The sequence below is a fragment of the Schistocerca gregaria genome, chromosome 9 (genome assembly GCF_023897955.1).
Source record: "Schistocerca gregaria isolate iqSchGreg1 chromosome 9, iqSchGreg1.2, whole genome shotgun sequence".
In the NCBI taxonomy this organism is placed as follows: Eukaryota; Metazoa; Arthropoda; class Insecta; order Orthoptera; family Acrididae; genus Schistocerca; species Schistocerca gregaria.
Window position 1 is genome coordinate 97,385,353 of NC_064928.1, and position 144,179 is coordinate 97,529,531.

The 144,179-nt window shown below is 41.8% G+C and overlaps 1 long non-coding RNA gene across 1 annotated transcript; it reads right to left on the reverse strand.

Moving 5' to 3' along the window:
- Positions 1 to 49,147: 49,147 nt before the first annotated feature.
- LOC126291752 (uncharacterized) lies at positions 49,148 to 106,870 on the reverse strand. Its single transcript, XR_007551860.1, has 3 exons — positions 106,718 to 106,870; positions 62,070 to 62,290; positions 49,148 to 49,647 (listed from the first exon to the last, which is right to left on the reverse strand). It is a non-coding gene; the product is annotated as an uncharacterized LOC126291752 (long non-coding RNA).
- Positions 106,871 to 144,179: the final 37,309 nt, after the last annotated feature.

Consider the following 144,179-nt stretch of genomic DNA (forward strand, 5'->3'; position numbering starts at 1 on the left):
GGAGTTCCATTGAATGCAGAAAAGTTTTTATGTCACCTGAAGGAGACCTGTAGACAGCCAACACTATTATTGGGTGGAATTTAGTTACTATTTCTGTGGTACATGCCTCAAATTGTTGTTCCACACAATATTTCTTAGCATCTATAGCTTTGCATGCTACACTGTCCTTAACATAAATTGCTACTCCCCCTTTATCTTTACTTTCTCTACAGTAGTATGTTACTAAACTATAACTTACTATAGATGGCAAGGCACATTTATCAGTAACATGGTGCTCAGTTAAGCACAAAATCTGAGAAGTATTTACACTGTCCGTTTCACTAATGCTAATAATGAGGCCCCTTATATTTTCATGAAAGAAAGAGATGCCTTCCTCTTGCTTTTTCATTCTATTAGTGCTGTTTCCTGACTGACAATCCACTGGAGTCTGTCTTGAGACAGGAGAGAGGAGACATTTGACACTACCTACTGTTGCCCCTTCTTTTCCTTCAGGCTCACACATAAAAAATCGTTGAGATGAGAAGGAGGCTCAGTATTTCTTCTGTCCAACAGCCTCCTATTTGTTGTTGTCAATGGTGATGCTGTTTCTGATGCTTCAAATGTTGGTTCTGCCACTACTGTTGTTTCCTTGTGCACTTGGAGTATTCTCGTTTTTCTTATTTTCATCTAAAATAATATTTGGATGATGAGGAACAGTAGTTCTTTTGTCATTGAAATTTATGTCCACTGTTCTTCGTGTTAAAATTTCGTCTTTTTTTTACATGTTTTGCTGGTGCTGATGATGTTTCTAATGAATTTTTTTGAAGTGTTGTCGTTTTGGAGTCAGGCGATGGCGATGTAGTTATCGTTTTGGTTTTGAATTTATTTTGGTGGTTTTTTATTACCTTGGTTATCAAGCTTGTCAGACATTCTTTCCCCAAGCCATTCAGGTGAAGTCTGTGTTGCGTGTGGAATCTACGTCCAATACTGCTTATATCAACGCATTTCGCTTTTTTAAAATGTCTGCAGATTTTTGCAAACTTATTGTTGGCACTTTTTATTTCCCTGTTAACACATGACCATCTTACAAGATCATAGCGATGCGGAATATTGACAAGTATTCCGTTAGTGTGAGTGAGGTTACTCAGGCACTGTCAAAGATCGCGCGTTGCACTCGCTGTTTCATTTTTGTAGACGTCGTTTGCGCCTCCCAGAAGTACAACAAAGTCTTTATCATGCAGATTTTTTTGCCTCTGCGGATACGGTCATTTTTTTAAATTTCACTAAGTGGGGCTCCCAGTTTCACTATACCACACGAAAATGTTTTAATTGTTTCTTTTAGTTTACTCGCAAGTCCACGACCATGGCTGTCTGGAAACACAAACTGCTTGCTGTTATTGGAGTTCACAATGTACGAATCGTTTTGTATTGTTTTACTAAACGCTTCGGCACAGTTTTTGGTCGGCACATTTACATTGACCTCATTCAGGTAAAGTCAGGCAGGATACATAGTGGTAGTACCTATCGACCATTTGCTACCAGCACTTCAAATGGAGAAGAAAGGAATTACAAAATGCAACACGCACTGCCAATGTCAATACCAGTTGCGCAAACATATGCAGAGAATAATCATCTGCATCCGAGCAATGCCATGGCGGCAACAGACAAACTGCATGTTTGTTGTCTACTTTATTAGCACATGAGGGTCTGTTCCGTCAGAGGCAATTTCGGATTTTTTTCAGCAGAGGATAAGAGAATGAACCCCATAGTGCTTATGAGAGCTTTTTGCAACATGTTACCCCACAGAATATTTGGTTCATTGTGGGGTACACACAAAACGATGTTTTATTGTGGGCAACAGCTATGGCTGAGAAATGTCATACCTATGAGCAATTTGAAGAGACATTCTTGGACAAATATTGATCCACAGCAGTCCAAGACAAGCTATATCGAGAGGTGTTCTATCCATCACCATTCAATAGTAAACATGGGGGACTGAAAGAGTATTTTGAAAATTTCTAAACAAAACAAGGTATGGAACAAACCTTGTTCCCCAAGTGACTGTACTGAAAACACTGATATGTCGTCGGCTCGCCTGTATGAGGGAAAAGCTGATCACTACAACATACTACACCAAAACTTGAATAGTTTTCTATCAGTTACAGAATCATATCAGTCAATTTCAAACCAAATTTGAAATACTCGCTGAGTAGCAATCACAGAACCACCGTTACGGATATGCTCCTCCACAACAACCTCATGATGCTCGCCTACCTGAGACACTGTCCCTACTGAAAATGGCAGGTATGCCACTATTGATCAATATCCTCTCCACATTAGTACCCCCACCACAACTGACACAGCAGCTTCTTCAAACACAAGAGGTATTTTGGCCAAACCCTGTACTATCCTAACGTTCATACTGGTTGCATTGTACAATATCATCACTGCAAATGGCAGATTATTTAATTTATTTGCCAGGAACTGTGTTCCTGAGATCTATGATAAGTTTTTAACCAAGTGTGTTTCTAGGTATTTCACACAGAATTTCCTGCAAATTCTGGTTCTTGTGATGCATTAGAACATCATTTACCCTTGCTTCTTCTGTTTATCCAATTTAAATGCTTGCAAGAAGTGGCTCACACTATCAAACACCTGAATTAAGGGAGGTTAACAATACAGTGTGTGATGTATGCCCACTCCCTCCCCCATTAACAATGGGCTTCATCAAGGTTGAGTGGCTAAAGTGCCTCAATGATACTGATGTTGGTACTGTTGATGCAACCACAATGGAGGGGTATCTGTGGAGAAAACATAGAAACATGTGATTCCTCAAGAGTGGCAGATTTTTCAGTAGATACTGGGGCAACAGTCTGGATGATTGATTGATCCGGTTTTGTAACATTAGCCCACATGGCCTTGCTGTGCTGGTATTGTGAATAGCTGAAAACAAGGCGAAACTGCAGCAATTACTTTCCCCTGAGGGTAAGCCGCTCTTCTGTGTGGTTAAATAGTGGCATCCTCTAGGGCAAAATATTCTGAAGGAAAAGTGGGTGTCCAGGAAAAACAAAACTAGCATGCTACAGGTTGGAGTATCGAATGTTGGGTCTCTTAACTGGTCAGTGAGGCAAGAGAATTTAAAAAGAGATATGAGTGTGTTTGAAATTACATATAACTGGAAATACTGCAGTGTTGTGGCAGGAAGAAAAGGACTCCTGGTCAGTTGACTGCAGGGTTATAATTGCAAAATGAAATAGTTGTAATGCAGGAGTATATCTAATAATGAATATGAAAATAGGAATGCAGTAATCTACTATGAACAGCATTCTGAATTTATCATAGCCAAAACAGACATGATTGCAATATCCACCACATAGTACAAGTCTATTTGCCAACTAGCCCTGCAGATGATGAAGAGATTGAAGGAATGTACAGGTATGATGAGATACAAGAAATTGTTCATACAGTTAAAGGAGATGAAATTTTAATTGTGATGAGTGTCTGGAATTTGACTGGGAAGAGAGGAAAAAATAGTAAGAGAATGTGGACTGGGGGAAAGGCATAAAATTGCCTGGTAGAATTTTGCTTGTACTTGGTTTAGTAATCATAAAAGAGGTATATGTGGAAACATTTGGAAGATTTGAGATAAATTTTATATTGGTAAGACAGAATTTTGAAGCCAATTTCAAACTGCAAAATATTTCTGGGAGCGGGTGTGGACTCTGCATATAATGTAATGGTTATAACCTGTAAGTCAAAACTTAAGAAATTGCAGACATGTAGGAAATTAATGAGAAGCAATCTGGAGAAGTTGAAAGAACTAGAGATTATTGAAGGTTTCAGACAGAGCAGTATGCAACATTTGACTGAAACAGGGGAAGGGAATACTGAAAAAGTATATGTGTAGCTTTGAGAGATAAAATAGTGAAGGCAGCACACTATGAAATAAGTAGAGACAAGGCCTAGCAGGAATCCTTGGATAACATAGGAGATATTGAATTCAATCAACGAATTTTAAAAATACAGCAAATGAAGCAGGTGAATGGGGTTACATAAGTCTAAATAATGTAATTGGCAGAAAGTGCTAAACAGCTCATCAGGAATGGCTACAGGACAAATTCACACCTGTAGAAGCATGTATAACAAGGGGGAACATAGATACCACCTATAGAAAGATTAAAGTGACCTTTGGAAAAAAACTAAACAACTGTACAAATGTCAAGGCACAGATGGAAAACCAATATTAAGCAAGGAAGGAAAAGCTGAAAGGAAGGAGTAATATATTGAAGGACTCTAAATGAGAAATGAGCTTGAAGACAGTATTATAGAAATGGGGGAGGAAGTATATGAACATGATAGAAAATATAATGTGAGAAGAATTTGATAGAGCACTGAAAAATCTAAAACCAAGGCCTATGGAGTTGGCAATTCTATCAGAATTGTTGACATTCTTAGGAGAGCCAGCCATGACACAACTATACATGATATCTGAGAAAGGTGAAATACCCTCACACTTGAAGAAGAATATATTAATTTCCATTACAGAGAAACAGGTGCTGATTGCTGTGGACATTACTGAATTATCAGTTTACTACACCATAGATGCAAAATAATGACATGAATTATTTACAGATGAATGGAAAAATGCCAGAAGCCCACCTTTGGAAAGATCAATTTGTATTCTGGAGAAGTGTAGTAACAAACAAGGTAATAGTGACCCTATGACTCGTCTTCAAAGATAAGTTTAAGAAGTTTAAACCTATATTTATAACATTTGTAGACTAAAAGAAGCTTTTGACAATGGTGAATTGATATGTCTTTTAAATTCTGAGAGCAGTAGGAATAAAATACCAGGAGCAATAGGTTATATACATCTTACACAGAAACAAGAATGCAGTAGTAACATTCAATGAACATGAAGGGAAAGTAGTAGTTGAGAAGGGAGTGAGATGGGGTTGTAGCCCATCTCAACATTATTCAATACATTGAGCAAGCTATAAAGGAAACCTGACAAAAATTTGGAGACGGAATTAAAGTTCAGAGAGAAGAAACAAAAAGATGTCAGTGTCTGCAAAGGGCTGAGAAGAGGAGTTGAACAGAATTGATAGTGGCCTGTAAAGAGGTTACAAGTGTCAACAAAAGTAAAACAAAGGTAATGGAATGCAGTTGAATTAAATCAGGTGATGCTCAAGGAATGAGATTAGGAAATCAGACACTTAAAGTTGCAGATCAGTTTTGCTATTTTGGTAGCGAAGTAACTGATGATGCCCAAAGAACAGAAGGCTGAGTATAACAAGGAAAGCATATCAGAAGAAAGAGGAATTTGTTAAAACCGAATATAAATTTAAGAGATTTTTCAGAAGGTATTTGTCTGGAGAGTAGCCTTGTATCAAAGTGACACTTGGATGCTAAGCAGTTTATATAAGAAGAGAACACAAGTTTTTGAAAAGTGGTGCTATAGAAATATGCTGAAGATTAAACGGGTGGATCATGTAAATAATGAGGAGATACTGAATCAAACTGTAGAAAGAAGGAAATTTATGGTACAACCTTAGTAAAAGAAGGAATCAGTTGATAGAACACATTCTGAGACATCAAGGAACTGTCAGTTTGACAATGGAAGGAAGTGTGGAGAGTAAAACTTGTAACAACAGATCAGGAGATAAATATAGGAAGCGGGTTCAAGTTTATCTAGGTTGCAGTAGTTATTCAGAGTTGAAGAGGCCTGCACAGGATAGACTACTGCAGAGTTGCATCAAACCAGTCTTTGGACTAAAGACCACAACAATGATATTATTGATTTCCACTATCACTTCATCATTTTCTTGAACAACTAGCAAACACAGTAATGCATCATGATTGCTAAGTAAGTACAGGAATTGCATATACGTCCTAAATTCCTTGCCCTCTACACCCCCAATCACTCTCTACCCAAATTCTCACCCCCTCCCTTCTTCCTGGACATCTCCTTCTCCTTTAGTTTTTCGTGCATCTTCTTCTAGTCCCTCCCTATGTTCATTTCCATCTGAATGTTCGTTAGAACCTCATGTAAAAATTTGAAGTAAATCAGTCCAGACGTTTTCGACATTTGTGGCAACTACACTTCCCCTTTATATTTTACATATAAATCTATGAGGGTGGTTTGAAACGTTCTTCGAATAAAATAGAAAAAAGGTACTTACATCACTGAAACTTTTTTATTTTTCAATGTAGTGTTCTTGTAGATCAGTGCACTTGGTCCAACGATTTTCCAGTGCCTTGATCCCTTCTCGAGAATGAGTTTCCTCCATGCCAGCAAAATAGTTCTCAACTCCAGCTATCAATACTTCGTTTGAAGTGAATCTACCTCTACCAAGAAAAAAATTTAGTTTCGGGAATGAAGGAAGTCTGATGGAGCCATATCAGTTGAATAGGGTGGGTGTGGCAACAATTCATACCTTAGTTCGTGCAATTTTGCCATGGCGACGGCACATGAGTGCGGGCATGCATTGTCTTGATGGAAGCTGACTTCCTTCCTTGTTAAACCTAGCCTTTCTTTCGTTGTAGTTTGACCAAGAGTTTAGCATAGTATTCTCCAGTAATTGTTTGAGGGGTATAATCTACAAACAGTATCACCTTCACATCCCAGAACACTGAGGCCATGGCCTTTCCCACCGAAGGAATTGTCTTTGCTTTCTTTGGTGGCAGAGAATCAGCATGTTTCCACTCCTTTGACTGTTGTTTTTTCCCCGGGGTGTAGTAGTGCACCCAAATTTCATCTATGGCCACAAACTGGAGCAAAAAAATCTGGTTTGGTTCTCCTAAATCGGGCCAAACATTGTTCTGATACATCGATTTTCATGCGTTTTTGATCCAGCATCAAGAGTCGCAGCACCCATCTTGTAGATAATTCTTTCATTCCTAATACTTCAGTTAAAATATGATACATCCTTTCAGAAAACATCTGGCAAGCTTGAGCAATTTCACGCACTTTCAATCGGTGATAATACATGAGCATTTTGTGCACTTTTGCAATGATTTCTGGAGTAGTGAAACACCCTGGACCATCATCTAAGCTCTCACAACCAAATTTAAATTCATTTGTCCACTTGGCAACATTTGAATACGAAGGAGCAGAGTGTCCCAGTCTATTCTGGAAATCGGCATGAATGTCCTTTGCTTTCATACCTTTCTTAACGAAGTACTTAACCACTGCTCGAATCTCGATTTTTTTTCCATCTTCACAAAACACTATGCAGGAACAACATCAGAGTCACGTCAGAGTACTGACATGGCATGTGTTTACAGGCAACAGTCCAGTGAATATCACATGAACAATTTGTTGTGCTAGCGCTGACCTCTCGTGGTGATCCTGAGAACTTTTCAAGCCACCCTCATATATATTACACAAATTACAATAAAATATAGCCTATGTCCATCTGAACATTCATTAGACTGTTGTGTTAAAATCTGTAGTAAATAAGTCAGAAATGTTTTAGATTCTTGGTTAACAATGTTGCCTCCTCATGTTTTACTTTACATGTATACATAACACTCAATTTTTTTTATGGAAATGTGTGACAGTAGAAATGTCCAACTGAACGCATTTTTTTATTTCCTTTCATACCCAAAATACCATAGAAACATTTTAAAATGGAGTTCAGTGCTTCTGCTTTTGCTTTGTTATCTTCAGTTTTAGTTCTTGTATCATCCATAATAATATGGACATTTACCATTACCGACAATGACAGTCCTTTGCTTTGCTCTACATCTACTGTATGGTAGTCACTGCATCTCCAGATTTAGTGTGTATGGGCGGTTCTTTCATCGTGAACTGTTCTACTAAGTACATATCGTGAGCTCGATCCGATATTTTTCTACAGTTCGCCATAGGTGCTACACATGCTCATGCCTAGAGCTAAGAGTATGGTGTTCTTCATTTTTCAGTCTTTCAGGAAAGGTATCTACACTCCTGGAAATGAAAAAAAGAACACATTGACACCGGTGTGTCAGACCCACCATACTTGCTCCGCACACTGAGAGAGGGCTGTACAAGCAATGATCACACGCACGGCACAGCCGACACACCAGGAACCGCGGTGTTGGCCGTCGAATGGCGCTAGCTGCGCAGCATTTGTGCACCGCCGCCGTCAGTGTCAGCCAGTTTGCCGTGGCATACGGAGATCCATCGCAGTCTTTAACACTGGTAGCATGCCGCGACAGCGTGGACGTGAACCGTATGTGCAGTTGACGGACTTTGAGCGAGGGCGTATAGTGGGCATGCGGGAGGCCGGGTGGACGTACCGCCGAATTGCTCAACACGTGGGGCGTGAGGTCTCCACAGTACATCGATGTTGTCGCCAGTGGTCGGCGGAAGGTACACGTGCCCGTCGACCTGGGACCAGACCGCAGCGACGCACGGATGCACGCCAAGACCGTAGGACCCTACGCAGTGCCGTAGGGGACCGCACCGCCACTTCCCAGCAAATTAGGGACACTGTTGCTCCTGGGGTATCGGCGAGGACCATTCGCAACCGTCTCCATGAAGCTGGGCTACGGTCCCGCACACCGTTAGGCCGTCTTCCGCTCACGCCCCAACATCGTGCACCCCGCCTCCAGTGGTGTCGCGACAGGAGTGAATGGAGGGACGAATGGAGACGTGTCGTCTTCAGCGATGAGAGTCGCTTCTGCCTTGGTGCCAATGATGGTCGTATGCGTGTTTGCCGCCTTGCAGGTGAGCGCCACAATCAGGACTGCATACGATCGAGGCACACAGGGCCAACACCCGGCATCATGGTGTGGGGAGCGATCTCCTACACTGGCCGTACACCTCTGGTGATCGTCGAGGGGACACTGAATAGTGCACAGTACATCCAAACCGTCATCGAACCCATCGTTCTACCATTCCTAGACCGGCAAGGGAACTTGCTGTTCCAACAGGACAATGCACGTCTGCATGTATCCCGTGCCACCCAACGTGCTCTAGAAGGTGTAAGTCAACTACCCTGGCCACCAAGATCTTCGGATCTGTCCCCCATTGAGTATGTTTGGGACTGGATGGAGCGTCGTCTCACGCGGTCTGCACGTCCAGCACGAACGCTGGTCCAACTGAGGCGCCAGGTGGAAATGCCATGGCAAGCCGTTCCACAGGACTACATCCAGCATCTCTATGATCGTCTCCATGGGAGAATAGCAGCCTGCATTGCTGCGAAAGGTGGATATACACTGTACTAGTGCCGACATTGTGCATGCTCTGTTGCCTGTGTCTATGTGTCTGTAGTTCTGTCAGTGTGATCTTGTGATGTATCTGACCCCAGGAATGTGTCAATAAAGTTTCCCCTTCCTGGGACAATGAACTCACGGTGTTCTTATTTCAATTTCCAGGAGTGTATTTCAATTATATTGTTGACAGCTGGTGCATAAAGTTACACAAATACTTTTTAAGGTGTTGTGGCGGGAGCACCGTCGAACGCACGAAGGGCTGCACTACGGCACTGCCAACACAGCTAGGGGCAGCTGTACCGTTACGCAGAATTTCGGCAACGGTGCGTGGCTCAGCGGACCGCACGGGGACAAAAGCAGGCGGGCAGTGCGAGCGACACACGTCTCCCAGTTCTCCCGCCGCGGACCACGTGCGTCGAGTCGACGTCACTCCGCCGTAAATGCGTACGCGCGGTCGTAAACGCAGTCGCCGTTTAAGTGTCCTTCGCGGACGTTACGGCGCCTCCGGTCGCGCCAGGAGCAGAACATTCTGTGACGCGGCCTTTTGCCTCGCTCGGTCCACGCGGTCGCGCCACGGCTCGTCACTGGAGTGTATACCCTCTGGGATCGGTGATCGAGCCGTGCTGCCCGTGCAACGCACCTGTATGGACGGACATTAGCTACGAATGTTATTTGTAGGTAGGAAAAGTAAATGTGTCCTGTCCCGAAACCGCTTTAGTCTTTTTTTTTTTTCACCAAGCCTCTCCCTTGAGCATAGTGCGTGGGCGCAGTGATAAAGCCAGTTCACTGCATGTGAGTGAGATACAACACGTTCCCCCCTTCAGTAGTGTTGTCCTTCCCATGGAAATACAGTGCTGACTCTTGACATGAAGATTGGTAATGGGTCACAACAGAACAGTCCCACAACAGAGTCAGCCGAAGTCTTGGACACTATTGGTAGAATAGGTAGAGCATCACACAGCAGACCCACAGTATCCCTTGTAGAAGTTATGGTAGTAATGGGCCACCAGAGATGCAGGCCCACTGTAGTCCTTGTAGATATGGCCAGCAGCCATCCGTTGCGACTGTGCGGGTGCACAACCACAATTGAAGAGTCTTGAAGATAATATAGCAAGTCCATGAACCACCACTTGTGCACTCACTAATTTTTTGTAGTATCCTTAGAATCAGCAATGCTGTTAACCAGGCTCTTGCTGAATTATCAACACACGTGCAAGCTCTAACACAGTCATATAGCCTCTGAGATTTTGTACATATAGCATGACCAACATATATATGTGTGCAGTGAAAAGGATCCCTACTATTTAGTTAACTTGAAGAACTGGTGTCTATACAATTACAAATTTACAGCATAAGAATACAACTACAAAGGTAAAGAAAACATCATTATAGTAAAGAACATGATAACACTAATAACATTTGTAGTAACGCAGGCTCTACTAAAGAATAGAAATAAGCATATACATGAGTATTAAAGGAATTGTGACATAAGTGAATGAATGAAAAATGAGATTAACCTTAGAAACATTAACTTCATACATGAGCATTAAAAGAAAACATAACAGCACAAATAATGCCTGAACATCTTCCTAAAGTAAACAATGTGGTATAAAAACAAATTAGATTTGAGGATAACAGCATTCCTCATCATAGTGAATGCAGCTTAGTTCTAGAAAGAAAAAAATTCTACCAAATTTATCTTATCAGGTAAACACACAGAGGCAGAAGAACATAGACACACAAGGGTACATATAAACATAGCGGAATAACATGAAAGGAAAGGATAGGGTCTGTTTTCAGCGTAACATTTAGTACAGCAGTACCCATGGTGAGCATTTTATACTTCTGTTTCATCTTTCTCTTTTCAATAATATACTTTATGCTGAAACCTATTTAACTTCCAGCCCAAACTACTTCACTTCCAACCAAAACTTTATTTATCTCTCTTAGTTCAACGTTTGCTCCCAAAAAAATCCCTTCTAAGCATGCTTTCTGTATTTATATTTTCCTCCAGTGCTTATACTTCCTTATTTTTCTTTCTTCATAATTCATTTCCAAGAAAATCCTACCTAAACCTGTTGTCACTACACCCTACATATATCTGTTCATTTCCTCATTCAAAATAATTATTCTTTATTGTACAATACTCTTTAGCCAGAACTATTCCTTTTAGCTTCTCAATGAATTTCTTCCCAACTCATCACAACTCGTTTTCTTATGTAGCACCCCCCCCCCCCCTTCTTAAGCTAGCTTAAATCTGCTGAGCTCAGATCCATAAACTACAGAACGAGGCAATGCAGCAGCACAAAACAATTAACGTAAGCAATGACAAAAATACAAATTGGCAAAGCAAGCAGCAACATATCTAAATTAGCAAAGCAAATGAAACATTACAACTAATATAAGGCAATATGCAGCAAATAAGAAAAATAAATCAGTGGTAAAATAGGCTTAGCACAGCAATACAATGTAAAATTGAGTAACATATTGCCTGACAAATCGCAGCAGCAAATGCAATAACTTACAGCTAAACAGTACAAAGCATACACAGAAAAAATATTACAGTATAGACAACAATGCAGATAAGGGAAATGTCTATTCACGTCTTAATGTCTATGTCACATCTTAACACTTAAGTTCTGTGTCACATCTTAACACTAAACAGGTGCAACACAATAACTTATTCTACCAAAAAAATTATCAAGTCCTTGAAAAGAAGATTATGTATGCAGTTCCTGTTACTAGCCCCTTCTCCTTCTTATTGTTCTTTCCTTCCCAATGTGTTCATTTTTTTTAAGAATGTGGATCATAAAATTATTATTTAATGGATCTGTTACCAGAAAGTGTTCACATTAGCATATGTATTAAATCTTATTTTATAAAGCCATTGCCGCAGGGCAGCTAGAAACCAGACATAAAATAAAATAAGCATATATGTAGAAAACAAAACACAAAAACATCATTCCACAGCCATGTGGCATTTCATAAGTCGGCAGAAATTCTCTCAACTCTCATAGAGAGACACTTGTCATAATCAGGTGTGTAAATTAAAAAGATTTCTCGTCAATATGTAATCATTTCAGTAAGTAGCACACCGTACAAACTCGAAAGTATAATCGTATGTTTCCGAGTAACAGTGTGTCGTGTTTGTGTTGCATTCTGGAAAGAAATATGAATAGCGAGGTCAACGGCCTCTCTTTTCTGCTTTGCGAGCACTTGCGGAGTGCAATGAGCGACTAAAGCAGCACCAGTTAAGTTGAAAGGCAACATAACAATGGGTTTTTCCAGGTGACTAGCGCGCATCCAGGCACAGCAGAACATTACGTAAAGGTCACATATACTCTTTACCAAGATATTTACAATAACTATTTCAGCTACAACGACAGTTTCACACAAATAAAAAATTTCACAGGTTGAAAAATTACAGCAGAAGTGTGTAGAAACGAAGTCTCATCAATAACAGTGTCCAAAAATTTCCGTCGGCATTCTGATACTCATTTTCACATATATATTCACTTTTCATAATGATCATAACCATATCGTAACATCATAATACAAATCGTCTTTGTAAAGATATCATCATAATACATCAGTCAAATCTCAGATTCGTCGTAGCATCCTTGAATAATCTCAAAACCTCATTTTTTTAATGCTCTCTGCTCGTTTCAATAGTATCATCTACCTCAAATGTACTTCAAAAATCATGATCCCATTAAAAATACAACACGCAAATCTCTCACAGTTTCACGATGGTTCCGAAAATATATGCGAACAGTTCACAAAATGCAGACAAAGTACAATTTCATAAATGCAAAGTAATCGAACTGTGTACTTACATAAACATGTGTCGGCGATGTAGTAACATATCCACTTCTCTCTGTGAAATGTCCCGATAGCTGTGTGGTTCTGTGTTAGAGAAACATGGCACCGATGTAAAAAACTGTATAAGCAAATATCATACTAGCTAGGGCTCCTTGCGCTTGTCACACGCATGGTACACAAAGTAGGCATACTATCATCAGGAATAATGTAATTATACCTCAGATGTTACAGATGAAAGCTGCGGAACGAAATGTATCACCGGAAACCTTGTCTGTATCACTGTAATTCAAAAATACTTCTGGTAATGTTCCAAGGACATAAGGTAATTACTCAATTACTCAAATGTGTCTCCTGTAGCGCTAAATTATACTTCTTGCTGTAAGAAAATTTCTGTCACAGCTTAACAGTAAAAATGTGACAAGTGTCGTAGTTATCGTCGTTCATAAGTAAAGTTCTCCAAAAACCAATGAACCTATCTTGTTGTATACAGAAGTAAAGAGCTATGCGTATAAAGGTCGTAGTTATTACGTCCATTGCCGTGACCTTGAAAGTCGTGTGAGGTACTGTTGTGATACGAAAAACGCTGTCTCATTGTAGCCACACCACAGATGTCATTACCAAAACATGTTTTACTTTTCAGAAGACTGTAGAAAACTGTGCAGACATAAAACAGATTCAGCATAAGACCAATAATGAAAATTGTGTCACTCGTAAGTAGCATCTCTGTACAATCGCATAACTGTCAAACAAACCAAATACTATGTCGTCTGTGAACTTCCAGAAAATACTGTAAAATAAAAATGTCTTTTCGAGTCGCAGTACATCCTCATCACCAGTATATGTTCCAAGAATGTGGACTCTATAGTCGTGACATAATCGTGCAACTAACAAGCAAAAATGTACACACAATAAGACTGTGTTGTCTGCTCCCCATAAAAGTGAACTCATAAAATTGCTGTATTAATTGATATTCATGCCAGCTACGTCGTCAGTTTCATAGGTACGTTTTGGGGTTGCCTACAGGGTGAGTCATTGTCTAATATCTATTTTCTGTCACGCATCATTACTGCGATTTGGAGGTCTAATTTCTACAATTTCAGCCTGTCGAGAAGGCCCTACCCTATATGAATCACGCCAGTTCTGATTAATTTCAGCCCTGTATTGACTATAGCGTCTGTCGTCATGTCGGTAATTTATAAATTATACAGTGTAGCAATCAGTCGCCCTATTTTTTTTTTTTTTTGCACGTTTTATTACGCAAATCCAGATTTCGGCTAGTGCCTAGCCATTATCAATGCACTGTTTTCTAGTCTCGATGCATGTTAGTTCCCTGTTGTTCGGTCGTCAGTCAAAGTTCTTTGAATTTGTGTATTGTTTTTATCATTACACTGACCTACTGAATTTTTCCTGACAAAAACAACTCAAACTTACCCTATTTATTTATGACCCACAATATACAAGCGCAACGCAATCTGACTGCAAATAATAAACACATAAGAATGGCCACGAATCAGAAGAAACCCTAACAACAACCCATACATTTCATAAGTCACTTACCTCACAGAAAATCTTCATGAGATGAACTACAGCAAACACAGCAAGCAGCAACTACAGCCGGCTAAGTGAAAGGATTCTAACTAATGTAGGCTCTAACTACTAATAGGCATGTGGTTAGCAGAGGAAAGATTTTGTTCCAGAGCAAACAATGTATTTAGCCTATTTTACGTTATTCATGTGACATCCAGTTCCAAAAATTATATGGTCATCAATAATTCCATTATCTAAACATTAGCAGATACATCAATCATTATTCGAACCTGCGACCGTAGCGGTCGCGCTTTTCCAGACTGTAGCGCCTAGAACCGCTCGGTCACAACAGCCGGCGCCATGAAAAAAATTAATAATAAAAAAAATAACGGGATCCGAAAGAAATATCAGGTAGCATAGCTGGCCACGGATTAACACCAAATCATGAGAGCGATGTGGAAAGTAGCGCTTCAGTGTAGTCATTGAATCATGGACCATACGGGCTGTAGCCCTATCTTGTTGAAAGCATTTCGTGTTTGTACAGCAGTGTCCCTCCAGTTGTGGGATGAAGAAATTGTTAATCAAGGCTGCATACCGCTCGGAATTGACATTCACCAGCTGGTCCTCATCGTCCTTAAAGAAATCTGCCCCCTCCTCCAACCCCCTACTCTCCCATACCCCCGTTCACAATGAACTGTCCAGTAGCACACCAAACGATGGCCTTTGGACTACTCCAGGTTTTTTCGTATGTAAGGTGTGGGTTTGTGTCAGAGTAATATCGGAAGTTTTGTCTACTGGAAAAGCCATTCACATGAAAGTTTGCCTCCTAAGACGCAATGAGGTTTGTCAGAAATGAGTCATCCATGTCAATTCAGGTAATAAATTCTGTGTAGTAATTGTGCCTATTCGCTTCATCTCCCAGCCATGAGTGGTGAGTCACTTGTAGAGTGTAAGGACGAAACTTTAAATCCTGTTTCGCAATCTGCTGACAAAACTTGCAAGAGATTTTGTAACGTTCTGGAATGGTGATGGACAGATCGTTGTGGGGTTTGTTACAGAGCTGCATGAGGTCATGGATATCTTCTGGCGTTCGAACTGTCACTTCAGGTCCCTTGTACTTCACTTTGTTCACAGACATCGTCGCGCGCCATTGTTTTATCCACATGAGCATTGACCTTCTATCTGGAAAATAGAAATGGCGGTGTCTTCTATGTCGCATTGTGCGTTGGACAGTCGCGCACATCAGAAATCCTCCACATCCTCAATATGAACCTGCAGTGGAAAACGTTCCATACTGAACTGAATGACACATTGTATGAGTCCGATTAGATGCAGTAGATGGAGCGAGGACATCTACACCTTAGCACGGTCCCAATTGAAAATGTACTACGAGTTGTTGTTGTTGTGGTCTTCATTCCTGAGACTGGTTTGATGCAGCTCTCCATTCTACTCTATCCTGTGCAAGCTTCTTCATCTCCCAGTACCTACTGCAACCTGCATCCTTCTGAATCCGCTTAGTGTATTCATCTCTCGGTCTCCCTCTACGATTTTTACCCTCCACGCTGCCCTCCAGTACTAAATTGGTGATCCCTTGATGCCTCAGAACATGTCCTACTCACCGGTGCCTTCTTTTTGTCAAGTTGTGCCACGAACTCCTCTTCACCCCAATTGTATTCAATACTTCATCATTAGTTATGTGATCTACCCATCTAATCTTCAGCATTCTTCTGTAGCACCACATTTCGAAAGCTTCTATTCTCTTCTTGTCCAAACTATTTATCATCGAAGTTTTACTTCCATACATGGCTACACTCCATACAAATACTTTCAGAAACGAGTTCCTGACACTGAAATCCATCCTCGATGTTAACAAATTTCTCTTCTTCAGAAACACTTTCCTTGCCATTGCCAGCCTACATTTTATATCCTCTTTACTTCAACCATCATCAGTTAGCAAAACTCCTTCACTACTTTGAGTGTCTCATTTCCTAATCTAATTCCCTCAGCATCACCCGACTTAATTCAACTACATTCCATTATCCATTCCGTTCAACTGCTCTTCCAAGTCCTTTGCTGTCTCTGACAGAATTACAATGTCAGCGGCGAACCTCAAAGTTTTGATTTCTTCTCCATGGATTTTAATACCTACTCCAAATGTTTCTTTCGTTTCTTTTACTGCTTGCTCAGTATACAGATTGAATAACATCAGGGAGTGGCTGCAAACCTGTCTCGCTCCCTTCCCAACCACTGCTTCCCTTTCATGCCCCTCGACTCTTATAACTGCCACCTGGTTTCTGTACAAATTGTAAATAGCCTTTCGCTCCCTGTAATTTACCCCTGCCACCTTTAGAATTTGAAAGAGAGTATTCCAGGCAACATTATCAAAAGCTTTCTCTAAGTCTACAAATGCTAGAAACGTAGGTTTGCCTTTCCTTAATCTTTCTTCTACTAATTTATTAAGGTCTGATCTGTCACGAAATGGAAAATCGAAAACTTTTTACTTGCAGCAATTAACTACACTTTCCAGGTACTTCTCTACATAGTCGCTGTTCCGACTTAAACATTTCTTCCAGCTTTCCAATATTCTCAACAATGCAGGCATCTGCCGGTTGTTTCCACCAATTCTCCATGCCGGTCTGCAGCACGATGTCTGTGAAAAATTGTGGTCTTTGTAACCAGCAGTTCATACAACCAGACATGAAACTCAGAGGGAGCCAAATGTGGGCTGTATGGTGGGTGACGAAACACTTGCTATCGAAATCTTTCCATGAACGATCTCATCGTCCCTGCTGTGCACGGCAGAGAATCGCCACGCAGAAGGAAATGCGTGGCAGTTAGGTCATGTGGGGGTGCACGAAATCAGGCGATATCTCTCAGCAGGTACTCATACTCGGCAGGAGACACTATTTTCGAGAAATCATCACAGTCTCACTTTGCTATCAGAACTGAGAAGAGCGACATGGCGTATCGACACAGATACTAGAGACACTGCCCAACACATCTGCACAAAACTTCATCAGATTTTCGAACCAGTTTTCTGTTCGTGACCTATCAGACATTAATAAACCAATAGCCCTCGTATTTCATTGCGAACACTCTGTAGTCACCAGTTAGCATGTGTTCTTTTTTATTAAGCTTGCAGCACTACTTCTGTCCATCTTCAGTGACCAATGCTGAATCGGAAGCAAACTTTTTTTTTCCTTTATTGAGTTTCGACTCCCCCTGAATGGGGCGGGCTGGCAGCAGCTTAGTACGCCACTCTTCAGCCTACAGAATTTGTTTTAAAAAGATGAAGGAAAAAAATAAAAGCAGGCGATAAAATCGGTCACTTAAATGGTAAAATGGCGGAAAATTGTGGAACCTAAAACATAAAATAATGGGTTGACGATGCTAATAAAATACACAGGAAGCAGACAAGTAAAGTAATAGACAGACAATTAAAAAACACGGCGACAGTCTGGTGTCTATTCATAAAAGATATAAAATACACATCCAGTGACAGCTTGATTTCAGTTCGCAAGACTTTGTAAAGACGCACAACACTGAACACTCACTTGAACACTGCTCTAAAAAGTTGGCGCAAACATTGCATACCACAGCCGAGGGCAGACGGGGGGAACCTGGACAGATGATGGGAAAGAAAAGGGGGAAGGAGAGAAAAAACGAAGGGGGGAGGAGGGGAGGAAAAGCCGATGGAGGACGAGGACCCATAAGAGGGGGGGGGGGGCTGGGCAGATGCGACAGTGAGTGGGGAAAGGCAGAGGAGGGGAATGGAAAAGGATTTGGGAGTGGGGGGGAGAAGGGAGGCAGAGAGAGGTTAGGCAGGGAGAAAACAGTTTGGAAGGGGGAGTCGGAAGCAAACATTTTTTTCTTTTTTTTTCTTTATTGTATTTCAATTCCCCATCGGGGCGGTCTGGCAGCAGCATATGTGCTGCTCTTCAGCCAAAAAACATAGAACAAACAATAGAAGACATTTAAAAATAACAAAGGAGAGAATATGTTGAACACAGATATAAAAAAGGGGGAACATCATGGAAGGCAATGACAAAAAAACGGAGATAAAAAACTGTGAACACAGATATAAAAAAGGGAGAACATCATGGAATAGACAAAAAAACGGAGATAAAAACTGTTTAAAGATAGCACACACTAAAAGCCACACACTGCGACAATTAAAAGAACACAAGGCACAGTATGACTGGAGCATAAAAGGTATCGATGGATGGCGTAGCACATAACAAGCACTGATGTCGAACCTAAAGGCAGTATACAACTAAAATCACACCTCTTGACGCACAGGAGAAACAGCACTAAACACAACACTGATGTGGCACACTGACGATGATCAAAACGGAGGATCTGCCAGGTGCAAGAAGATGAGGGTGACCAGAAGAATGGAGGGAGGAAAGGAGGGGGGGAGGGGAAGAGAGGGGGGAGATGAGTGGGGGGGCGCGCTGAAGAGGGCCAGGTAGGGAGGGATGTGGGAAGGAAAGAGGCAAGTATGGGGTGCAGGGTCTCAGGGGTGGGAGGAGGAAAATCCGCTCTGGGAGAAAGAGGGGAGATGAAAAAGGCGGCCCTGGGGAGGGGGGGGGGGGAACAAAGCCAGGTTATAGTTGCAAGGAAGGGTAGATGTCACGGCGAAGTTCGTCATCCCGGAGGGGGAGGCGTTGGAAATTGCCCTGATGAAGGCGATGGAGGGTGTGGAGGTGGAGAGAGCGAGGGATACAGTGATAGAGGCGCAGCAATGGGCAGAGGGTGGAGAGGAAGGAGGAAACCAGAGGGTGGGCGGGATCAAGCCTGCAGACAATGTAAAGGATGTGGAGATGTTGGAGGAACAGGAGGAGGTGGGGGAAGGGGATCAGTTCATACAGGAACCGTGTGGGGGAAGGAAGGTGGATGCAGAAGGCAAGACAGAGTGCATGGGGTTCAAGGACTTGGAGGGCCTTGTAAAAACGAGTGGGGGTGGAGATCCAGGCAACGCTGGCATAACAGAGGATAGGACTGATAAGGGATTTGTAGGTGTGGCGGAAGGTAGAAGGATGCAATCCCCATGTCCGGCCAGACAGGAGTTTCAGAAGGCGGAGATGGCAATGGGCTTTCCGCTGGAGGGTCTGGAGATGAGGGGTCCAGCTGAGGTGTCGGTCGAGGGTGAGGCCGAGGTATTTCGGAAGCAAACGATATCATGCTGATTTTCTGTGTGCAGCAAACAACTTCTGCATTGAGATAGTCCTTTGGCTCCCACGTACAGTGTAAAGAGATGTGACGAATGTACAGGGTGATTATAATTAAAGTTAAACTTTCAAACCGCTTTACAAATAACACCACTGGTCAGAATGATGTCAAACTGCAACAGACTATTATCGGAGAAGGGAGTAAAAGATAGCAGAAGAAAAATAGTTTCAAAATGTAGCAACAGCTGGCGCTGTAAGCATCACATTTTTAATAGTGGTCGACTACAAACGACAAATGAATCATACAACAGTGCCTAAGGTGTACGTTTGACGTTAAACAAACTGTACTACTCAGCGTGCATGGCTGTGCAGGTGTAATACTGTTAGTTACGTAAGCCCAAAAACCACGGCAAGGTCACATCACATTGAATGGGAAAAATCAGTTTTTATTTGTCCAGAGGCCATAAACGCATGAAAAAGCATCAATTTTTAACTGTCCTGAGGCCAAAAACTGTCAATCAAAATCAAATCGGATTATTAAATTCCGTGTCGCTGGCGTAAAACATGTTCAATATGCTGTCCATCATTTTCTGCAACAAGCTGAAACCGAGAAACAGCATGTCCCACAGTTGATCGAAGTGTTTCCTGAGTCGCGTTCAGAATGTGTTGCGCAATGTGTGCCTTCAATGCAGCTAAGTTTGCAATCAGAACACTGAACACAACATCTTCCAGATAGCCCCACAGCCAGAAGTCACACGGGTTAAAATCAGCTGATCGGAACTGCCATGCTGTAGGGAAATGGCGGCTGACAATTCTAGAATTTCCGAAATGGAGCTTCAGCAGCTGCTTAACTGGATTTGCAACGTGTGGAGGTGCGCCATCTTGCATAAAAAATGATCACATCCACGCTGTTGGAGAGCTGGAATGACGTGGATGCGCAAAATACACTCATAGCGCTTACCAGTAACCGTACTGGTAGCAAGACAGGAAGCACCTGCCTCTTCGGAAAAATATGGACCTATGATAAATGATGCTGTATACCCACACCACATAGTGACCTTTTCAGTGTCCGTGTCTGTTTATTCGACATATTCATATTGACATATCCTGTCAGATGGAAGTGGACTTCGTCTGTCCACGAAATCTTCCACTGTCCATCATTGTCCACTTCCATGCGAGCAAGAAATTCTAAAGCAGAGGTCTCTCTTGCTGGCAGGTCAACAGGAAGCAACTCTTGCGCGTGGGTTATTTTGAATGGATAGCAAAGAAAGGTGTTTCGTAGGATTTTACTCACCATGCTCACAGGAATGTCCAACGTTCGGGCAATTCTCCGTGCACAACACGTTTGCAAGGCACCACTCGTCTCCTCCTGCATCGCTGTGGCCACTGCTTCCACTGTTGTCGAATCAATTCATTTCCTCCCTCTACCAGGGTGTACGCCAAAAGAACGCGTCTTTTCAAATTTCCGAATCATTTTCTCCAGACCCACAGCAGGCATCGGTCCGACGCCTTCTTTTAAAACCCTTCAGTGTCCGGAACGTCTGCAGAGTGACATGTGCACAGTCACCATTCTTGCAATACACTTTTTCAAGCACAGCGCGATCCTACATTGAAACAGTCACGGCGAACGTTGCAGAGGCGAAAGGAGGAAAAGCCGTGTACCCGGCGTGTTTATACCAACTTCAGTGGGTCGTGCATATGACGGGTGTTTTCATATAAGTATTCTCACACATACAGCACCATTTGTTGATCAATTTTCACACTATTTTCTTTTCCCCCCTCTGCGATGATATTCCGTTGCAATTTGACGTCATTCTGACAAGTGATGTTATTTCTACAGTGTTTTGAAAGTTAAACCTTAATTATAATCACCCTATAAATTTTATTTAAGTTTAATGCAATGAAATGGCGTATCTATATCAAATACGAAGAATATTGTAAAAATGAAGGAAGTTAGTTTTTCCACACATCCTTATCAAGAAGCGAGACGTGTTTCATAACTTTTTGGATATTTGTCTATTTTTGTATGTAATTATTCAAATTGAGAGAGTTGTCACACCATTCCTCATGCTTTCCTATGCTTTCCCCATACTCAGTTGCCGCCAAGTTGCCACGTAACGTCCTCTTTCAGTTCGTTGCTTTCTCCCAGATAATTCCTTCAGTGTAGGATAAAGATGTTAATTATTCACGGCCAAGTCCGGCCTATAAGGTGGACATAATCATGTGTCAGCGTAGCATAATGCGGACGGGTGTAGAAACCCAATGCCACTAGACACCAATACACGCCGTTTGTTTGGAATGCTGCTGCGTAGCTGCAAAATGCAGCGTGCTCCATTCGTAGTCTCTCCTTTTGGCATAAAATAATAAGCATTTTTGTTGTTCAGAATTTTTTAGGAAATTTTTTTTTATTTTGTTGGTGGTCGTGAATGCTGCCATACCAACATCTGGCGCTTTACACTGATGAGCAAGACATTTTGACCACCTGCTTAATAGCTTGTTTGTCCGACTTTGGAACGAAATACATAACCTATTCTGAGTATCAGGGATCTGACAGTTTGTTGGTAGGTTTTTGGAGGTACGTGGTACTAGATGTCTACGCACAGGTCGTGTAATTCGCGTAAATAACGGGCAGCTGATTTGCGTACGTGGTGACGGATAGTGAGACAGATGAGTTCCATAGGACTTACATCAGGCGAATTTGGTCGCCGAGATATCAACGTGAGTTCGCTATAATGCTCCTCGTGCTTCTGTAGCACGGTTCTTTGGTTTCTTGGTTTGGGGGATTGAAGGGACCAGACTGCTACGGTCATCGGTCCCTTGTTCCAAAATTTCAAACACCCACACAGAATAAAATGGAACAATGACAGAGACGACAGACGACGTAGGACAAGACGATGGCGAGAGAGACCAGACAAAAGGAAGTAAAAATCACACAGAGTGTGACAGTGGTTGGTCGACCACAGAGACAAAAAAAAAGGAAAAGCCACCCACCGAGAAACACATTAAAAACTTAGTCTAAAACCGTAGACTAAATGCCAGACTCGACACAAAAAAGGACAAACACTTATTTTAAGTGATAAAAGCCCCCTGTCCGAATAAAACGCAAAACTAAGCCTGTCATGGCAGTGTCATCTGTTAAAAGGGCAGGGAGCGCATCAGGCAGCGCAAATGTCTGCCTGACCACAGTTAAAAGCGGACAGGCCAACAAAATGTGGACCGCTGTCAAAGCCACCCCACAGCGACATAGAGGAGGGTCCTCCCGACGCAGTAAATAACTGTGCTCAGCCGGGTGTGGCGAATGCGGAGCCGACAAAGGACAACTGAGTCTCTGCGACTGGCTCGCATGGATGGTTGCCACACGGTCGTCGTCTCCTTGATAGCACGGAGTTTGTTGGGTGTGGTCAGATTGCGCCATTCGGCGTCCCATAGCGCAAAAACTTTGCGGCGTAAGAGGGCTCGCAAATCAGTCTCTGGGAGGCCAACGTCCAGAGATGGTTTACTGGTGGCCTCGTTAGCCAGGCGGTCAACATTTTCATTCCCGGGTATCCCAACTTGGCTTGGGGTCCACACAGAGACCACAGAGCGGCCGCAACAGGCAAGATCATGGGGGGACCATCACCAGACGAGAGTGAGGGAAACACTGGCCGATAGCTCGTAAACTGCTCAGGGAGTCGCTACAGATAGCAAAGGACTCACCTGAGCAGGAGCGGATATACTCTAGGGCACGAAAGATGGCGACCAGCTCAGCAGTGAAAACGCTGCAGCCAGCTGGCAAAGAATGTTGTTCATAGTGGTCCCCTCGAGTGAGAGCATAACCGACACGACCAGCAACAATTGAACCATCAGTGTAAAACACGCCGGAGCCCTGATACGTGGCTACGATGGAATAAAAGCGGAGGCGGAAGGTCTCCGGAGGAACTGAGTCCTTCGGGCCCTGTGCCAAGTCGAGCCGAAGACAAGGGCGGGGCACACACCACAGGAGCGTTCGCAGAGGGGCACAGTTCTGTCTCCGAGACACGGACAGCTATGCTGCTAAAAGATGACATTACCATCGGGGAAGACATCAAGCATGAAGGGATGCATTTAGTTCGCAGCTGTCAGCGTGTCTTCGTTTATTACTGTAGGTCCAACGCCAGCACAGGGGAATGTCTCCCATAGCATAACACTGCTCTCAACAGCTGGCGTCTGTGGCGCACTGCACATTTCGAGACGCCGTTCACCTCGATGGTGGCATTTGTGGAGACGACCAACAGACCTAGTGTAGCAAAAATGTGATTCATCCGAAGAGCCAACACGTTTCCATTGATCCATTGTTGAATCCTGAGCCATGTATCGACTCGTGCTACACCTTGCATTGGTTTTCCTTTTCTTCCCCTTAGCGTGTTTGTTTGATATGTTGTCTGTCATTAAGTGGCTGCTTGGTTGTCTTTTTCCCTCTGCTATCGATATCTGCGTTTGCTTCCGGGAAACTGCTATGGAGGAAGTGAGGTCTTTGACCGGTTGTGTGTGGTGGCGCGGAAGTAGGGGCGTGGTGCACTCAGAGAGTGTGGTGGACAGGGGAGGGCAGTGTGGCTCTCCAGCGCGAAGCAGGCGTGGTCGGTTGTACCGAGTCGCCATGTGATGTATGATACTAAAATGTAGACTTTCACGGCCGGAAATATCAAGTCCATTATACTTGTCCGGGCTGTTATGCCGTCGTCGGTTGATGAATTTTGTCTCAATTCCCAACGTTTCGTCTCCGACTGCGGGAGACATCTTCAAGGGGCTCCGTAGCTCGATGGAAGGTCCAACACACCCACTGGCTCGCTACTGACTGCCGCTAAATTCCGTCTCCGCGCGCTCCCGCGCCGCGGTGTGACGTCACGTGTTTTGAAAACGTCAGTGCAATTGGCCGCTGTCCGGCGCCGTCGATCGCCGGTGCCATCACCCAGTAGTGGACGGGTGGTACACATCTTCCGTAACACTGGCATCTATATACCGTTTAATTTCACGCCCTCCTCCTTTCGGTTGAAATTATTTGGGTGTTTAGCGATTTCGATTGCCTCCCTGTAGAGCCTTTCGTAGTATCCGCTTGTGGCCGCTAGTACTTGCGTCTCCTCGAAACGAATATTGTGGTTCCCTGGCTGGAAAGCATGCTCCGCAACAGCTGATCGTTCCGTTTCTCCTCTTCTACCACTGCCCTTTTGCTCTTCCAAACGTTTAGAAACCGTTCTTTTAGTTGTACCCACATAAACATCACCACAGCTGCATGGGATCCTAACACTCCAGCTTTTCCCAAAGGTTTGCGAGCGTCCTTGGCAGGCTTAAGGTATTCCTGTATCTTCCTGGTGGGCTTGTAAATTACGGTAATATTCCGCTTCGTCAAGATCCTCCCTATTCTTTCCGTTACATTTTTAACAAACGGCAGGAATACCTTAGATTTTGCAGTAGCCTGTACGTCAGTATGGTTTCTGCGTGGCTGCCTCAACGCACGTTTTATTTCGGCGGACGAATATCCGTTCTTCATTAATGCATTGTGGACATGTTCCATCTCAGCGTCGAGCAACTCGGGTTCACAGATATTTTTAGCTCTGTCCGCTAACGTCTTGATAACACCCCGCTTCTGTTGTGGGAATTGAGACAAAATTCATCAACCGACCACGGCATAACAGCCCGGACAAGTATAATGGACATGTGATGTATGTCAGTTGTGTGTAGCGAGCGGGTCGAGTTAACGGAAGAGGTGCCCGTGGATTGGTTGTATACAGAATCGCCCCACGAGTAGTTGCTGTTCATTTCACCTTGGTGGGACGTTAACAAGCTTCTTCAAATCCTCCGTTTCAACACTGGAGTTTAAAAGGAGACACCTGACATGAAGGAGCGGTCACTACCCGTCAACGTTGCAGAGAAGACGTGAACTCCGGTGACAGAGCGTGTTGTCGCGTGACCGTGGCGTGTTGGGTACACTGCCAACGCGTGCGCGGTCGGATGTGTGGATCCTTGCCATAGGAGGTCGTGTACTGCCTGTTAGAGCATAATTGCAAGTTAAGTTAGTGGAAGGTTTAATCATTAAGTAATAAGTTTGCGTAACCAGTGTCTCTTCTGCCTTGTGGCCTCCGGCTATCGGGTTTCCCGTCCCCGGCTCCGGTGTAATTGAAGACAGTGATCTTCCCTCCTCCTCTCGTTACTGCCCGATGGGAGGTGTAGTTTTGGCAATTCAATTGTTTCGGTATTCTGTCTTGTGTTATGAGTAAATTCATGCTTCTTGTTGGCTGATCATGTGGTCGCTCATTCAGGACTGTGTGGTGTAATGTTTCCTTGCACGAGGTTAGCTCTAATTCTGTCAGCAAGTTAAGCCATCTTATAACAAGTTTTCGCTGGCTAAAAGTCAGTGCAGTGACCAGCCTGAGAGCGGCAATTGTGTTTACGGGCGTATTTAAATTGGTCAGTATTCTGTCTAGCCTGAGCATCCCTGAGTGGGTGATTTATAGCCGCCTTAACGGGTCCGTCATATCTGTTATGTTCTAATGATATTCCAGGACACTTTTGTTTAAAAACTTTTTTAAAAAACCTCCATTCTTTTATTGCCATTAATCGTGTGTTTGCTGAGACCTTTAATTCTTTTTGGCGGTGTTGGCACTACCACACCAACAAAGTTCTGTAATTACTTTAGTAGCCTGTTTACTAATGGTCTTTAAAAATTTTTAAACGGTTGTTTTGCTGTAAATTACTTGATTGCCGTTAGCAGAGTGTTTTGAAAGGCTGTTATTGCCGTACTGCTAGTTTCTGTAAGATACGAATAAAACATTTGTGAAAACCTCAACTGGACAGTAAACTACTAGAAATTTGGCCCCGTTTCCCAACTTGTGGTGTGGTTTGTTGTAACCGTAACCACTGCGTGTGTCAAATCCTGATGGTCCCATGCCCACTGCAAATGTAATTGACGATGTCGCTGGGTCAGCAGGTGAACATGTCAGAGGTGGTTTTCTGCTGTGCAGCTCCATGTTCAACAACGTGAATAGTGTGCTCCAAAACACTTGTGCATACACCAGCATTGTTCTCTTTCAACAGAGATGCCATAGGCCGCCATCTATCCTACCTTACAGAGCAGACAAACCTCTGAACCACACGTTCAGTTAAGAGTCGTGGACATCCAACCATTTAGCACCTAGTGGTAGTTTAGCTGTCTTCCTAGCTCTTTCTCCTGATACTCACGACAGTAGCTCGTGGACATTCGACCAGTTTCACCGTTTTCGAGATACTCGTTCGCAGGCTATGCGTAATAATAATCTGCCCTTCGTCAAAGTCGCTTATCTCAAAGAATTTCTCCATTTGTAGCGTACAGCTTCATTAGTGTGATCCCTCGTTCGTGTCTGTTCCGCTTACACACTTTTGCTATTGCGTCACGGTGGGCAACGGTCATAATATTTTGGCTTATCAGCTGCACAGGGCAGTTTATAAAGGATGGTTTTGAAACCCGTCAAGTAACGGGCGTAGCCTTCGTGGATTTCACAGCAGCGTATGATACTGTCCATCATCGGTTACTCCATGCAAAACTATACAATATGATCAACAACGCCCACCTCGTTAGACTACTCAGCACCCTCCTCCAAAACCGCAGGTTTTTTGTTGAATTTCAAGGACAACGCAGTCGCTGGAGAGCGCAGGAAAATGGTCTACCTCAGGGAAGTGTCTTGGCTCCACTTCTCTTCAACATCTATACCAACGACCAGCCATTGACACCAGGCACAAGGAGATTCTTATATGTACATGACCTAACCCTTGCTACGGAGAGTTCATGCTTTGAAAGAGTGGAAAGAAACCGGACAGCAGCACTTAGAACACTGTCAAGCTACTACAGTCGGAAGCAACTCAGACCAAACCCTTCGAAGACACAAGTGTGTGCCTTTCATTTAAGGAACAGGGAAGCTAATCGTGAGGTACATATTGCACGGTCAGGCATCCAACTCCAGCATCATCACGCACCTAAATACTTGGGAATCACTCTCGATAGAACTCTGACATTCGAAACTCACTGCAAGAACACCAAAATGAAAATCTCCGCTCGAAACAACCTAATTCGCAAACTAGCGGGGACACAGTGGGGATCACATCCACAAACTATTCGCTGTTCTACAATGGCACTGTGCTTTTCTACTGCTGAATATGCTTCCCCAGTCTGGTACAAGTCATCTCATTGCTCTCAACGAAACCAGCAGGTTGATCACATGTTTCTTAAGACCCACCCCAACTGATAAGCTCTACTGCCTGGCTGGAATAGCGCCACCATGGGTACGCAGAACAGTGGCTGCCAACATTGAGAGACTGAAAGTGGAACAGGACGGTGCCCATCCACTGCACGGACATAATCCACCACAGCAACGGCTGAGATCGCGAAAGAGCTTCCTGAGAACATCCGAGAAGCTCACCAGTTCACCAGAGAAGGCCTCAGCTGTAGACGCCAGACGCTGAAGAACTACTACCTGGACACGAGAGCTGGCTGGTGTGGAAATATTTAAACAGATTTACCATCAGGAGTTGGACGATCCAGAGACAACCTGAAGAGATGGGGCTTCTTAACAGAAGATTCGTCCTGTGATTGTGGACAAGAACAAACCACAAGCCACGTGCTCCAGTGCGTTTTGTGCGCTACAACCATGCACGAAGATTGATCTCCTGCAAGCCACTCCAAGCGCCTTGAAGGTTGTGAAGTACTGGGTACATGTAATATAAATACAATTTGTGTATATATATGTACATATTTATTGATGTGTATGGCTACTGTAAATTTGTATGTTTCTGATTCGAGAATAATAAATAGTGTATTTCATTCTGTCAGTCTGATCTTTGGCTTATCTTGGTGTCCTCTTGGCTCGTACATACATGTTGAATTGCTACTATTTATCCTGCTGTTGAGCAAACCATTGCTTTGGTACTGGAAACCTGTGTTAAATGTTTTCGTATTTTGACTATGACGATGTTATCCTTCATATATGAAAACATGTATGTCATATGATGCTGTCATTGTAAAAAACTTTTATCGTATCTGAAGACTGGTAGGGTAATTTTATTGTGTCTTATATTCTGTTTCTGTGATTCCTTGCTTTTTTCTTATGTTTTTTCTTTGTACAGTACCTTGAGGATAGTCGGTGACCGAAACCTGTTGTAAGGAAATAATTTTATAAGACAGAATTGTGTCATGCATTTTTCAAGTATATGCACGCCGTTACAGATCACTGAAAAAAAAAATGTTCGCTTTGTTTCAGGACTTTAATGCGAAGCCCGCGTCTCACTGCCAGTAAAATACCCTCTCCATCCTAGTATCGAATGAGAAAAGTCAGTGTAGCTATCGTTTGTTGCTTTTTGTGTTTATCTGTTAAACGTCGAGGAACCACCTGGCACACAGTTTTCTATAGCCCAAATCAACACAAGCCATTTGATAAAGTACTGATCGTGAAATTTCAGAAAAGCACAAGCTCATTCCATAAGTAATGTAACGACTATGCTCTCCGATTTTTCTCAATATGGTTTGAATTCGTCATTCACAACTGAAAGTCGACTCGACTGTTCTTCCTCGTGAATATTCCTCCGTCCGCCATTAGATCTGAAGCTTCATCACCACATTTCCAAAAACTTTGGTTATCTGTATGTAAATTTATATAGTATGATCTCACAGTATGAACTTCACACTTAGCAGGATCATTAACGTTGTCAATCATTTTCAGATCACACAGATGAGCGGTAAACAACCGTTCCTGCTGGCCATACTGGAGCCGATGATTAGGTAAGCGTCATCAGATCAAAACGTTCTTTACTTTTACTACTAACATCGTATTACTGAGTTCTAATTCTAGAATAGTAAGACACCGTAGTTTGGATACATTGCATGCCTTCGGAATTGCGAATATGAATAACCATCAGTTGTAGAATGGAATGACGACAATGAATATTTGTGTCGGGCCAGGATTCGAATCCAAATTCCCGCTTCGGCCGGTATTGCACTTTGGAAGAAAAGCGGCGGGAAAAAAAGGAAACACATTTGGATGAAGCCATAGGTATTACGTCGAAATAAAAAAAAAGGTTCAAATGGCTCTGAGCACTATGGGACTTAACATCTGAGGTCATTAGTCCCCTAGAACTACTTAGACCTAACTAACCTAAGGACATCACACACATCCATGCCCGAGGGAGGATTCGAACCTGCGACCCTATCGGTTGCGCGGTTCCAGACTGAAGCGCCTAGAACCGCTTGGCCACACCGGACGGCGAGATAATAAAAGCATTCAGCAAAATTTGTTACAAAAGCTCCATGTGGACTACATCAAGTACTGTATATAAATTAGGATGAAAGTATTTGCTCAGAAAATTGCCTTCTCATATTGCAGAACAGAATACTCTCTTGAAAAATGCTACATGTGATATTTGTGACAGTGCAATTTCTTGATACAGGAGAGAGCTACTTTAGTTTAAAATACAGCACTCGAATACGACATTGCATGTTAACCAAAATAATTCCAGAAACGCGTGAAGCGATTTGTAAAGCACTGTAGAGGGAATATGTGAAGGAAAATAAATGTTTCGTACACTATATGGGCAATAAGAGCAATTTTTATTTTTGAATAACTTAATTACTGGAATTAGTGTTCCAACAACCAAAAAATTAATAAAAATATGAAAAACATAAAGCGCTTTTTTAACTTGTGGCATCTAGAGTTAAAAAATAGACCAAGTAGAATGGAAAGCTGAGAAAGATTTTTTTTTTATTTTAGTGTGACCACATCATCTATTCCAGCTTGCTAAAAAGGTCCCTGAATGTTTCCAGATGTAGAGTGGATGGCTGTAGCGGTGATTGTGGACATGAAGTTGCCTGCAGCATGTTGCACCTGCCCATTAACGCCCAATTAATAGCATTCAATGTGCTCGTTGCTCATGCCCCACCCTAGTCGAAGCAAGTTCATATAAAAAAAGTCTTAGTAACACTACCAAGATTTGATCATATTTATTTGACAACAGGTGAGATTTGACAAAGTTCCGTAACCATCAAATTTCTTTGACATTTTTGACAATCATCTGTGACAAAGAAATATGGTATTGTAATACTGGCCTTATCACAGCTGATCGCCTAACCATTTGGTTATCTATGCACAACTCATGGCCAGACCCAAACTTCCATATGTCGTAAACCGTGCGTACATCCATTATGAATATTCCTGTAAAGGTCAGATGTTGTACTTTTAAAGTCGCCTGCCCAGTATCCACAGAGAAATACAGTATTGAAGTGACTGTGTTATTCCAATTACAATGCAGAATTCCTTTGGGCATGCAAGCATTGTAACTGCGAATAAAGTCAATGAATTTAATAACGGCTGTAGCTGCTGCAGTGCCTGTTCCTTTGGACATGCCTGCCTCCTGCCATACTCACACTCTCACTCTCACACTCTCTCTAACACACTCACTCTCTCTCTCACACACACTCACCCTCTCTCACACACACACTCTCTCTCTCTCTCTCACTCTCTCTCTCACTCACTCTCTCTCTCACTCACTCACTCTCTCTCTCACTCACTCTCTCTCACTCACTCTCTCTCTCTCACTTTCTCTCTCTCTCTCTCTCTCTCATTCACTCTCTCTCTCACTCACTCACTCTCTCACTCTAACTCACTCACTCTCTCTCACTCTAACTCACTCACTCTCTCTCTCTCTCTCTCTCTCTCTCTCTCTCTCTCTCTCTCTCTCTCTCTCTCATACACACTCTCTCACACTTCCCTCCTGTACTAAATTGGTAATCCCTTGATGTTTCAAAATGTGTCCTACCAACCAAACCCTTCTTCTAGTCTGGTTGCACCACAAATTTCTTTTCTCTCCAGGTCTGTTCAGTACCTTCACATTAGTTACATCATCTACCCATCTATTCTTCAGCATTCTTGTAGCACCACATCTCAAAATCTTCTATTCTCTTCTTGTACAAACTATTTATCATTCACCTCTCACTTCCCTACATGGCTACACTCCACGCAATTACTTTCAGAAAAGACTTTCTAACACTTAGAATTTATATTTGATGTTAAGAAGTTTATCTTCTTCAGAAAAGCTTTTCTTGCTGTTTCCAGTCTGTTTTATATTCTCTCTTCATTGGTTGTCATCAGTTATTTTGCCACCCAAATAACAAAACTCATTTACTACTTCAAGTTTCTCATTTCCAAATCTCATTTCCTCAGCATCACCTTATTCAATTCGAGTACATTCCATTATTGTCCCTCCTTTTTGTTGATGTTCATCTTACATCTGTCTTTCAGGGCAATATCCATTCTGTTCAACTGCTCTTCCAAGTCCTTTGCTGTCTGTGTAAGAATTGCAATATCATCAACAAATCTCAAGATTTTTATTTCTTCTCCATGAACTTTTAATTCCTACTCCAAAATTTTATTTGGTTTCCTTTACTGTTTGTTCAGCGTACAAACTGAATAAAAACCGAGATAGGCTACAACCATATATCACTTCCTCCCCAACCACCACTTCTCTTTCATGCCCCTCAACTCTTATGACAGCTGTCTAGTTTCTGTACAAATTGTAAATTGCTTTTTGCTACTCCCGCTACCTTCAGAATTTCACAATGTACTCCATTCAGCACTGTCAAAAGCTTTCTCTATGTCTACAAACACCACAAATGTATGTTTGCCTTTCTTTCGCCTACCATCTAATATTAAAGTTGCAGTGTCAGTATTGCTCTCCAGATTCCAAACTAATCTTTTTAGAGATTGGCTTCTATCAGTTTTTCCATTCTTCTGTAATGTATTAGTGTTTCAAAACCATGAGTTATTAAACAGGTAGTTCGGCAATATCCACATCTGTCAGCATCTGCTTTCTTTGGAATTGGAATTTTTATAGTATTTTTGAAGTGTGAGAGTATTTTGCCTGTCTCATACTTCTTACACATTAGATGAAAAAGTTATTGGCATGGCAGGCTCTCCCAAGTATATAAATAGTTCATAGAGGCATAATATCCTATATAGGTTACAGGAGGCTAGCAAGACAAAGTGTGGCAAACATTGCCCAGGAGAAGGTTTCTGTTTCACAAGAATGCCCCAGCTCATTCTGCAAAGGACAGTCACACATGCTGCTTATATGGGTTACCATGTTTTGCCTTACCTCCATAACATCCTGACTTGGAACCCAGTGAGATCTTTGTCTTTCTGAAGAAACCATTGCATGGAAAGCATGACATGATGATTTTTGAGTTGGGACATTTCCCGAATATCCACAATGCAGATTTTAACATCCACGGTCTTTGCCAAATCATCCATTGTGGTGAAAATGTTTCGCACTGATGGGTGAATATCTATAAGGCTGACACCGTCAGTAAGGTTCATGGTTGTACCTTTACTTTTCGAAATTTATCTGACTGAAGATGGGCATATGAAAGAGCAGTATGGAAGATTGGAAAAATGGATATCAGTAGAAAAGTAATGGTGAGTTCAGAAGGGTCACAGAATCAAACACTTGACATAGTAACACATCTGAGAAAGAAACATTGGGTTTGGCCTTCCTGCCATACATTCCTACAGTGATGGACAAAATAAGCCATATAGTGCGTAAAAGTGGCATAAAAACTGACAAAACAGACTGAAAAGTGTCTCAGATTGACAAAGGGACCCACTTGCAATGCTGGGAATATATTTCATACTATGTACATGTGGAAAAATCTGTTGGTATGACTGACTGATCAACCTACATCAGGTTCACTAAACATATGCGGCATTGCAGGTTGTGGCAGGGGGACAATTCGGCCATGATGCAGCACACACCATTTGAGAATGACCACACAGTAAAATTCACCAACATGGAAGATCTTGCTGTAGAGAAGAGCTACGACACCTCTTTGTGCAAGCAAGCTATAGAAATCCAAACACAACAAAAGATTCAAAAAGAGGAAAACATCAGGGTGAATGGCTCCTGGATTCCCTTACTGCAGTGAAAGACCATTGCAGGTAGCAAGAGGAGAACTGCAGTGGTAATGACCACAGGAAAGCCCTCTGACACTAATATGCAGCAGCGAGCTCAACTCCAGTCCTTCAACAATTGACGGTGAAACTTTGACAGTGCTAACCACTTGTGCTGGCAAAACATCAGAAAAATTATAAAACAAATGTCAGCCGAAGAACCTGGGACTGAAGCCAACAGGTTTCCCTTTATGATTTTACGTGTAATGTATTAATAAAGTGCAAGTCACCAAACATTAGCTCCAAAAATTGTGGATGATATTTAAAACCACATAGAGCCACCTCAAACACAAACAAACATATCACACTTGCTAACAGAACTGTTATGATTCAGACTTTACTATTTTGTAGAATTGAAAGATGTTTATGAGACTGATGAATAATAAATAAAGTTGAAACAGATCAGCCAGGCTTCCTGAACTGTTTTGTAATGTAGAATGTACATAGCTTTTGTGCCATTAGTCGAAACATTACTGGAACATACAAACATATTGTAATGTATGTTTCTTTTAATTTGTTCAAATCAACATAATCCTTCTGATGATTTGGATGACAATTCAGTTTTACAGAGAGTACTCTACTGCATTGGCTCCTTACTTAGCTTGCATGTATCGCAAATCCCTTGCTCAACGTAAAGTCCCAAGCAACTGGAAAAAAGCACAGGTGACGCCTGTATATAAGAAGGGTAGAAGGATGGATCCTCAAAATTACAGATCACTATCCTTAACATCGGTTTGTTGCAGGATTTTCAAACATATTCTCAGTCCAAATATAATTAATTTCCTTGAGACAGAGAAGTTGCTGTCCATGCATCAGCACGGCTTTAGAAAGCATCACTCCTGCAAAACGCAACTCACCCATTTTTCACATGATATCTTGTGAATCATGGATGAAGGGTATCAGACAGATGCCATATTCCTTGACTTCCAGAAAGTGTTTGACTCTGTGGCCCACTGCAGACTCCTAAATAAGGTACAAGCATATGAGATTGGTTCCCAAGTATGTGAGTGGCTCGAAGCCTTCTTAAGTAATAGAACCCAGTACGTTGTCCTCGATGGTGAGTGTTCATCGGAAGTGAGGGTATCATCCGGAGTGCCCCAGGGAAGTGTGGTAGGTCTGCTGCTGTTTTCTATCTACATAAATGATCTTTTGGATAGGGTGGATAGAAATGTGTGGCTTTTTCCTGATGATTCTGTGGTGCACGGAAGGTGTCATCATTGAGTGACTGTAGCAGGACACAAGATGACTTAGACAGGATTTGTGATTGGTGCAATGAATGGCAGCTAACTCTAAATATAGATAAATGTAGATTAATGCAGATGAATAGGAAAAAGAATCCAGTAATGTTTGAATACTCCATTAGTAGTGTAGCGCTTGACACAGTCACGTCGATTAAATATTTGGGTGTAACATTGCAGAGCGATATGAAGTGGGACAAGCATGTAATGGCAGGTTCATTGCTAGAATTTTGGGAAGATGTGGTTCATCTGTAAAGGAGACCGCTTATAGAATGCTGGTGTGACCTATGTTTGAGTACTGCTTAAGCATTTGGTATCCCTATCAGGTCAGATTGAGGGACAACACAGAAGCAATTCAGAGGCGGGCAGCTAGATTTGTTACTGGTAGGTTTGATCATCGCGTGAGTGTTAGGCAAATGCTTCAGGAACTCGCATGGGAGTCTCTAGAGGAAAGGAGGTGTTCTTTTCGTGAATTGCTACTGAGAAAATTTAGAGAACCAGCATTTGAGGCTGACTGCAGCACAATTTTACTGCTGCCAACTTACATTTCACAGAAAGATCACAAAGATAAGAGAGATTAGGGCTCGTACAGAGGCATATAGGCAGTCATTTTTCCCTCGTTCTGTTTGGGAGAAGAATAGGGAGAGAGGATGCTAGCTGTGGTGTACAAGGTACCCTCCCCCACGCACCTTATGGTGGATTATGGAGTATGGATGTAGATATAGAAGTGGCACACTGAACTATGGAATGAATCAGGTTTTCAGTTAAATAAGTTTGTGGAATCCGTTTTCAATGCTCCTGCTTCATCATTCATAGGATCAGCATTGTTTTATATCTCCATAACTTCATTAAATAGCATAAACTATTAAGTGTCTTTCAAAAATTTCCTTACAAATTTTGAAAATATGAAGTTTAAATGATCTGCAGTATGAAGCTTATTTTGCAGTATGAAGCATTGTTTTCCTTGCACTATTATGATCATGTGATACAAAAATATTAGTTGGCGCCTTTTAGTTCCTTACATATATTCACATTCAATTGATTCAAATTTCAGAAATGGCATTTCATTTCACTTTGTATCTCTCTGAAATATTTCTAGCCAGTTCACACACTTGAAAAATAAAAAAACTCTAAACGATTAAGTGTGTTTTGTGGTTTAAAGAATTTATATTACCTTTGCCACTTTACTGTAAGTATAATATTCATCCACTGAAAAAGTGTGATATCCAATTTTTTTTTAAAACACTGACATTCAGGTTTCAAGGATTTGGATGTCACATGACTAAAATATGTAATGAATCAAGTTCCTCTAAAAATGACATCAGAGACCTGAAGTTCATACCCTCAGGCTTGTGCGAATTTTCAGGAACCACAGTTGTTGCAAATCATCTTAATATCCCTCGAAAATTTTCTGTAACTAAATCTAATGTAAATGTGTCTGCTTATAAGGATAATGTGCAGTTCTTTGATCTTACTCAAAACTGTGAACAGCTTTTTGTGTTTACAAATGTCACATTGAAAGATGTAGATGATGCTATATTATCCCTGAAAAACAAAATTCTGCAGGATGGAATGGTATATCAATCAAATTAATTAAAATGGTGTTTAAAATAATATCATGTCCTCTGACACAAATAATTAATCAATCGTCTGAGCTTCCCAGAGTTACTGAAATATGCCAAAGTAAGACCAGTACACAAAAAAGGCCCAAAAGAAGATATGGAAAATTACAGACTTGTTTCTACCCCATCAGCTTTCTCTAAGTTATTCAAAAAGTTTGCTGCAACACAGATACTAAATTTTGTCTCAAAATCTATTATCATTGAAAAAAATCAATTTGGGTTCAAAAAAGGAAAAAGTACCTTAGATGGAATAAACAAATTTGTTGAAAGAATTAGCTCCTCATTGCATAACAGGAGCAAAGTTGCAGGTATCTTCTCAAACCTAAGCAAAGCATTCGATTCAGTGAATCACTCTATGCTGCTCTATAAATTAAAGAGATAAAGAATCAGCAGGAGCACCCACCAGTGGCTCACCTCATATTTGAGAAACAGGAAACAAAGAGTTATAATAACATCTAACCCTGCAAATTACTCATCGAAAAGCGAAACTCTCACTATGTGTTCCCCATGTCTTCGTTTTGGGAACAATTGTCTTTCTGTTTTATATAAATTTTTTACCCTTGAACATCTATGCTAAGTCAGTCCTATTTGCAGATGACACTTCAGTTCTAATTGAAAAAAAAGCTCTATAGAAATTTCCAACTGTTTTGTAAACACTTTGGATTCTCTGAAAGCCTGGTTTCAATTAAATGGTCTGAAATTAACATTACAAAAATACAACTCACACAGTTCAAAACAAAACAACCTAAACCAAGTGAGATCTATGTCCTACATAGAAATTAGAAGATAAAACCAGCAAGCACAGTGAAATTCTTAGGACTAAACTTGGACAAAAAATTAATCTGGCAGGCACACTCAGAATATTTAGTTAACAAACTAAATAGACTTCATTTTGCAATGGAAATGTTACATGAACTAGTAGACATAGACAGCCAAAAAATTGTGTACCATAGTTCTTCGAATTTGTTATCAGATATGGCCAAAACACACAATAACCCTGGTTTCGGTGTGGGGCGGTGGAGGGCTGAAGTGGGGTTGCGGACCACTCCGGCTGCGGCGGGTACGGAGCCTCTCCGTCGTTTCTAGGTTCTTGGTTAACGTACAATACCATACAGTACAATACTTGTTATTATTTTTAAGTCTGTAAACTAAATCCCTAAAATTATATACTGATGTGTCCCCAGTCACATGGTTTGAATATGTTATGAGATGAAATAAATCAAATCAAATCTTTATTCGACACTGGCAGCATCATAGTGTACTGAGGCTATGGTTTACCATTATGTGATACTGCTGGTCATGTTGGTTGAGATCCCACAACCAGCGTGGAAATATGGAACTGACAAGAGGATCATATTCAACACCATGCAGAATCTCAGTGACACCACAGAATTAGCACCTGGGATCACAGACATACCGTTTGCTTGAACATGCAGGACTGTACAGCCACATCACATGCCTATAGGCAGAAAATGGACTTGTTTGCAGCAAGAGAACTATCCACATACACAGTGCAACAATATCTGGAGCAGCACAGCTAACAGCACAGTGACAATTGTTGCAGCTTCTCTTGATGTGGCAGCATAGAGAAGTGCATCGACAAAGGTGCACCCAGTGACAAAGCTGAACACAGAAATGAGTCTTCATTCTACATACGAGGGGCATTTGAAAAGTCCGTTCAAAAATAACTACTTACGTGTTTGGGGTAAACCTTTTTTATTTTCCTCCTTTTAGACTTATACACTTCAGCCAAAGCTGTTCTAATTTGTTGATCCATTCTGAATAATAGGAATTGTCCAAGTCTGCAAAATAGCTATTAGTTGCTGCTATCACCTCCTCATTTGAATAATCTTTGTCCCGCCAGCAATTTCTTGTTCAAGGGAGCCAAGTCTGGAGAACAGGGAAGGGGGGGGGGGGGGGGCGTGAAATGAGTTGGAATGCTATTTCCAATAATTTTATGACCACAACTGCAGTGTGTGCTGGTGCATTGCATTGAAGGAAAAGGACTTTTTTGGGGTCCAATCGCCAGCATTTTTCTGGCAGCTCGGTTTTCAAACAGTCCAATAACGATGAATAATATAAACATGTAATGGTTTTACCCTTTCCAGATAGTCAATGAGGATTACCCCTTGCGAATCCCAAAAGACGGTTGCCATAACCTATCCAGCTGAAGGAATGGTCTTCGCCTTTTTTGGTGCAGATTCTCCATTGGTAACCTATTTAGATTTTTGTTTGGTCTCAGGAGTATAGTAATGTATCCATGTTTTACCCACAGTGACGAAACGATGCTTTAAATCCTGCAGATTCTTCATGAACAGCTGCAAACCATCCTTGCAACACTTCACACATTTCCCTTTTTGGTTAAGCGTGAGCAATCGCGGAACCCATCTTACGGATAGCTTTCTCATCTCCAAATGTTGATGCAAAATATTATGTACCCATTCATTCGAGATGCCCACAGCACTAGCAAGCTCACACACCTTAACTCTTCTGCCATCCATTACCATATCATGGATCTTATCAATGATTTCTGGAGTCGTAGCCTCCACAGGGTGTCCAGAACGTTCAGCATCACTTGTGCCCATATGGCCACTCCGAAAATGTTGAAACCACTTATAAACTGATCTAATCGAAGGGGCAGAGTCACCGTAATGTTTATCAAGCTTCTCTTTAGTCTCCTGAGGCATTTTGCCTTTCATAAAGTAATGTTTAATCGCCACACGAAATTCTTTTTCGTCCATTTTTTGACAATCACTTGACTTCCTTGATTCACACAAATGCCAAACACAAAGAAATAGACCAATATGGCTGAAACTTGTTGTGTGTTCTTTCCAAAGATACTACTAACTAAACCTGACCTCGATACGTGCCAGTGGTGCCATCTCTTGAACTTTGCATGGACTTTCCTAATGCCCCTCATACAGCATCAGCAATGGATGTATATGTGTTTAGAAATCTGAAGAGTGCAGTTGATGCTAGATAACATGTGATTTCTTAGTTTTATTACATACATTGTACAGATCATATGATCAAATGTCTGCTTGTGTCTGTGTATGTGCGGATGGATATGTGTGTGTGTGCGCGAGTGTATACTTGTCCTTTTTTCCCCCTAAGGTAAGTCTTTCCGCTCCCAGGATTGGAATGACTCCTTACCCTCTCCCTTAAAACCCACATCCTTTTGTTTCCCTCTCCTTCCCTCTTTCCTGATGAAGCAACTGTTGGTTGCAAAAGCTTGAATTTTGTGTGTCTATCAACCTGCCAGCACTTTCGTTTGGTAAGTCATATCATCTTTGTTTTTAGATATATTTTTCCCACGAGGAATGTTTCCCTCTTTCAGATCATATGATCTGTTGTACAGGAGACACATAAAGTTTAGCAAAAATATAATGTATAATGATTTACAGAAATTCTTTTTACACTGTTTTATGAATAATGCCAATAAATACAACACTACAATATTTACTGTAAATTAACAGTTTACAAGTTTACTATGTTGCACACAGACCATACAGCAAAATTAGCTATAGATTTTTATTGTTCAAAGTGTCAGACTATCTTCCATGAATTCTTCAATGGAGTAGCAACATTTCTCAATTAAAATATTTTGGAGTAAACTTTTCAGTAAACCAAGGTCCATTGTTAATATGTTTCTTCCTTTTAATTTGTTATATATTTTAGCCCCATGTACAGTGGTGTCTGGAGTATGAAGCTTTAAGTGACACGAAGGAACTTTGTAGTTTTCCTTGTGATGAGTACCACAGCTAGGTTTACAACAGAACTTTACAAGATTGATTATTTGATACAAAAATCAAAATTTCAGAAACGTATACTGAAGTAATTGTTAGTATTTTTAATTTCTTGAATGATAGGTGACACGACTCGTTTTGTGGGCAGTACACATTTCTACAGATGCAGTTCTACTCGTCAGTTTCCACGGTGTGCACAATCTCCAGGTCTCTCACTCGTTGAAAATGTTAGGTGATGTGTTCTTGAGACAGTAACGCTACTAGTTGCAACCACTATAATTAGTGACTGGTCTAGAGTTGAAACAGCATAGAATGATGTACCCTTTTCCACCACCCAAGCTGGTCTGGAGCCACTGATTCTCCCACGACACACAAGAGCTCTGAGAACTAAATTTCACCCACTGCACGTACTCAAATCACCTCAATATTTAATAATAGCCAGGGGGGTGTACATAATGGTCAATAGAGTGTACATATTGATACCATCCTGCATTCTTTTTTAGTTTTTCTACCTGAAGAGTGGAGGAAGACACTGCTTTTGTCCAGATGGTAAATGAAACAATAGACTATCCAATAAACAAAGTTTTTCTCGAAAATCAGTCCAGTTACTTTATAACACTCCCATGTGGGCATATAAGCACTGTATTTATTCAGTTCCCCCTGTGTTTCATTCACTGTATCTTGATTATCTCTTCCAATTCTGATTGTTTTTAAATAATAAACTGTTATGTTGTCTTTGCGACAGTTATTTCATATTATTTTACTTATTATTTATTCTGTCATTTTAACAGTACCTGGGGTAGGTACAGGCAAATAACTTCTTGCAATAGGGAATGAATGTAGTTTTCTGATTCATGTTCTCTACTCCACAGATACTGTCAAATAGAGGTGGGCCAAACGGTTATTCTGGAGTAACCATTATCACAGTTCCAGTTATTCTTTGATAATCGTTATTTTTAATGGTTATCAATAACTGTCAAGTTATTTTTCACTAGCGAATACCGAATACTCCAAGGGGCTACAGTTAAATAACGACATAGATGGAATCCTTCAGTTTAGTTATCAGTATAACTGCGAGTAGTGTGAAATGGCAGGAATGTCATAGGAATTGTGTCATAACCTTAGCTTATTAACTCCGGGTACATTTTAGTTGAAGTTAGAATGATTATTAGTGTTTCATATTATATGTTTGTAGGTTATCGGTCACTATTAGAAATATTGTCTTCGCAGCTGCAACAGAAAGTATGCGGAACTTTGCCACAGCACTGTTTAAGTAAAATGTTAACAACTTGCATTTTTAAGTACGAAGTAATATGTAAACTGAATACTGTAGGTTAAATTCGAAGCTTAATTTCTTGTGCTGCTCACTTAATAGAATAAGTGTACAGCCATGTAATACAAAAAAATATATTCGTAATGTGGCAGATTCGTTTACTCCTGTCATGTAAAAGATACTCCTATTGAAGAAAGTGTGAGTACGCTAATCCAAGTTTTATGTGAGATTTGGAAACTGCTAGATTTCTCCAGCTACATATTGATAACATATGAAGACATGCAGATCGAAAAGGTTGACAGTGTTACATTTCTGGGACTACAACTTGATAATAAATTCAGTTGGGAAGGGCATACCACATTTTTTCACTTTATTATTTCATAAGGGAGCATATTATGTGGTAACTCATCAAACATAGCAAAAGTTTTTCGCATGTAAAAGTGTGTAATAAATATCGTTTGTGGTATAAATTCAAGAACATTATGTAGGAACCTGCTCAAGGAAATTTGTATTCTAACCACTGCTTCCTAGTATAATTATTACTTAATGAAATTTGTTACAATTATTTCCAACCAATAGCTCAATACATATCAGTACTAGAAATAGGAACAGCAATCTCCATAAAGACCTAAAATCACTTACCTTTGTCCAAAAGTAGTCCAATATTCAGGAACATGCATTTTCAATAAACTGCAGCAAGTCAGCAACCATTAAAAACTCGGTTTCAGATAAAGCACTGTTTAAAGTGTGTTTGAAAGACTTTTTGATACAGAAGTGTCTGATTCCCCCCGCCTGCTTTGACCCAGGATGTCATCAATATGCCGGAAATGGCTATTTTAAGTGTGTCTATCACGTCACTACATACACATGGCAAGAAACATGAAGATGTATATAAATAATACAATAACATCTCCCACCAAAAATACAATCAAACCAACGGGACAACTGCGGGAAGTTGGGGGTTTTAGGGTGAGAACAAGCTAGTAAAAAACAGCACACCATGATCCCAAGACACAAAATGAAGAACAAAAAGAAAAAAATACAGCATTCTGCTACACCAACAAAAATCTGCATTTCTGGTGACCTATATAGGTCCACCACAACTACTGATGTCACAAAACCAACACCAACAACTGCGAAAAATAAAACCACAAAGCACACACACACACACACACACACACACACACACACACACACACACACACAACACATAAACACCGTGCTGTAATGACATTCACACACACCACCACCTTTACGTCGAAGCAGACGGGCGGAATCGGACACTTCCATTGACTCCTCCTTCTGCTCTGAAGATGAATATCGTAACAGAGACTGATAGACCAGCTTAGGTAAAAATTCTGCTATATTTCAGTTTTGACAGCACTTCGTTGCAACAGTCAAGATAGGGTATTCTGTGTATGATAAATTTATTAAAAGTGCGTAATTGTGTTTTATTCTGACAGTGTATCAATCTGTAAATATTAGCAGTTACTGTAATATATTCACATATTTTGACAATCTCCTGACAAATGATGAGGATAGTAATTATTACATTAAACTGTATTATACTTTCTGACATGTTATTTGTCATTTGCGATGGCCAGCGGCTATTTCCGAAGAAGTATGTAAATATTTGTTCGCTCCAGTAACTATTGTCTCTGAAATATCACCAGGGTGTAAGACTGGAGCCACTGTGTCAGGAACACAGACACACAGTTATTCCGTTACCAACTTCCAGGTTACCTGTAATGGTAGCCCGATAACTGCCAGAGAATGAGAACTGTGAGCCAATAACGATAACTGCCAGAGGAAAGTACCGATCTCTGATATTTATTTCCATAGTCGCTCGAATTCCTTATGGTACCTCTCTTTATACTACCCGTCCAAGCTAAATTGACATATGAGGCAGTGGCTTAAGGGAACGACTGTACTTGTTGATGCCTGTACTGCAGCTCCTATCAGCCACCGCACGGACATTAACTTTATTTAATTGTTTGTGCTAAAAGTAACGAAGGTGCACCATACAGTACACTGTTCTTATCAACAGATGGCACGCAGTCTCACAGTTATTCCCATGGCCTATAGAATGCCTTCCAAATGGTCTATCCCTCTCCTTCGTTCGTAGCCAGATCTCCGATGAGTTGATGGGAAAGCGTAGTACCATCTTCGGCCAACAGATGGCGCGAGGCACTGTTGACACTAAACAGTTATTGAAATAACTACCTGTATCAGAGGAATGGTTATCGCAGTAACCGTTACTTCTCAGTAACCGGTTATTTCTATCAGTTACGTTATTTTTTGCCACCTCTACTGTCGAAAATCATGTCTTTACGAAATAGGATATACAGCACACATTTGAGTCCAGTAATAAACAGAACTGCAGTATACTACCTGCTGTAAGCACATATGACATTCTGCAGCTTATTAACAGCCTCAGAAACAAAAATCAGCAGAATTAGATGAAATTTCTCCATACCTATTGCAGAAATGCAGAAATGAACTAATGAAACCACTACTTAATCTAATAAACTGTGTTCTTGAAGATGGTGTGTTCCCTGACAAGCTGGTACTGGCTTTAGACATGCAGAAATGAACTAATGAAACCACTACTTAATCTAATAAACTGTGTTCTTGAAGATGGTGTGTTCCCTGACAAGCTGGTACTGGCTTTAGTTAAACAAATACACAAAAAGGGAGAAATGAAGCATGTTCAGAACTATAGAACTCATTGCACTAATCTCAACGTTCAGCAGACTGATAGGGAAAATAACATTTAAAAGAATCCTGGAACATTACAACAATGCTGACATATTAGGTGACTTCCAGCATGGTTTCAGAAGAGGTTAAAGTATCATGTCAGCAGCAGTACAATTTGACCATCACGTACTTGAAAACATAAGTGAAAAATCCCAAGCAGCAGGAGTATTTCTGGAGCTCTCAAGAACTTTTTGTAGAGTACATCATTACACCACTGAAGCTTGTTTTTATTTTTCAATGTATTCTCCCTGTAGATTAATGCACTTGGTCCAGCAATGTTCCAGTGCCTTGATCCCATCTCAAAAATGAGTTTCCTCCAGGCCTGCAAAATAGTTGTCAACTCTGGCTATCAATTTTTCGTTTGGAGTGAATCTTTGACCACTAAGAAAATTTTCAGTTTTGGGAAGAGATGGATGTCTGACGGAGCCATATCAGGTGAATAAGGTGTGTATGGCCACAATTCATACCTTAGTTCATGTAATTTTGCCATGGTAATGGTCCATATGAGTGGGAGTGCATCGTCTTGATAGAAGATGACTTTATTTCTTGTTAAACCTGGCCTTTATTTCATGTATCTTCTGTTGCAACTTTCAGCATGTTTCCACTTCTTTGACTGTTGTTTTGTGTCTGGGGTATAGTAGTGCACCTAAGTTTCATCTGTGGTTACAAACCAGTGCAAAAAATGTTGTTTGTTTCTCCTAAAAGTGGTCAAATAGTGTTCCGATATGTCCATTCTCTTGCATTTTTGATCCAGTGTCAAGAGTCGAGGCACCCATCTTGAAGACAGTTCTTTCATTCCTAATTCTTCAGTTAAAATGTGATATATCCTTTCAGATGACATCTGGCAAGTGTGAGCAATTTCACACACTTTCAACTGGCGATCCTCCACAACCATTTTGTGCTCTTTTGCAATGATTTCTGGAGTAGTGACAGATCTTGGCAGATCACTGTGTGAATGATCATCTAAGCTCTCCCGACCAAATTTAAATTAATTTGCCCACTTGGTAACAGTCGCATGTGAAGGAGCAGAGTCCTCCAGTAGATTCTGGAAATTGGCATGACTGTCCTTCGCTTTCATACTTAATCACTGCTCGAATTTTGATTATTTTCCATCTTCGCAAATCACTACGCAGGAACAACAACAGAGCCATGTCCCTGCCACAGCTCTCTTCCAAGAGCACTGACATGACACGTGTTTACAGGCAACAGCCCAAAAATATCACGTGAACAACTCAGTACATGCATGGCAACAATGCGTGAAGTTCTGCCGCATTCTCTCAAATATTCCTCATGTACTAGAACAGCTAGCAAGTGATAAATGGCATATATCCCTGATGACCAAATAGACATACTTTACACAGCTTAGCTCGTAGCACGTGTATCATACGACGACTGTATGCATTGTACTGGTCTATTAACCTGTGCTGCATACACATCACTATCCCTGGTGTCATCTGTCCATTGCTTCAGACAGCTTGTGACGAGTCCATGGTGAGGTGTGTTACTGTGTATAGTGCATAATGCACAGTCAAAGATGTAATGTTTCTCATAACAAAATATGTAATTTTACTCATCACAAGAGTTAGCAGACATGCTTCTAATGTAAGATGCGGCAGGATGTAGTGCTCGTAAAGCAACACAGATATGCAGGGAATGCTTTCCCAATATATGTCATCCTAATTAGAAGTAGTTTATCTCCATGGGTACCAACTTACAACAGACACAGTTGTTCACCCACAGAGAGCTGGAAAGGGTCTCGCCAAAGACGAGTCCAAGAACCGGACTTTGAAGAGACGGTGGATTGTGGAGTCAGCCACCAAGTGATAAGCATCTGTCAACTTGCCCATGAAATGCATGCTTTGAAAGATACTGTATAGAGAGTACAGGTGGAACAGGTATCATACAGATTGTGTGCAAGCACTGGGACCAATAGATTTTGAACCCTTCTTCACTTCTATCAATGGTATATGCATTGCAGTCCTATGGTGTTGAACTTCATACAGTTTGTATTGTTCACAGGTTAGGCCTCTTTCACTTGTGATGGTGTTTTCAACAGAAATATCCATAGTGAGGACAATTACCACATCATCCACATAGGTGGCCACCCCCAATGATTCTCTGTCAACATATGGACCGGCACTGTCCAAGATAATGTAATAAGGAACTTATTTGCTGCCTCCCCATTTCACTGGTCCCGGTTACGTGCTATTCCTGTGAGATATGCTACCACAGTTCTTGGAGTCTGGACCTCTTGCTGTATGTGACAAGATGTGGTTTAAACACGGTGGTGCACAAACCCACTTTGGTGTTAATGTCCACGAGCACCTGAATACCATATTTACTCGAATCTAAGCCACACTTTTTTTCTGGTTTTTGTAATCCAAAAAAACGCCTGCGGCTTAGAATCGAGTGCAAAGTAAGCAGAAGTTCTGAAAAATGTTGGTAGGTGCCACCACAACTAACTTCTGCCGTTGAATATATGTAGCGCTACACAGGCATGCTTTGCAGGCAGAAAGATAAATACTAGAGCCAAAACCTCTGCGTCAGCAAATTTAAAAAAAGGTGGAAGACGAGCTTTTTTCTCCGCCCCGAGTTTCGACCATTGCGTTTTCATACAGTATCCAACGAAGTAAACACAAATGCCGTATTGTTCATCTTCGAATGTGGCAGCATTTCAATGTACTACGAAAATCCAACTGGCAAGACTGACTGGGATGTTTGTCAATATGGCCAACTCCACGTTCTGAATTTTCTTCCTACATGTGAGAAGAGATGGTTGCAAATAGGAACTTTTATGAATTGTGAATCACATGCAGTATTCTCTTCACCATAAGAATACGAATATAAACATTTTGCCATGTATTCTTTCATGTTTGCTGCTATCTCCTTTAAATCCTGTCTGCCTAATAAACTATGAAACTAGAGTGAGACATCAAATGCAGAAGAATATACATATCATGTCACGTTTACATTCATATTATTCTTATGCCTAATAGTGATACAGTCAGAAATGAAGCACAGCAATTGACTAGGTTTTTAAATCTAAGACGACTCTAATTTCTGTGCAGAATGTAATGTACGAAAGAGGTGTCTGCAAAGATTTTTAAACGGAGAAAATTTTTCGCTAAACTCTCATTCAGAACATCTTCTATCATATGCAGCTTATTATTTGGTTCTTGCTGATCATTATCAAAGAAAGCAGCAAAGAAAACAAAAAGCAGTTTCTTGCCATTGTTTTGCTGATGAGACGGTCCGTTTCCCCCTCCCCCCCCCCCCCCCCCCCCGCCCCCCCTCTCCAGAAAAGGCGGCAGTAACGCACACAAAAGCAAACCATGCCGCGAGCTGGTCGTAAACACTCATTATCAGAATGCGACAAACAATGCATGACACAGTAAAATAATGCATTTTCAGCTTATAGTGATGTAAACGCCTATAACAAAGAGAACGACACTTATCAGATCAAAGAAAAATAAGCAAATCAATTCAAACCAGACGAAGTCCATGAAAAAGGAAGGGTACCCGTATAAATACGGACGGAGCACGTGACGCATAGCAATGGCTACCTGGTAAAGCTTAATTGCTAAGCTTAAGACTCGAACCAAACTACTGTAGCTGTATCATCATTCATTCAACCTAAATTGTGCCTCATATTACTATGGACCAACTTTGTTTCGATTTGGAGGTGTGGCCTAAAACTTTTCTCTCCCCTTGAATTTCAAGTCTCAAATTTCAGGTGCGGCTTAGATTTGAGTAAATACGGTAACATGCACCCTCATCGCTGGACTGGAAGGGCAGATCCTCTCCCAAGGCCAGCATGACTGCCACGTCTCACACCCCTGTATTTTTATCCTCTGGGGTTACATTAAGACACTGATGTATGAAACTGCCATAGAAATGGATAAAGACCTGCTCACTATGGTCCGAGCTGCTTGTCTCTTGCTACAACAAACACCACACATCTTTGAGAGAGGGTGGCATAACCTTATGCACCATTGTTTTGCACGCATTGAGACTGGCGCTCATCACTTTGAACAGTTACTATGAGCTATACTGTTGTTAGGCACTGTATGCTACGGATGTCCGTAACACAATAGATATGCATTTCTGACCATTGGTTCCCAATCTCAAAATAATCAATTGTAGACCCACTGTCACCTGTTACAATTTGACCAAAAACATTTGTATAAAAGTATTATTAATTCAATAGTACCCAGTTCAGTAGAGCCAAATAAGTTATAACAGTATGTTGCTCTCTAGACATTATTGCAAACATGAGACCCATATTTCAGAAGCTGACTTTTTTTCCATTTCATTTAGATACTATCTGCACTGATTTCGATCTCCACCCGCCAAAATAGCCACATGTATTAGAGTGTCACTTCTGGGTTTCAGGGAGATGCACCAGTTTTGGATCGAATCTGCCTGGCAAATTAATGGTGAGACTCACAGTGCCAGCCAGCCTGGATGTGGCTTTTATGCAGTTTCCCACATCTAAGTAATGCCAGACTCGTAACATATGCTACCTCACTTACAATATTCATGAACAGTTCAAAAACACTCTCACACATTCGCATGGGTAACACTAGATATAAACCAATGGGTTAACAAACACTGTCTCAGAGGAGGGGAAGGGGTGGCGACAGGCATGGCATCTGGCCACTCTCTACGACTAACATTGCTGAATCCAGGATTGATGCGCAGACTCTGTGTACACATGGAATAAAAGAAACAAACAATAAAGAAAGACTGATTCAGATGTCAATTCAATTACTGGAATCTGAAGAGAATGTGGTTTGCTCTTAAATCAATTCATGCTCCAAAAATAAGTTAAGTTAGTTCCTTCTGATTTTTTTATTTACGAACAGGATTCATGGATACAAAAATGAATTGGTAGACTATGGAATGAATCAAGTTTCTCATTGAATGAGTACAGACCCTTCAGATTTCAACACACTGAAGTCCATTTCTAGCTTGGTAATGATCCCACTCTCTCTTAATTTCATCAATCAGGTCCAGAACCTCTCCATACCCTTCAAATAGGTTCCTTGCCACCATCACCGATTCAACAATCATCTGCAAACCTTGGCCCAAGTTGGCCTTGTCATTATTTAAGAAAAGGGCCAATTGCTGCATGAAGCACTCGATTTGCCTCCCGGTAAGACTTATCCTGGCAATCGCAGCTCTCAATCTCCAGAGCAGTCGGCAAACCCTGGCCTGTTCAGGGTCCATGTTCTTGAACACACTTTCTGCCATTTGGTTCATCATCTCTTCCAAGAACAGCTGCCCAACCGTCTTCCAGAGTCCTGCCATCATTCAAGTTGGAAGGTTCTACCTGCAAGAAAAGGAAGAAGATGACGATGACAGACATTAGGAGCAGTTCAACAGCAAATACTGCATTTCTAAAAATCCAGTGGTGCACAGTAATTAAAGGTTGCCTCATCCACAAGATACTATTGCTATCTTAAGTACTGCTACAAAAGAGACCACATTCACAAAGAGGCTGCTCTGGCACTGATAAAAACAGCAAAAATCGCTAAACTTAAACAAGGTTCCTTGGAAGAACAGCATTTCTTTCTGATTCTACAGAGACAGCAATGATTGCGCAAACTCAGTATCCACTTTCATTACATGACATCTTTAAAGCTGTGGATCAAGCATTCCAAACGCATCTGGCTTGGTACCACATAAACTTTTACTAACGTAAGTATGATTAATATGTGTATATCAAACAAAATGTGTGATTGGGCTGACAATTTCTTAGAAGTGAGGATGCAGAATGCTACTTTGGATGGTCATCAATATAAGCAGTAGTAACTTGAGGCATGCCCCAGGTAGTTTTGGAACTCTTGTTGTTCATGTTGTACAAGATATCCATAGTTAAGTGTCAGTTTCAAAATGCTGTGGAAAGAGAAACACTGTTCAGAATTGGTCAAATCTAAATAGCACATTATTGACACAGGGGGAAATGTCATACAACAAAAAATAATGAAAATTCTATCAACAGATGGCACTGTTAAGTGCCTTAATGTAAATGGGTTGGCTACAAATGACAAATGAACCACAATATGACAGCAGTGGTTTCAGATTTTATATTACACTCTTCCTGAAGCAAAAAACCACATAAAAAGCAAAATGACATCGGGTTTTAGTTGTCCTGGGGAAAAAAAATTGTTTGAAAAGCGAAATGACATTTGTTTCTCATTTTTGTGAGACTGGCACAAGACCTGGTCAATATACCGTCCACTATTTTCTGCCACAGGTTGAAATCGAGAAATAGCTTGTTCCACAACAGATTGAAGTGTCTCAGAGATCAGGTTCAGAATGCATTGCCCCATGCATATCTTCAATCTGGCTATGTTTGTGACTGGAACACTGAACACAATCTTTCAGGTAATCCCACAACTAGAAGTCACAGGTGGTCAGAGTGTAGAGAAATGAAGGCTGATAATTCTAGCACATCCAAAATGCCTCTATAGCAGCTGCATCACTGGCTGTGGGATTTGCAGAGGATTGCCATCTTACATAAAAATGATCCTATACACACACCCACACTCTTGCAGGGTTGGAATGACGTTGATGTGCAAAAGATTCTCATAATGTTTACCAGTGATGGTACAGGTAACAGGACCATAGGACTCATCTCCTCAAAAAAATATGGCCCTAGTATAAATGATGCTGTCAATCGGCACTACACAGCCACCTTTGCAGAATGAATTGGTACTGGCTGATAAGTGTGCAGATTTTCTCTTGCCCAATTCTGTAGTTCTGCATGTTGGCATGTTCTTGGCAATGGAACGGGCTTCATCTGATCACAGAATGTTTCATGGCCATTCACTGTCCACTTCCGTGTGAGCAAGAAATTCCAGAGTGGGCGTTTGTCTTGCTGGAAGGTTAGCAGGAAGCAACTTCTGAACACAGGTGATTTTGTACGGACAGCAATGCAGGATATTCCGAAGAATTTTATGCACCACGCTCGCCAGCATGACCAATGTTTGGGCAATTCCCCATGCAGTGCATGTTAGCACATTACAACACCACCCCTTCTACAATGCTGTGGCCACATCTTCGACAGCTGTTGGATCAACTGTTTTGTTCCCTCTGACACAGTGCACATGAAGAGAACCAGTCTTTTTGAATTTTGTGATCATTTTCTCCAGACACTTAGCAGACATTGCACCAGTGCAATTTTTCATACCCTTGAGTGTCCAGAACTTCTGCAGCACTGCTGGCACACTGTCACTGTCCTTGCAAAAGATCTTGGCCAACAGTGTGTGATCTTTCACGGAGACAGTAATGTTGAGGGTCTCGAACGCAAACTGAGAAACAACCGCAAACAACATGTCTATTGATGTGCATATTCTGACACTTACAGCACCGTCTATTGGTTGGTAAAATTTTTGATAAACTGTTCTCTTGATCCATGACCTTTTCCCCTGCCTCAATAATATTCAGTTCAAATTTGATGTCATTCTGAGCAGTGGTTCTCTTTCTACAGCATTTTGAAACGAAATTTAACAGTGGAAAGCTCCATATTGGTGACCTGACAGAAAATATTAAACTAACCTCAGACTTTTCACAGATGATGTAGTTATCTATTATGAAACATTCCCTGAAAGATGGTGCACAGATATCCAATCAGATAACACCACAGAACTGGAGAAACGCCTTAACAAATCTGTATTTGCAATTTGAGTGAAGCTGACATAGGTGACATAAAAATGAAAGACCTGCATACTTTGCCTACTTTTATTCCATGTCATATGGTATAATATTTTGGGGTAACTCTTCAAGTCAAACAAAAGTTTTCAGAGTCCAAACGCGTGTAATACGTATTATTTGTGGAGTAAATTCACAGACATTATGTAGAAACCTCTTCAAAGAACTGGGTATACTAACTACTGCCTCTCAGTATATTTACTCCTTAATGAAATTTGTCCTAAATAATATATCTTTTTTTTCCAACAAACAGCTCAGTTCATACATACAATACCAGGAACAAAAATGGTCTGCACAAGGACTTAAAAGCACTTACTTTAGTTCAAAAAGGTGTCCACTACTCAGGAACACTCATCTTCAATAATTTGGCAGCAAACACAAAAAATTTAATTACAAATAAAGATCAGTTTAAAAGGAGTCTGAAATAATTTCTAGAGTCCAACTCCTTCTACTCCATTGATGAATTTTTTTAATAGAAACAAATGATGAATTGTGTATATTCATACTATTAGTATTGTTATTTCAGTTAAAAAAAGACATGTTCCACATCCACAAGGATCTCCTCAGCACAGATCTATGTAATGAAAACCTAATCTAATCTAATAAGATAACACTTCAAAGGGGTGCAAAGACTGGCAACTTGTTTAACATGTGCAGAACGGTATAGTTATGCACATCACAATATGAAAAAGTGTGATATCCTATGCCTACAATATCAATGATTCACAATTAGAAACAGTCAACTGAAGCAGTTACTTGAGTGTACCAATTTGTAGGTTTATGCAATGTAACAATCACATAGGCTTAGTCATACATAAAGTAGGTGGCAGACTGCTTCATTGGCAGGATACTGGGAAAATGTAGTCAGCCTACAAAGGACACTGCATATAAAACATTTGTGTATCCTATCTTAGAATGTTGCTGAATAGTGTGGTACTTGTGTAAAAAATTACTAACAGAGGTTGTTGAATGTACGAGGGTGACAACTATTTATTTACAGCTCAAACAAAATAGATACGTGTTTCAAAGTAGTCACCAGTATTGTGTATATCCTGTTGCAAACGACATGGAAGTCGTAGGATACTCTTAGCAGTGCCAGTTGTGTTGACAGTTCGAGCGATGGGTCTATTGCCTGACAAATTTGTAGCAGTTCTGAAGCTAATGCCGTGAAGTGTTTCCTTCAGTTTAGAAATCGAGTTGAACTCACAAGGGCTTAAGGGTCAATCCATACCAAGTGGTCCAAGAAAACAATTATAGGTTGCTTGATTATTTCCGAAAAATTTTATATTTGCTGGGTGAATTCCACATACTTTAGTAGTCCAAAAAACATATATATATATATATATATATATATATATATATATATATATTAAATTGTTTAATATTTTGAAATGGCAGCCATATTTGTTCCAGGCTGCGTGCGGTTTTTTTCCTTTTTTTTTTTAAAGCATCTACATTTTTTTTACAATTATTCAGTAGTGGATTGTCGAAAGCTTTTCAGATGAAATGCACTTACTTCAACATACTCTGGGCTACAAATTAACATCATTATCACTTAGCTGAATGTATTCTTTAATATATTTTTAATAGTTCAAAGTTATCAGCCACAAATTAAAAAAACTCAATTTTTGGACAGATGTTTTGATTAATTTCTCAACTTAAACATTTTTTCTGCTATTACACTGAATAATATAGTTACTTTTTCTAGAGTATCAATGTTGAGCAGTGTACACTTAAAAAATACACTATCCAAAAAAATGGATTTTTAAAATTTTTTCATTTTGTGGCCTGCAATATCTTTGTTGGGGGATCAGATAGAAATTTGTAAACTTCACCATTAATAGACCTTTATGATATCAAACTTCAGTATAAATTTAACAATGGAAAATCCAGGATGGAATCTAACAATACCAGAGAAGGAAAGTTGCTACACACCATATAGCGGAGATGCTGAGTCGCGATAGGCACAATAAAAAGATTCACACAATTAAAGCTTTCAGCCATTAAGCCCTTTGTCAGCAGTAGACACACATACAAACACACACACACACACACACACACACACACACACACACACACACACACACACAAATGCAACTTACACACACATCTGTAGTCTCAGAGAGAGCTGAGACCATACTGTGAACAGCAGCACCAGTGCGTCACTTTTTTATCCATGTGTCCCACTTTTCAAAGAGGACAGGAACAGGAGTTGTGTGATTTCCACATATTAATCTCATGTCTACCTACACTCAGGTGTTGTGGCTGTAGCTGGAAGACTGACCACGGGCAGTCTGGCTTGCCTGAAAAGGCAAAACTGTGTGGATAAAGAGACCAGACAGTAGCTAGCAAGCAGACTGTGCCTAAGGAAATGGAAACATATTGCAAATGTAAGTTGATAAGCACATCCTATCAAAATTTAGTCATCAGAGACATACAAGTAATATTTTGTAGTGCCACCAAGAACCTTGTACTGGTCTCAGTTCAGTGAAGAAGACAGTCCACATGTTTCTCAGGTATTTCATACCGAGTCATTGATAGTTAGATCTCATATAGCTACCAAATTGCGGCAATGTTGACTGCTATATTTCACACACTCTTCTAAATAGTCGTAAAAAGTCGTCATGCGTATTCCACAAGCGTGCATACAGTGCATGGCAGAGGGTACCCTGCACCACTACTACTCATTTCCTTTCCGTTTCATTCACAAACAAAAGAACGGAAAAACGACTGTCTGTATGCCTCAATGTGAGCCTGATTTCTTATCCCAGAGACATACTTCTGTATTCAGTTTGGCTGATTTACTCGAGGTACAATAGGGTCATGAAATCAGCAATGTATTCCTGCAGCTGTTTGTACACAGGTTTAGTCATCTTGGATGATGTAGAAGAAAGGCCAACATTTTTCACCAAAAATATTGAAATAAAAATTTTGGTTCATGTTCATGGTAACCTGAATGAGTACTCCAAACTCATTCGATGAGGAAGACCCTCAGTATAATGTACAACCATCTCTGGCTTATGTACACCCTTCAAATACTTTGGTTAAATTCCTCATTGGGGCATCAGACAGTGGAAACTCCAGACAGGAATACCAACAGTGTTAGGAAAAGGATAGATCACTATTCACCATAAAGATGACCCATTGAGTTGCAGACAGGCACAAAGAAATGACTGTTCCACATTATAGCTTCTGGCAAAAGTCTTCTTCACCAAAGGAAACACACAAACACAAACACACACACACACACACACACACACACACACACACATTCACACAAGCAAGCACATCTCGTGCACACATGACCGGCTACCATCAGCATCTCTGACTGGAATGCAAATGCCATGTGAACAGCAATCTGGAGTGGGATGGGCAAGAGGGAAGGATGGCAGGGTATGGGTGAGGAGAGAGAGGAGCACTGTGTGGTGGCGCATGCAGGGACTAGGGCCAGCCAGGAACAGTGTCTGCAGGTGAGGTGTGGGGAAAAAAATCGGGGAGTGGAAAAGGAGAACAGCAGAAAAGTGAAAAGGATGAGTTAGTACACTGGCAAAAGGCAGCACACAAGGATGAGGGGATGTCAAAAGGTAGGAGGTGACAGGACGCAAGAGCAGGAACTGTTGGGTGAAGGGTAAGAGAAGAGTAAGTTACTGTAGTTTGAGGGCACGACAATTTCGGGAGCAGAGAATATAGTGTAAGGATAACTCCTGTCTGTCCAGTTCAGAAAAGTTGGTGGTGGAGGGGAGGATCCATACGGCCCAGGTTGTGCAGCAGTCAAATCTTCAAACATTATTATGTCAGCCTCAAGAATCTACCCCAAGATGTGACTGCAGCCAACAATGAGAAAATGAATATAAGTAAAAAAGGTTTATTTTTTGTATATCTTACACCTCTCAAAGCTTTTGAAACTAATGAAGAGGCTGGAAAATTTAATTTTGATGTGTGGGAGGGTAAGACTATAACACTGTTTCTGTACCACCAGGTGCAAAACATTACCTTTTGTGGATGTACACAAACCTTTGAACAGGAGTTACTGCTTTGTCTTAGCTCAACCATTCATTTCTTTTTCTTGTTGTTGTGGTCTTCAGTCCTGAGACTGGTTTGATGCAGCTCTCCATGCTACTCTATCCTGTGCAAGCTTCTTCATCTCCCAGTACTTACTGCAACCTACATCCTTCTGAATCTGCTTACTGTATTCATCTCTTGGTCTCCCTCTACGATTTTTACCCTCCACACTGCCCTCCAATGCTAAATGTGTGATCCCTTGATGCCTCAGAACATGTCCTACCAACCGGTCCCTTCTTCTTGTCAAGTTGTGCCACAAACTCCTCTTCTCCCCAATTCTGTTCAATACCTCCTCATTAGTAATGTGATCTTCCCATCTAATCTTCAGCATTCTTCTGTAGCACTACATTTCGAAAGCTTCTATTCTCTTCTTGTCCAAACTAGTTATTGTCCATGTTTCACTTCCAAATGTGGCTACACTCCATACAAATACTTTCAGAAACGACTTCCTGACACTTAAACCTATCCTCCATGTTAACAAATTTCTCTTCTTCAGAAACGCTTTCCTTGCCATTGTCAGCCTACATTTTATATCCTCTTTACTTCAACCATCATCAGTTAGCAAAACTCCTTCACTACTTTAAGTGTCTCATTTCCTAATCTAATTCCCTCAGTATCACCTGACTTAATTCCTCTACATTCCATTATCCTCGTTTTGCTTTTGTTGATGTTCATGTTATATCCTCCTTTCAAGACACTGTCCATTCCGTTCAGATGCTCTTCGAAGTCCTTTGCTGTCTCTGACAGAATTACAATGTCATCGGCGAACCTCAAAGTTTTTAGTTCTTCTCCATGGATTTTAATACCTACTCCGAATTTTTCTTTTGTTTCCTTTACTGCTTCCTCAATATACAGACTGAATAACATTGGGGAAAGGCTACAACCCTGTCTCACTCCCTTCCCAACGATGGCTTCCCTTTCATGTCCCTCGACTCTTATAACTGCCATCTGGTTTCTGTATAAATTGTAAATAGCCTTTCACTACGCATGTTTTACCCCTGCCACCTTTAGAATTTGAAAGAGAGTATTCCAGCCAACATTGTCAAGGTATAAAAACACCATACAGGATGTGAATGGTTGGCGTTGTTCATGAGCCAATTGATGACATGTAAGCAGAGATCCACATACAAGCACCTGCTGATTTTTGTGATTTTTGCTTAGAGCGTGTGGTACCCGCACATCCAATTTTTGAACTTTCCTCACTGCGATGCAAATGTCGCACAATGGTTCACACAGTTCATCACATTTGATGGTTCTTGAGTATACTGAGGTAGACTGCCAAGGATTAATGTGATTAAATGATCTTCATCAAACTCCAAAATATCTTCCTGAATGTGGAGACTCACTAATGTCAAAATGATCCTCCTTAAAATGAGAAAACCATTTTCTTGCTATTGTCTGTCCACCATACAGGGCACAAAAATGTCTGACTGCCTCCACAGCTGTTACCTCTCTACTGAAGAATATTTCAGAAATGTCCTGATTTCTCCATTTGTCACTCCATTTTGTTGTGTCCACAGCTCCACTCACTATCTCCGAATGCCAAACGACATTACATAAGCTCAAACAGCAACAGTGTACCACAAATTAAAAATAACCATTAATGAATAAACCCATAGCTGCTGAAATACCAATGAGTAAACAAAAATGCCACAAACTTCTATACCGACCTAATAACCACCCTGGTCATTTTGTGGTAACCCAAATGATTGAGCTCAAGTTGTGGTATGAAGGTTATCCCTAAAACATTGACTGAGTGAGGTGGCGCAGGGGTTAGCACACTGGACTCGCATTCTGGAGGACGATGGCTCAATCCCGCATCCGGCCATGCTGATTTAGGTTTTCCGTAATTTCCCTAAATCACTCCAGGCAAATGCCAGGATGCTTCCTTTGAAAGGGCACAGCCGACTTCCTTCCCCATCCTTCCCTAGTCCGATGAGACTGATGACCTTGCTGTCTGGTCTCAACCCTAAAACATCGTAGAACTACCTCCACATTGAAATACATCCATCATGTAGTAGAGGTTGTACACTTCATTCAGTTCTGAGTACAGTCAGCAGCTTGCACCATTTAAAAAATTACAAATGCTCATCGCGTGTGGTCCCCTTCACAACGCTCACTAGTGAAGTGGTCCAGGTGTCTCTGCACTCACTAACAGAAGGAATACCTGTTGGGTTTGACACAAACTGACAATGAAAAGACATGATATTTGTCTCCCATCCCTGTCAGCTAGGATCTTTTCATGACCACTCTCCTTGTCCTGTGTACATGGCTGCAAGTGATACACCATTCTTTGTACAAGTGTTCAACTGTTGGTGCTGATACACCATCCAATATGGAAAATTTTTCAACGAGTGATCACGGGCACGTCCAAACACCATAGCTGCCTTCTGCCAATTTGGTATATCTTCACCCATCTTACTGTGCTGATTCCATACAAGGACTGGCACATCTTCATATATACTGTGTGAACCATTGTAAAGTGCATATCAGAGGCTACATTCCACTGTACTAGTTATTAGGGCCTTTTCCCATTCCATACACATATGTAGCACGGGGAAAATGATTCCTTAAATGCCACTGTGTGAGCTGTAATCAATCTAATCTTGCCCTCACAATCCCTATGTGAGTGAACCATAGGGGTTGTAGAATATTCCAAGAGTCATTATTTAAAGCAGGTTCTTGAAACTTGGTCACTAAACTTTCTCAGGATAGTTCCTGTAGCTCTTCAAGACTCAGCCAGTTCAGTTCTTTCCACATCTCATCGTCAGTGACACTCTACCGTGGGTGAAACAAATGTATTACTATTCGTGCTGCCCTTTTCTGTGTATGTTCAATATCCTCTGCTAATCATATCTGGTATGGATCCCAAACACTTGAGCATTATTCTACACTGGGGCACATGAGTGATTTGTAACAGTCTCATTTGCATATTTTTTGTTTTGTAAAGTGCACAATTTTACATTTTTGAACATTTATTGGAAGCTGCCAATCACTGCACTACTTTGAAATCTTATATGAAGGCCTGCAGAATATTTGTACCACTTTGTTCAGACTGTACTTTGTAGAAGCTAAATGTGTCCTCTACAAAAGTCTCAGTTTACAATTAATGTTGACTGCAATATCATTAATATACTACCAAAAAATCCTCAATCCCAAACAATTTTACACTCTGGGCAACTGCATCTGTTGAAACGCATGAAGTCAGGAAGAATTCCAGCCGCAGCTGGTAAAATTGTTGTTTATTAAAACATGACTGGTTTCATGGCTTTAAGGCACATCATTGGTACACTTACATTGTAAAAACAAAGTACAGTGTCACCACTTTTTACAGATATTAAGATCAGAAAAAATAGAATGTCTAAATAAAAAATAGAATGTCTAAAACTTACCCACAGCATTAAAATATCATAGGCACACCCATCTCTCCTAGGCAAAGGTTACTATTCAGAGAATGTCGTCAATGTTATGGCGAGCGAAAGGTAAAGTAGATGTGCCCCATTCATTAAAATTTGCCTGCATCTAAAAGAGAAAATATATTTTATAGTGAGCAGATGATAATTTTTTTAAAAAAAGAGGCTAGATTGGTGAGTAAGAAGTGTCTGCTAAATGGTTAGTCGCAGTACACATAAACTACAATAAGGAATCAGGTGGCAGAGTCTTACCAGTATGACAGCTCAGTGCAGGTCAAGGCAAAAGCAGCCCGCATAATTGACAAAGAGAGACTAGCTGGCTGGCGGAACGGAAGCTATCCATGTGGACGGTGTGACGTAGTATACTTATGACTAGGAGTGCTTGGTCGCTACCTTTACAAGCAAGAATAGTACAAAATGTTATTACCTATTAGCACCTAATCATACAAACAATCAAAGTTAGCCAGGATGATATGGTACTTTAATTCCAACTGGCTATTCAACATGAACTATGCATTTTCTTTTTTATGTCTAAATATTTTCACTTCCTCTGCTAAATTCAAAACATAGCTGTTTTCTTTTTTATGAGGTATTTTTAAATTTTCTGAAGGGCTTGTGACACTGTGCCCCTCTTCACATTAAGTGCACTGTTGATGCAGAGCAGGGATTATTTAAGTTAAAGTACTTCTGGAATCTTACTCGAAATGACCTACGAGTTTGCCCTATTTTTTAGGGCACTCATTGCATGTAATGCAGTATACGCCTGCTCAATTATATTTATTCACCACAGTTTTTTTCTCGTGCCAGAGTTTTCTGCCTGGAACTGAAAAATGTAAAATACACTGCAATAATGCCTTTGGATCTCGTACGACTGCCAATTTTTTTGGATACTGCACCCAGATATGGTATTCAACAAAAAATAGACCATTCCCTTGTCTGCTCGGCTGGTCTAAGCATTATAAAATCTGCCTCTAATGCACCATGGGAAAGAATTTCTATTTTTTAGTATACTTCAATCAAAATTTTAAAATACCTCAAAAAAAGATAACAGCCATATTTTGAATATTTCAGAGGAAGTGAAAATCTTTAGAAATACAAAAGAAAACACACAATTCACTTTGAATAACCAGTTGAAATCAAAGTACCACAGCATCCTGGCTAACTTTGTTGCATGATTAGTTGCTAGTAGGTAATAAAATTCTGTAGTATTCTCGCTCGTAAAGGTTGTGACCCAGCACTACTAGATGTAAATCTATGACGTCACACCGTCCACACCGATAGCTTCCGTTCCATCAGCCAGCTGGTCTCTCTCTGTCATTCGTGCGGGCAGCTTTTGCTTTGCCTTGCACTGTGCTGCCCTGCTGTCACACCTGATACTTTCCACACAGTAATTCGCACGTGTCGCCAATAATCATGTTAGCAGTGACAATTCTTAATCGCCAATCCAACCTTCTCTGAGTAGTAACTTTTGACTAGGAGTGATGGTATGCCTATGATCTTTTTAACATTGTGAGTATGTTTTAGAAATTCCTTTACTAATTTTAATATTTGTAAAAAGTGTTGACACTGTACTTTGCTTTTTAGCACTTAGGTTCACCTGATGATGTGGCTTAAAGCCAGAAACCTGCCGTGTTTTAATAAACAAGAATTTTGCCAATTGTGAGTAGAATTCTTCCTGACATCAATACTCAATCCAGTGACATATTTTGTCTGGTATGCCATATAATCGTAGTTTTGGCAACAAATGTAGGTTTGGTACTAAGTCAAATGCTTTTCGTAAGATGAGAAATACTGCATCTACCTTACTGCCTTGATCCACGGCTTTCAAGATGTCATGCGAGAGAAGGCCGAGTTGAGTTTCACATGACCTGTGCTTTCCAAATCCATGCCAGTTGTCATGGAGGAGATTGTTCTGTTCTGTTCATGATACCTCATTGTCTTTGAGCTCAGGATGTGTTCTAAGACGAACTCCGGTTCACTGACATGAGTTACATCATTATAAATATTTTGTCGATTTAGCTGGTCAATTCTGAATTATATAGGTAGCCATGTGCCCACGCAGTGTGGATCACAGGACTCATGGTTACTTGCGTAATTCTCAAATGACCAGCTAGTTCCAATAATTATTATTTATCCACAGAAATAATAAGATTATAAAAGTACTCCACAGAAGTATTTGTCATTTGGCTGTACACAAGGACTGCACCACCATAACTAAGAAGAATAAGTGAAAAAAAAGGAAGAAGAAGCTGCAACAACAATAATAATTTCATGTGGCTTAAACAAATATCCATTAACAGTGTAATGTTATAAAGTACTGACTTTTCATTCATATGGCAGAAGGCACCTCAGATACAAGACAAAGGAATTTTATATCAGGTTTCTAAATGTTAATTCCTTTTGAAATATTAATATGTACAATAATTTATAAAGTTATTAAAAAATTAGTTTTAAAAAATGGAAACTCATTGAGAACAATATTGCTAGCCTAGGGATACAGAGGATATATGTAGCCAGCTAAGACCACAGGCTCACGATCATCTTACAGATGCATCTGTGCTACCTCTATAAGATTCCCTGAGGTCACTGGTTGGTTGCACTCAATGCTGCTTATCTTCGGAGAGTCCACCCCTGGCTCTGTTTCCTGTGCTGCTGCTTTGAACAGGTGTTAGCTACTCTGTAGCTGGACTGCCCTCGGGTTGAATGGACACCGACTGACAGATTTTGCTCTTTGACTGAGGGCTGTTTAGTTTATCATTACAGCCCACACTGACTGAATTCCAGCTGAGATTTAAAAAGAGAAATGTTAGAACTGTTAATCTATGACAACATGTTGTTTCGAGATAAAGTCTTATTATAGGACATACAAAACCTCGTCTGTTTGGTATGTTTTCTTACTATAAAATTCTGACAGCAAAAATAAAAACAAGAGGGGTTTCTCAGACCATTTAGTTATCTCTAATTTCCTTTTTCTTGTCATTGCTACTTGAAATTTGTTATTAGACCTTACTTAAGTACAAACAATGTTCTTCCTGAAGTTTATAGCAGGGAGAAATATCGACACACTGCTGACATTGCCCTATATTCATCTGTCAATATTACCCCACTCAGACAACGTGCAGAGACCACACTTTAATGCCTTTGCTAATGCTGGAAATGTGAGAAAACCCATGCTAAAAGATGCACAAGAAGACATACTTTGTAGCTGTTTCCATTAAAGAAGTATTGAAATGTTCACCTCAGTTTAAACATAGGCCAAAATCATCATCAAAATTCATACAATGTAGGCTTTCACGACCGGTATTGTCTTCACTTAAAACTTCCAGACTGAAAGACCGTGAAGATCATCAAAATTCAATAAAATCAGTTTTTAACACCACAATAAGACTGTCTTTCACAACAACTCATCCCCTCTACACCTACATCTGGCATCATCCGCTATGCTGCAGCACTTATCTCTCATAGACAACAGAGATACTCAGCTGATTAAAAAATGGTGTCAGTGTTGCCTGACAAGTCAGAATTGCCCCTGATCTCCCTTATTATCAGACACATATAGCTCGTCATCTGCAACTAAATCATGTTAATGTGAGTTTGGTTGTGTATTTAACATATGATTTTATAGCTAAATATAATTTTGTTGTGCGAAAATATTTTGTGACTATATAGATATATGGCATTAATGATGTAAATAAAATAGAAAGAAACTTCCACATGGGAAAAATATATTAAAAACAAAGATTCCAAGACTTACCAAGCGGGAAAGCGCCGGTAGACAGGCACAATAAAATAACACACAAATACACACACACAAAATTTCGAGCTTTTGCAACCGGCGGTTGCTTCGTCAGGAAAGAGGGAAGGAGAAGGAGAGATGAAAGGATGTGGTTTTAAGGGAGAGGGTAAGGAGCCATTCCAATCCCAGGAGCGGAAAGACTTACCTTAGAGGGACAAAAGGATAGGTAAGTCTTTCCGCTCCTGGGATTGGAATGGCTCCTTACCCTCTCCCTTAAAACCCACATCCTTTCATCTTTCCTTCCCTCTTTCCTGACAAAGCAACCGCCGGTTGCAAAAGCTCGTAATTTTGTGTGTGTGTGTTTGTGTGTTATTTTATTGTGCCTGTCTACCGGCGCTTTCCCGCTTGATATATGGCATTACTTACATTTAGCTTTCAAAAATCTTTCTTCATCTGCATTCTCAAAAGCTGTTGAGAAATGTACACAAACACTACACGTATTTTTTGGGAACTTCATTTGTAAATAGGATTAACACTTTTCAATGTTACCAAAACACAGTGTTAATGTAGTTGTTGCATGTGCGGTCCCAATTAGCATTCTCTTATTCTCAAGTCAGTTTGATGCCAATCTGAATTTTGTTTACTTCTTGCCTCCACCTATGTGTGCATGCTTGTGTGATAGCTGTTTATGATACGTTACATAAATTTCCTTTTATGTGTTAAATAGTGTGCCAGTGCTTGGTGTCGTGTAGTCATTACAATCTGTATTCTTTCAGCTAATGCCTTCTATATGTGGAAGTGTTTCTTTGATTGTTAAGTCTATTTTATAGACTTATTATTTTTAAATCTGATTTTATTTTAGTTGGGGGATGGTTGTGAGCTATTAGGTGTCCAGCAAATGCTCTGAGGTATCCTGAATATCTTAGTTTTGAAGTTCCTGCATTTTAGCCCTATGTATACTGACTGACAAGAGTTGCGTGATAATCGTATATGACTGATCTGTTGAACTTATCTGCGGGTGTTCCTTATGTTCTGTGCTTTTTCTGTGTTGTGTTGTCTATTTGTATCCTATTTGTAGTACTTGTTCCTTTAAATTGTTGACTATTCTTTGAACTACTTTAAGTTTTTGGGTGAGTATGAGCCACTTTCTTTTGCGTGCGAGTACTTGCATCATCGTGTCTTGCATGTGGCCATTGTCTGTATGTCCCGTTCTTCTGTGTTGTTATGCAAGGTCTTGTGTACATGTAGCCAGTTCATTCCCTTTCTGTCTACAGAGATTTGGGTTTACTTTATGTATCTTCCAGGTATCATAGCCATTTTCCATTACTAATTGATTTATATTGTTTTGCTTCTGTTCTGTTTAATCTGTGGAGCACAAATCTGAAGCTTGCTTGTTTCTCTGTCAATGAGCGGTGTAACTGATTGTACATTTCCAGAGTACTATAAACCATGAGTGCTGTTTATTCTCTGTACAGTGAGTTCCAGAAAATTTAATGTCAACATAGAAGAGGCAATATTTTAAAGAAACAAGAGCTTCACATACAAAACAGAATAGACAATATAACACAGTAAAAACTCAGAACACAGGACACACTCACAAATAAATTCAACAGATCAGACAACACTTGTCACTCAAATACACAGTGAAAATATGCAAGAACTTTAAAACAAGACATCCAGAACACCTCGAGTTCTACAGAGTAACAGTTCCCACAGCAAATTTGCTGACCACCTAACAGCCCACAATCAATACCAAATTAAATTACAGACAGCTTTGAAAACATTAATATCCAGCAACGGCCTCTACCTTCTATCATAAATTTACAAAAGAAGAAACCTTTCACATTCATAAGGCATTACCAGAAGGAAAATAAGTTACACACAACAACACTACACTATGTGATGGCACAATATTTTAACACGTTAAAAGATCTTTATAGAAAAGATGATATAAGTAGCTAAAAAACACACACACATACACACACACAGAGGAAAAAAGCCAACGAAACCCAAATTTGGCACCATATTGACTTGAGGAGCAAGAGAATGCAAACTGGGATAAAACTCACAACAGCAACACTAACACTAAGGTTTGGTAAAGCTGAAAAATGTCATTGCAATATGTATAATGTTTGCATATGCTTCTCAACAGCTTATGGGAACGCAGGTAAAACAGGATTTTTGAAAGCTAAATGTAAGAACTAGTCACAAAATATTTTCACACAAAAAATTATGTTTAGATATAAACTAAACTCCCTTTCCCACCATCTAACTTCAGATGACATGCACACTGCACAGTAATGTAGAAAAATTCAGGTAATGAGAACAACAGAAAAAGACCGGTTTTTAGGCATCATGTTTGTAGAATGATTATCACTTAAAACATGTCCACATTTTACAGACATAACAAAGAATGCACACTATTGGTGGCACAAATATGATGAAACATCTACATCTACAGCTACATCATTACTACGCAGTTCACACATTAAGTGTCTTGGGAGGGTTCATAAAACCACCTTCAGACTATTCTGAAAAAACTAACCTTTAATTTTTCCGTGAAATTTCTGATTTCTCTTAATGGGACACTCTTCCTAGTTCTTGATAATACAAAATGAGCTGTCTGTCTTTGAACTTTTTTTATGTCATATGTCAATCCAATGTGGTAAGAATCCCAACACAAGATGGATGGGCAAGTGAAGTGTGTTTCTTTAGTAGACCTGCTATATCTTGTAAATGTTCTGCCAGTAAAACACAGTATTTGGTTTGCCTTTCTCACAACATTATCTATGTGATCATCCCAATTCAAATTGTTCATAATTATAAACACTAGGTATTTAGTTGAATTGACAGCCTTCAGATTTGTATGATTGTTCGTGTAGCCAAAATCTAATGGATTCCTTTTGCTCCTCATATGGATGACCTAATACTTTTCATGACATAGTGTGAATTGCAATTTTTGGCACTATACAGATACCATTCTGCAATTGATTTTGATCTTCTGATGACTTTAGTAGATGGTAAATGACAGCATCACTTGCGAACAATCTAACATGTTGCTCAGATTTTCTCCTAAGTTGTTTACAAAGATCAAGAACAGCAGAGGACTTACAACAGTTCCTAGAGAAACACCATATATTACTTCTGTTTCCATCATGTGAACTTTCTGACAGGAAGTCATGAATCCATTCGGCCAACTGAGACAATAGGCGACAGGCACACAATTTGATTAGAACTCACTTTCGAGGGATGGTGTCAAAAGCCTTCTGGAAATCTGGATTCAATATGAGATCCTCTGTTGATAGCACTCATTACTTCATGTGACTAAAGGACCAGTTGTGTTTTGAAGGAACAAAATTTTTCTGTATCTGTGCTATGTGTCAATAGATCATTTTCTTCGATGTAGCTCGTAATCTTAGAATGCAGCATATGTTTCAAAATCCTACTGCAAATACTTTCCAGTGATAAAGGTCTCTAATTAAGAGGATATCTCCTATTTTCTTTCCTGAGTACTGGTGTGACATGTGCAACTTTCCAGCTCTAAGATATGGATCTTTTGTTGAGCAAATGATTGCATATGATTGTTAAGCATGGAGCTATTATGTCAGCTTACTCTGAAAGGAATCTAATTGGTATACAATCTGGACTGGACAACTTGCCTTTATTAAAGCTTCACTACACTTTCCAGCCGCTGTGGCCGAGTGGTTCTTGGTGCTTCAGTCTGGAACCGCGCTGCTACTCCGGTCGCAGGTCGAAGTCCTGCCTCGGGCATGGGTGTGTGTGATGTCCTTATGTTAGGTTTAAGTAGTTCTAAGTCTAGGGGACTGATGACCTCAGATGTTGTCCATATAGTTCTTAGAGCCATTTGAATCATCACTACACTGCGGATATCTACTTTTAATTTATACTTGTTGGCAACTACTCTTGGTTCAAATTCTGGAATATGTACTTTGTTTTCCTCGAGTTTAGTAATTCCACTTTAGACGCATTGTCTTTAGTAACAATTCCATCACTATTGCACAGTGAAGGTTTTGATTGTATCTTGTTGCTGCTGCACATTTCATACAAACAGAGTCTCTTTGCATTTTATGTCAGTTTTTGAGAGTGAGTGATGTTTTGGAAGCTAACATTAGCATCTTGTATCAATGTCCACACTAAATTTAAAGCTTATGTAAAACACAGCCAGTCTTGAAGATTTTGTGTTCTTTTAAATTGTGCATGCTTTTTTTTGTTGTTTCTTCAATATGTTGTGACTTGTTTTGTGTACAATGGCACATCATCTCCATCTCTCATTAATTTATTTTTTACAAATCTGTCAATTGCTGTTAATACTATTTCTTTGAATGTAATTGACATCTGTTCTACACTTATTTAGTTAGTTTGGAAAGAATGGATACTCTCTTAGGAAGTCACCATCAACTATAATTTTATGAGTGGAGTAACAATTTGAAATGAGGCTCAAGTTTCCTTTAAACCTTTCACCACATACGAATTTAACTTACAGGAAAAAAAAATGTTTGTGTAACAGGCAGACCTTATATCAACTAACTATACAAATACAGCCATTTCAAGGACAACAAAAATGATGAATATCTGATTGAATAGTTGTGCACATTTTGTGAGACAGTACTTTACAATAGATAACTATATGATATGCAAAATGTCTGAGGTTACAATTAATATTGCCTGCAACATTAATGTTAACATAATTCCTGGGAACATGTCTTAAGTTCCAGAATGAAATTTTCACTCTGCAGTGGAGTGTTCACTGATATGAAACACCCTGGCAAATCACGCCAGAGTAGCTCGGTTGGTAGAGCTCTTGTCCATGTAAGGCAGAGGTCCCGAGTTCGAATCTCAGTCCAGGATACAATTATAATCTGCCAGGAAGTTTCACATCTAAGTTATTTTTACATCTAAATTTAAAGAACACCAACAGTCAGTCACAAAAATCAGTAATTTGTTGCAGATCTAGATTTCAACTATAAAATAGTCATCATTGGTGCATTGCTGGAAATTTCATATAGGTGCCAACAAGTCAGAGCATAAACTTGTTACAAACATCTACATCTGCCAAAGAGATTCCATTGAAGATGAAATGCTGCGTCCTCCCCAGTATGAAATCTCCAGTCCAGTCAAGAATTTTGCTTGTCACCCTATACGACTGTACTTTCAATAATAAGCAGATGTGTGGTACTGAGCCAGAAGCTTTCGTACTTGACTGCCTCGATCCATGGCTTTCAAATGTCATGTGAAAAATGCATGAGTTGAGTTTTACACAGCCGAATTTATGGACTCCTCCTGGTTGGCATGGAGGTCACCCTGTTCCAGATACTTCATTACGTACGCATTCAGAGTATATTTTAAGCTTCTATAACAAATGTATGTCACGGACACTGGATGGTAGTTTTGAGGATCATATGGTCATATCTACTACCCCCCATCCCAATGAACCATGGACCTTGCCGTTAGTGGGGAAGCTTGCGTGCCTTGGCGATGTAGATGCCCATACCATAGATGCAACCACAATGGAGGGGTATAAATTGAGAGGCCAGACAAACGTGAGGTTCCTGAAGAGTAGTTGCAGCGACAACAGTTTGGATGATTGACTGATGTGGCCTTGTAACATTAACCAAAACAGCCTTGCTGTGCTGGTACTGGGAATGGCTAAAAGCAAGGGGAAACTACAGCCATAATTTTTCCCGAGGGCATGCAGCTACTATATAGCATGGAGACCTGCATCAAACCAGTCTCTGGACTGAAGACCACAACAACATCTACCACTCTTTCTGTAGATTGGTTTGACATACGCTTACGACAACTGGAAATGGTTTTTTTTGTGATCTACAGTATATTTTATGTGATCAAAAGTATATAGACATCTTTAAAAAGTGGGAATTGACAATTAGACATTACTGACATGTGGACCCACTAGTATAAGAAGAGGTGGAGAGTACTGTGTTGTTAGTAGAGAGCAGTAGCAGCACAATATATGGGCCAGGAGAGCTCTGCAATTTCAAACATGGATGTTGCCAGAGTAACAAAGTCATCAGGGACATTGCAACACTTCTAAACCTGCTCACGTTGACTGTTGATTACATAACTGTGACGTGTACAAGAGAAAGAACAACCACAGCTAAACGAACAAACTGTGTTCTTGACACCAGACTTTACGGGCCCTCCTGTGACCAGGAATGCACCTTGCAGGTCTGCGGGCGAATAAACCATGTCTGTTCAGTCATCTGTAGACTGTGTGTCTGAAGACAACTGTTCCAGTGGCTGTGGTAAGGTCCCAAGCAAGGCTACCTGCAGTATTCCGTGGCTTTCTGCGGGCACTGATGGTGAGATATCGGTCTTCTTGTGGTGTTGTACACTGTGGACGTCCCGTACTGTAGCGCCTGGGCACGTTTCCTGTCTGCTGGAATCGTTGCCATAATCTTGAGATCATACTTTGTGGCACACAGAGGGCCCGTGCTACGACATGCTGTGTTTGACCAGCCTCCAATTGCTCTCGTATTCTACCCCTCGTAACGTCATCAATAAGTGTTCTTTCAGCCATTTTCAACACACGGTCACCATTAGCATGTCTGAAAACGTCTGCACACTTACTCGCTGCACCGTACTCTGACATGCACCAATACACCTCTGCGTATGTGGACTGCTGCCAGCGCCACCGTGCGATGACTGCAGGTCAAATGCACCACATGGTCATACCCCGAGGTGATTTAAACCCGCAAACCGCCCACCAGAGCGTTGTTTCACCATCTATCAGCATTATCCTTAATTTATAAGCCTGAATTGATTTCTGGATCATAAGATTCAATATGGCAATATGCAAAATTTATTTTGAGTACTGTACTCTGACAAGTGCTTCATTATGGGCATGAGTATTTTATGAAGCGTTTTTAACCATACGTACTACTGGTCGTGCTTAGCAGTCATAGGGAATGCAAAGTCTCTAAAAATTGGGAAGAAAAATGCTGTGGTGCCAACTTCTGTCCGTGCACATTTAACTTGATTCAAAAACTGACCACCACGCGCAGTTTACCTATTTCCAAATGTGTCCATGTGTGCAGATGACCGCTCCAAGAGCGGGTACACTTTTGGTTCTGCGTGCTATCGGTATGAGCAGCGCAACAACACTACCTTCTCTGGCTTCAGCTCTTGGGGAAGAGTTAGGTGTCATTTGTCCACAGATATCAAGCCGTCATAAAGGCAAAGGCAAAAAGAGGGCACACCGCAAGTTAATGTCCATTAATCGATGTCCATATATTTCTGACAGTATAGAGTACTAGATTACACGAGAGGCTAATTCACGAAGGGAGGCCACGATGTTCGGATCACGGATTTACTTCAAACTTTATCCAACATGTTCAAGCTGGTTTATATTTGACTGACAACGAACTTTCCGTGAAGATGCTACTGTAATACAGTCAATTGTACATCGTCAATTTTCGGTACTGATTTTTACGGAAATGTTTCGTTACGCATGGTTTACATCGACATTGTCGGTGGAACGAGAAATTTTTCGAAATGTTATCGAGCTTTGTTTTTCCTTAGGGCCATTGTAGATGAGCTTGCGAGGAAACTGCGGTCATACGATGTAACAGATGCCGTTTTAATTTATGTTTTCCGTCTATGAATGTACGCTATCATCCTGCAACTTCTAATGTTGAAAGCAAATACGACGAATAATCGTACGTTACTCTCATATTCCGCCATATTATAACTCATTCTATCACTGAATAAAGTTATTTACACCTTTACTTATCGATGTTTGACTTGATCTTTAAGCCGGCTTGAGTGACCGAGCGGTTCTAGGCGCTACTGTCTGGAACCGCGCGACCGCTACGGTCGCAGGTTCGAATCCTGCCTCGGGCATGGGATGTGTGTGATGTCCTTAGGTTAGTTAGGTTTAAGTAGTTCTAAGTTCTAGGGGACTTATGACCTCAGCAGTTGAGTCCCATAGTGCTCAGAGCCATTTTGAACTTGAGCTTTACAAGCCCGAACCTGCAAATCAAAGTGTCCAGTTGCGAAGCAATTCTAGGTACCTTACCTGATTGCAGGTATAAGGGGTTTCTGAAATCACGACAGACCAATATTTTCAGGAAAACTTTGTGTATGATCGTTTACTTGTCGATCGCTATAAATACATTTGTGGTGACAATAAAAATTAACAAACAATAAAATTTCGTTTAACTACACGTGTCTTTTCATCATTATTACATATAATATGTATGAAACGTATATATTATTTACTTATTTATTTTTCGATTATTCCCTTTTAAGATAACAACTGCATTTGAGTAGTCATGATTTCTTCTTCTTCCTTCGTTCTTCCCACATTCTCTTCACACGCTCGCTGCACTCTCTCTTGCGTCCTCCAGACCATTTACTTCCCGTTCTTTTCTCAGGATGCTTCTGTTTAAGTGCATGTTTCTTTATGATGTTCCTGGACTCTTCACGACTGTTTATGTTGTCTCGTGTGATTTCCAGTTCCTTAAAGTCTTCGTCTGTTTCAGTGATCCATGCTGTCTTGTTCTTGTTAGTGTTTCAAAGATTTGCCTCGTGAGCCTGTTGTTGTTCATCTTGCTGTTATGTCCATAAAATTTCATCCTTATCTTTCTAAACGTGTCCGGTACTGTTTCTGCCTCTTTGTACATCTCTCCTCTTGGCCTCTTTATCCAAATTCCTTCATGAAACACTGGCCCATACATTTTCCTCGGAATTTTTCTTGCTTGGTTTTCAATCTATTCGATTTTGGTATGACCGCGAATCCCTGTAGTTTCTGCAGCGCACAGTACTTCTGGTACAATCACTGTGTTGTAATGCCTTAGTTTTGCATGGGTAGCATTCATCTTTCGACCATACTATGGTCGAAGCATTCATCTCACGCTATTATAGCTGAGGAGAGCTCTACGTCATAGTGGCGTAACGCTACGTCATCAAGGCGTAAATAAACCTAAATCGACTTCATGAGTACGTATATCGATCTTTGCAGTTATACCACAGAGGTTGCACGTGGGTTGCACGGTAACGTGAAAGCTAAATGTAAATACACGTGTACAAATGAAGTGACAGCAGTTGTGTGGTATGCTCATCCCAGTTGAATCACTTATTAAGCTGTAATATCAACAGTTTTCGATGTTATTTTGGGTTTCTTGATGTAACGAACGTCTGAACGAAGGAACCAAAACAATAACAAAAGTCAAAAATAGCGTCTAGTCATTTTTTAAAAAAAATCCGATTAATTGTGCATAAATCATGTGGATAGAAACGTGAAACAGAGAGAAATTAAAATGTTTTGTATTTTTATAAAAGCCAATGGATTGTACATAATTCTTCTGGACAGAAACGTTAAACTGAGAAATTAATGTGGTTGCAAAGATAATTCCGAATGTTGCCGGAATTTTAATTTTGCCTTCATGCTGTAGATCAGCACAGACACTTTTGATCTTCAGAAATAAGTTATTGCTGATGATTATAATGTACTGATCTGTTATAACACATCTCATTATTTTTCTTCATATGTTGTATACTGTGAAAAAACAATGACATGCAAGTCACATTTACGAGAGTTTTAACCAACTGAAAGCAGTGAGTACTGTTGCAATTTTCAGCTACTTTTTGTATGACTCTTAGGCAATATGGAAATAGCTCTAGTAATCATGCCAAACAACCCCAAAATAAATACCATGTCTATTGAGAGAATAAACAAACACAGTACTCCACCATCGCATATGAAACATCGCTTAGGGCTGTTGTGGCTATTTTGTGAAGTAGCTCACCCATTGTGACAGCCAGTATTCCAACATCATTTGGCAACTACTAGCAGACTTACTTTTTTATAGTTGATACTGCTTACATATTAAAATATAAGTAACAATTATAGACGGAATATCATTGTTTTTTCACAGTATACAGCGTATAAAGAATGAAGGCAAAATTAAAACTACAGCACCATTCTGAATTATCTTTGGAACCACATTAATTTATCGGTTTAACGTTTCTGCCCAGAAGAGTTATGTACAATCCATTGGCTTATATAAAAATACGATACACTTTAATTTCTCCCTATTTCACGTGTCTGTCCACATGATTTATGCATACTTAAACGGACTTTTTTAATGATTACTCGCTTTTTTTTTTACTTTCGTTGTGGTTATGGTTCCTTCTTTCTGATATTCACTAAATTCATGTAACACACCATAACATCCCACATTCTTGGGATTAGAGTTTAATAATTAATTATTTCACGTTTCTATCGACATAATCATGCACGATTCATGGGATTTTGCAAAAATGACTACAAGCTTTTTTTGACTTTCGTTATAGTCATGAAATACCCAATAACATCTAAAATTCTTTGTTTTACAGCTTAATAATTAATTATTTCAAGTTTCTTCCACATGATTTCTGGACGATTCATCGGATTTAAAAAAAAATGACTGCAAGCGTTTCTTTTTTCTTTCGTTGTGGTTCCTTCGCTCAGACATTCCTTATGTTCAAGGAACACACAATAACATAAAAAACTGTTGGGATTCCAGCTTCATAAGTAATTCAGCTGGGCTGAACATATCACATTTAGCTTTCACGCTACCGTGCAACCTCTGTGGTACAACTGCAAAGATCGATGCGCGTACTGGTGAAGTCGATTTAGGTTTATTTACGTCACGATGACTGCGTTACATCACTATGACGTAGGGCTCTCCTCAGCTAGCGTGAGATGAATGCTACCCGTTTTGCATTGACAGAGATCATATTTTTTTACTGTCGTGATTACAAGTGAGCTTTGTTGATTGACTATGAAGTTCAGACCAGATGGTCGCATTATCTCTCGTAGATATTTGAAGTGCTCGATTCCCGTACATACATCGAGATTCGAACAGCGATCGCCCAATTAAAAAGCTTGAACACTAATCACATCATCGCCGCCATCCTAATGGACCATTAAAAGGTGAAACAAGTTTGAAGTAAATTCGTTATCCGGGCATAGTGGCCTCCCTTGTCAGCTGCAAAATTGATATAGACAGCAGAAGCCAGTCAGAGTACCCGCCAACTTCTGTGTATTTGTATCGTAAGTGTTTATTCACTTCATCTGCTGTGTATACCGCAGAAACCACCGAGCAGCCCGGGCGCCCTGAAATCCGATCTGCTGTGAAGAATCCGCTGATTTCGAAAGCCGACGCACGCAAATGTCGCATGACGCGAGCTATCCTAGCCTCAGCACCACTACGCTACTTCGTAGTGATGGGGAGCTCGTAAGTGAGTCGTTCAAATGAACGCTTCATTCCCGCGAAGTGTGAACTAACCACTCATTTTCAATGAACTGGTACTTCAAACTCTTCACAGATGGCACACTCCACACGTTTTTCTACTTCACTCTCTTTCTTCCCCTCACCCAGTACATCGGCGCGTCTACGGGTAGCCTACCGTTGGCAGCGCTTGCAGGCAAATGAATATTAAAGATACAAACGAAGAGGCTGGCTGTTTGTTAATAACGCTGAAGGAGGGACTACAGGTGACAGTTTACGTTTTGAATCTGGAGAGTTATTATTCTCAACAAAAATAAAATCTACAGGAAAACTTCTAAATAATTACTTAACGTAGGTATATAGACTTTATGACAGTGGTAAACATACTCATTATATTTTGTACTAAATTTTGAAAGGAACATAAAATTGGACTGCATTTCGTTGGTAGTCCTAGTTTTCAGTCCATGAATACAACAAATAATGTTTCACTTGGCAGATAAGGACTTTCTTGGGCACTTCATGAGAAAATGTCGGGCAAAATTAAATGTAATACTTTCTTTATATGTAACAGGCTGCTCTGTTTATCTTTCCTTAGTCCCCTTCGACCATGCTCTATTTAACTCAAACGCTATAAGAGCGCAAAACGTTGCGTGCACTTGACTGCATAGTTCGGCCATCTGTTGGTAAAATTATGAAGTATTACGAAGTTTTATTGTACGAGCGAGCGGAGCCGCAGCTGAGCGGCGAACTGGCAACTTCGCCAGGCTTCCGTACTTCATGAATGAACTACTTCATTTGAACGCTTCACGGCAAAGAGTGAAATGAATGAAGTAGTTCACGGGAATGAACGAGTTCGACCCATCTCTACTACTGCGTTCATGACAAGAATAAACCAGATGCATAAGAAACACAAAAGCGGTGATTGGTCGATAGCCGTAGCACACGTGCACGGGTGTTGTTACGCTCTTGGAAGTAAGTCCTACTTATTTATGAGATATAATACTACTAAGTTACTTTAAATGAAACTTTAAGGGATTCATATGTATTACGTATTTCTTAATCACGCTTTAGCTACGTAGCTTTTATTTCAAAAATCGTGTACAGTCACAGTCTCTACACTGTTGTGCTCTGACAATCGCGCTGTTAATACGCAGTGTGAAAATGGCTGAAGCTAGGGTGACCAGATGCATTTGTTTAAAAACGAGGGCAAACAGTTTCAAAAAGGAGGTCAAAGGAAGAAAAAAGAGGACACATCAAACGGGTCAACTGCAGATGAGGATACCACCCGTCAGCTTTGGACAAGTCACGTGACTGCCGGGAATTACCGATAAAACTAGTAGTCAATTGTTACTGGTGGTCAGATGGTGGTTAACTGAGCAATATAAAAAAATTTAAAAACATTGATTGTGGTGACAGTATGGCGTCAATTGTTTTGTTATGTCAACAAAACTGAACTGTTTACAAAGCGAAAAACGTAAGACCATTCACCTCCCTGCATTCGACGCACCGCTACCAACGTCTACAATTCAAGCAGCAGCTGACGACATATAAACTGCACCTTAACCTTCCGAATACAAATAAATTGAATGACTATGAAACAATGAAATAAAACCATGACAGTTAATCTGCCGAGTTATTTCTTAACTTTATTGGCCACTGAGACGTACGTTCCAGCTTCACATATCTTACATTCCGCTTCAAATTCATTTCTCCCTTTCTTGAAAGCCGGATATTTCGATTAGGCATACCCAAATATTTTACGTAACTCACTCGGTTAAAAATTACACTCACAAATCACACGTGCGCTACAGGAAGCCACGCCAATGCAAAGCGAAGATACGAAACGAAAATTTTAAATAATCGATATTTGCATTCCGTTATAGGTCGATCAACGATAACATCGACGATCCTGATGCCACCTACTAACACCGCCTTCGTGCGTGTTTATCACGAACGCTGTACCAATAGTTAAGGCATTTAAGAAAAGAGCAATAGAAGGGGACGAATTGTAGTTTAACTGTATTACGCCCAACTTTGCGAAAAAGCCGGACACTGTAAAAATCTGCCCGGACCCCGAACAAAGTGTTAAAAAGGAGGACATGTCCGGATTAATACGGACGTCTGGTCACCCTAGCTGAAGCTGCTTAGTCTTCCGTAGCGAAACATGCGTGTGGAACACGGTTAAAAACTGCCGAGAAATGTTTTTCATAAATTCACATAGATAACCGGCTTTGAAGATTGTCGAGGGACTACATTACATATAGTTGAGACACCAGCTCACATTCTATGTGAGCATGATATATTGATAATTTACTGCAATTTATAATTCCGTGGTTTAAATCTTGCCTGACTCTTCTTTTCTCGTTCAATTTGAAACACCTACACCTCGTAATTGTAAAATTATCATCATTTTTATGAATAATTCACGCCTTCTTATTTCTAAATACATACTGCACGCGAAATTCCTGTTTTCATTTCAAATATAAATTCTCAATTATCGATATTTTATGAAAGACTGTTAATAAATAAAGGTTGCTTAAATAAAGAAAACATAACAGTTTAATTTTTTAAGGCAAAAATGAAAAACCAAATACTCTTTATTTGGACTACGTCCATTGTTTTATACAAAAGACGTAGATGAGTGTTGTAGGAACATGGAAAACAAACTTTTTCACAGGATTGAGTACACTATACAAATGCGACTTTCTTACATTCCCCACTGCACCATTACGATATGAATCCAACAGAACTGATCTGAAGCCAAGTTTAGCGATCTGGCCCGAGAAATAAAGACTGTTAAGCAGCCTGACGTACTGGTACTAAAGCATGGAACTTTTTCACGTGTCAACTGCCGACGCTGGCGGGCTATAGAACGGCTCGTCATAAAAGATGAAGAGAAAATACGGCGCCTGGTTGACTTAGTCGATTCTGCTGTTGATAGGCTCGTTATCAACGTAGCAGGTGGCACTTACAGAACTGAAATGTATTTCTCTGATTCGGATACGGAAGGAGCTAAGAAATTACCAGATTGTAATTAATACATTCAGTGGCTTCAGTACTCAACAGTACGGTGAAATCGCTGCAGTATGCTTTTGAATTTCACACAGCTCGAGAAGAAAAATTACCCTATGTTTAAATTAGAAATTTTCATCACTCTTGTTAGTAATTAGAATACTATGTCAGGCGAGAACTAGTCCATTTTATACTTTCCGTATGGTCACTTAAGAAGCGCGCGGTAGTGGACTTGGACTTTTTCCAAATATTATTTCATTCTTTCTGGGCTTTTACCAAATAATATTTCATTCTTTTTAAAAATTAAATAACTTTCGAAGCTATATTGTTTCTTTCTTCGTCTCTTTTTACGTCTGAAATGCAACTGATCACACCTTTGCAGGTTAGCTGGACCGCTGGCTGCCCAGTGCTCTGAAAGGTTAATGCGCCTGTAAAGCTGTTCTCCGGCGTTATAGCTCAGTGTATGTGCGAGTAACACAGCATAAAACGTATACCTATGATCGTACGTGACTGTACAGGTCACAGCTTGGCTTCCGCTCCACGTGAAACGAAACCCAATGTGATTCAAGCAAACGCGTAAGAATACATAGCGCAATGTTTATATCGGGTTCATTCTTATGATAAACTTGATCCAAACAAACACAAGCACGATGATTGGTCAGCAGCCTAACTTTCGTACCCTGGTGTTGTTCCGATCTTGGAAGTGGGTCCAGCTTACATACACTCCTGGAAATTGAAATAAGAACACCGTGAATTCATTGTCCCAGGAAGGGGAAACTTTATTGACACATTCCTGGGGTCAGATACATCACATGATCACACTGACAGAACCACAGGCACATAGACACAGGCAACAGAGAATGTACAATGTCGGCACTAGTACAGTGTATATCCACCTTCCACAGCAATGCAGGCTGCTATTCTCCCATGGAGACGATCGTAGAGATGCTGGATGTAGTCCTGTGGAACGGCTTGCCATGCCATTTCCACCTGGCGCCTCAGTTGGACCAGCGTTCGTGCTGGACGTGCAGACCGCGTGAGACGACGCTTCATCCAGTCCCAAACATGCTCAATGGGGGACACATCCGGAGATCTTGCTGGCCAGGGTAGTTGACTTACACCTTCTAGAGCACGTTGGGTGGCACGGGGTACATGCGGACGTGCATTGTCCTGTTGGAACAGCAAGTTCCCTTGCCGGTCTAGGAATGGTAGAACGATGGGTTCGATGACGGTTTGGATGTACTGTGCACTATTCAGTGTGCCCTCGACGATCACCAGAGGTGTACAGCCAGTGTAGGAGATCGCTCCCCACACCATGATGCCGGGTGTTGGCCTTGTGTGCCTCGGTCGTATGCAGTCCTGATTGTGGCGCTCACCTGCACGGCGCCAAACACGCATACGACCATTATTGGCACCAAGGCAGAAGCGACTCTCATCGCTGAAGACGACACGTCTCCATTCGTCCCTCCATTCACGCCTGTCGCGACACCACTGGAGGCGGGCTGCACGATATTGGGGCGTGAGCGGAAGACGGCTTAACGGTGTGTGGGACCGTAGCCCAGCTTCATGGAGACGGCTGCGAATGGTCCTCGCCGATACTCCAGGAGCAACAGTGTCCCTAATTTGCTGGGAAGTGGCGGTGCGGTCCCCTACGGCAATGCGTAGGATCCTACGGTCTTGGCGTGCATCCGTGCGTCGCTGCGGTCCGGTCCCAGGTCGACGGGCACGTGCATCTTCCGCCGACCACTGGCGACAACATCGATGTACTGTGGAGACCTCACGCCCCACGTGTTGAGCAATTCGGCGGTACGTCCACCCGGCCTCCCGCATGCCCACTATACGCCCTCGCTCAAAGTCCGTCAACTGCACATACGGTTCACGTCCACGCTGTCGCGGCATACTACCAGTGTCAAATACTGCGATGGAGCTCCGTATGCCACGGCAAACTGGCTGACACTGACGGCGACGGTGCACAAATGCTGCGCAGCTAGCGCCATTCGACGGCCAACACCGCGGTTCCTGGTGTGTCCGCTGTGCCGTGCGTGTGATCATTGCTTGTACAGCCCTCTCGCAGTGTCCGGAGCAAGTATAGTGGGTCTGACACACCGGTGTCAATGTGTTCTTTTTTCCATTTCCAGGAGTGTAGTTTGGGGACCTCTGGCCTGAATCATTTAAATACGAAATTTATCAAGAAATATGCACCTCTTGTAGTTTCTAGTTGCTTATTACACGCAGAATTCTGATTTTCATTGCAAGTATACATTGTTAATTATCGCTCTGTCATAAAATAAGGTTAAAGATTTTAAAGCTAAGAAAACATTACACAGTGAAATTTTTTGGAGGAAAAAAAAAGATGGAAAACAATAATTTCCCCGGTGTCGGGCACACGGTACAAATTTACAGTCGTCACCTTTAACACTGCAATCAGAATTGATCTGGAACCACGTTAAGGGATGTATCACGAGAAATAACAAGGCACTTAAGCTGTTAACCTGACTGGAAGTAGTACACAAAGCTTTGTTACTCGTCACTGCCGAGCGATGGTGAATTGCAGAACGGCACATCATAAAAGAGGAGGAGGAAGCGTGGACTATTTGGTGGCTTGAGATTCTACTGCTGATCGCCTCGTAGCAGCACTGAAATGTACCGCATTCCTCGGAGTCCGATGTGGAAGACGTTCGGAGGTTACCAGAAGACTGAGTGAAATAGTTCCGAGGCTCCGACATTTAACTATATTGTGAAATCCCAGCAGTGCACTTTTACGCCGCACATAGTTCATGCAGAAAAATTACCCTTGTTAAAGTCACGAACTTTCATCACTCTCGTTTTTAATTACAGTACTACGTTAGCTAAGATCGAGAGCATCCTATGTTTTCCAGCAGATCACCTAACAAGGGAACCTCCCCATTGCCCCCCCCCCCCCTCAGATTTAGTTATAAGTTGGCACAGTGGATAGGCCTTGAAAAACTGAACGCAGATCAATCGAGAAAACAGGAAGAAGTTATGAGTAACTATGAAAAAATAAACAAAATATACAAACTGAGTAGTCCATGCGCAAGATAGGCAATATTACGGAGAATGTGAGCTTAGGAGCGCCGTGGTCCCGTGGTTAGCGTGAGCAACTGCCGCCCGAGAGGTCTTTACTTCAAATCTTCCCTCAACTGAAAATCTTACTTGCTTTATTTTCGCAACGTTATGATCTGTCCGTTCGTTCATTGACGTGTCTGTTCACTGTAATAAGTATAGTGCCTGTGTTTTGCGACCGCACCACAAAAGCGTGCGATTAGTAGACGAAAGGACTTGCCTCTCCAATGGGAACCGAAAACATTTGATACAAGGTCATAGGTCAATCGATTCCTCCACAGGAAAACACGTCTGATATATTCTATACGACACTGGTGGCGGCATGTGCGTCACATAACAGGAATATGTTGCGACCCACCTAACTTGTACACTTGGCGAATGGGTAAAAAGATTCTTCTACCTTGCACGATTTAGGTTTTCTTGTGGATGTGATAATCACTCCCAAAAAAGTGATGAAAACATATGAGTTTGTCACATAAACTGAAAATAAAAAATTGAACTTTTCACTCGAGGGAAGACTTGAACAAAAGGACCTCTCATTCCGCAGCTATTCACGCTAACCACGGGACCACGGCGCTCCTGATCTCACAGTGTCCTTAATATTGCCTATGTTGCACATGGACTACTCAGTTTGTATATTTTGCTTATTTTTTCATAGTTCTACACGACTTCTTCCTGTTTTCTCGATCGATCTGTGTTCAGTTTTTCAAGGCCTATCCACTGTGCCAACTTATAACTAAATCTGAGGGGGATGCAATGGGGAGGTTCCCTTGTAAGAAGTGTACGAGTTCTTTAATTATTTTCTTCTGTTGAAAAATTAAATGACATTCAAGGCTTCATTGTTCTCTGCTCGTCTCTTTCTGCGTCTTTATTACAACTGTTCACATCACTGCAGGTTAGCTGGACCAGGCGGCTGGCCAGTGCTTTCCAAGTTAAATGCGCCGGTAAAGCTGTTGCCCCGTATTATCTTGAGTCAATGTACGCATAACGCACAGCATAAAACGTGTCCTCATTATCGCACTCGGCTGTACTCGGGACACCTTCACTTCTGCTCCACGTGAAATGAAATTCAATGAGGTTCCAGCAAACACGAAAGAATACAAAGTGTAATCAGAATGAGATTTTCACTTTGCAGCGGAGTGTGCGCTGATATGATACTCCCTGGCAGATTAAAACCGTGTGCCGGACCGAGACTCCAACTCGGGACCTTTGCCTTTTCGCGGGCAAGTGCTCCACCATCTGAGGAAGTTTCATATCAACGCACACTCCGCTGTAGAATGAAAATCTCGCTCTGGAAACATCCCTCAGGCTGTGGCTAAGCCATGTCTCCGCAGTATCCTTTCTTTCGGAAGTGCTAGTTCTGCAAGGTTCGCAGGAGAGCTTCTGTAAAGTTTGGAAGGTAGGAGACGAGGTACTGGCAGAAGTAAAGCTGTGAGGACGGGGCGTGAGTCGTGCTTGGGTAGCTTGGATGGCGCCGGCGCGGTAGCTCAGCGTGTTCGGTCAGAGGGGTGTAAACTGAGAAAATCAACGATCGACTTGAACGGATGTCTTGTGACGTCCGCACAGACCAAATGCAACGTAAAGGACTTGCCCGCGAAAGGGAAAGGTCCCGATTTCGAGTCTCGGTCCGGCACACAGTTTTAATCTGCCAGGAAGTTCACATAGTTTAATGTTACCTTGAGGTTTATTCTTATGAAGAACACAGTATAATTCACTCACTGTATTATAAAATTAGGTCAGACGTCAGTATATGTTAAAGTTGTACTGCCGCGCGGGATTAGCCGAGCGGTCTCAGGCGCTGCAGTCATGGACTGTGCAGCTGGTCCCGGCGGAGGTTTGAGTCCTCCCTCGGGCATTGGTGTGTGTGTGTGTGTGTGTTTGTCCTTAGGATAATTTAGGTTAAGTAGTGTGTAAGCTTAGTGAGTGATGACCTTAGCAGTTAAGTCCCATTAAATTTCACTCACATTTGAACATTTTTGAAAGTTGTACTGACAGTAAACCTGCTTTTTGGGTTTCTGAATGAACTATAGAACATTAAGTTGTGAACTGTATAACACAGTAATCCACTTGAGCCAGTGAGAATCGTAAGGGCCTAAAGCACCTCACCGTCGATTGTGAGACTGTTGCAATTTATTCATATTTCTGAAATCTGTTCACCTTAAGTCATGTTTATCTGCGCTATAGAGCTGAAAATTCACGAAAAGCTATACCACTGATTTACCTGATATTCACTTACATGTAAGATCTACGACTGTGCGTGTTAGGCCCTTATGGGTCTCAGCGCCACATATGTATTCTGTTCAAGTTATCATGTTGGTAGACATAACTACTTGAGTTTAACGCCAGTTTGAGTTTGAAGTTAGTTGTTTACTGTGCGGGAATTGGCGTTCGTGAAAAGTGTAAACAAATGGTTCAAATGGCTCTGAGCACTATGGGTCCTTAACAGCTGTGGTCACCAGTCCCCTAGAACTTAGAACTACTTAAACCTAACTAACCTAAGGACATTACACATATGCATGCCCGAGGCAGGATTCGAACCTGCGACCGTAGCAGTCGCGCGGTTCCGGATTGCGCGCCTAGCACCGCGAGACCACCGCGGCCGGCAAAGTGTAAACATGAGCTATGTTGAATCTATTTTAAATGCTATCAGAAAAGTAGTTTGAGTCCAAGTCCGGTGCACAGTTTTGATGTGCGAGGAAGTTTCATATCGGCGCACACTCCGGTGCAGAGTGAAAATCTCATTTCGGGAAGTAAATTATCTGGGGAAGTTAGCCAGAAAGGGGCTAGGGCAGGCTGTTCCAGCTCGTCTGCTCCGTTGTGAGCCGCGGGGCGCTCCCTGCTCCAGGGAGCCATATCGCTCGCTGTGACCGGTAAAGTGGGCCGCCACGCCGGCACGTGGCACGGCTGGCTGAGGCAGGCGGCACGGCAAGCGTTCTAACGTGCCAGCTGCGTCTTACAAGGTCGACAACCTCATACTCTTAGCTCAAGGGCGGGCAGGAATCCTGCACGTGTGCGGTGCACTTGTACGCGTGCAGTTAACAGGTGTACTGCGTGCACACAGGGGTAAGCTGGCCACCCGCTTATCTCCCCTCTCCACCATACCTTCTGTCCTCTCCTCCCTCTGTAATGCGTTTTGTTTCCTAGTTTGCTTTATTGAATGATGGAATAAGGTTAGTAGGAGTGCTTGAAAGAAATCATGGTTTGAAAGAGTACCTATTAACTACGTTACGATTTATTTAATTATCACAGGTGGAGTTTACAATACTAAATATCTGGAACAAAATTCCTACGTACAGACAAGCGCAAACAGTTACGTAAATTTTCATCACTTATGTTTGCTCTTAACCGAGGCTTATTAATTCAGGAAATGGTTTTCCAGCTCTCGCAATATTAAGCGCAATTTTATAACTTCCACGTACCGCTGGGCTATTAATGTTATCGTCCTGAAAAATTGAAAACAGTGCTCCATAAAATGTTAAATCAGTTAGATGAGACACATGACGAAAGAAAGTCGCAGATCTCTCGTGACCACAGCAACTACGACAGATGCATCTAGTATCGTCAGATCGCTCTCCGTAAGCTCAGTCAGTTTCCCCATCCGCTCAGAATCCGACAATAAATTGTACTCCTCCTTGTGAAATTTATTATAATGGCCTTCAATACTAAACTTCTGCTGACCAGCGAGAATACAGCCACATATTAAAAATTTCGAATTTTCACGTTTTTGCACACAAAAAAAAAATGATTCTCCCATTACTTTTTAAAAGATAGCAAATCTCCACTTCTCCGTTTCCTCGTTTCACTCTGCATTTTTCCGGTTCTTGAAATACAACATTCACTATGTAGTGGTCAATTCGCATCAGCGTCGGAGACTTAGCCTGGCACTGCACTGCCGCAACCCGCCGGCTGTCGCCACTGCCCCATTCGACGATTGCAGGCGAGCAGCACACGTGCAGCGCTGTGCTCTCATGAGCCGCGTGCAACGTTTGCCCGCCCCTGTCTAAGGCTAGGCGCAAATTGAGAAGCGTATAGCACGTGTGACGTCGCACCGACACTACAGCGCGACACGCACGTGCCACAGGGGTCGCGCGGTTGCAGCGCATATTGCGACGCGTACACCGTACTTCGCACGCGCCGGCTGGTGACGCTCTGCGCTGACAGAACCGAAGCGCGAGCAACCTCTTATCTTTCTCAATCGATTTTACAGAAACTATTCTCTGAAAATATATGATTTTTGCCTTACTTGTAGCGTTATATGTCAGCTTCGTGGCGAAGTGCTGATCACCTCGCTAATGACCATTCTTACTGTGATGTACACGTTTTAGTAAGACACTACCCAAAACTCAAAAAGTTTGCAACTAAAATTAGGGGTCGCTATGATTCTGCGTTCGGTGCGTATTACACCATATGTTGCTGCGTATGAAATTAGGCTAACATGCTGAAATTTTGTTCAGACTTGGGAGGAGATCTCTATCTGCCTCCGAGCTCGAGAAAATGGATCCCATGTAGCGCGCTCACTTCCGATCTCACGCCCGCGAGAATGAAATACTCGCAACATCTCTCGTACCTCCTAAACCGCTCGAGACATCGAAACGAAAGTTTGGCGAATGATAGCACACAAGGAGGAGAATGTTTTGCCCAATTATTAAACACACGGAACTTTCTTGTCTATGGCGATATATCACAACTTATACTTCTTTTATTATTTATTTCACTCCAGTGACTGTAATTTTTTTAAGAGTTATCGACAGCTAGCGAAACAAGAGCCTCCTAGCATGAAAATAAACATGAAATTTCTTCTTTTATGTTACCGCAAACCGATATACTATGAGTCTGTGATTGCCAATTACTTCTTTAATGAGGCGCTCCGTTTCGGAATTCTGTCTCAATAGCTGTTGTGAGATGAGTTGGGCAAATTACATTGTGACAAAGGAAGTACAATTAAACCAGTCACCAAGAGAAATGTGGCCTTTAATCATAAATGGTGATGCTTTTTCGAATGAGAAAAGGTTAACAACTCACACAAAAACAGATTGGCAATTCTCTTGGAATTTTGGTGGAATTCCCGTAACCCATCGTATTTTTAACACTGAGCGACTGGAATGGAAATTTACCCAACGGGTTTATTCTTTCTCTTGATCTGAGCAGTATTAAAATAGTGACAAGCGTTCCTTCAGGCGGAATGATAGGCACATGCCAGATACTGTTTACTCACCTAGAGGGTGCCGAACTGACGCGTGATCGCGAATAAAATAGTTGTTATTGAGAAAAATAAACAATTGATGTGTCGCACAACACAATGGTCAGTGTATTGTCAGCAGCGAAGGATAATGCGCGCGACAGGAACGCACAAGCTGGCCATGTGTTCGAAAAACATTGTCATGAAAGTAGATCTGCCTTTGTCAGCAGCACATTTCAACAAATTAAATGTATCTAATCATAACACTCTTTTAGGATACTCCTACTTTCGTAATAATACCGACCATTTTCTTCATTTGTGTAGCCTGTTGTTGTAGAATTAGTTTATTAATGCTGATAATGTCCATGCAACAATTGAAATGCTTTTTCTCATCAAGACGAACCAATTAAAACATTGTTATTTGTGACTGCTTTTCGACTGTTTCTAGCTTGCAGTGCAAATAGGTTGTTCACATGCGTGTAGCACAGCGTGTCGTATTAGTAATCACAGTGAAACTTCTATACCTCAGATCTTGGACGCTTTTCACCACAAGCACAAAGGAATCACACCTGTGGAGATTATCCCTTTCTAAATTTTTGTAACAGATCGTACAGATACGCTAGCTTACTAGGCAGCGAGAATATAACCTTGCCTTACTTCCTTGCCTTGATTCTTAATCACATAATTTTATAATATTCCTTGCTTCCTTATTGACTACCGCCTGTCCCTTCTTGCGATCTGAAAACATCGCGGAGGGATATGGTGCAATTCCAGCGGCCAATGGCTCATCAGTTACTGAAGAAAAACAAAACAAAACTATGCAGATATAAATAACAGAAAAATATAACATGCTAACGGCGAAAGCTGGAGCGTTTAAATGGCGAAAAACGAAACACTATCCAAAGGGTATAAAATTCAGTACACAGTAAGGCAAAATTTATCGTTTTGGCAATACTACCACTGCTGATGTGCGCCGTTCCGATGTGAGCATGTGGCCGGGCTACTTTTCCGCTCCCCCCCCCCCCCCCTCAAATTTCCCACGGTGCTAGCGAGGCACGGGAAACTGTGCCTCAACCACAACGCCGCGCGACCTGGCGCAGGCACGTGTCGCGTCCTAGTCGCGTCGCGTCGCAATTTGCGTGACCCCATTTGAACCTGTGATGCTGCAAAAACGCGCGCTGCGCTGCGTCGCGCCACACGCGCTATACGCGTCTCAATTTGCACCTAGCCCAAGGCTAGTTGTTAACCTTTTCTAATTCGAAGAAGCGTCACCATTTATGAGTAAAGGCCACATTTCTCTTGGTGACTGGTTTAATTGTACTTCATTTGTCACAATGTAATTTGCCCAACTCATCTCACAGCAGCTATTGAGACAGAATTCCGAAACGGAGGGCCTCATTAAACAAGTAATTGGCAATCACATAGTTCAATAGCTTACGAAAAACCTCATAGTATCGGTTTGCAGTAACATAAAAGAAGAAATTGCATGTTTATTTTCATACTAGGAAGCTCTTGTTACGCTAGCTGTCGATAACTCTTAAGACATTACAGTCACTGGAGTGAAATAAATAAAAAAAGAAGTATAAGTAGTGATATATCGCCATAGATAAGAAAGCCCCGTGTGTTTAAGAATTGGCAAAACATTCTCCTCCTTGTGTGCTATCATTCGCCAAACTTTCGTTTCGATGTCTCGAGCGGTTTGGGAGGCACGAGAGATGTTGCGAGTATTTCATTCTCGCGGGCGTGAGATCGGAAGTGAGCGCGCTACATGGGATCCATTTTCTCGAGATCGGAGGCAGATAGAGATCTCCTCCCAAGTCTGAACAAAATTTCAGCATGTTAGCTAAATTTCATACGCAGCAACATATGGTGTAATACGCACCAAACGCAAAATCATAGCGACCACTAATTTTCGTTGCAAACTTTTTGAGTTTTGCGTAGTGTCTTACTAAAACGTGTACATCACAGTAAGAATGGTCATTAGCGAGGTGATCTCCACTTCGCCACGAAGCTGACATATAACGCTACAAGTAAGGCAAAAGTAATATATTTTCAGAGAATAGTTTCTGTAAAATCGATTGAGAAAGATAAGAGGTTGCTCGCGCTTCGGTTCAGTCAGCGCAGAGCGTCGCCAGTCGGCGCGTACGAAGTAGGGTGGACGCGTCGGAATATGCTGTAGTCTCAGTGCCACGTCACACGTGCTATACGCTTCTCAATTTGCGCCTAGCCTTAGCTGCTAAGACGTGGTGACATGCTACACCAGGAAATACGATGTTCAGGAAATGAATAAGAAACAACTGTTTTACAAGAAATTGCATATTAAATTTATTGAGCCTCTGTAAGTTGACATTTTCTTTTCATTACAAGATCGGAAATATCAGGCGTCAAACAGCATTAATGCGGAGGCTGGCCTTCATTGTTGCATCCCGAAGAAACGATCGTTCCTTACTTTTTACTCTTTTCATTGCTGAGAAAAGCTGCTCACAACAGTACATAGATCCAAACTGTTGCACATGATCTGCGCGGCATTGTTGTGAAGCTTGGTAAATGTTTTTTGCTGTAATGAACGATACCATCGTGACAAATCCAACGTGTTGTAGTACCTCTATTTCAACAAAGTTGAATTTTGCAGATCAGTAATCTCCAATTTAAGTGACGAAGACAAGTCATCGGGGGAAACTGAAAAAGGAGTGCTGAACACCTTGAGATAAATTTCCAAACAAGTGAGGTCTCGGAATCGTGTTTCAAACGACGCGATGAGCTGCTTTAACTTTGCTTGGTAATCGCCGAAAGTAGTACCTTCAGGTAGTTTTAAAGAAGCAAGACGATTGAAGAACGTTAAATGTCCATTACTCCTCTGCCTCTCAAATAAACGTGACTTTTTCACGAACGCTTTGATCTGGTCGTGCATGTCAACGATTAGCTGCCCTTTGCCCTGCAATGACAGATTTAAATTATTCAGATGCATAGTTATGTCAGCTAGAAAAGCCAGGTCTGATATCAATTCTATATCTTTCAGAAAACGCATTTCTTCCCCTTTCATTTCGAGAAAAAGCGATATTTCATCACGAATGGCAAAGAAAACATCAAGAACTTTTCAAAAAAATGGTTCAAATGGCTCTGAGCACTATGCGACCTAACTTCAGAGGTCATCAGTCGCCTAGAACTTAGAACTAATTAAACCTAACTAACCTAAGGACATCACACACATCTATGCCCGAGGCACGATTCGAACCTGCGACCGTAGCGGTCGCTCGGATCAAGACTGCAGCGCCTAGAACCGCACGGCGACTCAGGCCGTCTAAGAACTTTTCCCCGACTCAGCCAACGAACTGTACTGTGGTAAGGTATATCCCCATATCTTCCAGGAATCCTTTGAATTGGCGATGATTCATACCGTGACGCCGCACAGAATTCAGACACTTAACGACATCTTTCATTACGCCACCTAGCTCTACTGTTTCAGCACACAGTGCCTCTTGGTGAATAAAACAATGAAGAGTCAAAATGTCTTTCCCGTATTCGTCCCTGAGTTTATTGTTCAAACGAGAAGCAAAACCTTGGTGACGCCCGATCATTTGTGGTGCACCGTCTGTCGCTACAGAATGTAGCTTATCCCACAGCAAATTCATATTGTCCACTGATTCAAAAACAGCTTCAAAAATGTCACGTCGGAGTAATCGAGTGGTACCACATCCGAGAGTTCTTCAGTTACTTGCAGCTCCATGTCGACACCACGCACAAAGTCTGCAAGCTGAGCACAGTCCGATATGTCGGAACTTTCGTCAAGTGCTTAGCGAAAATGCAACAAAGCTCTCCGCCTTTTCCCTGAGTTGTGTCTCTAAAGCCGCTGCCATGTCCAAACCTTTTTTAAACTTACGTCTCCTGGTATGGTTGCTACCAGTTCTCTGCGTGCAATGCCTTCTACCTGATCGTAGTGTGCTGCGTGAAGTCGTGGATAATGTCGTTTTATATTGTACCTCTTCACAGAATTAAATACTTTATGACAAATAAGACACTGTGGAAGACCATCCCTCTCAATGAATAGAAAGGTATCCTCCAATAGAGGTACAGGGCTCCCGCGGTTTGTCAGCTGTTATTGAACACGGATTATTGCGTCAGTTGCGGCTGCACGCGGCCAGAGGGCAGTGAGTTCGCTTTCCCCCTCCACGCGGGCTCCGAGCTGCCGCAGTGAGCGCTCCGGCTCCCTGCAGCTCGGTTGGAAGTCTGGGCTACGGACTCTGACAACACATCCTGTGATTGGGAGAGTGACGAAATCAAATAAGAGTGACTGCGCATATTTAACAAGGGAAATCTACAGTTAGCACAAGTTGTTGGATGGGTACAGCGTAAGAATATCTGATTTGTAACCCGGAAGTAAATTCGTGAACTAATACATCTGTTAGGAATCTTGCACATTTATTTGGGAAAAAAACGGGAAAGCACGAAAATTCTCACTTACAAAAAAAAAAATGCGAAACGGAGAGTTGTGAAGGCTTACATATCCTTTCGTTATTGCGCTAAACTGTACTTAATTATGTACAAAATTAAATATTCCGCAACACCATTCTTGCTGTTGCCAGATATTATCATTGTTATTACTGTTATTATTATTGCCATTGTAGTTGTATAAATCTGTTGATAAGCATAACTGTTGTACAGCTGATGCTATTAATTTCACACTCCAAAATGTATTTGAAATATAAAAACTTCCGTACAGCCGGAATGCATACTCACGAGGCGCCACTGGCTGTGATATTGCTTATCTTCCGGTAATAAACAGCACACAAGCAAACAAGCGCAGAGATGCAGCGTCGCACGTTCTGTGTACAAATTAATCATGCTTTTGAGCACGTCGCTGGCTGTCAGAAGGATGCAACAGGATTTACTTACGAGCTGGTGCGCGCAGAGGTTCTCTCACGTTCTCTGGCGCCTTGGTACACTTCCCTGGACAAGAGAAAAACAGAAGATGTTCGCAAAATAAAACCTCGTGGACAGTTGATGACGTCATACCATTCGTAAATTCCTTGATTCGATCCCTCGTTACCCCGAGAAACGTTCGATTAACATCGAAACAGGTGCACGTCAGCACATTAGCTCCAGGACCACTTCCCTGGACAAAAGAAAAATTGAAAATGCTCGCAAAACAAAACCTCACGGGCAGTTGATGACCTCATACGGTTCGTAATTTCCATGATTCGATCTCTCGTTACCCCGAGAAACGTTCGATTAACATCGAAACAGGTGCACGTCAGCACATTAGCTCCAGGACCACTTCCATGGACAAGAGAAAAACAGAAAGTGCTCGCAAAATAAAACCTCGTGGGCAGTTGATGACGTCATAAGATTCGTAAATTCCTTGATTCGATCCCTCGTTACCCCGAGAAACGTTCGATCAACATCGAAACAGGTGCATGTCAGCACATTAGCTCCAGGACCACTTCCATGGACAAGAGAAAAACAGAAAACGTTCGCAAAATAAAACCTCGTGGGCAGTTGATGACGTCATACCATTCGTAAATTCCTTGATTCGATCTCTCGTTACCCCGAGAAACGTTCGATCAACATCGAAACAGGTGCACGTCAGCACATTAGCTCCAGGACCACTTCCCTGGACAAAAGAAAAACTAAAATGCTCGCAAAACAAAACCTCATGGGCAGTTGATGACGTCATACAGTTCGTAATTTCCATGATTCGATCTCTCGTTACCCCGAGAAACGTTCGATCAACATCGAAACAGGTGCATGTCAGCACATTAGCTCCAGGACCACTTCCATGCACAAGAGAAAAACAGAAAATGTTCGCAAAATAAAACCTCGTGGGCAGTTGATGACGTCATACCATTCGTAAATTCCTTGATTCGATCCCTCGTTACCCCGAGAAACGTTCGATTAACATCGAAACAGGTGCACGTCAGCACATTAGCTCCAGGACCACTTCCCTGGACAAAAGAAAAACTGAAAATGCTCGCAAAACAAAACCTCATGGGCAGTTGATGACGTCATACCATTCGTAAATTCCTTGATTCGATCCCTCGTTACCCCGAGAAACGTTCGATCAACATCGAAACAGGTGCACGTCAGCACATTAGCTCCAGGACCACTTCCCTGGACAAAAGAAAAACTGAAAATGCTCGCAAAACAAAACCTCATGGGCAGTTGATGACGTCATACGGTTCGTAATTTCCATGATTCGATCACTCGTTACCCCGAGAAACGTTCGATTAACATCGAAACATGTGCACGTCAGCCCATTAGCTCCAGGACAACTTCCATGGACAAGAGAAAAACAGAAAATGCTCGTAAAATAAAACCTCGTGGGCAGTTGATGATGTCATACGATTCGTAAATGCCTTGATTCGATCCCTCGTTACCCCAAGAAACGTTCGATTAACACTGAAAGAGGTGCACGCCAGCACTTTAGCTCCAGGACAACTTTCCTGGATAAGAGAAAATGCTCGGAAAACAATACCTCGTGGGCAGTTGATGACGTCATACGATTCGTAAATTCCTTGATTCGATCCCTCGTTACCCCGAGAAACGTTCGACTAACATCGAAACGGGAGCACGTCAGCGCATTGGCTCCAGGACCTGATTAGTTCAAATGGCTCTGAGTATTATGGGACTCAACTTCTGAGGTCATGAGTCCCCTAGAATTTAGAGTTACTGAAACGTAACTAACTTAAAGACATCACACACATCCACGCCCGAGGCAGGATTCGAACCTGCGTCCGTAGTGGTCGCTCGGTTCCAGACTGTAGCGCCTAGAACCGCGCGGCCACCTCGGCCAGCCCAGGACCATGATTATGTACCAGACTGTGGCACTTTAAAGGTGTGTAGAGACACATACCCTGCGTAGTTAATTTCTTCAACTTCATTCCTGCTAGCCCATGTGTATAGGAATTGTGCACAACCTTTAATAAAAATAATCGAGACTCCTTTAAGGATATCTGACAAACGACATTTTTTTTTTTTGAATAGTACAGCATAAATAGTGAACAAGGGAGGATCGGAAAGCAACACAACATAACTTTTTTCTTCCCTGGTGTTGCAGCTGGAATGTTGAAATTACACGACGATACAGTTTGAAGTTTACGCTACACAGAGTATTTTGTTTGCACTACATTCTGAAAGGAAACGTCTTTGTTGATAAGTTGTGAGCTTACCACTACCCGCTCGAAATCAGGTATACCTCTGTTGAGTGGAAATATGCTGATACCTCAGTACTAAAAAAATTCACTAATTCCTCAGAACAAAGAAAATTCAATCTGCTAGAAATGTGCTTGTGGCAGAGTTCTGGGATATGTATGGTGTATTTGTTATTCGTGGATCTCGCTGAACACGGGACCACTGTGAATGCTGCAGCTTACATTAGAGCTTTGGTTCGTGACAAACCCACAACATTAACGCTGCCGGTGCCAAAACTTTATCACAATGCTCGCCTCCCTGCTGTTGTTCTCGTTCGTGAGAAAATCACCGAATTTGCCTGCGAGGGACTCCAGCATCCACCATACCGTGCGGACCTTGCACTTACATCTGTTCGCTCCCATGAAGAAATTCCTGGCTGACCAACGCTTTGTGACAGATGAGGAAGTGAAATCAGGAGACTGCAGATGACTGTCCTCCAAACAGACGGACCTCTACGAACAAAGCATATTGAAACTGGTACCACAAAGAGAGACACTTGTTGACAACGTTGGCGACTATACAGGGTGTTACAAAAAGATACGGCCAAACATTCAGGAAACATTCCTCACACACAAAGGAAGAAAATATTTTATGTGGACATGTGTCCGGAATCGCTTACTTTCCATGTTAGAGCTCATTTTATTACTACTCTTCAAATCACATTAATCATAGAATGGAAACACACAGCAACAGAACGTACAAGCGTAACTTCAGATACTTTGTTACAGGAAATGTTCAAAATGTCCTCCGTTAGCGAGGATACATGCATCCGCATCCCTGATGCGCTGATGCAGCCCTGGAGAATGGCGTATTGTATCACAGCCGTCCACAATACGAGCACAAAGCGTCTCTACATTTGGTACCGGAGTTGCGTAGACAAGAGCTTTCAAATGCCCCCATAAATGAAAGTCAAGAGGGTTGAGGTCAGGAGAGCGTGGAGGCCATGGAATTGTTCCGCCACTACCAATCCACCGGTCACCGAACCTGTTGTTGAGAAGCGTACGAACACTTCGACTGAAATGTGCAGGAGCTCCATCGTGCATGAACCACACGTTGTGTCGTAGTTGTAAAGGCACATGTTCTAGCAGCACAGGTAGAGTATCCCGTATGAAATCATGATTACGTGCGCCATTCAGCGTAGGTGGAAGAACATGGGGCCCAATCAAGACATCACCAACAATGCCTGCTCAAACATTCACAGAATATCTGTGTTGATAACGTGATTGCACAATTGCGTGCGGATTCTCGTCAGCCCACACATGTTGATTGTGAAAATTTACAATTTGATCACGTTGGAATGAGGCCTAATCCGTAAAGAGAACATTTGCACTGAAATGAGGATTGACACATTGTCGGATGAACCATTCGCAGAAGTCTACCCGTGGAGGCCAATCAGCTGCTGACAGTGCCTGCACACGCTGTACACGGTACGGAAACAACTGGTTCTCCCGTAGCACTCTCCATACAGTGACGTGGTCGACGTTACCTTCTTCAGCAGCAACTTCTCTGGCGCTGACATTAGGGTTATTGTCAACTGCACGAAGAATTGCCTCGTCCATTGTAGGTGTCCTCGTAGTTATAGGTCTTCCCCAGTCGCGAGTCATAGGCTGGAATGTTCAGTGCTTCCTAAGACGCCGATCGATTGCTTCGAACGTCTTCCTGTCGGGACACCTTCGTTCTGGAAATCTGTCTCGATACAAACGTACCGCGCCACGGCTATTGTCCCGTGCTAATCCGTACATCAAATGGGCATCTGCCAACTCCGCATTTGTAAACATTCAATAGGGACGAAAGAAGCCCCTTAAAAAATCAATGTAGGGCTGTGCTGTGATAGTGGCACGCAAAAAAAGAAGGGGTGCAAGCCCCCTCCATGAAATCACGACCACACCACAACATCACAGCCTCCGAATTTTACTATTGGCACTACACCCGCTGGAAGATGATGATCACCGTGATCATCACCCTGCCATCGGTTTCTCACATTGTGTGCCATGATTCGTCACTCCACACAACGTTTTCCCACTCGTCAATCGTCCAACATTTACGCTCGTTACACCAAACGTGGCGTCGTTTGGCATTTAACGGTGTGATGTGTGGCTTATGACCAGCTGCCCGACCATAAAATACAAGTTCTCTCACCTCCCGCCCAACTGTCATAGTACTTTGAGTGGATCCTGATGCAGTTTGGAATTCCTGTATGATGGTCTCGATAGATGTCTGCCTGTTACACATTACGACCCTCTTCGACTGTCGGCAGTCTCATATCAGTCAACAGACGAGGTCGGCCTGTACGCTTTTGTGCTGTACGTGTCCCTTCACGTTTCCATTACACTGTCACATCGCAAACAGTGGACCTAGGAATGTTTAGGAGTGTCTAAATCTCGCGTACAGACGTATGACAAAGTGACCCCCAATCACCAGACCATGTTCAAAATCCGTGAGTTCCGCCGAGCTTCCCATTCTGCTCTCTCACGATGTCTGGTGACTACTGAGGCCGTTGATATGGAGTACCTGCCAGTAGGTGGTAGCACCTAATATGAAAAACGTGTGTTTTGGGGTGTGTGCAGATACTTTTGGCCACATAGTGTAGCTGCCAACTGTGAGAAGAGGCTCTCAGTAATCACATATCAAATATGGAGAGGGTTCATCAACGAATTTCAGAACCAAAACTTCATAGGCTCTCCACGAGGCCTCTGATCCTCTATATCCTTTCGTCAATGTAGGTGTGTACACGGCCTGCAATATGTATATCAATGTGATGCACATGGCCTGCCAGAAAGTCATCTTGTTTGATATGCAGGGCAGGCAATGACAGAAACAGCTGTGGCAGACAACGCATTTATATGCAGACAATGGCATGATGGGGCCACGAAAGAGGTTCAAAAATTGATATCAAGACTTCATTTCAGGTCAGAGCTATATAATATTTAGGATAAAAGAATATCAATGATAAGATATCCTGTAAACACTGCTGTCATCTGTGAAGCTGAAGAAGGACTGCAGGTCCTGTTAACAGGAACAGGAACAGTCCAGTGCGACCGATTCTAATGTTCCAGTGTTTGGAGTCCTTATCATGCAGTCCAGTTCGATTTGACACAGAGTACGCGAAGGAACTTTCCCCCCTTCTTGCAGCGGTGTACCGCTGGTCTCTAGAAGAGCGAAGCGTTCCAAAGGATTGGAAAAGGGCACAGGTCATCACCGTTTTCAAGAAGGGACGTCGAACAGATGTGCAGAACTATAGACCTATATCTCTAAGTCGATCAGTTGTAGAATTTTGGAACACATATTATGTTCGAGTATAATGACTTTTCTGGAGACTAGAAATCTACTCTGTAGGAATCAGCATGGGTTTCGAAAAAGACGGCCGTGTGAAACCCAGCTCGCGCTATTCGTCCACGAGACTCAGAGGGCCATAGACACGGGTTCACAGGTAGATGCCGTGTTTCTTGACTTCCGCAAAGCGTTTGACACAGTTCCCCACAGTCGTTTAATGAACAGAGCATATGGACTATCAGACCAATTGTGTGATTGGATTGAGGAGTTCCTAGATAACAGAACGCAGCATGTCATTCTCAATGGAGAGAAGTCTTCCGAAGTAAGAGTGATTTCAGGTGTGCAGCAGGGGACTGTCGTAGGACCGTTGCTATTCACAATATACATTAATGACCTGTTGGATGATATCGGAAGTTCACTGAGGCTTTTTGCGGATGATGCTTTAGTATACCGAGAGGTTGTTACAATGGAAAATTGTACTGAAATGCAGGAATATCTGCAGCGAATTGACGCATGGTGCAGGGAATGGCAATTGAATCTCAATGTAGACAAGGGTAATCTGCTGCGAATACATAGAAAGATAGATCGCTTATCATTTAGCTACAAATTAACAGGTCAGCAACTGGAAACAGTTAATTCCATAAATTATCTGGGAGTACGCATTAGGATTGATTTAAAATGGAATGATCATATAAAGTTGATCGTCGGTAAAGCAGATGCCAGACTGAGATTCATTGGAAGAATCCTAAGGAAATGCAATCCGAAAACAAAGGCAGTAGGTTACAGTACGCTTGTTCGCCCACTGCTTGAATACTGCTGAACAGTGTGCGATCCGTACCAGATAGGATTGATAGAAAAGATAGAGAAGATTCAACGGAGAGCAGCACGCTTCGTTACAGGATCATTTAGTAATCTCGAAAGCGTTACGGAGATGATAGATAAACTCCAGTCTCCAGGAGAGACGCTCAGTAGCTCGCTACGGGCTTTTGTTAAAGTTTCGAGAACATACCTTCACCGAAGGGTCAAACAGTATATTGCTCCCTCCTACGTATATCTCGCGAAGAGACCATGAGGATAAAATCAGAGATATTAGAGCCCACACAGAAGCATACCGACAATCCTCCTTTCCACGAACAATACGAGACTGGAATAGAAGGGAGAACCGATAGAGGTACTCAAGGTACCCTCCGCCACACACCGTCAGGTGGCTTGCGGAGTATGGATGTGGATGTAGATGTAGATGTAGATGCAGTCATGGCAATACAGATGTGACAAATTCAGAGACGAACTGCTGGTATCGTAAATGTATGTTTTCAAGAGGCACAAAAATGCATTTTGCTGGCAATACATCCCTATGAAGTTGTCCAGCAACATTGTGGCCATACGAATTGTAGCCACAAGTACTGTAACATTACCGGCGACTAGTGCCCGGCAATTTTTGCAGCAATTCATTTCCGGACCAGCAATGTTTACAAAGGAGCCACGCTACTGCCACAGAATGAAGGAACGCCAACATAGATTGATAGCGGCTCTACTGCTTTTACGATAGGCGGTCAATAACTGATGCAACAAATTTTTGTTTCTCGGCCTTGGTCGAAAAAATGTGGAACTTGTTGTGCGATACCGTGAAAAACTCCCGCGTCTGTTTCTGAAGGTTCATGAAGATCCGATGGTTAGTGCCACTATGTACAGGGTGGCCCATTGATCGTGACCGGGCCAAATCTCACGAAATAAGCGTCGAACGAAAAAACTACAAAGAACGAAACTTATCCAGCTTGAACCGCGAAACCAGATGGCGCTATTGTTGGCCCGCTAGATGGCGCTGCCATAGATCAAACAGATATCAACAGCGTTTTTTTCAATAGAACCCCAAATTTTTACTACATCTTCGTGTAGTACGTAAAAAAACGTGAATGTTTTGGTTGGACCACTTTTTCCGCTTTGTAATAGATGGCGCTGTAATAGTCACAAACATATGGCTCACAATTTTAGACGAACAGATGGTAACAGGCAAGTTTTTTTAAATTAAAATACAGAACGTAGATACGTTTGAACATTTTATTACGGTTGTTCCAATGTGATACATGTACCTTTGTGAAATTACCATTTCTAAGAACGCATGTCCGCAGCTCGTGGTCGTGTGGTAGCGTTCTCGCTTCCCATGCCTGGGTTCCCGGGTTCGATTCCCGGCGGGGTCAATGATTTTCTCTGCCTCGTGATGACTGAGTGTTATGTGATGTCCTTAATTTAGTTAGATTTAAGTAGTTAAGTTCTAGGGGACTGATGACCATAGATGTTAAGTCCCATAGTGCTCAGAGCCAATTGAACAATTTGAAAACGCATGCTGTTACAGCGTCATTACCTGTAAATACCACATTAATGCAATAAATGCTGAAAATGATGTCCGTCAACGTCAGTGCATGTGGCAATACGTGTAACAACATTCCTCTCAACAGCGAGTAGTTCGCCTCCCGTACCATTCGCACATGCATTGACAATGCGCTGACGCATGTTTCAGGCGTTGTCGGTGGATCACAATAGCAAATACCCTTCAACTTTCCCCACAGAAAGAAATCCGGGGAAGTCAAATCCGGTGCACGTGCGAGCCATGGTATGCTTCTTCGACGACCAATCCACCTGTCATGAAATATGCTATTATTCAATACCGCTTCAACCCCACGCGAGTTATGTGCCGGACATCCATCATGTTGGAAGTACATCGCCATTCTGTCATGCAGTGAAACATCTTGTAGTAACATCGGTAGAACATTACGTAGGAAATCAGCATACATTGCACCATTTAGATTGCCATCGATAAAATGGGGGGCAATTATCCTTCTTCCCATAACGCCGCACCATACATTAACCCGCCAAGGTCGGTGATGTTCCACTTGTGGATTTTCCGTTGCCCAATAGTGCATACATATTATGTCGGTTTACGTTACCGCTGTTGGTGAATGACGCTTCGTCGCTAAATAGAACGCGGGCAAAAAAAATCTGTCATCGTCCCGTAATTTCTCTTGTGCCCAGTAGCAGAACTGTACACGACGCTCAAAGTCGTCGACATGCAATTCCTGGTGCATAGAAATATGGTACAGGTGCAATCGATGTTGTTTCAAATGGCTCTCAGCACTATAGGACTTAACATATGAGGTCATCAGTCCCCTAGAACTACTTAAACCTAACTAACCTAAGGACATCACAAACATCCATGCCCGAGGCAGGATTCGAACTTGCGACCGTAGCGGTTGCGCGGTTCCAGACTGAAGCGCCTAGAACCGCTCGGCCACTCCGGCCGGCTGCAATCGATGTTGATGTACCGTTCTAAACACCGACGTCTTTGAGATTCCCAATTCTCGCGCAGTTTGTCTGCAACTGATGAGCGGATTAGCCGCGACAGCAGCTAAAACACCTACTTCGGCATCATCATTTGTTGCAGGTCGTGGTTGACGTTTCACATGTGGCTGAACACTTCCTGTTTCCTTAAATAACATAACTATACGGCGAACGGTCCGGACACTTGATTGATGTAGTCCAGAATACCGAGCAGCATACATAGCACACGCCCGTTGGGCATTTTGATCACAATAGCCATACATCAACACGACATCGACCTTTTCCGCAATTGGTAAACGGTCCATTTTAACACGGGTAATGTATCACGAAGCAAATACCGTCCGCACTGGTGGAATGTTACGTGATACCACGTACTGACACGTTTGTGACTATTACAGCGAAATCTATCACGAACCGAAAAAAGTGCTCCAACTAAAACATTCATATTTCTTTACGTACTACACGAATATGTAATAAAAAAATAGGGTTCCTACTTAAAAAAACGCAGTTGATATCCGTTTGACGTATGGCAGCGCCATCTAGCGGGCCAACCATAGCGCCATCTAGTTTCCCCGTTCAAGCTAAACGAGTTTCGTTCTTTGCAGTTTTTTCGCTTGATGCTTATTTCGTGAGATATTTGGCCCGGTCACTATCAATGGAGCACCCTGTATAGCCTTCATAGTAACATCTGTAACAGAAGTTCGTTCCAAGCAGAGAGTTATCATTGACTTCCTTTTGGCTTTCTTGCTTTTGGCGGGAAACCAGAGCATCGCCGATGTACTTAGGCGCTTGCAGAACGTCTACAGGGATCTGGCAATGAACAAACGTACGGTAAGTCGTTGGGTGAGGCATCTGTCATCACTGCAAGGTCACACAATTCTGTCCTATTTCCTGCGTGGGACGTGCGGACACACTCATTCCAGGTGACAGACGGATTACAACCAAACACCTCGCTGCACAACTGGACGTCTCTGTTGGTAGCGCGGACACACCTGTCCACCAGTTGGGGTAGTGAAAGGTATGTGCCCGTTGGGATCCACCCTACAGCCCTCAACGCGCACCTTCCGACCCCCATCTCTTTGGCCTGGTAGAGGATGCACTTTGTGGAAAGCAGTATGTGGATGATTGGGAGGATCTTGATGCAGCAAGACATTGGCTCCGGCGTCAACCAGTTGAGTTGTACTATGCTGGCATACAGGCCATGACAGTATGGTAGAGTAAAGCTGTCGCATTGAACTGAAATTACGTTGAAAATAGGTTTTTATTTCCAAAAATGTGGTGAATAACATGGAGTATTGGAATCCTGAATGAAATCAACCTGCTTTCATAAAAAAAAATTGTGTTGCGTTACTTATTGAACACTCCTCGTACACAACAAAAGGAATCAAGTCAGAAAGAACAAGAGATATAGGGCTTTCTGAATACATTGTTTTTTGGGTTAGCGGAATGCCAAAAAATCTAACTCGTGTACTGATGCTGAATACAAATCATTCCCAGAATTGTACCAGAACGTGAAAACACAAATTGCAATTGATAAGAGAACTGCTAAAACCAGTACACAAGTGAGAGACTGCAGATCACTTACAACCCGATTGCTGACCAGCCTTCGGTTTTTAGCTGCTGGTGGTTTGTGCATAAGTTTAATGTCATCAATAAGCCTCTCGGTACCAATAAGTGCGCAAAGCTTTGGTAGAGGGACAACGATTTCATTAAGGCTAAGTCTGAAATAAAATTTTTGTTTATATTTTCTTTATGCTCACAAGCGCATGGAAAGACATGATACAGTTCACAACAAAATCAAGAGTGTGTAGTTTTCTGACTGGGAGCTTTATATACATTACCATGAACTTTCCACCGCTCTGGTCATGAGTCACGTTTATGAAAGTCATAGACCTCTCGTTTGACCACTTCTCTATCGCTGTACACAAAACACGCACTACAAACAAACAATAACAAGTCACGTACGTACGACTCTAACTTGTGAACAAAAGTCAAACAATATTGTAACAGCTCGGACATGTGACTGCTGCGCTATCGAGTGTTGCTAAACCAGCTTTTTCACAGCTAACTCTGGCTTCTTTTTAATATCATTTTGCTAGCAAATGAGTGACTTAGCTACCGCCAGGAAGAATGACTTTTTTCACCATCATCTGGATTTCTTTCTAGTTTTTTTTTCCGTGGCTATAGGAGAGAATCCATATTTATTAAAGAGAAATGCAGGAATGCAGAAATACAAGGCGCTGAGGAATGAAATAAACAGAAAGTGCAGGGAAGCTGTGGCGAAATGCTTGCATGAAAAATGTAAAGAAATCGAAAAGACGTGATTGTTGGAAGGACTGACTCAGCATATAGGAAAAACAAAATAACCTTCCGCGAAATTAAAAGAAAGTGTTGTAACATTAGGAGTGCAACGGGAATTCCACTGTTAAATGCAGAGGAGAGAGTGGGTAGGCGGAAAGAGTACACTGAAGATCTCCATGAGGGGAAAGATTTGTCTGATATGATAGAAGAAGAAAAACGAGTCGATTTAGGAGAGATAGGGAATCCAGTATTACAAACAAATTTAAGAGAGCTTTGGAGGACTTAAGATCAAGTGTTAGGTAACATTCCATCAGAATTTCTAAAATCATTGGGGGAAGCGACAACAAAACAACTATTCACGTTGGTGTGGAGAATGTATGAGTCTAGTGACATACTACCTGACTTTCAGAAAAATATCATCCACATAATTCCGAAGACTGCAACAGCTAACAAGTGCGAGAATTATCGTGCAATGAGCTTAACAGCTCACACATCCAAGTTATTGACAACAATAATATACAGAAAAATGGAAAAGAAAATTGAGGATGTGTTAGATGACGTTCAGTTTGGCTTTAGAAAAGGTAAACGCACCAGAGATGCAATTCTGGCGTTGGGGTTGATAATGGAAGCAAGACTAAAGAAAGAAATCCTATGAACGTGTCTTGACTTTTCTTTAGTCTTGCTTCTATTATCAACCGCAACGTCAGAATTGCCTCTCTGGTTCGATAATGTAAAATGGTGCAACATTTTCTAAATTCTGAGAAAAATAGGAGTAAGCTGTAGGAAGAGATGAGTAATATGCAATATGTAGAAGAACCAAGAGGGAAGAATAAGAGTGGACGACCAAGAAAAAAGTGCTCGCATGAAAAAGGATGTAAGACTGGGATGTAGTCTTTCGCCACTACTGTTCAATCTGTACATCGAATAAGCGATGATGGAAATAAAAGTTCAGGAGTGGAATTCGCTGATGATATTGCTATCCTGAGTGGAAGTGAAGAAGAATTACGTGATCTGCTGAATGGAATGAACAGTCTAATGAGTACAGAATATGGTCTGAGAGTAAACGAAATAAAGACGAAAGTAATGAGAAGTAGCGGAAATGGTAACAGCGAGAAAATTAACATCAGGATTGATGGAGCAAGGAGAACATCAAAAGCAGACTAGCACTGGCAAAAGGGGCATTCGTAGCCAGGGGAAAGCTTCTAGTATCGAACCTAGTCAACTTCCTGGAAGATTATAACTGTGTACCGGACCGAGACTCGAACAGCTCCAATACCGCCAGTACCTCGTTTCCTGCCTTCCAAACTTCACAGAAGCTCGCCTGCAGACGTTGTAGAACGCTCCTGGAAGAACTCTGGAAAGGTCCCGAGTTCGAGTCTCGATCTGCAAGTAAGTTTCATATCATCGCACACTAACCGGCAGAGTGAAAATTTCATTCTGTAAACATCCCCCTGGCTATGGCTAAGCCATGTCACCGCAATATCCTTTCTTCCAGGGGTGTTCTAGAAGGTCTGCAGGCGAGCTTCTGTGAAGTTTGGAAGGCAGGAAACGAGGTACTGGCGGAATTGAAGCTGTGAGGATGGTTTGTGAGTGGACCTCTGGTAGCTCAAATGGTAGAGCACTTTTCCCCGAAAGGCAAAGGTCCCGATTTCGAGTCTCGGTTTGGCATGCAGTTTTAATCTGCCAGGAAGTTGCCTATATTTGATAAATCGAACATTGGTGTTTAGGAAGAAATTTCTGCGAATGTACATTTGGAGCACATCATTTTATGGTAGTCAAACGTGGACTGTGGGAAAATCGAAACAGTAGACTATCGAAGCATTTGAGATGTGGTGCCACAGACGAATGTTGAAAATCAGGTGGACTGATAAGGTAAGGAATAAGGAGGTTCTGTGCAGAATCGGAGAAGAAAGGAATATGAGGGAAAACACTGATAAGGAGAAGGAACAGGATGATAAGACATCTGTTAAGACACGAGGGGAATGACTTCCATAGTACTAGAGGGAGCTGTAGAGGGTACAAACAGTAGAGGAAGACAGAGATTGAAATATTATTTTAAATTTTTTTAAGTAGATTTTATTTGTTGTACCTTTTGTATCAAGGTTTATCAAAATTTTAGTATTTATTTTACTTGTCTTGATTTGGGTTGATTTATAAATAATTTATAGTTAATGTATCATAATTATTATTAAATTATTTATAGAAATGAGATGTTAATGTTTCCCAAGATATCTAGTTTCTTAAGAAAAAATTTAATTTTTTGAAGTTAGTTGTTTTTATTTAATTTTTTAAGTATAAATATTAACTTATTTATTCTTTAAGGGATTAGCTTTGAAGTTAATAACCTATAAGATTGGAATACATCCAGCAAATAATTGAGGAAATAGGTTGCAAGTGCTACTCTGAGATGAAGAGGTTCAATAGACAGCAAGTCAAGAGTTCTAAACCACGAGATTTCATTTAAGAATGAAGAGGTACATTAGATCAAATTAAGCAACTTATACAGCCTTTTAAATAGTGAAGTTACACAGCAGACACTGACAAGTGCAGATATTTAACATAGGTACAATGGCAAATAGTAAGTGATGTTGCTGTAACGAAAGCAAAAGAAATAAAAATCTTAAATGCAGCAGGGAAACATTGAAAAGAAAGGCTAAAATTTCATGTAAATAATGACGAAACCCTCAGAGAATATGATTCATTAAACAACAAAATTTGTAAATTTCTTCAGTAGGATATGAGAACGTACAGCAAACAAATGTTAAGAGAAATAATTGAAAATAACAAGAGTGTTTGAAAACAAAACACTAACTTTCTACTACAAATGGCAAATGATTATTCTTCTAGGTCTATATATTTGCATATCTGCAGTTGAGGGAGTGACTGACAGCTAAAATGAAATTCCGCAAGTAATGCGAAATGAGGTGTATAAAACAGATAGGTAACATTCCTGAAGAATGATTAAAGCTGCAGGAAGACTGATACGTATAAGAGCAGTTCAAATAAGTTTTTACAGAATAGCTGTGACAGAAACACTTCCCTAAAACTGGAATTATGCTGTAATTATTCTCCTTCACAGAAAGGAGGCGATCAAAATAAAATAAAAAAATTAACAGACCTAGCACTCTCCAATCCACGAAGTACAAGGGAAAATTTGAGACCTCTAAGAAATACAGAAATTTGTAAATTTAAAAGCAACTCTGAAACGTACCGGAATATAGAAAATGTAACAAGGGCAATCATAAATGGATTAATCATTTACGAGCATTTAAACAGAATAGTTTACAATAAGATAATAAAAGGCATCTTTAAGTACCTCTGAAAAAATAGACAACCTAGATCATATAAATAGAAAACATACATCACTATGTATACTACAATACAAGAGAAGAAACAAAAGAATCATTTCAAAACGTAATGTGTTAAAAGCAGAAATTTTCTTGGATGGAAGTTGTAAGAGGAAGTAACTGGAGTAGAAGACACAGCGAAATGATAACAGAATTTTCAATGAAAAGAAAGTAAAAAATCATCAAGATGTAAAATTGGTTCGTAATTCTCGGATAATTGTAACAAAAAAACCTAACACTTAAAAGGCATCAAAATCAGTATGCTGAAAATACACTTTTTATTAATAAAACGAACACAAAAACCAGCTGATAGTTTGGTAACACAGTGCATAGCTGAGTACTAACAAAATAAAGGTAATTCGGAAAAAAAGGAACTAAAAAATTTAAACAAAACACGGATGATATGGATGTGCCGAATTTTCACATTAGCCGATATTTAAATGCGTCCAATTTCTGCACAATGTAAACAAAACACTGCTGGAAAATCGGTACCCAGGCGAAAAACCCTGCGAAATCTAAATGGAAAGAACACACTGCGACGTCAACGAAAAAGAACGAGGATAATGCAGTAAACATTACGACAGTCAGATAAGTGAATTGTTTTCGGAACTCCAGTAGGACCAATTTGTAAAAGATGCTCCATTTTTTTTTTTTTTTTAAGATTAAGGGCGGTATTCTCACCCAGTAACAGGAAACTTACATGCTGTGAATAAAATACAGTTTAGTGCTTACATATAACATGCTAAAACACACTTATTCATGCTATGAAAAAAAAGTTTCCAGAAAGCATGGATACAGAATATTTTTTTTACGTTTATTTGCAGAACTGTCCCAGAATATTACATCATATTCAGTAGAAACAAGTAAGTAAATTTCCCACACTTTCGTCTATAAAATAACGGCCATGGACAGGGAAAAGCAATCGAAGTTACAACCGGCGGTTGTAATTATTTTACTGCTGGCTTGGATAGCAACGAAACTAAACAAAGAGTAAACCGCAGCATCAGCACAACGCATTTCACTTGATTTTCCTAAAACTTGAGAATGAAATCTTGAATTCTGAAGGAACTTTGCAATGGTTATTTACAAATCCGGTATTATCTGTACAGGGGGATACATTTATAATTACACGATTACACCTGTTTACATCACGGTTGTAGCCTAAATAATACAGACGCTGAAAGGTCGTAAACCTCGCTTCTAAAAATGGCATATGCACGAAAAAAACGCACTTGATAATTACAATTAACCCCCGAAATGCGTCATGCAGAAAACCAATAAAGGAAAATCGTTGCTGGCAATAGCAAATGTTATTTTATAGCAAACAAAACTAATAATTCACGACGATGGGTGGAAGTGCTCCTCTGAGATGATGGGTATAGCAAACAAAAGCAAGATGTAGCGGCCACATGAAACCAGCCGGAAAACTGGACGACTAAAAACAAAACAAAACAAAAATGTATCTTTCGATATAGTATATCTACGTGAGAGAAGCGTTACCTCCACGACCGTTCTGCTGCGGCAACGCCCTATCGATGGACTGAAAACGGTGCAAGATCTCTTCTTGCGTGCCCGTTGCAACACGTCTTACGTTTTCCCTTAGCACACAGAGAGAGATCCAACGCTGCAGCTGCGAGACAGTTGAAAGTGCTGGGCGTAGCAACGGGGATTCCCCTGTCGGTTCTGCGCACTTCTAAGTGGTCAAGGCGCAACTATATAATTCCCGAACTGACTGTATCGCATACAAGCACTAATAACCTATGTCTGTTTCTGCTAGAATTCATTAGTTGTTTTCTTTGTAAGTACATACCAATAAATAAAGCTCTTCGCAAGACGCAGTAGTTTGATCCGGACCCGTGTGCCGCGCTGTCGTCTCCTTTACTTTTCACTTCGACTACTAGAGGACCTTAGCGTATCCATCCTTCTGTGGCATCAGTTTTGCTGATCCACGCGTTCAGTTTTTCCCTGTCCACGCGCCGACGTCAGCTGTAACATTCAAGGCTGCATTATTACGACACTGTCTTATTTTTCTTTCTAAATTTAGATCTTAAGAGCTACCGAGAACGCACTTCGTGAGATTCGCAACAGTTATCTACATCTACATGCATACCCAAATCACTGTGAAGCCCATGGCGGAGGATAGGAGGATATTTAGAATTGGGCCATATGTAATGCTCTCTTCCTGTTACAATTGCGTAGGCGCCGCAATACGAATGACTGCTAAAATGACTTGAAACTGATTCCCGAAACTTCGTAAGTAGGCTTTCGTAGGATATATGCTTCTGTTTCCAAGCATCTGCCAATTCTGGTTTTTCAACATTTCCGTGATGCCTTCACTTTAGTCCAGTTGGCCTGTGTCCATTTGTTCTGTTCTTTTTTCAATACAATTTCTGTTAATATTTTTCTCAGTTGCAGATATTCGCCTGCCGGCCGCTGTGGCTGGTTTTTCAGCATTTCAATCATGCCTTCACTTTAGTCCAATAAGTCTGTGTCCATTTGTGCTGTTCTTTTTTTCAATACCATTTCTCTTAATATTTTTCTCAGTTGCTGATATTCGCCGGCCGGCCGTTGTGGCCGAGTGGTTCTAGCGCTTTAGTCCGGAACCGCGCTGCTGCTACAGTCGCAGGTTCGAATCCTGCCTCGGGCATGGATGTGTGTCATGTCCTTAGGTTAGTTAGATTTTTAAGTAGTTGTAAGTTCTGGGGGATTGTTGATCTCAGATGTTAAGTCCCATAGTGCTCAGAGCGATTTTTTTTTAACAGATCAGTTGGGCAGTCTTCCGTAGCAATAGCGGAAACCACCCAAAGAGTAGCAGCGAACTGTCTTTGATATGAAGATATTTTTGAAGATATACGCCTGATAAATATTTTGTGTTAATACATTCAGTATCCCCTGTTATGTGGTATGGGTCTCTGCGGCTCTGTTGACATCACAGCAGCTATTGACGATAAAATCTACACTGTTAATATTTTGATTAATACGTATATCGTTCAAATACTGAGAATAGCATACAAAAAGGGGAGATAAAAGGAAAGGATCATCGTAGATTCTTTATCAAACTGTTGTTGTTCTTGTGGTCTTCAGTCCTGAGACTGGTTTGATGCAGCTCTCCATGCTACTCTATCCTGTGCAAGCTTCTTCATCTACCAGTATCTACTGCAACCTACATCCTTCTGAATCTGATTAGTGTATTCATCTCTTGCTCTCTCTACGATTTTTGCCCTCCACGCAGCCGGCCAGTGTGGCCGAGCGGTTCTAGGCGCTTCAGTCAGGAACCGCGCTGCTGCTACGGTCGCAGGTTCGAATCCAGCCTCGGGCATGGATGTGTGTGATGTCCTTAGGTTAGTTAGGTTTAATTTAAGTACTAAGTTCTAGGGGACTGATGACCTCAGATGTTAAGTCCCATAGTGCTCAGAGCCATTTCAACCATTTTACCCTCCACGCTGCCCTCCAATACTAAATTGGTGATCGCTCGATGTCTAAGAACATGTCCTACCAACCGATCACTTCTTCTAGTAAAATTGTGCCACAAGATCCTCTTCTCCCCAATTCTATTCAATACCTCCTTATTAGTTACCTGATCATCCCATCTAATCTTCAGTATTGTTCTGTAGCACCACATTTCGAAAGCTTCTATTCTCTTCTTGTCCAAACTATTTATCGTCCACGTTTCACTTCCATACATGGCTACACTCCATACAAATACTTTGAGAAACGACTTCCTGACACTTAAATCAACACTCGATGTTAACAAATTTCTCTTCTTAAGAAACGTTTTCATTGTCATTGCCAGTCTACATTTTATATCCTCTCTACTTTGACCATCCTCAGTTATTTTGTTCCCCAAATAGCAGAACTTCTTTACTACTTTAAGTGTCTCATTTCCTAATCTAATTCCCTAAGCATCACCCGACTTAATTCGACTACATTCCATTATCCTCGTTTTGCTTTTGTTGATGTTCATCTTGTACCCTCCTTTCAAGACACTGTCCATTCCATTCAACTGCTCTTCCAAGGCCTTTGCTGTGTCTGCCAGAATTGCAATGTCATCGGCGAACCTCAAAGTTTTTATTTCTTCTCCATGGATTTTAATACCTACTCCGAACTTTTCTTTTGTTTCCTTTATCATTTTCCTGTTTATCAAACTACTATAGAATAAATTCAAAATCATATGAACGAAGGTTAAATCCAAGAAAGTAATTCAGTCAAAGATAACAGTTACCATGGAAGAGAGTTGTAGCCGCATGGAAAAGGAAATTCAATGCCACTACAATGCAACTCGGATATGGAAATGTTCAGTCAGTTGCTCTTGAGTCGATCTAGAGTACTTTTGCGATAGTTGTCTGAAAGCAAACGCTATTAGATTGTTTCAGTTTTGGAAGTTTGATAATTCGTGAGGTAGAGACTGAAGTATTGCTCAGTCATTCGGCTGATGAAATTTGATCTGTACCGTTCTCAATGCGACGGTATAGTAAGACGAGTGTTAGACTTCAACTGTGTGATATTGGTTTATCGGACTTAGCCTTCGTACTGATGAACAGTTACAAACCTTGGGAGCAATAAAACGAAGACACGAAGAAAGACAAGTACGCCGATTTGTCAAAAGTTGTCGTCAGCGTCACGATTACTGGACTGAACAGAAGTTAATATTGAATGATATATCGGTGTGCGTGTGTTGCAGGGACAAACAATCAATTACAGAAAGAACAACAAAATCTGAGTCAACAGATCCAAAAAACAATTACTCCAACGTAAGTTATTTCTGGAGTTACGTCGGACCGTTGTTAGTAACTTGACGTAGCAACGGCATAGTAACGGAATAGTAGACAACAAAATTTCGTTCTCGCTATGTATGATGTGAAAACCAACCGTAATTATCAAATCAAGAATCAAGATTTTATTTCATCACAGAACTAACCGGGCGTACAAATAAAAATAAACGATTGCAGTTTACCAGTTCGCACAAGCTGAGAAGACTGTTGCGGAGAGATAACAGAATATTTCTAAACCACGCGAGGAGTTGTGTTCTTACGAGAGTTGCAGGTGCTGTTCCACGTCATACCGACGGGGACGAACATCGTTACGAGTCGCGTCTCAGCCCGGCGAGTGAAGAAGGAGGGAAGGAACATCACATTAAGCCCACTGCTTCCGATGTGACACTGAACTGGAAACGTGAGGGGACACGTACAGCAGAAAAGCGTACAGGCCGACCTCGTCTGTCGACTGACAGAGACCGCCCACAGTTGATGTATCCAAACAATCACAAAGGAATTCCAAACTGCATCAGGATCCATTTAAAGTACTATGGCAGTTAGGCGGGAGGTGAGAGAACTTGGCTTTGATGGTCGAGCGGCTGCTCATAAGCCACACATCACGCCGGTAAATGTCGAACGACGCTTCTACATCTACATCTACGTGATTTGTCTGCTATTCACAATAAAGTGCCTGACAGAGGGTTCAATGAACCACCTTCATGCTGTCTCTCTACCATCCACTCTCGAACGGCACGTGGGAAAAACGAGCACTTCAATTTTTCTGTGCGAGCCCTGATTTCATTTATTTTATAAAATGGTTCAAATGGCTCTGAGCACTATGGGACTTAACATCTTAGGTCATCAGTCCCCTAGAACTTAGAACTACTTAAACCTAACTAACCTAAGGACATCACACACATCCATGCCCGAGGCAGGATTCGAACTCGCGACCGTAGCAGTCCCGCGGTTCCGGACTGCACCGCCTAGAACAGCACGGCCACCGCGGCCGGCGTCTTATTTTATCGTGAAGATAATTTCTCCCTATGTAGGTGGGTGGCAACAATATTTTCACAATCAGAGGAGAAAACTGGTAACTGAAATTTCATGAGAAGATCTCGTCGCAACCAAAAACGCCTTTGTTTTAATGATTGACACTCCACGTATCATGCCTGTGACACTATCTCCCCGATTTCACGATAATACAAAACGTGCTGCCCTTCTTTGTATTTTTTCTATGTCATCCGTCAGTCCCACCTGATGCGGATCCCACATCGCACGGCAATATTCCAGAATAGGGCGGACTAGCGTGGTGTAAGCAGTCTCTTTGGTAGACCTGTCGCACCTTCTAAGTGTTCTGGCAATGAATCGCAGTCTTTGGTTTGCTCTACCCACAATATTATCTATGTGATCGTTCCAATTTAGGTTATTTGTAATTGTAATCCCTAAGTATTTAGTTGAATTTACTGCCTTCAGATTTGTGTGACTTATCACGTAATCGAAATTTAGCTCATTTCTTTTAGTACTCATGTGAATAACTTCATACTTTTCCTTATTCAGAGTCAATTTGCCACTTTTCGTACCATACAGATATCTTATCTAAATCATTTTGCTAGTAGTTTTGATCATCTGATGACTTTACAAGACGGTAAATGACAGCATCATTTGCAAACAATCCAAGACGGCTACTCAGATTGTCTCCTATGTCGTTAATATAGATCAGGAACAATAGAGGGCCTATAAAACTTCCTTGGTGAACGCCGGATATTACTTCTGTTTTACTCGATGACTTTCCGTCTATTACTACGAACTGTAACCTTTCTGACAGGAAATACTAATCTAGTCGCACAGCTGAGGCGATACTCCATAGGCACGCAGTTTGGTTAGAAGACGCTTGTGTGGAACGGTGTCGAAAGCCTTCTGGAAATTTAAAAATATGGAATCAATTTGACATCCCCTGTCGATAGCACTTATTACAAAATGAGTATAAAGAGCTAGTTGTGTTACACAATAACGATATTTTCTGAAACCGTGTTGACTATGTGTCAATAAATCGTTTCTTTCGTGGTACTTAAAAATGTTCGAATACAGTATATGCTCCAAAACCCTACTGCAAATCGACGTTAGTGATATAAGCCTGTAATCCAGCGGATTACTCCTACTTCCCTTTATGGGTATTGGTGTGACTTGAGCAATTTTTCAGTCTTTAGGTACGGATCTTTCTGGGAGCGAGTGGTTGTATATAACTGGTAATTTTGGAGCTATTTCATCAGCATACTCTGAGAGGAACCTGACTGGTATACAATCTGGACCGGAGACCTTGCCTTTATTAAGTGATTTAGCTGCTTCGTTACTCCGAGGATATCTACTTTTATGTTTCTCATCTTGGCAGATGTTATTGATTGGAATTCATGAACATTTACTTCGTGTTCTTTGATGAAGGAGTTTCGGAAAACTGTGTTTAATAACTCTGCTTTAGTGGCACTGTCATCCGTGACTTCGCCGTTGTTATTGCGCAGTGAAGGTACTGATTGCGCCATGCCACTGATATGCTTTATGTATGACCAGAGTCTCTTTCGGTTTTCTGCCAGATTTCGAGACAGAGTTTCGTTGGGGAAATTATTAAAAGCATCTCGCATTGAAGTACGCGCCATATTTCGAACTTCTGTAAAACTTTGCGAATCTTGGGGATTTTTCGTTCTTTTAAATCGGGAATGCTTTTTTCGTTGCTTCTGCAACAACGATTTGACCAGTTTTGTGTACCATGGGGGATCAGTACCATTACTTATTAATTTATATGGTATATATTTCTCAATTGCTGTCGACATTATCTCTGTGAATACATTCCACAACTTTTCTGCACTTACATGATCATCTCGGAAGGAGTGAACACTGTCTCTTAAAAAGGCGTTAAGAGCATTTTTATCAGCTTCTTTAAAGAGATGTATTCTGTGTTTGTTTTTGATGGTTGTAGGTGTTATGGTATTCAGCCTAGTAGCAACTGCCTACTGGTCGCTAATCCCTGTATTCGTCACAATACTATTTGTCCAGGATTATTTGTTGCTAAAAGGTGAAGTATGCTTTCGCAATCATTTACGCTTCGAGTGGGCTCATGAACTAATTGTTCAAAATAATTTTCTGAGAAAGCATTCAGTACAATTTCGGATGATGTTTTATGCCTGCAGCCGGATTTAAACGTATAATTTTTCCAGCATATCGATGGTAGACTAAAGTCACCACCGACTATAATTGTATGAGCGCGGTACTTATTTGAAATGAGACTTAAGTTTTCTTTGAACTGTTCAGCAACTATATCTTCTGAGTCGGGGGTCGGTAAAACGATCCAATTAATAAGAAATGGTTGAAATGGCTCTGAGCACTATGCGACTTAACTTTTGAGATCATCAGTCGCCTAGAATTAAACCTAACTAACCTAAGGACATCACACACATCCATGCCCCAGGCAGGATTCGAACCTGCGACCGTAGCGGTCGCTCTGTTCTAGACTGTAGCGCCTAGAAGCGCACGGCCACTCCGGCCGGCGATCCAATTAACAGTTTAGTCCGATTGTCAGATATAACCTCTACCTATACTATTTCACGCGAACTATCTACTTGAATTTCGCTACAAGGCAAACTACCTCCGACAGCAATAAATACTCCACCACCAAATTTATTTAATCTATCCTTTCTGATCACCGTTAGATCGTTTGAAGAAATTTCGACTGAACTTATTTCCGGCTTTAGCCAGCTCTCTGTACCTACAACTACACTCCTGGAAATGGAAAAAAGAACACATTGACACCGGTGTGTCAGACCCACCATAATTGCTCCGGACACTGCGAGAGGGCTGTACAAGCAATGATCACACGCACGGCACAGCGGACACACCAGGAAACGCGGTATTGGCCGTTGAATGGCGCTAGCTGCACAGCATTTGTGCATCGCCGCCGTCAGTGTCAGCCAGTTTGCCGTGGCATACGGAGCTCCATCGCAGTCTTTAACACTGGTAGAATGCCGCGACAGCGTGGACGTGAACCGTATGTGCAGTTGACGGACTTTGAGCGAGGGCGTATAGTGGGCATGCGGGAGGCCGGGTGGACGTACCGCCGAATTGCTCAACACGTGGGGCGTGAGGTCTCCACAGTACATCGATGTTGTCGCCAGTGGTCGGCGGAAGGGGCACGTGCCCGTCGACCTGGGACCGGACCGCAGCAACGCACGGATGCACGCCAAGACTGTAGGATCCTACGCAGTGACGTAGGGGACCGCACCGCCACTTCCCAGCAAGTTAGGGACACTGTTGCTCCTGGAGTATCGGCGAGGACCATTCGCAACCGTCTCCATGAAGCTGGGCTACGGTCCCGCACACCGTTAGGCCGTCTTCCGCTCACGCCCCAACATCGTGCATCCCGCCTCCAGTGGTGTCACGACAGGCCGTGAATGGAGGGACGAATGGAGACGTGTCATCTTCAGCGATGAGAGTTGCTTCTGCCTTGGTGCCAATGATGGTCGTATGCGTGTTTGGCGCCGTGCAGGTGAGCGCCACAATCAGGACTGCATACAACCGAGGCACACAGGGCCAACACCCAGCATCATGGTGTGGGGAGCAATCTCCTACACTGGCCGTACACCTCTGGTGATCGTCGAGGGGACACTGAATAGTGCACGGTACATCCAAACCGTCATCGAACCCATCGTTCTACCATTCCTAGACCGGCAAGGGAACTTGCTGTTCCAACAGGACAATGCACATCCACATGTATCCCGTGCCACCCAACGTGCTCTAGAAGGTGTAAGTCAACTACCCTGGCCAGCAAGATCTTCGGATCTGTCCCCCATTGAGGATGTTTGGGACTGGATGAAGCGTCGTCTCACGCGGTCTGCACGTCCGGCACGAACGCTGGTCCAACTGAGGCGCCAGGTGGAAATGGCATAGCAAGCCGTTCCACAGGACTACATCCAGCATCTCTACGATCGTCTCCATGGGAGAATAGCAGCCTGCACTGCAGCAAAAGGTGGATATACACTGTACTAGTGCCGACATTGTACATGCTCTGTTGCCTGTGTCTATGTGCCTGTGGTTCTGTCAGTGTGATCATGTGATGTATCTGACAACAAGAATGTGTCAATAAAGTTTCCCCTTCCTGGGACAATGAATTCACGGTGTTCTTATTTCAATTTCCAGGAGTGTATTTGCGCTTCAGTGCTTTCTACTATGGCTTGGAGCTCTGTTTCTTCCCCAACACAGCTACGACAATTTACAAAATCCATCGTTTCTCCCTTAGTGTTTTTTACCTGACCACTTTTAGACGGACGTCCCTTCTGTGGTTCCCTGGGACCCTATAACCTAAAAAGCCACCCAGTCCCTTCCACACAGCCCCCGCTTCCCGTGTAGCCGCCTCCTGTGTGTAGTGGTCTCCTGCCCTATATAGCGGAGCCCGGAAACCCACCACCCGATGGCGCAAGTCAAGGAACCTGCAGCCTACACGGTCACAGAACCGCCTGAGCCTCTGATTCAGACCTTCCACTCGGCTCTGCACCAGAGTCGGTTCTATCGACGATGCTGCAGATGGTGAGCTCCACTTTAATCTCGGAAGCAAGAGTGGCAGTCTTAACCATTTCAGGCTTTTTTTTGGGTCATCAGTCTACTGACTGGTTTGATGCGGCCCGCCACGAATTCCTTTTCTGTGCTATAACCTCTTCATCTCAGAGTAGCACTTGCAACCTACGTCCTCAATTATTTGCTTGACGTATTCCAATCTATGTCTTCCTCTACAGTTTTTGCCCTCTACACCTCCCTCTAGTACCATGGAAGTCACTCCCTCATGTATTAGCAGGTGTCCTATCACCCTGTCCCTTCTCCTTATCAGTGTTTTCCACATATTCCTTTCCTCTCCGATTCTGCGTAGAACCTCCTCATTCCTTACCTTATCAGTCCACCTAATTTTCAACATTCGTCTATAGCACCACATCTCAAATGCTTCGACTCTCTTCTGTTCCGGTTTTCCCACAGTCCATGTTTCACTACCATACAATGCTGTACTCCAGACGTACATCCTCAGAAATTTCTTCCTCAAATTAAGGCCGGTATTTGATATTAGTAGACTTCTCTTGGCCAGAAATGCCTTTTTTGCCATAGCGAGTCTGCTTTTGATGTCCTCCTTGCTCCGTCCGTCATTGCTTATTTTACTGCCTAGGTAGCAGAATTCCTTAACTTCATTGACTTCGTGACCATCAATCCTGACGTTAAGTTTCTCGCTGTTCTCATTTCTACTACTTCTCATTACCTTCGTCTTTCTCCGATTTACTCTCAAACCATACTCTGTACTCATTCCGTTCAGCAGATCATTTAATTCTTCTTCACTTTCACTCAGGATAGCAATGTCATCAGCGAATCGTATCATTGATATCCTTTCACCTTGTATTTTAATTCCACTCCTGAACCTTTCTTTTATTTCCATCATTGCTTCCTCGATGAACAGATTGAAGAGTAGGGGCGAAAGGCTACAGCCTTGTCTTACACCCTTCTTAATACGAGCACTTCGTTCTTGATCGTCCACTCTTATTATTCCCTCTTGGTTGTTGTACATATTGTATATGACCCGTCTCTCCCTATAGCTTACCCCTACTTTTTTCAGAATCTTGAACAGCTTGCACCATTTTATATTGTCGAATGCTTTTTCCAGGTCGACAAATCCTATGAACGTGTCTTGATTTTTCTTGAGCGTTGCTTCCATTATTAGCCGTAACGTCAGAATTGCCTCTCTCGTGCCTTTACTTTTCCTAAAGCCAAACTGATCGTCACCTAGCGCATTATCAATTTTCTTTTCCATTCTTCTGTATATTATTTTTGTAAGCAGCTTCGATGCATGAGCTGCTCAGTCGGCCAATTTCAGGCTAGCTGCCCGAAACCAGAGAGAATCTGCTCTGATCCAAAGCGACACACGTCATTGGTACCGATATGACCCGCCACCTGCAGTTGGCAGCACCCTGTACTCTTCATGGCATCCGAAAGCACCCTTTACACATCCAGAACGACTTCCCCCAGAATACACACAGAGTGCACACTGGCCTCCTTCCCCTCCTTGGTGACCATGTTCCTAAGGGGCCCCATCATGCGCCTAACATTGGAGCTCCCAACTACCAGCAAACCCACCCTCTGTGAATGCCCAGACCTTGCGGGCCGAGAAGCTTCCTCTGGAACAGGGTAGACGACTGCATCCGGCTCAGAGACATCATAAGCCACAGATAACGCCCAAAACCTGTTCGTCAAACGAACCGGGGAGGCCCTGCGATCGGCCCCTCGGAAAGTTTTTCGCTGCCTGCCAGACTTTGGAATGATCTCCCACTTGACCATAGGTGAGGGGTCAACCTCAGTGAAGACAATATGCGGGGAGGCCGCAGCAGTGGGCCGATCGGAGGACACATGGGCCGTGCTTGATGTCCCCCGCATCACCACGTTCGATCCCCAACAGTGACGCCCCTTGGCAGCAGCCTCAAGCTGTGTGACGGAAGCCAAAGCAGCCTGGAGCTGTGAGCGAAGGGTCGCCAAATCTTTGGTGCAAGGAGCGTAAACATTGGCCGACTGAACAGTGGAAAAACGTTGTGTGGAATGACGAATCATGTTACACAATGTGGCGATCCGATGGCAGGGTGTGAGTATCGTGAATGCCTGGTAAACGTCATCTGCCAGTGTGTGTAGCAGTAAAATTCGGAGGTGGTGGTGTTATGCTGTCGTCGGGTTTTTCATCGAGGGGACTTGCATCCATTGTTGTTTTACATGGCACTATCAGAGCATAGGCCTACATTGACGTTTTAAGCCCATTCTCGCTTCCCACAGTTGAAGAGCAATTCGGGGATGGCGATTGCATCTTTCAGGAAGATCAAGCACCTGTTCATAGTGCACTGCCTGTGACATAGTGGTTACAAGACAATAACTTCCCTGTAATGGACTGGTCTGCACAGAGTCCTGACCTGAATCCTATGGAACACATTTGGGATGTTTTGGAACGCCGACTTCATGCCAGGCCTCACCGATCGACATCGATAACTCTCCTCAATGCTACACTCCGTGAAGAATGGGCTGCCATTCCCCAATAAACTTCCCAGCACCTGACTAAACGTAATCCTGCGAGAGTGGAATCTGTCACCAAGGCTAAGGGTGGGCCAACACCATATTGAATTCCAGTATTACTGATGAAAGGCGCCACTAACTTGTAAGTCATTTTTAGCCAGCTGTCCAGATAGTTTTGATCACAGGGTGTATGGTTCTTTTTTTTTACACAAACTGTCAATTTTACTTAACTTGAATGGAGTCCATGTGTTGTGGTACAAGCTCATCAGTAATAGTCCACTATAGTCACGGATCTCGTCAGTATGTACTGTTGTAGCCTGTGATGAACTAAGCATGCTCTGCAAGTATAATGACACTCCAAACTGGATGAGTGAGTGAGACCCTCTGGTGAGCGGCGCCGGCCTAAATACATGCTATTGAGAGGGCGTTGTCGGCATGTCGCTTGTGGGGGTGTCTCTGGCCTCTGTTGTGATAGGTGCTCTTGATCCAGTTCCTACTGATCGATCTTCGTACTTCGTCTTTGCTGACAGGTGTGCTGCTGACAGCTTACACCAGCACAATAACAATGGAAAACGCAAGACAGCTGTAATATTCTACAATATCTGTTAGCTGGCTAACTGATTTTAGGCTGTTAAGCAATGAAAAGGGACTGTCGCTGGGGATATATTACGTGAAACAGATTCTGGCTGAAGTTGCCTTCATTAAAAGTTATCTTTTTTGTGGGGATATTATGTATTGTTAGTTACAGGTATGTTTAGGGAAATGGAAGAGGAGGTAGATGAAGATGAAATGGGATATATGATACTGCGTGAAGAGTTTGACAGAGCACTGAAAGACCTAAGTAAACAAAGCCCCGGGAGTAAACAACATTCCATTAGAACTACTGACAGCCTTGGGAGAGCCAGTCCTGACACACTCTACCATCTGGTGAGCAAGATGTATGAGACAGGTGAAATTCCCTCAGACTTCAAGCAGAATATAATAATTCCAATCTCAAAGAAAGCAGGTGTTGACAGATGTGAAAATTACCAAACTATCAGTTTAATAAGTTACAGCTGCAAAATACTAACGCTAATTCTTTACAGACGAAAGGAAAAACTGGTAGACGCCGACCTCGGGGAAGATCAGTTTGGATTCTGTAGAAATGTTGGAACACGTGAGGCAATACTGACCCTACGACTTATCTTAGAAGAAAGATTAAGGAAAGGCAAACCTACGTTTCTAGCATTTTTAGACTTAGGGAAAGCATTTGACAATGTTAACTGGAGTACTCTCTTTCGATTCTGAAGGTGAGAGGGGTAAAATACAGGGAGCAAAAGGCTATTTACGATTTGTACAGAAACCAGATGGCAGTTAATAAGAGTCGAGGGAAATGAAAGGGAAGCAGTGGTTGGGAAGGGAGTGAGACAGGGTTGTAGCCTCGCCCCGATGCTATTCAATCTGTATATTGAGCAAGCAGTAAAGGAAACAAAAGAAAAATTCAGAGTAGGAATTAAAATCCATGGAGAAGAAATAAAAACTTTGAGGTTCGCCGATGACATTGTAATTCTATCAGAGACAGGAAAGGACTTGGAAGAGCAGTTGAACGGAATGGACAGTGTCTTGAAAGGAGGGTATAAGATGAACATCAACAAAAGCAAAACGAGGATAATGGAATGCAGTCGAATTAAGTCGGGCTATGCTGTGGGAATTAGATTAGGAAAGGAGACACTTAAAGTAGTAAAGGAGTTTTGCTATTTGTGGAGCAAAATAACTGATGATGGTCGAAGTAGAGAGGATATCAAATGTAGACAGGCAATGGCAAGGAAAGCGTTTCTGAAGAAGAGGAATTTGTTAACATCGAGTATTGATGTAAGTGTCAGGAAGTCGTTTCTGAAAGTATTTGTATGGAGTGTAGCCATGTATGGAAATGAAACATGGACGATAACTAGTTTGGACAAGAAGAGAATAGAAGCTTTCGAAATGTGGTGCTACAGAAGAATACTGAAGATAAGGTGGATAGATCACGTAACTAATGAGGAGGTATTGAATAGGATTGGGGAGAAGAGAAGTTTGTGGCACAACTTGACTAGAAAAAGGGATCGGTTGGTAGGACATGTTTTGAGGCATCAAGGGATCACCAATTTAGCACTGGAGGGCAGCATGGAGGGTAAAAATCGTAGAGGGAGACCAAGAGATGAATACACTAAGCAGATTCAGAAGGATGTAGGCTGCAGTAGGTACTGGGAGATGAAGAGGCTTGCACAGGATAGAGTAGCATGGAGAGCTGCATCAAACCAGTCTCAGGGCTGAAGACCACAACAACAACATGTTTAGGGATATTTTACTTTTTTATGTCATAGGTTCTCAGAAACCTCCTTCATCTGTATTACAGCCTTCTATGGGGGTGGATACTGTACACGAATAATGCGCAGTGGATCGTTTTGGAGGGATCGATGAAGGAGTTTTCCGTCATAGAACGCAGCATACCTACTGGCAGTCTGTGCCATTAATATTTATAATTGTTAAAGAGGTACCGGGTTTGTTCGATCATAGCATACTGAAGTTATTCTGAATAAATTTGCTTTATTGCTTTCATAATTTAATATAATGTTGGGTGGAGTTGAAGCCTGTTATTACTTTACACAATTGCACGCAACACGCACTCTATTTCTGGGAAAGGTGGAATTCTTAACAGACGGGATTGCATCTCATTAGTCACTAGTAATTTTCCCGAGACTTTAATATAAAAACACATAGGACAGGATAGACAAGAACTCAAGCTTGCACCTAGTGCACAGATTCAATACTAGCATGCACTGGGGTGAGAACAGAGATCGGCTTGGCATTAGACGATGACGCTTTCTTTTCTATACTCCTATTCTGTGCTGTATAGCGACTTCAGCTATATTTAGCCAGTATCAAAGGATACTGCATGTGCACGCGGTAGCTATGACCACGTGGGTTCAACGTGGCTTTCCACATGCTTACAAGATTTTAATCAAACGGTTGAATCTTTAAATGCCTATACCGTGAGGCGGTAACAGTTTATTTAAATAATCTATTGCCTCTACTCGAATTTCTCTATAGGCGAGCGATAGCTGCCTTGTTACTAGGTCGTCACACGTGGAGCCCCTATTTGTACACAGAAAACACACATTAAAAATCAATAAACCCTTCCCAAATTCCTAACACAAGTAAACTGAAAGTCACACGGTTTGTTATGTAACTCTATCGTATAGATGTACAATTTCACTGTCCAAGCTTAACGTTGCCTACCCCGTGGCGTGAACATAAAGACATACATATATCACTCTCAATACACAAAAATCATACAACAGAAAATAATCAAAATAGCCATGAGCGGAATCATTGGTTTCCCTGAAAAAGAGTGGGGTAGTCACAAATATCTAGTAGTCCAATACCTTTTTCCATTACCAATGGAGACGGACATGCTGAAGGCACGTCCACTCGCTTACCCTTTCTTCGCAGAACAGCCCCTTACCAAGGCGGAGCTCCTGAGAGCCTCTGGTCTTCGGTGGAGGGGGTAGCCTGACCAACCTCTCGCCGCTAAACCCTATGTTCTCACATTCTCATTGACAAAGTTTTGCCTGTGGTCGATCTCTGCCACTCAAGCCCAAGGAAACAAAGTTGGCACTACTACAGTCTACCAAGAGTTGTCTGCTTCCAAACTAATGGCTGACATGGAAGGATGGGAATAGGTTGTAAAGGATATTTCACGTGCGTGAACATATTAACATTAAATAAATATTCTACACCATAATAAATATTCTACAACATAAGAAATGAACATTCCATCCTACATCATGGGAGTTTCGTGGCGCCCGCGGTGTGGCCGCGTTACGAGAGAGAGAGAAACGGCAAGTGGCCGCACCCGTGAATATCTATCGATTGTGCTGTCCTTTTAAGAAGGTACGATTGCATAACATCGTATTAAATCATGGAACGGTACATACAGTAGATGGAACGAAATGATCCGGAATGTTCTTCCGATGGCAAGACAATTTCGGTCCATTTCGTTAAACCAGACAAACAACAAAAATGAAATGGAGAGCGCAATTAAAGTTGAAACATTATCTTCCTATAGGCACTCAGAAGGGGTCTTGTAGCCTAACAGTATGGCAAATGTCCCTACAGGTGGGTTTTCTCCCTACCATTTTGGAGACAAACACTTAAATTAAACAACATTTAAGTTTACACAACTCTTGACAGGATGAGATTTCAAACAAACATTAAAATCTGTATGTCCAGTGAGGCTGGTTATTACCTGAACCTTTTCTAATATGAGTCACAGATAGTACTAATAATGATAATAAACAAAATATTTGACATTTACAATTAGTCTTATGAACTACAATTGTGAAAAAGGTGAATTATTCTACAAACGTAAATAATAATACAAAAATATATTACCGATAGTAATAATAATCATTGTAGATAAACCTTTGGCATTCAAAGTTAGTCTTATGAACTATAACTGTGCAAAAGAAAAGTGAATTATTGTAGAAACATAAATAATAAAAATACACAAATACATTGCTTCCCCTTCAGGTAGGTTTCCCCTGAACATTAAGAGGCCTCAAAAAATGAAAATATCAGTTAAATGTACATAGTTATAGAAAGTCATATGACGTACATTACATTTTGTCCTCTCATTTGAGGGCATAAAATCATCGTATGTTCACTATCCAGTGATGCTGATCATTAAGTGAACGTTTTCAGATATAGCACCTAGACACTAATAATAAAGACATTTAATATTTAAAGCTAGTCACACTAATTAAACTCGCAAAAAAGGATCACTTCACGCATAGGAATAATTATACAAGGACTGCTGCTTCACAGCATAATTGGTTATGACCTTGTGATATTTATTATGGGGCACATAAAATAGAAATGTGGCAAGGAACTTAGGTCACAGGGGATCAATGGTCCCTAGCGGTGGGCAAGATACTTAAAACACAAATGTAACTAATAGTTTAAAACTGTTTGCTGTTCACAGCATCATGGTGCTTGTGATCACAAGATTTGAAACAACACACTTTGAACACAAAAAGACATCAAAACAATGAAACAATTTTATGTACACTTATGACGTCCTGTTTGCTTCAGTCTTCGTCACACGTGGATTTCACTGTGTGTATTAGGAGTGCCGGGGTGGACGTTTCTTCTTAAGGTGACTTGGATTGACTACCAGGGGACCACTGTTTAAGAAGGGAGATAAAGAAATAGCATCAAATTTCCGTCCAATTTCATTGTTGCCATCATTCTCAAAAATTTTAGAAAATGTAATGTATAGTCGGCGTTATAACGATCTTATCTCAAATAACATACTGTCAAAGTCACAGTTTGGATTTCTAAAAGGTTCTGATATTGAGAAGGCTATCTACTCTTACAATGAAAATGTGGTTAATTCATTAGACAAAAAATTGCAGGCAACTGGTATATTTTGTGATCTGTCAAAGGCATTTGATTGTGTAAATCACAATATGCTTTTAAGTAAATTAGAATATTATATTGTAACAGGAAATGATGCAAAATAGTTGAAATCTTATATCTCTGGCAGGAAACAAAGGGTGTTGTTAGGAAAGAGACATGTATCAAGCTACCAGGCATCATCCAACTGGGAACTAATTACATGTTGGGTCCCACAAGGTTCCATTTTGCGGACCTTATGTTTTCTTGTGTATATGAATGACCTTTCATCAGTAACATTACCAGATGCCAAGTTCGTTTTGTTTGCCGATGATACAAACATTGCAATAAATAGCAAATCAAGTTTAGTCTTAGAAAGATCAGCCAATAAAATATTTGTGGACATTAATCACTGGTTCTGGGCCAATTCCTTGTCACGAAACTTTACACATTACATGCAGTTCAGAACTTGTAAGGGGTGTCTCACGAGTATATGTCTAACATACGATGACAAGAAGATAGAAGAAGTGTACGGTGTTAAAATTCTTGGAATTAGAGTTTGATAATAAATTCAACTGGGAGGAACACACCACAGAACTGCTGAAGCGTCTTAACAAATCGCTCTTTGCAACGCGAATTTTGTCAGACATAGGGGGTATAAAAATGAAAAATCTTGCATACTATTCTTACTTTCATTCCATAATGTCATATGGGATTTTTTTTGGGTAATTCATCAAGCCAAGCTAAAGTTTTCCGGATACAAAAACGTGGAGTAAGAGTTATATCTGGTGTGAACTCAAGAACATCCTGCAGAAGCCTGTTTAGGGAACTAGGGATACTAACTACTGCTTCCCAATATATTTATTCCTTAATGAAACTTGTTATTAAAAATATATAACTTTTTCAGACCAATAGTTCAATCCATGGAATCAATACTAGAAATAAGAATAATCTTCACAAGGATTTAAAGTCACTTAGTCTTGTACAAAAACGTGTGCATTATTCAGCAATACGCATTTTCAATAACTTGCCAGCAACCATAAAAAAGTTAACAACCAATGAAATTCACTTTAAGAGAAGCCTAAAGGATTTATTGGTGGCCAACTCCTTCTACTCCATTGATGAATTTCTCAGTAAAACCAACCGATTTTTATATATATATATATATATATATATATATATATATATATATATATATAAGTACAATATAACTTCTGCACACTTTCAGTGCAGTAATGTGTTCTTGTATATATATATATATATATATATATATATATATATATATATATATATATATATATGGTGTTACAAAAAGGTATGGCCAAACTTTCAAGAAACATTCCTCACATACAAATAAAGAAAAGATGTTATGTGGACATGTGTCCAGAAGCACTTAATTTCCATGTTAGAGCTCATTTTAGTTTCGTCAGTATGTACTGTACTTCCTCGATTCACCACCATGATTTCATATGGGATACTCTATCTGTGATGCTAGAACATGTGCCTTTAAAAGTATGACACAACATGTGGTTCATGCACGATGGAGCTTCTGCACATTTCAGTCGAAGTGCTCGTACGCTTCTCAACAACAGATTCGGTGACCGATGGATTGGTAGAGGTGGACCAATTCCATGGCCTCCAAGCTCTCCTGACCTAAACCCTCTTGACTTTCATTTATGGGAGTATTTGAAAGCTCTTGTCTACGTAACCCCGGTACCAAATGTAGAGACTCTTCGTGCTCGTATTGTGGACGGCTGTGATACAATACGCCATTCACCAGTGCTGCATCAACGCATCAGGGATTCCATGCGACACAGGGTGGATGCATGTATCCTCGCTAACGGAGGACATTTTGAACATTTCCTGTAACAAAGTGTTTGAAGTCACGCTGGTACGTTCTGTTGTTGTGTGTTTCCATTCCATGATTAACGTGATCTGAAGAGAAGTAATAAAATGAGCTCTAACATGGAAAGTAAGCGATTCCGGACACATGTCCATATAACATATTTTCTTTCTTTGTGTGTTTCCTGAAAGTTTGGGCATACCTTTTGTAACACCCTGTATGTGTGTGTGTAAGTACAATCTAACATCTGCACCATTTCAGTGCAGTAATGTGTTCATTGTAAATAAGTATTATTGTAGTTTTATTACATGTTTATTACCTTATAAATAAATAAATAAAACTTTTTACATTTAAATTCAGTGCATTAGTATTTGTAAAATGACTCTTTCATATAGTGTTCATTAAAAAATGACCATCATTCCATTTGGGACCCATGAAATGGTACATTAGCTTATTTCTTCTAGTTGTAAATATTTGTCATTTATTGTTGTTTTTCTGACATGTTTCACATCCTGAAGGACCTCCTCACTACGGATCAAATGGAATGAAAATAAATCTAATCTAATCTAAAACGACAGTGTATTTGGGGACACTTGTGTGTGGGCGTTCGTTGTCACGCTCGGGTCTTGTCCTCCGAAAATTCGCCAGCTGCAGCTCGTGTCTCGTCCAACTCCTCCTGTCTCTGCAGCAGTAAGATGGACTGCTGTTGGTGGTTGACAGCACCTCCGTAGTTTGTCGTCTCGGTTTAGCGCCACAGAGGCACAATGGTGACAGCAGTCTGGTGACAGCGGTCTGGTGTGCGTGTGGGAGGCACGTCCCCCATCGGAGACGCCTCTCGTGGCCGACGTTAGATGTGGTGTCGTCTGGCGGTTGGGTGGGCGTTTGCGCTCTGGGTTTGCCTTGGTACAACACGTCTCGTTTTTCCACTCCGGTTTGTAGAGTTGGAGCCCTCTTCTTCCTTCCTCGTGCGGTGGTGCCGTCTGATTTGCAGGTCGGCGCACGTCTTGTTGTTCGTGCCATCAGATAGTTGGAGGAAGGCGTGTTTGCTGCACGACTGCACCACTCGGTGTGTGCCGTGCGTCTTAAGCCGCCCATACACAGCCCGACCGGTACGTCGCTTACGGTACCCCCCCCCCCCCCCCAACCGCTGGGCAGCCTCTACCTGCGGGCGCAGTCGTGTGGCAGCGCTCACCATGCCAAAACAAAAAAGAAAACTCCCTGTGGCTGCAGCAGTGATGTTATGTGTAGATGAAGACAAGAACAAGAAATGTTTATGGACGAAAGAATGGTTGAGAGATAAATTCAAGTTTCCTCACATAAATCTATTACGTGCCCTCCAAGTTCAAGAGCCTACAGGCCATAAAAACTTCTTACGTATGGATGACAATACTTTTTGTGAATTGCTGGATCTCGTACGGCCTAAAGTCGAGAAGAAAGAAACGCATATAGAAACTACCATCACCGCCGAGGAGCTACTAGTAGCGACATTGCGATTTCTGACTACAGGCAGAAGTTATGAAGACCTGAAATATAACTGTGCCATTTCATCTCAGCTGCTTGGAAAAATCATCCCCGAAACGGGTTGCGCCATCTTTGACACACTGCAGACAATATATTTAAGAGTAAGTGGATCACATTTTATTCAAATTACAAATAATGTATAGTTTTGCACAACTTTTTAAGGAAGAAAAGCCCTAATTACATTCATACTGTCGCTGACTGCAAAAACTCACAAATTGTAAACCTTACTGATAAAAACTTGCAGTCAGGTCTTTGACACACTGCAGACAATATATTTAAGAGTAGGTGGATCACATTTTATTCAAATTACAAATAATGTGCAGTTTTGCACAACTTTTTAAGGAAGGAAAGCCCTAATTACATTCATACTGTCGCTGACTGCAAAAACTCACAAATTGTAAACCTTACTGATAAAAACTTGCAGTCAGGTAGTCAACAAATGTTAAGACTCGATACGATACGACAAACCAGCACAGTTACTGCAGAGGAAATGCGAGGAAAATACAAGCAATATTTCAGTGACGTGAATGAATTAGAATTTCAAGAAACTTTGAGCATTTAGAGTTTACGTCCAGAGCAACATTTATTTATACTTTGTATACTTAATAAATAAAAGCGTTTGTATACTTACAACGTTAATATCTGAGTCATCATTTACTTCCTCAGTCTGTTCATCCTCCACAGTCCTCCCCTGTGTTAGTGAAGATATCCCACATAACACCTCTTCTCGATCCACGGTGAACTGCAGGAGATCGTAGTACCAAAGCGTCGGTTCTGGCACGTTTCAGCAGCGCTTCCAGTTGCTGATTTAGCGTCCTGTATTTTTGTAAACTGTCAACGGAAAGACGCTCGTAGAGAACTAATTTTTTTAATAACAAACGCCTTGTCTGCTGCACGATTTATCTCTTTGCACATAGGTATAAGAACGTCGTAGGCTTTGTTCCTCATATTCCTACTGGAGTAACCCTTCGATTTTCTCCCCCACAAACATGGCAATTCTCTGTACATATTAATGAAACACGCCCAAAAGTCTTTGTTTTCCTCGAACAACATTATCATAAAAGCAGCGAAAAGCAGTGACAACGAAAGAAGTAGTGAATAACGCAGCCCATTCACAGCCGGACCGGTCGGCCGACCGACCCGTTGAAAGGGTTGGCCCCGACCCGCTCTCCTCCACCGGGGAGCCGCTACCTGCCTCCTCGACCTCCACCTGCTGAGCCGGGCCACAGCTCAGGCCGACCGCTTCCTCCGAGCCCACATTCCGTCAGTACGGTGTCCAATTCTGTGTTGTTCACTTCTTTCGTTGTCACTGCTTTTATCATAATGTCGTTCGAGGAAAACAAACGCTTTTGGGCGTGTTTCATTAATATGTACAGAGAATGGCCATGTTTGTGGGAGATAAAATCGAAGGACTACTCCAATGTGAATATGAGGAACAAAGCCTACGAAGTTCTTATAGCTAAGTGCAAAGAAATAAATCGTGCAGCAGACAAGGCGTTTGTTATTAAGAAAAATGAGCTCTATACGAGCGTCTTTCCGGCGGCAGTTTAGAAAAATACAGGACGCTAAATCAGCAACTGGAAGCGCTGCTGAAAACGTGCCAGAACCGACGCTTTGGTACTACGATCTCCTGCAGTTCACCCTGGATCGAGAAGAGGCGCCATGTTGGATATCTTCGCAAACACAGGGGCGGAATCTGGAGGATGAACAGACTGAGGAAGTAAATGATGAGTCACATATTGATGTTGTAAGTATACAAAAGCTTTTATTTATTTAGTATATAAAGTATAAATAAATGTTGCTCTGGACATAAACTCTAAATGATCGAAGTTTCTTGAAATTCTAATTCATTCACGTCACTGAAATATTGCCTGTATTTTCTTCGCACTTCCTCTGCAGTAACTGGTTTGTCGTGTCATATCGAGTCTTAACATATGTTGACTACCTGACTGCAAGTTTTTATCAGTAAGGTTTACAATTTGTGAGTTATTGCAGTCAGCGAAAGTATGAATGTAATTATGGCTTTTCTTCCTTAAAAAGTTGTGCAAAACTGTACATGCAAGAACGATTCCATCTACAGTTTTTACGTCAACCGCTATTGGCGTTAATAACACTCTAAATCTATTTGCCATTATTCCAAAAGCATTCTCAACTACCCGCCGAGCTCTGCTAAGCCTGTAGTTGAAGATCTTTTTCTCCCTTGTTAAGTTCCTTTGAGGATACGGTTTCATTAAATTCGGCATCAAAGAGAAAGTTTCACCACCTACAAACACAAATAGCACTGTAGAATCCACTCCTTCCAGGTAAACGGGATCTAGTTGTAATAGGTGTAGTGATCGTATGTGTAAATATTAGTTATAAAATTAAGTAAAGACTTGGTGAAGGAAGTTACAGGGACTCAAGCACGCTAACAGATACACGGAAGTGGAGCAGGACCGCGGAGAGGTAATCGTCAGATCGAGTATGCGAACCAAGCAGTCAGCAGTCTACTGGGGGCGTCGTCCGGAGGACTTTGCCGGCCCCTCTGGAAAGCAGGGCAGACGGATCAGGAGCCAGCATAAGTCACGTGTACGATACACGAGGGAACCTTCTAGCATCGAACCACAGAGGTCAGTCACTGTGCTACAAACGTCACGCCGTCAGCAGGAACACGAAATAAATACCCCGGAAAGAGGCAGCTCCCTCTGGAAGTTTGCAGCTTCTTCTGAAGTCTGCTGGGAGTCTCCTCGAAGTCTGCTGGAAGTGCTGGTCAACTTATGGAGTACGCTTGTCATATTCCGGAAGCCTCGTGACGCTTGCTTGGCGTGCTGATGTACTCCCGACGGTATGCATGAAGAAGAAGCGGCAGCTATGGAGGTCATAGGACAACCTGATAGCAGCGTCTAGTTACCACGACTTACGAAGAAAGAAGAAGATGTCGTCCCTTCGCCAGTAAGTCACAGAAGTCGAGTCTTCGTTCCGAGTCAAGTCATTAAAGTCGAAGTCTCACCAATAGCAACGGAGGAACACGTATAGTGAATAACTCGGGTGACTGGGAGGGATGCGGCCGAACCAGTAAAGTCACCCGTGAATCGGGAAGAACTCCAGTTCAATGGACGCCGCCCAGAGCCGCCGAATCTGAGAACACGGGTTCGCTCCTAGCACGGGGCAACTTTCGTCATCGCAGTGGCCGGCCAGCCGCCCGGAATTGCAAGCCAGTACACTCGCCGGCACACAGTCCTGCCGCGTAAGCAGCGCTCGCCACGTGCGGCCGTCGTCAGCTGCTGTTCTGGGGCATTCCTTGCAGTCTACGTTAGCATCTCCCGCCGCCGCCAGCACCGAGGCCACTACGCCTTGTTGCTACGGAAGCGCTGAACCAAGCGAGTAAAGTAAACCGGTTGAAGTCCGCTGAATGCACTGTTGTCAAGGAAATGTTTGTCAATAAATAACTCTTGGAGTAAGGGATGTTTTATTGTACCTCATCCTCTGAGCCAAGGGAAGAACCCATGCAGCCCAGCTCTCCATGCCTGAAATAATAACAAGAAAGAAATAAAAAGAGACTCTACATAGTAAATTTAGTTCCAGATACTAGTGAAATGTATAAGTCTGTAAGCTTTAGAATACCACCATCTGACACTCGACCATTCGTGCCGGTGTAAACATATATAAACTCATAGTTTGTTTTTAATCAGGACATGCTTACCATCCAATACCCCTAAACAGTTTTCAAAATTCCATAGTTCTTTAAACTGAGGAGCAACGTTTCTCTTGTTTCTTGAGATGAAGGAGTCTGAAATTAAAACAGATACAATTATCGAAATGCACGATTACGTGGCCAAGTTGTACAAATAGTGAAAACACTGCATGTTTTTGATGCAGACATTGTGCTTTCCAGGTGAACCTGTCACAGGAGCTACCTTCATCTGGAAGCCCACCAGCTGCAACGCCCACTACAGGGAAAAAGAGATGTGGTCGAACTCAGGAGACAACATCATTGACGAAAAAGAGATCTCAGTTAGCAGATATTGTGTCCCAGTACCTGCAGACTCTACCTCTGACAATGATGCCAAAGTGTGGGTCTCGAGATTCAGGCAGTTACTGATAACGAACAAAAGGACATAGCAAAAAAATTATTTCAGATGTACTCTTTTTGGTAAAGAGGAGGAAATTAAGTTGTGATTCCCAAATTTTTACGCCTCACTCAAATCCGTATATGCATGTAATGCAATCTCCACCACAGTTTCCACTCCCATACGATGCAATTGCAACACCATAGTAGAATATACGAAACAGGCGCGTATCAACAAGCTACACAACTGCAACCGCATGGAAGAACATTTGATGGAGGCGCATGTAAGCCATCTACAAGTGATAGTCAGCAACATTAACTATATCACTGATTGTATTTTACAACAATAAAGATGAATTTCACTAAGAAACAGCAATAGTTTTCAATAACAATTTTCCCGTAAGCAACCCTATACGTTTTAGTCAAATTTATATGTCAATTCTGACTTAACCAACTAAATATTTCATATGTGTGTACCAAACACGTTTCGTCTATTCATGCTAGCCATTCTGAGTGCTCAATAACAAAAAGAATATTAGATAATTATAAATATTCTGAAAAGAAAATTATTTTCTTTATATTACACTAGTTTGTATTTCAAAACTTCTTTTCTTAGGTCACGGTTATTTTTAGGTGATCTTGTATATTTAGTGCACACTGAATTAAGAAAATGTAACTCACTTTACTCAATCAGGTTTCTTCCCTACCTCAATTTTCAGGCAGTGACCTATTAGGTACATAAGCGATTCAAGCGTTCGAAATTTTTAGGTTTGTCACAAGGCAGAATTATTTCCATGACATATTTCAGTAAGCTGGAAAGTAGCATGACTTAAGTTTCCTGAGTGAAAGTAATATTATTACAAAATGAATCGAAAGTGCAAGAATTGTCCTGACCGATTTTGCTGCATATTGGATAAGTCATTAAGCCACTCTAGAAGTTAAACACCACTCCTTTTGCGACGAAAATGCATCTTGAATTCTTTGGAGCTAAAGCAAGACCTCCCCTTTCATCTGGTTTGCACAACATTAAGTCACAAGCCCTCCTGAATCCTCAGAAAATTCCACTTTGACTGCTGCACATTAAAGTTGGTTTGATGAGGTTCTATATGATGGCGGTGAACAACGAAACTAGGGCTTTTACTTTGTTAAAACAAATTTCCATGTTTGATTGAGGCTAAATTTAATGCATGTATTTTTGATGGCCCTCAGATCAGCGAGCTTATGAAAGACTCACAATTCAATGAGAGTGTGGAGGATACAGTGATAAATGCCTGTCTGGTATTGAAATCTATAATAAAAAATCTTTCTTGGCATCTATATGAGCCCAAAACATGAAAATACAGTCTAGAAATTTCGGCAAAACTTCAAAATACATGGTGTACATATGTCAATAAAAATGCACTTTCTCAGCTCACGTTAGATTACTTCGCTGACACAACTGTTGAGACTCTATAGACAGGGGCAGGGTGAGCTTCATAAAGTGTATCAGAGCCATGGAGGAAAGTTACCAGGTGCGCTAGGATGAGAACATGCTTGTGGACTATTCTTGGTGCCTCAAGAGAGACATTCCAGTTACCAAACACATACGAAAGTCTTTGAATAGAGCATTTCTTCCATAAAATGATGTTAATGTACGATCTCGTATACATGATTTAGACTTCATCCAAATGTAAGGCAGTTTTCAGACCATAATCCGCATATTTACGCCGAAAAATTTCTTCAGTGCCTTATTTAAAAAATGAAACAGCAATAAAACCTGGCCTGACTCAACAAAACGAGTTTCATTTTTTATTTCAGCGTGCATGAAATATTAAGAATCAGCCTATAAAACAACGACCTCAAAAACTACGGACACCAGTAAGACCACTGAAAATGCTTAACGTGAAGAGGCGAAACATGTTTGTACACACAATTGAAATATTCAATAGCGAAATAAGTTTTTCTTATCTACAGGGTGTTACAAAAAGGTACGGTAAAACATTCAGGAAACATTCCTCACACACAAATAAAGAAAAGATGTTGCGTGGACATGTGTCCGGAAACGATTAATTTCCATGTTAGAGCTCATTTTAGTTTCGTCAGTAAGTACTGTACTTCCTCGATTCACCGCCAGTTGGCCCAATTGAAAGAAGGTAATGTTGACTTCGGTGCTTGTGTTGACATGCGACTCATTGCTCTACAGTACTAGCATCAAGCACATCAGTACGTAGCATCAACAGGTTAGTGTTCATCACGAACTTGGTTTTGCAGTCAGTGCAATGTTTACAAATGCGGAGTTGGCAGATGCCCATTTGATGTATGGATTATCACGGGGCAATAGCCGTGGCGCAGTACTTTTGTTTCGAGACAGATTTCCTGATCGAAGGTGTCCCGACAGGAAGACCTTCGAAGCAATTGATCGGCGTCTTAGGGAGCACGGAACATTCCAGCCTATGACTCGCGACTGGGGAAGACCCAGAACGACGAGGACACCTGCAATGGACGGGGCAATTCTTCATGCAGTTGACGATAACCCTAACGTCAGCGTCAGAGAAGTTGCTGCTGTACAAGGTAACGTTGACCACGTCACTGTATGGAGAGTGCTACGGGAGAACCAGTTGTTTCCGTACCGTGTACAGCGTGTGCAGGCACTGTCAACAGCTGATTGGCCTCCACGGGTACACTTCTGCGAATGGTTCATCCAACAATGTGTCAATCCTCATTTCAGTGCAAATGTTCTCTTCACGGATGAGGCTTCATTCCAGCGTGATGAAATTGTAAATTTTCGCAATTAACATGTGTGGCCAGACGAGAATCTGCACGCAATTGTGCAATCACGTCAACAGTAGAGATTTTTTGTGAACGTTTGGGCAGGCATAGTTTTTTGATGTCTTGATTGGGCCCACCTACGCTCAACGGAGCACATTATCATGATTTCATACGGGATACTCTACCTGTGCTGCTAGAACATGTGCCTTTAAAAGTACGACAGAACATGTGGTTCATGAACGATGGAGCTCCTGCACATTTCAGTCGAAGTGTTCGTACGCTTCTCAACAACAGATTCGGTGACCGATGAATTGGTAGAGGGGGACCAATTCCATGGCCTCCACGCTCTCCTGACCACAACCCACTTGACTTTCATTTATGGGGGCATTTTAAAGCTCTCGTCTACGCAACCCCGGTACGAAATGTAGAGACTATCCGTGCTCGTATTGTGGATGGCTGTGATACAATACGCCATTCTCCAGGGCTGCATCAGCGCATCAGGGATTCCATGCGACACAGGGTGGATGCATGTATCCTCGCTAACGGAGGACACTTTGAACATTTCCTGTAACAAAGTGTTTGAAGTCACGCTTGTACGTTCTGTTGCTGTGTGTTTCCATTCTATGATTAATGCGATTTGAAGAGAAGTAATAAAATGAGCTGTAACATGGAAAGTAAGCGTTTCCGGACACATGTCCACATAACATATTTTCTTTCTTTGTTTGTGAGGAATGTTTCCTGAAGGTTTGGTCGTACCTTTTTGTAACACCCTGTATATGATGAAGTACAACTGAAGTAGCAACTGGGGAAAATGGCTGCAAATATTGAAAACATTATTTTTTAATTTGAATAAAATGTGATCCACTTACTCTTAAATATATTGGCTGCAGTGTCTCAAAGATGGCCCAACCCGTATCGGGGATGATTTTTGCCAAGCAGCTGAGATGAAATGGCACAGCTGTATTTCAGGTCTTCATAGCTTCTGCCTGTAGCCAGAAATAGCAATGTTGTTACTAGCCACTCCTCAGCAGTGATGGTAGCTCTTATATGCGTTTCTTTCTTCTCGATTTTAGGCCGTATGAGATCCAGCGATTCACAAAAAGTATTGTCATCCATGAGGAAACTTGGATTTATTCTTTCATCCATAAACGTTTCTTTTTCTTGTCTTCATCTACTTGCTGTGGCTGCAGCAGTGATGTTATATCACTGTTGCAGCCACAGCAAGTTTTCCTTTTTGTTTTGGCCGTCCAGCGAGGGGGGCGAGGCGTGGGGGGAGGGGTGGCCACACACAGCCGGACTGGTCGAGTAATCGTTAGCGCCTGGATTTCAGGGATCGTTTGCGCTAGGATTTCACTCGGAACAAGTGGAGGAAGTGCCGCCCATTCACTCCCGGTTTTCCCGGTCTTTGTTCGGCGCATGTGTATCGTTTCAGTTGACCCACGTGGTTTACCGCGTTCGGCTGCACTTGGAGTGAATATTAAATTAATATCTTGCTAGGTCTCAAATTTTTCCAGATTGTTAAAAGACACGTTACAAAAAGCGTGAACAATTGGCCTCATCTGGGCCAGGTACTTTCACAGCAAACATAAGAGAAAACAATTGTGCACTGAATTTTTTAAATACGAGAACTCAGTATTCAGATGAACAGCCCATGAAGAAAAATACTTCTCTGGGAGAAAAAGCACACAAAGCTAAAACAGGAAAAACCTACCCTCAAAGAATAATTTGCTTGGAGAAAGGGGATCCACAGTATACTTGACACTTAAGTTTGAGAACTCAGTCAGTATATGTTAAACAAGCACCAATGTTCACAATACTTCCAGAGGGCATCAAAATTACTTTGTTCTTGCTAGATCGATCCAAGCTGTTTTTGCGTGTTATTGATTGAATACTTTTGCTGAAAGGATTTAGGGGTGGAGAACAACTAGCACAGCATGCAGGACGTTTTACAGCCGTGAAACACTGCAGCATTTAGTTTCTCCATAACTGCTCTGTGACAAACATACACATCATCATTATTATTTTTAAAAAATGGTCTGAATCACATTTACGAAATAAATAAATCTTTTGGTTAAAAAACAGACAGGACAAAGAATAACGATAGATTATTTTCCTGAGACGTTTGCAACAGCATATAAGACACTTATCTCACAGAAACAGTCACAATTCTTTATACAGTCCTGGAAATGGAAAAAAGAACACATTGACACCGGTGTGTCAGACCCACCATACTTGCTCCGGACACTGCGAGAGGGCTGTACAAGCAATGATCACACGCACGGCACAGCGGACACACCAGGAACCGCGGTGTTGGCCGTCGAATGGCGCTAGCTGCGCAGCATTTGTGCACCGCCGCCGTCAGTGTCAGCCAGTTTGCCGTGGCATACGGAGCTCCATCGCAGTATTTGACACTGGTAGTATGCCGCGACAGCGTGGACGTGAACCGTATGTGCAGTTGACGGACTTTGAGCGAGGGCGTATATTGGGCATGCGGGAGGCCGGGTGGACGTACCGCCGAATTGCTCAACACGTGGGGCGTGAGGTCTCCACAGTACTTCGATGTTGTCGCCAGTGGTCGGCGGAAGGTGCACGTGCCCGTCGACCTGGGACCGGACCGCAGCGACGCACGGATGCACGCCAAGACCGTAGGATCCTACGCAGTGCCGTAGGGGACCGCACCGCCACTTCCCAGCAAATTAGGGACACTGTTGCTCCTGGGGTATCGGCGAGGACCATTCGCAACCGTCTCCATGAAGCTGGGCTACGGTCCCGCACACCGTTAGGCCGTCTTCCGCTCACGCCCCAACATCGTGCAGTCCGCCTCCAGTGGTGTCGCGACAGGCGTGAATCGAGGGACGAATGGAGACGTGTCGTCTTCAGCGATGAGAGTCGCTTCTGCCTTGGTGCCAATGATGGTCGTATGCGTGTTTGGCGCCGTGCAGGTGAGCGCCACAATCCGGACTGCATACGACCGAGGCACACAGGGCCAACACCCGGCATCATGGTGTGGGGAGCGATCTCCTACACTGGCCGTACACCTCTGGTGATCGTCGAGGGGACACTGAATAGTGCACGGTACATCCAAACCGTCATCGAACCCATCGTTCTACCATTCCTAGACCAGCAAGGGAACTTGCTGTTCCAACAGGACAATGGTAGTCCGCATGTATCCCGTGCCACCCAACGTGCCCTAGAAGGTGTAAGCCAACTACCCTGGCCAGCAAGATCTCCGGATGTGTCCCCCATTGAGCATGTTTGGGACTGGATGAAGCGTCGTCTCACGCGGTCTGCACGTCCAGCACGAACGCTGGTCCAACTGAGGCGCCAGGTGGAAATGGCATGGCAAGCCGTTCCACAGGACTACATCCAGCATCTCTACGATCGTCTCCATGGGAGAATAGCAGCCTGCATTGCTGCGAAAAGTGGATATACACTGTACTAGTGCCGACATTGTGCATGCTCTGTTGCCTGTGTCTATGTGACTGTGGTTCTGTCAGTGTGATCATGTGATGTATATGACCCCAGGAATGTGTCAATAAAGTTTCCCCTTCCTGGGACAATGAATTCACGGTGTTCTTATTTCAATTTCCAGGAGTGTAACTTCGTTTATAACGCGCAGGTATGGCATTGGAAGAATTTACAAATTAAAAGTCATGCAAATACTAACTAAATGTGTCATATAAGCTAATACCTTACTGCTTGCAATAAGGCATTTCTACTTTATGACGTTCTTATATTCTTTAATTTTCGTCAGCTACTATGAGGGCCTACATAATCAAAACGACTTATTTCTGTATGATTTTAGACAACAGAGTTATACTGCATCCGTGGCTTTACTACCGACATGACAGATTCAAGACGATTGTTTTCGCGTTGCACGTTTACTCTGCTGTTTCCCATGAATGAATGTATTATAATAAGTGAATTAGTTAACGAAACTGTGTCCTTATTGTCTTTAAATAACATCACGCTATTTTCTTGTTTTCTATTGCTAGCGATGCTTTTAATTCTCAATAAATATTTTTATTTCTTTTATAATGTACATTCATATTATATTACTATCCAGAAAAACTTGAATTTCTTATCATTACTGAATTTCATTACAGTCTAACATGTGTTGGACTGTGACGATAACAACTTCGAGTTTGCGGAACTGGGGGCTGTTTAAGGGAGGGCCTTACACTAAGGATAGGCGTGGAGGGGGGGGGGGGGGGGGGCGAGTGGGCGGGGCTTGTTCTGGGTGAAATCCTAGCACTAAGGGCACGTGACTTGTCGCGGGTAGCGTAAGCGAGCTGTTCGGCGCACCGGTCGGGCTGTGAATCGGCGTCTTACGTGAGCGCCCTCGGTGGAGAGCCACCTGTGTGGTGGGCGTTGCCGTCTCAGCTGTGGCTGGGAGGCGTGTCTGCTTGCTGACAGGCGCCCCGGGGGACGAGGTCAGCGACCGCGGTACGCGGGCCGCTTCTTTCATTCTGCCACGCCTGGGAAGGCCTGCCGGACGTGTCCAACACCGACTCAAAGGAAGGCCTCGCCGCTTGTTGGTGGCGTCACGCCAGCTAGGCACGGCGAACGCCAGGTCTGTTGCAGGCATACTCATAATGGTGGTGTCTCCCTCTCTGACACAGGAAAATGTGGAACTATTGGCCGTAGTTGACCAACACACATTGTTCTGAGAGATTTCTGCAATCAACTGTGCAACTCATTACACTTCTTAACAAATAGTGTACTTCTGAACTTAAATTTCCACCTGTTTTGAGGATTGACATACAAAAACAACTTCACGGTCCAGCAGCAACAGAATTCGTGCTTCTGTGGTGTGCGCACTGCAGGACCTTCGGTACACACACCATCAGATTATTTGATTTGTCGCTCTAACGAAGTAGGCGAGTGTCAGCAATATGTCTCGTGGTCTTATCGTGGCGTGTTTATCTTCTGCCGTTTGGTCAGACGATAGAAATGCTACTTGCACGCTTAGAGTAGCAGATTGACGGTGACCAACTTTAAACTTGATTAATCTTCACACGCATTTATTAAAATAGTAATCAAGCAAAAACCTTACATAACTTGATTCTGGATGCTATTTACAACTGACAATCTGAAGTTCCTTTGGTCTTGGTACGTTAATCTTATTCTCACATATCTCTGATACTTGACAAAGTGTCTATACATTTCTCTTCATGGCTATGTACAGGAATATGATAATTTTATTAGGTGCAGACTGAAACTTGACTGTAGACTAGTACAGACAAATGCAGACTGGTACAGACTAATGCAGACTGACTAACCAGTTATAATACCTCGCACGTTCAGGTATCACTGCGCGAGTGTGATCCGCGAGGAGGAAAGGTTCTACGTTAGCAGCAATCTCATTGGCTGCGTTACATATTAATACGCTGATCAGCGGAAGCAGAATTTGGTCCGTCTTCAAGGCAGCGCCATCTGGTAGTGCAGAGACGGACGAGCGCTGCAGCTGCGCTGTTGTGCTCTAATTGGAAAGTTGTGTACACGCTGACTATGCGGAACTATGTACACAACAGCTTCTTTACCTATCTGTGGAAGTTACCTTTGTACTGGGTTGCTTTTACAAGGAACTGTGAACATATTGGTGCTCTTCTTTAGGTATCTTGGTTGACTGTGGGGTGAGGAGCACTGAATGTTACTGAAATATCTCGCGACTGTACACGTTGGGTGAGGGGGTGGGGGACAGAAGAGGAGGCAAATGAGACATACTTGTTCAATAAAATAATTTTTTTTTACCTCATAAAGTTTCTCCTTTCAGTTGCAAGAGGGAAATATTTATCTTTTCTAATGCTCATGTTTAAAAAAGTTTAAGCTCAGCAGTATTTTCGATGTATGAAGCTATTTTGTTTCCTGTTTACAAATCCTTTCGTTGAAAACGACTATAATCTAATGACTGGCAACAGTTGGACATTTACACCTGTAAATTAATTCACATTTCCAGTGACAATGTCAAAAGAAAATAAATAAATAAAAGAAACGAGTTAATTGTAAGGGGGTTGGGGTAAGTTTCGATAACAAAATGGATCAAGTAAATATAGTTACTTGAATGTAAAATTTCCGAAGCTTGCAATGGGGTAAGGCATCTTCTCATATTGATCTAGGTTTGTCTAGACAGGATTCAGTAATACAGAACTATGATCTTCATTTGTAGCTTTACGATAGTAAGAAAACTTCCATCTAAATAAAACTGCAGTATCGAAAACAATAGCAAACATTTTGTCCAAACATAAGAGATTTATAGTGATAAGCACGCCCAGGCGTTTCTGCCTGCAACAGACCTGGCGCTCGCCGTGCCTAGCTGACGTGACGTCACCAACAAGCGCCGACGCCTTCCTTTGAGTCGGTGTTGCCCTGAGCCGCAGGCCGCTTCCTCCGTAGCCGTCTAGGCGCACGCCTCCCGCGTCGTGTCGAACTGCTGTGCTGGCGTAGACCCGGCAGTGTGTAGCCGCCGTACAAAAGCACTTGCAACGAATTTGAAAGACACAGATTGAGCCACGTAGTGCTGTGTGTAACACGCAGTAAGTTACGTAAACTGTCTACTGTGCATGTGGCCTTGATTTAGGTCCATTTACAGACACAGAAGCCTGTGTCACATACAAAATTCATTACACAGTGGAAACTCGATTAATCGCCATCTTAGGGGCCGTGGTCGTGACGGTTGAGTGAGTAGACGGATAGCAGAAACACTGTATTCCTCCAAAACATAACCTCAATCCATTATTTTATGTATAGACACGTATCACTCTCACAGTAATATAATAATATTTCGAAGCGAAAACAAATTAAACACTATTGTAATAGCAAATAAAACTATTTATTACATGATAAAAACATCCGTACAGTAGCTACAAAAGCTGCAAAATTCGTGATATACAGTACTGTACTGTACCATAAACTTACAGGTGAAATAGTTTATCTGGCTTGGAAATAGTCGGTCAATTTCTTCTGCCTTTTTGATGTTCGAGCTTTCACCGCATCAATATTTCGTATTTTTCGGAGCAGTAGTGCCTGCGTTGCATTAGCCTCTTCTTGACTTTCAAACCATTCTATACACTTGGACAGCATTGTTTCGTCCTCTGAATGGCTAATAGTTTGTTTTTCTTCATGGTTCGAACACTCGTCTTCATCAGCCCCTTCTTCTTCTTCTTCTTCTTCTTCTTCTTTGGTGGCACTTACGCTGGCAACAGTTTCGTCATCATTCAAAATTTGAAAACCCCCGTCCACTTTGTCACACGCTAACCACTCTGATACTTCTTCTGACGTCAAATTTGTGCTGATTTGTAAATGATTGCACAAACTGACCATCTCGTCAACTGTCACACACTTAGGTTCCTCCGATTCTTCACCTCTAGCTTGAGGCCAAAGTTTATTCCAACCGTTCTTGAGATTTGACACTGACAAATCACTCCATACACTGGCAACATTGAAAATGGCATCTTTAATACTGTAAGACCTCCAAAACTGTTTTACAGATGTTGATTCATCTCATATGAGAGCAAACTTTCGATAAATATTTTTCTATAACGACGTTTCAAGTTTTCGATGATTCCCTGATCCATGGGTTGTATAAGTGAAGTTGTGTTAGCTGGAAGGACACGTTATGTTGCCGTCATCACTTTTCATTTCACAAGTAGGGTGCGTTGGGGCATTGTCTAATAGCAATAGCGCTTTCTGTGGCAACTTTTTTTCAGCCAAATGTGCTCTAACTTCCAACTAAAACAGAGTAAATAAACAAAGCGAACGCGTCACTGCACCTTAGAGCATTCTCTTATTACAGTATTATTATGCTGTTACAGCAGTGACGGTTAACAGAGATTGACGGTTTAAAGAGTGATGGTTAATCGAGATTTTACTGTATTGACTTTAATCAACAGAAAATTAAAGAAAAAATAAATATAACGGTTGCTTCATTTTAACCGTTAATGTTCTCATGCATTTGCAGTAAGGAATTTAATACTGAAGGTATTTACCTAATGACTACTCTATCATAATAATGAATAAAATATCATATATTATTCAAATACGCTAATCACAAAAATCAAACAAAAAGCAGATATATAAATAAGTATGGGACACTCGCTCCCCAAATTAAGTCTAACGTTCTAGGCATCAAGCTGCCTTCAATTGGACATGACGATGGGCAACAGGCTACCCAAAAACAAACGTCATGCACACTCAGTCATATAATAAGTACACTACTGACCATTAAAATTGCTACACCAAGAAGAAATGCACATGATAAACGGGTATTCGTTGGACAAATATATTATGCTAGAACTGACATGTGATTACATTTTCACGCCATTTGGTTGCATAGATCCTGAGAAATCAGTACCCAGAACGACCACCTCTGGCCGTAATAACGGCCTTGATACGCCCGGGCATTGAGTCAAACAGAGCCTGGATGGCGTGTACAGGTACAGCTGCCCATGCAGCTTCAACACGATACCACAGTCCATCAAGAGTAGTGACTGGCGTATTGTGACGACCCAGTTGCTCGACCACCATTGACCAGAAGTTTTCGATTGGTGAGAGGTCTGGAGAATGTGCTGACCAGGGCAGCAGTCGAACATTGTCTGTATCCAGAAAGGCCTGTACAGGACCTGCAACATGCGGTCGTGCATTATCTTGCTGAAATGTAGGGTTTCGCAGGGATAGAATGAAGGGTAGAGCCACGGGTCGTAACACATCTGAAATGTAACGTCCACTGTTCAAGCTGCCGTCAATGCGAACAAGAGGTGACTGAGACCTGTAACCAATGACACCCCATACCATCACGCCGGGCGATACGCCAGTATGGCGATGACGAAAACACGCTTCCAATGTGCGTTCACCGCAATGTCGCCAAACACGGATGCGACCATCATACGCTGTAAACAGAACCTGGATTCATCGGAAAAAATGACGTTTTGCCATTCGTGCACCCAGGTTTTTCGTTGAGTACACCATCGCAGGAGCTCCTGTCTGTGATGCAGCGTCAAGGGTAACCGCAGCCGTGGTCTTCGAGCTGATAGTCCATGCTGCTCCAAACGTCGTCGAACTGTTCGTGCAGATGGTTGTTGTCTTGCAAACGTCCCCATATGTTGACTCAGGAATCGAGACGTGGCTGCACGATCCGTTACAGCCATGCGGATAAGATGCCTGTCATCTCGACTGCTAGTGATATGAGGCCGTTGGGATCCAGCACGGCGTTCCGCATTGCCCACCTGAACCAACCAATTCCATATTCTGCTAACATTCATTGGATCTCGACCAACGTGAGCAGCAATGTCACGAGACGATAAACCGCAATCGCAATAGGTTACAATCCGACCTTTATCAAAGTCGGAAACATGATGGTATGCATTTCACCTCCTTACACGAGGCATCCCAACAACGTTTCACCAGGCAACGCTGGTCAACTGTGTAGGAGAAATGGGTTGGAAGCTTTCGTCATCTCAGCACGTTGTAGGTATCGCCACCGGCCCCAACCTTGTGTGAATGCTCTGAAAAGCTAATCATTTGGTTAAATTTCGCGTCTGTAGCACATCATGTTCGTGGTGTAGCAATTTTAATGGCCAGTAGTGTAATTTCCTCCCTTAACGGGATATCAAATTACTCATAATTGGTAAAGGAGTCATTTCTTATAGGTTCAGAAGTATTCGGGGTTCTTTGCATAAGTATACATTTACGTTTCTGTATCCAAGCACCAGTCTTTACTACGTGTGGTTAGTAATTATTGTTCAGCTACTGAACACACTGCAATTCTTCTACAGTCTTTATCACACCTGGTTAATAAGTCAGTCTGCCTGTGAATGTGATTTACAGGAAGGTTGTTTACACTCGCGCCTGCTCTTATTTTTTCATATACTCATAACATGGAGATTTTCGTGCTAACTATTAGAAGATAAACACCAAACGGTATACTACTAGCTACAGTATGCGTTCAGCATTTACGCTGCTCTCACCCAAGGTTAAGGTAGCAGTCGGCATGCAAGTAAAGTAAAGTGCTTGCCCATTGTTTGACACAGAGATTCACTCATTCATTTCCAAGGACAGAAGCTAGAATGTTAATACTTCATCAGTGTTTATACGAACGGCGCTTCCTGCTGACTTTGAGCAGGCTTTCAACTGTGGTTGTCACGTTTCGGCGGTGGCCTTCAACGGGCTGCGGGACACATACTGTCTGCCGTACTTGATGTCTGGTTGGCTCCGTCATTCTAGTAATAACTCAGTAGGCATGATTCAAGTTCATTACACATGGGATATCTATTAAGTGCACACAATTTTTTATTTTTATCCGCTGTACGAGGCAGATTATAAGATTATTACTAACACTTCTTAGTCTAGTTATTTTACTAGCAATAAAACAGGATATGTGTACTCCCTGTTCCCTGGGTTTTCCTATGTGTGCTGGCCCGGCTTGTAGTCACTGCTTTTGTTCTCCATCGGCTCTATTCTGCTCCCATCGAGTCGCTTCTCCTCCTCCAGTTAATTGTACTCCGTGCGTTCCTGGAACACACATCACAGGGCTTCCCCTGTGCTCAGGGTCCCTCCAATTAT